Genomic DNA, 144,179 nt, shown 5'->3' with positions numbered 1-144,179 from the left:
TTCAGCCAGTTCCATATAGTCCATCTACTGCGTCTGCCACTCTTCCAACGTGGGAAGATCTTGTGTCTTCCAATATTTTGCTATAAGTATTCTTGCTGCTGTAGATGCATACATAAAAAATGTTTTATCCTTCTTTATCACCCTTTGGTCCACAATGCCCAGGAGGAAGGCCTCTGGTTTCTTGGGAAAGGTGTACCTGAACACCTTTTTTAATTCATTATAGATCATTTCCCAGAAGGCCTTCACCTTTGGACAGGTCCACCAAAGGTGAAAAAATGTCCCTTCAGCCTCCTTACATTTCCAACATTTATTATCAGACCGATGGTAAATTTTTGCAAGTTTGACTGGGGTCATGTACCACCTATATATCATTTTCATAATATTCTCTTTCAAGGCATTACATGCCGTAAATCTCATTCCGGTGGTCCATAACCTTTCCCAGTCTTCGAACATAATGTTGTACCCAATATCCTGAGCCCATTTTATCATGGCTGATTTAACTATCTCATCCTGGGTATTCCATTTAAGCAGCAAGTTATACATTCTCGAAAGTACCTTGGTCTTAGATTCTAACAGTTCTGTCTCTAGTTTAAATTTTTCCACCTGGAATCCTATTTTTTTGTCCGACTTAAAAACTTCTTGAATTTGAGCATAGTGAAACCAATCTTGCACCCTATTCTTTAATTTTTCAAAGCTCAGCAGTCTCCAATTGTCTCCAGTTTTTTCTATCATTTCCCAATATTTTGGCCATTCGACCTCCATATTGAGTCTTTTTCTAGCCTTGGCCTCCGCTGGTGATAACCACCTCGGGGCACTTTTTCCCTCCTAAAAAGTAAGGGGAAATGTGTGTGCGTCTTATGGAGCGAATGCAGGCTGCGCAGCTATCCCAGAAGCCAGAACAGCAAGAGGGATCGCTGCTTTCACTATGCAGCGATCCCTCTTGCTATTCTGGCTTCTGAGATTCAGAATTTTTTTTCCCTTGTTTTCCTCCTCCAAAAACTAGGTGCATCTTGTGGTCTGGTGCGTCTTATAGAGCGAAAAATACGGGTAAGCTAAAATAGTTTCCACTCAGTTTTAAGCCTTAAGATTCCACATCTCATGGCAATATTTAAGAGGAAACATTGAACACAATGAAGCAGATGAAAAGACTAACTGTGTCTCAAGTCACCTGCATGGGGTGTTGGGTCAGCTGGATCAGAGCAAAAAGCCATCCTGCTTTCTACAAATGGCAATCAGATGCCTAGGGAGAGCCCGCAAGTAGGATAGGAAAGCAATAGCTTTCTCCTGGTGTCGCTCCCAAGAACTGGTACTCAGAAATATGCTGCCTCTGAATCTGATGCTTACCTCTAAAGAACTGATCTGCAGTACATTGCTGCATTGAAATAACGTGTTTACTTTTAAAGAGCTGACACAGGAGCAGAGTTATAAATAGCTCCTAGTCACATCATTATCAATTTATGAAAGAAATTGTGCTCGGAGAAACTCAACTGCTATCTTGCCTGTATGAAAACTACAAGACCCAGATTTTCAGCACGTGTATTTTGGAAGAGGTAGCGCAGAAGCTCAGAGATGATCAGGACAAGAGACCAATTGAATTTTAAAGAAAAGGCACAGCAGTTCAGCTGTATTTATAGTTCTAAAGAATACAGATTCAGTGGAGGATTATCAAAGTGCAATTCCATGCAGGGAAAAATACTTTGTGCATAAAGATAGTTCCTGGTGTGCAGATCACAACTAGAAGGAAGTGGGCATATTTATCAATCTGTCCATTTTTCATCCTCTGTCCCGTGGAGTCACTTCAGATTTCAGGGGTAACCTAGGAAGCTGCCTTATACTGCATCAGACGATTGCGCTATTTCACTCAGCATTGTCTTTATTGACCACCAGCTGCTCCCCAGACTTTCTCTCCTGGAGATGCTGGGGATTGAACTGGAGATGCTCCACCAGTAAGTTATGGCCATTACCCATAGGGGTAATATTCAGTCACTCACTGCAGATATTGAGGCTGTGTAAAGGAGAAAGGTGGACTTCTGAAGGCTGATCACTTCTGTGGCCTGAAAATATATGTAGAGAGGGCAGGACAAACTGACCCTTCCCTCTGTCAAATTGAAATGTCATTCTTGCCAACTTCTCTTTTTTCTCCGCCTGGCACATCAGCTGAAAAACCGGTTTCAGTTAGACACACAACTGAAGTGATGAACTGAGCCAGTGTGGTGTAGTGGTTAAGAGCAGTGGACTCGTCATCTGGGGAACTGGGTTCGCTTCCCCGCTCCTCCACATGCAGCTGCTGGGTGACCTTGGGCTAGTCACACTTCTGTGAAGTCTCTCAGCCTCACTCACCTCACAGAGTGTTTGTTGTGGGGAAGGAAGGGAAAGGAGATTGTTAGCGCCTTTGAGACTCCTTAGGGTAGTGATAAAGCGGAATATCAAATCCAAACTCCTCCTCCTCTTCTAATGCTTCAAGGGATATTTTGCACAATTTCCTGTAAATACATGTCATTTTAAATGCTGTGGGCATTTTAAATGCTTTGATGGGATTTTTTTTTTGTCATTGTTATTATTGGAGTAATGCCATAGGGCAAAAAGAAAAAAGAAACTAAATATAGTCTCTTGTCCTCTAGCTACTTTCAACTTGCGGGAGATTGTTCCAAGAAGAGAAGTTTGCCAGGGTTTGGATCCATATCATTCAGATCAATGTTGCATCTCATGGCAATATTTAAGAGAAAATGTTGAACACAACAAAGCAGTAGAAATAGCTATCTGCTGTCTCAATTCACCTGCATGAGATTACAGAATCAGAGTTGGAAGGGACTCCCAAGGGTAATCTAATCCAGGCTTCCTCAACCTCGGCCCTCCAGATGCTTTGTGACTACAATTCCCATCATCCCTGACCACTGGTCCTGCTAGCTAGGGATCATGGGAGTTGTAGGCCAAAAACATCCGGAGGGCCGAGGCTGAGGAAGCCTGATCTAGTCCAACACCCTGCAATGCAGGAATCTCAGACAAAATATAGATGTAAAAGAGCCGGGGGGGGGGGGGAATGGGACGATGGTCTATTTTGTTATTAAAGAAATCTTACTACATACTTTTCCCCAGAAATCTGAAATCTTAGGGCATTCCCACCATGTGTATTTATAGGTTCCAACTACTTGGCACTCCCTCCAACACATGGGCGAACTGGTTGTAGGAAAGAGAGCTGCCTCAAAAGATGCCTGAAACTGTTCTTAACCCGAAGCACCACTTTAGCTAATGGGTCCTCCTCCTGCTGCTGCTGCCACGCCGGATAAGAATTTCTGTTCTCATCCTGAAGCAAAGTTCTTAACCTGAGGTACTATTTCTGGGTTAGCGGAGTCTGTAACCTGAAGTGTATGTAACCTGAAGTGTATGTAACCCGAGGTACCACTTTGTCTGAGCTGACAAAGACTTAGCCCATAACCCGTTCCACAGTTCTTCCAATGGAGCATTCCAGTTAAGCTCTCACCAGAGCCTTTGAGCTTGGTTAGAACCGAAAGAGACATTTATTAGCATTTTGTACAACAGGGAGACTAATCCCTTGACATAGGTTGTAAACCCCTTGACCAGTTGTTCAAAAAGGGTCATTGCTGATGGCATCCCTTTTCATTTGTGAGGACAAAAGGAAGGACCACAGCTGACAGTCCAATAGCCAGGGGAGCTGCCTATTACCTATGCAATTGCCATATGCCCATTATAGACAAAGCATCCTCTGCATAAAAATCCAGCAAACAGAACAGATGACTGTGTATTGCTTTCACACACCGGGGTTATCAAATGTCATTTACAGTTCTTATATGAATAAGGTAACTTATGAATTCCCCCTTAGGCAGCAGGAGATCAACCTTGCAAATCTTTTAATGCAAAACTGAGGCACAGCTATTCAATCAATCATGTTTACTGATGTATTTTCACCCAACAGGTTAAAAAAAGAACACAGTGGAACCACATTATAAATCATCTGCAGATGAAAGCAGATCATTAGAAACATGTACTTCCCAAGAGCAGAGGCACCAGGCACAAAGTTGACGTCCAAGACTGATCTCAGAAGGCAGTACAAGGGGAAACAAAATGGCGTGAGTGGAAGGCAGAGCAAGGCAAGGCTATCAACAAAACAATTGACTTCCTCCTCCTCCTTGGTCTTCAGAAGGAGACCTTCTTCGCTACACAGTTGGCTGGTTTTAATTACAGTATTATCCTGCTGCCGTGGTTTTCTTGTTGCTCCCATTTCTTTTAGTTTTCTGTTATCAGTTATGATAGTGGTGGTCATATATTTGTGTGTGTTTTAAACAAAACTATAGTAAGCCAGCTAGGGCCAATATCTCATAAGATTCTTTCCAGCCAACTAACCATAGGGGGAAGGAGATGCTGAAATAGCTGTTCACTTTTGGCTCCTCTTTTTCTCTCTTGATCTGGTTTTGGCAAGACGGCCCTTAGGATCACTTCCAAGTGAGCAATTTTCTTCAATGAGCTCAAAACTTTTATGGGGCCAGGTCACTCTTCCCAGGCCCCATCCCTCCCTCAAGGGATAGAAGGCCTCAAAGGGGAAGGCCTCAGGCTCAGAGCTCAGCAGTTCTACATGAGAAGAGCATTGTTGGATCAGACCAAATTCCCGGATAATCCAGCATGCTGTTTCCACAGTGGCCAGCCAGATATATCCACATGAAGCCACAGCAGCAGGACAGGAGCTGAATAGCATGCTTCCACTTGTGATCTATGGCAATTGGTATTCAGAGACCCCATACTGTATATCGGAAGTAATATACGGTATACTAGTTGTCATGATTAGTAGCAACCAATAGCCTTGTTCTCTGCTGATTTTTCCAATCCCCTTTAAAGCCACCCAAGTTGGTGGTCATCACTATCTCCTACATGGAGGTTCCTACAAGGATGCTGCATGTGTTGGTGGGGCGTCCTGGGGACATGACATAAAAGGGATTGATCACAAAGGGTGTAGGCTTGAAGGGTACAGACTCTGGAGGTCCTGACTCAGGGATCTTGGGCTCCAGAGTCCCTGCTCTGCTGGGCTCCCAGCTTGGGCATGGTGTTGGGGCAGGGGCTATTCTATAGTGTTACTGGATCAGGCTGACCCCCATGAGTTGTATCCTAGGCTGTGCTCCAGGTGAGAACTCTAATATTTTCATCCAGTGCCACTGAGCTGGTGGATCCTGCTGGATTATCCTTCTCAGAGCTCAGGCTGCTGCCTGGCACTCTTTTTAATATATATTATTTTTATTAGTTTTATGAAATACAGAAAAAAGAATAAAGAGCATATTATAAAAGTAGAGAAAGAAAGTTACAAATTTTCTTGTTCTTTTTTCCAAATCTACTGGACTTCCCCGCATCCTCCCAACCCTGCATTCTCTGTGATACATAACATCAGCAATTTGTTAACTTGTTTCAATACTTGTTGTATCTTTCATTTTATCATGTTACCCAATTTCAAATATATTATAACCCAAATCATGTACGTTTTCATTTTAACACAATAAAGTTGTTTCATTATTCTATCTCTGACTTCTTGTACCTTAATTTCCATTTCTTTAGTTTAACATTACTGAAGCTAGAATTTCCTAAAAGGTGCGTTTTTTAACATTCATACAACTTATAATGTTTTTCCAGATAGTCCTTAAATTTTTTCCAGTCCTCCTCGATTGTTTCTTCTCCCAAGTCTCGGATTCTGCCAGTCATTTCAGCCAGTTCCATGTAGTCCATCAACTGCGTTTGCCATTCCTCCAGTGTGGGTAAATCTTGTGACTTCCAATATTTTGCAATCAAAATCCTTGCTGCTGTGGTGGCGTACATAAAAAAAGTTCTATCCTTCTTAAACACCCTCTGGTCCACCATGCCCAAGAGGAAGGCCTCTGGTTTCTTAGGTAAGGTAAATCTAAGTACCTTTTTTAGTTCATTATGAATCATTTCCCAAAAGGCCTTCACCTTCGGGCAGGTCCACCAGGGGTGAAAGAATGTCCCTTCCGCCTCCTTACATTTCCAACATTTATTATCAGACAGGTGATATATCTTAGCAAGCTTGACTGGGGTCATGTACCACCGGTATATCATTTTCATAATGTTTTCCTTCAAGGCACTACATGCCGTAAATTTCATTCCGGTGTTCCATAACCTTTCCCAGTCTTCAAACATAATGTTATGCCCCAAGTCCTGCGCCCACTTTATCATTGCGGATTTGACTGTCTCATCCTGAGTGTTCCATTTAAGCAGCAGGTTATACATTCTCAAAAGTAGTTTACTTTTTGGTTCTAACAATTCTGTCTCTAGTTTCGATTTTTCCACCTGGAATCCAACCTTCTTATCTACTTTAAAGACCTCTTGAATTTGTGCATAATGCAACCAATCTCGCACCTTGTTTTTTAGTTTTTCCAAGCTCTGCAACCTCCAATTGTCTCCAATCTTTTCAATAATTTCCCCATATTTAGGCCAATTGGCTTCCATATTAGGTCTCTTACGTGCCTTGGCCTCCACCGGTGAGAGCCACCTCGGAGTCTTACTCTCCAATAAGTCTTTATATTTTGTCCAGACCATTAAAATTGCTCTCCTGACAATGTGGTTTTTAAACAGTTTGTGCACTTTAACCTTGTAATACCACAAATATGCATGCCACCCAAAAGCATTGTTAAACCCTTCCAGATCTAGGACATCAGTGTTTTCCAGTAAGATCCAATCTTTCAACCAGCAGAAGGCTGCGGATTCATAATATAACCTCAAGTCTGGCAGGGCAAATCCCCCTCTTTCTTTCGCATCAGTTAATATCTTAAACTTTATTCGGGGCTTTTTGCCCTGCCAAACAAACTTAGAGATATCCTTCTGCCACCTTCCAAAACATTCCACCTTGTCCACGATCTGTAGGGTCTGAAACAAAAATAACATTTTTGGCAATACGTTCATCTTTATAGCTGCTATTCGGCCCAACAAGGAAAGTTTCAATCTTGACCACGTTTCCAAATCTCTTTTGATTTCTGACCAACATTTCTCGTAGTTGTCTTTAAACAGATTCAAATTTTTGGAGGTCAGATACACCCCTAGGTATTTTACTTTTTTAACCACATTTAATTTTGTTTCTTTCACGAACTCATCTGTTTCTGTAGTTGTCAAATTTTTTGCTAGAACCTTAGTTTTTTGCTTGTTCAACTTAAATCCCGCCACCCGACCAAAATCCGAAATTAATTCTAACACTCTTTTAGTACTAGAGACAGGCTCCTGCAATGTTAATACCAGGTCATCTGCAAATGCTTTCAATTTATATTGTTTCACTCCAACCTCAATTCCCTGTACCAACCGGTCCTTTCTAATCATGTTCAATAGCACCTCCAGAACTGAAATAAACAATAGGGGGGATAGGGGGCACCCCTGCCGTGTCCCTTTTTCAATTTTAAACTCCTCTGTCACCACATTGTTTACTATCACTTTCGCTTTTTGTTCTGAATATATTGCTTCTATTCCATTTTCAAACCCCCGCCCCACTCCCATCCCTTCCAAATTTTTCTTCATAAACATCCAGGAAATGTTGTCAAAGGCTTTCTCCGCATCAATAAAGATTAGCACCGCTCTAGTGTTAAGCTTTGTTTGTAAAAGTTCCAAAATATCAATAATGTTTTTTGTGTTGCCAAACAAATGCCTACCAGGGAGAAAGCCAGCCTGGTCCTTATGGATCACTTCATTAAGCACTTTTTTAAACCTACTTGCCAAAATGTCTGCAAAAATTTTGTAATCCACATTTAGGAGTGAGATGGGGCGGTAGTTCTTGAGCTGGGTCTTTTCAGTTTCTAGTTTGGGTATCAATGTGATGAAAGCTTCTTTCCACGTTTCCGGTGCCTTCCTCCCCTCCATAATCTGGTTACAAACCTCCAACAAAGGTTGTATCAAATAGTCCTTCAGAACCTTATAATATTTGGAGGTAAGTCCATCAGGGCCTGGAGATTTGCCTAATTGGAGGTTCTGAATGGCGCTTTCAATTTCTTGCTGTGTGATATTACTATTCAGGATTGTTCTCATTTCCTGAGGTATTTTCTGTAATCCATTGGTTTTAAGAAATTGGTCCACCTCCGAATCTTTCTGTGGCCCTTGTGAATAAAGTTCTTTGAAATATCTCTGGAAGCACTTTCTAATTTCCTCGGGTTTCTGAACCATTCTCCCTTCAATCTCTAGATTTGTAACTGTATTAAGTTTTTGTCTCTTTTTCAACTGCCATGCTAGCAGTTTCCCACACTTATTTGCTGATTCAAAAGATCTTTGTTTCATTTGTTTAATTCTCCATTCCACCTCTTGATTTATCAGTTTCAAATATTGTGCTTGGAAAAAATTCACTTCTCTCAGCACTTCCTTCGACTTGGGCCTAGATCTTAGTTTTTTTTCTCCATCTCTTATTTTTTCCAATATCTTCTCCTTCTTTTCATTCCAGAGCTTTTTCTTGATCGTGTTTTGTTGTATTAGAAACCCTCTCATAACTGCTTTACTTGCGTCCCAGATTATTCTTTTTTCCACAGTGGTATTTAAATTTATCTCAAAATAATCCTTTAAAGTTTTTTGGGCCTTCTTAACAATCTTCTCGTCCCTTAATAAGGTGTCATTCATTTTCCATCTAAAGGATCCGGTTGTATTTAGTCTCAATTCCATTTTCAAAGCATTATGGTCTAAGCAGGTTTTTGGGCAGATTTCCACCTTTCTAGTCTTGGGTGCCAGTCCTCTAGTTATCCATATTTGGTCGATTCGTGTCCATGTCAGATGAGCTTCAGAAAAGAAAGTCCCTTCTTTTCCTAGGGGGTTCTTAACCCTCCATATGTCAATTAAGTCCACATTGTCAGTCATTTCAAAAAAAGTTTTAGGTAGTCTGCCATCTTTCGTTATGTTAGCACTTTGCGACTTATCCATATTTACAGACACAACCCCATTCATATCACCCATCATGATGATGTTGTTGTAGTCTAGGTAATCCAGCATAATCTCATGCAGCTTCCTGAAAAATTCCGATTTTCCTTCATTTGGGGCGTATATTCCTAATATCAGAAATTTTTCTCCTTGTGTCTGAATTTCAATCGCCAAAATTCTGCCGTGTTCATCTTTAAATAAGAATTTTGGTGACAGGCTCTCCTTTGCATATATCACCACTCCTCTTTTCTTCACTTTGTCCGAAGAGATAAATTCTTGGCCTAGTCTTTTATTAATTAGCACTTTTCTGTGGAGCCTTGTCACATGCGTTTCTTGCAGGCAAATAATGTCCAATTGTTCTTTTTTCAAAATATGAAATACTTTTCTTCTTTTTTCCGGAGAGTTTCCGCCATTTATATTCCAACTAAGAAGCTGCAGCGACATCCTGGTCTAATTGGTGGGTCTACAGTGGGGTGTCTAGATTTCCCTCCGATCCCGGAGGTGGTAATGCTGGTCCAGATCCAAATGGTGTAGGCTTTGGAGATGGTCCCGGTGGTGGTGGAGGCCAAGAAGCTGCAGCTCCTTTCTGGAGGTCCTCCTCGTGGTCGTGTAGGAACTTCTGTTGGTCCTCCGGTGTTTTAATTCTTACTTTCCTTCCTTTGTAGGTAAATGATAATCCTTGTGGAAACTCCCACCTATAAGGGATTGTGTTGTATCTCAACAGTTTGGTCAAATCTGTATAAGTGGTCCTAAGATCCAAAAGGTGTTTAGGTATATCTCTGTAAATTTCAGCCTTTTTACCTTCTATCTCCAAAGATTTTTTAAAATGTAGGCCTAGTATCTTGTCTCTTTCCTCTCTCGATCTCAGAATAACCAAACAGTCTCTGGACTTGTCCTTCTTTATCAATTTTCCCAGTCTAAAGGCAGTCACAATTTTAAAGTCCTTATCTTCCTCAATCCCCCAGAATTTGGAGAACAAAAGTGTTAAAAATCCCTGTAGATTTCCTTCCTCCAGTTCTGGGATAGCCCTTAATCTGAGATTATTTTCCTTACTTTTCAATTCAACCAATGACAGGTAGGCTTGTTGTTCCCCTACCTGTCTTTTCAGAGGCCTTACTTCCCCCCTAATCTCATCAACCTTTTTGTTCGCCTGTTCTGCTTTTTGACTAGCTTCCACAGCAAGTTTATAATTTTCAGTCGTTGCCCCTTGCAATTTTTCAATTGCCTGAGTATGATGAGAAACTTGCTCGGATAATTTACTAATAGAGGATGTAGCTTGGTCAATTTTTGATGATTGATTGTCCACTTTTTGGTTTAAAATTGCCAGTTGTTCCAAGATTTGTTTCAGGACTATTTCAGATCCTCCAGTTGCCATATCTTCTGCAGCAGGCTCTTCAATTTCCACCTCCTGTGCTGTCAGCACAGTTGGGACGGATGATCTTCGTTGATGAGATAGGGTTGTTTGAACAAGTTGCCCTGGTTTCTTTTCTTTTTCTTTAGCTTTAGCTGCTCTTGTTCTCCCTGTGCCGCTCATTCCACACCTGCCTCTGTTCAAGGTCAAATTTTCTTTTGTTTCATAAGTTAGACAAGTCCAGAGTGTAAACAATTTAACCACAGAGAATCACAATAAAGTACAGTTCCCAGGCCTCTATGTCTCCACAATCCTCTAGGTCAGTGTTTCCCAACCTTGTGCCTCCAGATGTTTTTGGCCTACAACTCCCATCATCCCTGACCACTGGTCTTGCTAGCTAGGGATGATGGGAGTTGTAGGCCAAAAACATCTGGAGGCACAAGGTTGGGAAACACTGCTCTAGGTGGGGGTATTTCAAAGTTTCAAGGAAGGAGAGAACTCTTGTCCGCCATTGAAGTTCTTATATTCCCTATGTTAAGTCTTTAGTAGTTCCAGAGCACAAAAGGAAGTTTCCCCAGGCTTTCTTTTTCTTGAAGAAAGGCCACAAGGTGTCAAGAAAGGTCCCAGCAACAATGTTTAAACATTAGTGTCTCAGTCTATGTATCAGTTTAAACTCCAATAACAGTATCAGCAGTTTGACAGTTCTCTTTTGCACACTGACAGCCCGATAGCTGGGTTGTCCCTTTTAACTCTACATAGCTCAAAATTAGGAAGAAGGTCCCAAAAATAAGATCCACAAATTTTGCAAAGATTTCCTGCTTGTCTTTTCACTACAAAGTCTGTCAAATACACCCTCGTTTTACTTTTACAGTCCCTTTTAAGCGCTTCAGCGCTCTTCTGAGCAGTTGCTTTAATCTGGTTAGCAGGATCGGGAGACGGACTTCCTGTTACTCGCCTCCCGTTTTCAGCCGAATTTCAACCAAATTCCCAAGTTTTTCCGATGTTTAACTCCCCTTACTCACGGGTATGTAGCAGCCAATTTTGATGTTTTCAAGAAGAAAGGTCGGCGCTCATCAGCAGCAGCAGTGCGGCTTTGCGTCCACGAAAAAAGCGATGAACTCACAGCGCCGCTCCCCCTTTCGCGTTCCGGAGCCCCTTACGGAGCTCCTTCTTCGTTTCCGGGGGGGCTTTGGGCGCCCGCCGAGTCCCACGGCCGCAGGCTCACTCTGCCTGCAGTTTTTCTTAATGGGTCTCCGCTTTGCCGTAGCGGACGACCCTTTTTCGCGGAGCCCCTCTTCACTGAGTAAAGAGGACCGCCATTGCTGTTTTGCGCCGCCTCCGGAAGTCTGCCTGGCACTCTTGAGTGATGCTCAAGACCTGATCTGAGAAAAGAGGGCTGACTCTGCTATTAGGAAGGGTGAGACAGCAGCCTCAGTAAGTGTGTGCAGGGTAGAGCCATTTTGAGATGGCAGGACCCCCGTCCTCCTTTCCCCTCTAAACTAGACAGCTATAAACTAGCCTACGCTGTGCTGCTCTCAGGTACCATGGAAGATGCTGCCCTGTTACCAACCCAAAGTGGGAAGTGGAAGAAGTAGACTATATATGATATCCTTCTAACTCCTGGATCCAAAAAGTGTTAAAAGATAAGCCAGGCAAGATTCCAGTGTTGAGGCGATTGCCTGGGTGATGGGCCATTCAGGGTAACAAAGGAAAGGGGCTCGGTGTGATACAGCAAATGGGTGGAAGAAGGACAAAGCCTGAATTTAGAGTTGAAAATGGCAGCGATGTGCCCTAGAAGTAAAACAGTGAGTAGCAGAGAGAGTCAGAGCAATGACCGAGAGCAATGCTTGACTGCTGTTTGAATCCAAAGTTGTCGCTATGGGAGAAATAAGACCCTTTGGGGTGTTAATGCTGTGAACCCTCCACCATAGGCTCAGATTGTATATATGTATAACTAAACCATAGATCCTAAAGACAACACAGTCTTGGCTGTGCCTCCAAAAGGAAACACCAGCCTGGAGCTCCTGGAGTCTCACACGACTCGGACGGGGATTGAGATGGCATGCAGCACTACAACACTCTTAAGCTTACTGATACATGCAGCAACAGGTTAAAAAGAAGAGCAAGATGAGTATGTCAATGAGTTCCTTTCATCATGTTTTCATATATACCAAGGTGAATAGTACTTGTTATAGTTTGTGTTACTGCTGTCTTAAATTCTATTATTCCAGTAGAATTGCTCAGCAATAATTTTTCTTTATGTATACACAATAGATCTTCCCCCAGTTGCATTTCTGAGCTTATCTTCTGTGAGCAATTTTGAAAATCTGCTTTTTATGAAAACCCTGCTTCACCTAAGACCGTATTTATAAAATCCAGATCTATTTCCCTATACAATATGTTTGCTAAAGCCTGAGTGATAAAAAAGTGGGAATTTGATTTATTTTGGTATAAATGTCCTTCGTAGGATGTGTCAATGAATACTTTGCAGAGAGAGCAATAGCAGGGAAATAAAAAGCTGCCTGGATGGATGCGGTGACTTTGGTACAAACAGAAAACCAGACAATGATATGTGGAAATGGAGGAAAGCAAAAGAACAAAAAGAAGGTGGGAGAATTCGGAATGAGAAGGAACAGGTGTCCTTTTGTTCGAAAACCAAAAGCAGAATAGAATAACAGAAAAAGGGAAAGGGAAAGAGTAATGACCAAAAGTTAGGTAAACTTCCATATATGTAACCCAAAAGAACAGATGAGCAACTGTTTGTTCATTAGAAGGCTGATCCACAGCCAAATTACACATTAAGTAAAACCAGGCATGTAAATAAGTCCAGTTACTAGTGTGCAATTTTTTAACAATCATTTTAAGCAGGCTCTGCTTTCATGCTGGACATGCAGGAGGGAAGTGCAAATAATTTAAATATACAAACATCTCAGCACTGTACAGTGGTACCTCTGGTTGCGAACAGGATCTGTTCTGGAGGCCCGTTCGCAACCTGAAAAGAACGCAACCTGAGTCTGCGCACGCAGGGGTCGCAATTCGCCGCTTCTGCGCATGACGTCATTTTGCACGTCTGCACATGCACAAGTCGTGAAAGCCAGAAGTAACCCTTTCCAGTACTTCCAGCTCGCCGGGGGACACAACCTTAAAATGTGCAACCTGAAGCAAAATGAGGTATGACTGTATTTCATTTTGTTCTACTACTTGGAGCCATATTTGCATCCTGTGATCACCATTGCTTGTGATCGTGCAGCCCTTACCAAACTAATGGCATAGGTGGAATGGAAAAAAGAAGAATACAGTGGTACCTCAGGTTAAGTACTTAATTCGTTCCAGAGGTCCGTACTTAACCTGAAACTGTACTTAACCTGAAGCACCACTTTAGCTAATGGGGCCTCCTGCTGCTGCCGCGCCGCTGGAGTGCGATTTCTGTTCTCATCCTGAAGCAAAGTTCTTAACCTGAAGCACTATTTCCAGGTTAGCGGAGTCTGTAACCTGAAGCGTATGTAACCTGAGGTACCACTATAAATTTGTATTTCATCATAATGGAGTTCGCCTACAGATTTCTGAAGCCTGGCCTGCAGTTTGGGGCAGACAAGGTCACCCCTTCAGAGGGTATGAATTCCGCCAAATTTCAGAAGGATCACTGCAGTGGTTTCCCTGTAAAGTAGGTGCTGCTGTTTTAAGGTGGGAATAACTTAAACTCCCCTAGTATTTTATTGGCAACTGATCAGAAAATTGCAAACATGAAAGAAGTGACTCTGGGTAAGACACCCGCCAAATTACAGACAATTAAGTCCAGGGATGTTTGTTCTTTGTCTTTGATTTATTTTGTTCACTGATAAAATGAAATAAAACAACAAGTCCAGGGACTTTTGTCCTAGGCACCTTTATATTCAGTTTTGGGATGGGAAAAACGAAGGAAGTCACTTTCTAGGTAAAATAATTCCTTCTGATTACAAACTGGAGCTATCAATCATGCTGGAGCTCTTCTTCTGAGTTCTCTACTTGCCACATCCCGGCATGTTCCTGAAGCTTAGAGTCATAAATTTCACTCTGCTCTTTCCCCCAGAGCACTGGGATTAGAGAGCACAGGTAAAATAATTCCCTCTGATTACAAGCTGGACCTGTCAGTCACAACGGAGTTTCCCATCTGTGCCCTCTCCCCAAAGGTGTTTAGCCTCTCTACTCCCACGATCCCATCCTATTGTTGTGATCCGATAAGCTTAAAGAAATCCCACTTTCTGCAGGTGCTCACCTACAGCATTTAAAAAAATGTATGGATCATTGAAGTGCCATGCTGCAACTCATATTTCTTCACCTCTGGCAAGCAGAATCCATCCTAATCTAGGGTTGCCGTATTTCAAAAAGTAAAATCCAGGACACCCCGAAAGTTGTTGATTCCCTCCCCCACCAAACCCCCCCTGCTATTTTTCGATTGACTTGCCTAAGATCCAGGATAGAGCACCACCTTTCAGAAATTCTCCCTAACCTTTGAAATCCCAGTAATGTCTGGAGAAATTTGGACATATGGCATTCTAATCAGATGCATGCCCCTAAAACACACAAAGCTGGCCAGGGCAGAAAATGCCACAAGCACCCCTTCCCAGGAGTAGAAGTACAGTGAGAATCATTTTTTAAAAAATAACAATTTGCTGCCATTTCAGGATACCCCAAACCAGCCATCTCACATTACCTAATGGCACAACTGGTAGGTCTTTAACTACTCGCTGTTATGCATTCCTGCTGTCTTCAGTTTTTCTAAGGATACTGTGTTACATCTTCTCTCTGATTTTTGATTGTATAGGCCAGGCACACCCAACAAGTAGATCATGATCTACCAGTAGATCACTGGACATCTGTGGCAGATCAGTGGCTCCCCCCCAAAGAAGCCCAACAAGTTTGGCTCCCCTAAAAAAAGCTCAAAAACATTTGCCCTGCATTCCCCAAAAATGGGGCTTCGGCTTTCCTCCTCCCTAAAAAAAGCTCAACAACTTTGATCTGAACCCTCCAAAAAGGTGTAGATCACTGCCAGTCTTTAACTGAACTTTAACTAGATTGCAGTCTCTTGAAGTTGGGCCCTTCTTACACCCCCAAGCTAGCAGCTTTCCTCCTTGTTCCCAGTGAAGAGCGCCAAAACTGACAAAGTGTACCGCTGTTCAGTGAAGTAAATATTCATGAAATATAAAACTTTTAAAAGCACAAGTAGAATGCCATAGGACAGCAATAACAACACACTCTCTCAAATATTTTAATAAATTGCAGAAACAGCCTACATTAACAGGCTTGCTAAGAAGCCTATTAATGGGTTTTATCAATTTTATCCACTCATGTAAGATGGGATTTGTGCTCCAGTGGAGCATTTCGTGAAAGGAAGGAGAGTTAATATACAACAATCGCAGAAAACATTATGTACAAATAAAAGGGGAAATGATGGAGTGCTAACCCAGTTTCATGATTATTTTATTTAAAACTTAAGATTATTAATGACTGGAGGGAAAATGTGACCCGTTTTCTTTTTTATCGTATTTAATAGCTGTTTTAAATATGTTGTATCGTATTTATAAATAATATATCCAAGGAAGAGTGCAAGACTAAACAATGCAAAAGGAACCGATTAATTTTTTGCACCATTTTGCACTCTCATCATTATCTTCGTCAAGCGGATGGAATAATTTGTGCCATTTTGTGGTCCTTATTATGGAATTTGTCATTGGAATGATGTGTCAAGAGGCATTTAGAGTACATCCCATATTTTATGAATTAAAATACTGTGTCACACAGCCATGACCTTTTTAATATTCTATTTCTTTCCTCCACTGTTTGGACATTTCTCTTCCTCTCTATTCTGAAGGCACCAAGGTTATTACAGAGAAGAAAACTGTTTGTCTGAAAAGGATTCCTCACCGATATAATTTTGCTACTGCTTTATTAAAAAGTGGCAAAGGCTACAAGGAACCAAATCAATGTAACTTGTCAATTTTCATTTTGACAAATTGATTCAGGACCTAAATTACACATGTGCCAAATCTACAGATATTTAAACATTTCACTGTTCATAATGAGGCTGACTCTCTCAGACAAATCAGTTGTGTGTTTTCCTCCAAGGTTTTAAAAGGCTTTTTCTTTTTTTACATCCTGACTTCTCTCTTTTAAATCTCTAACTTTATTTTGATCATTTTAAGTTGGATAGGAAGTAAGTGATCATATTTTTATCACATTCCTTTTTGTGTGCAGATATATTCACTAGGAGCCCCTAGGAAAGAATGTAGTACAGAGATTGCCAACCTGGTGCCCACAGGCACCGGTGTACTCAACAGTATCAGTTCTCCCAGTTTCTCATTTTTACAATCTTAAATTCTTTTCACTGCCTTTCTGCAGCAATTTGTGATTTATTTATTTATTTTAACTCCCACGAAAAGCTACATACCACCCCCCCAAGTGTCCCTGGAAAAAACGGGACATCCCCATTTTTATCACAAAAGAATGGTGGCCATTTTGGTTACTATGATCTCATGTGATTTCACAGTGCGATTCCCTCACACACACCCCTGCAAAAAAAGAGGTTTTTGAGGAGAAGACTGTGGCATGAAATCACATGAGATCACAGCAACCAAAATGGCTTCCACGCTCTTGCAATACAAAAAGGGTGTGTGTGTGGTTTCTGGGAAGATGGCGTCCTGAATTTTGGCTTCAACATATTTTTGTAGAGTATGAAGTTGTCCACATTTTATTGCTAATCTCTCCTAATATGCACATTTTTTTCTACACAAACTTGCCTAATGTACACATTTTTGCAAAGTCATTTCCCCTTACAGTGTGTTTTTGTATAGCGTGTATATTTTCACTAATATAAGTATTCTTATGCAGACTTTACCTTAGCATGTGCATTTTTACACACACTACCTGACTGTTTTGGTCTGTGTATTGTTTTTGAAATAGAGGGTTTGGTGTGTTCAGCCTTAAATGTCAACTGAATTGAATTTCTCCCCTAGCCTAGCTTCGGGTGGATTGTGGGCTGGGTTGGCAGAGATGAGTCCAGCCATGGCCACATAGGAATGTGTACATTTCTCTCACATGGCTCCCCAAATACAACTTTATACAGGGCACACAAGGAAAGTCACCTTGTGTGAGGCAACAGTGAGAATCTTCAACGAGATTCCCCAGACTGCACCTATCTATATTTCCCTCGGTCTTCCTTTGCAAGAGGAAAACAACAGGAATTCACTGCTGATGCCACATACGATCTTCATATAAAATCTGTCCACATTATTTTGACTTACATGTAGAGTGATAAAATGTGTCAGAGACTATATAGCCTTTTGGCTTTCCATTTTGCACATTGACTGCTTATCTCTTGACACGTCCTTTGCTGAATGTTTTAGATCTTTTGGGTATCTGGTTATTCTGGAAGTTTAAGATGCGCACGGCTCTCTGCTAAGAGAATTCATTGCTGCTGTGTTAAATACTTCATTACCCTATCACTTTGTATGCAGTTAGAGCATTGGCACTATTGGTCCCAAACAACAGCCGTTTAAAAGTAATTTCTTCTAGATGAGTCCAAATGAGAAGGCAGCTTAAGCAGATCTTTAAATCACATCAACACAGGCCTAGTTCCTCAGTACATCACACTTAATCAATGGTAAAATGCAGAGGAGGGGACATAGATAGACAAGTGAATGATCAAATGCTTGCATTTCATTAAGCAGAGAAATTGCATGAAGATGTATTTACAGGCTAACATTCTCAAGGACAAACAAAAAGGAACTTGTGGAGTTACTCGAGAAAAGCAGCGAGTCTGGGAGCTGCTGGGGCTCTTAGGAAAGAAGCTTCCAGAGTGTATTAGCTAGCACAGGAGGAAGGGGCAAGGGGCAAAAAAGTCCCCCCCAAAGATTGGATTTATCTTTGGAGGAGGGAGCAGAAAAGTTCTAACAGTTTTGGAGTGGTGGTCTTTGTTATGTACTGAATTGAATAGGATCCAAAAGGCAGCAGTCTGATTGGTCCTAGAACAATAGGGTCCAGAATGCAGCAGTCTGATTGGTCCTAGAACAATGCAGCAGTATGATTGGTCCGCAGGAGCCACCCAATCCAGCTCCAGGTGGAAGTGAATCCGCAACCTGATTGGCCTACAGGAGAATCCCAGAATTAGCCAATCACGTGTGGCCCATTGTGTAAATAATGTATATAAAGCAGATATTTGGGGGGAACTTTCATTCCTCACTGCTATGAGCTGAATAAAGAGCATGAAATCCACACTCGACTCCGAGGATATTTCAGTCTTACATCCAAGTGTCCCTATTTTCCAGGGACATCCCTGATTTAGAGAAGCCATCCCAGTTTCTGATTTGATCCCAGAACGTCCCACTTTTCCCTAGGATGTTCCTATTTTCACCAGAGAAATGTTGGAGGGTATGGAGTTTTCTGACCCCTGAGCCGTCCAAAGAGAAGCTTTTTTAATGTTTAATTTTGTATCATGCTTTTATAAATGTTGGAAGCTGTCCAGAGTGGCTGGGGCAACTCAATAGGATGTGTGGGGTATAAATGGTAAAATTATCATTATGGAATGGGACGTCCCTATTTTCATCAGAGAAATGTTGGAGGGTATGGTCTTACTCAGGGCTATTTTTCTAGAAAAAGAGGTGCCGGAACTCACCATGAAAACCTCCCTTGTTTTCTTATAATGGCAATGGCGCCCACCTGAGTTCCAGCCGAAAAAAAGCCTTGGTCTTGCCTTTAAATACAAGGTAGTTCTGGGTCCTTTTTTTCCACTCAACAACAAGCAGGGTGGAGAAGCCTCACCACCAGTTTAAGTAATACCTTTGCTGCCCTCAACCACCCCTCCATATTTCTGGAGCTGATTGCCGAGATCAATACTACATGTTCTTTCCAGGGGTATTCTATCCCAAGAATGTGGCTGGGCTGCTGAGAGCAGTCAAGTCACTTCTTGAAATGGTTGTTAAGGGAATTAATAACAGGGAAGGTCACTATCCCTGAAAATATTTGTCCTACATCTAGCATGAACTCTTCCCACACACAATGAAGATGACCTCAATCCATATTTTCAAATGAATTGTTAGCCTGCTTTTCAGATGAATTTTGTCTCTCAAAGTACCTTACGTCAATAAGAGAAACACCCCACCCACCCACAGTCCTGTCTTTTAGGTTCCACAGGCCAGAATTAGCTTCATTAACTACAAACTACGAACCCCAAAATCTGGAATCCCCTTAAAACTCTCTCATCCTCTCGCGTGCACCCAAACCTAGCAGGACTGACCTTCCTGCATAGACCATAGTAAAAAAAAAACTAGTGTCTGAGTTTGCTAGTTTTTCTTTCTCTCTCCCAATGCATATGTGTGCGTTTACTTGTTTATAACTGCCTTTCAGGATACAAAGGCTTACAAGTAACAAAGATATATTAATAAAACAGCAATGTTAAAGCAACAATTCATTAGGATCTTTCCCACAAGGCAGCTGGAGGTAGAAGGCCCTGTTAGGAGGCAGGGCAGTGGTCTTTGCATCCTCTCATTCTCTCTCTTTTGTGCTGTGTTTTTTGATTGTAAGCCTGAGGATAGCAACAATCTTATTACTGATCTTTCTAAGCTGCTGTAAGAAGCTTCCCATCCCTATCCCCCAAGTTGGTAAAAATGCTGGGTCAATATGTAAAAAGGTCACTAGGGGCTGGATGACTTGTGGGAGGCAGATGGGACATGGCTTGGCTCTTGTTGATGCCACAGCTAAAACAGATGTTGACGTCTTTCCCCTGGCCTGTAAGGTTCCTGCCACCGCTGCTGCTGTCTTTATGGGAACTAAAGGGATATGGGTGGCGCTGTGGTCTAAACCACTGAGCCTCTTGGGCTGGCCAGTCGGAAGGTCAGCGGTTCGAATCCCCGTGATGGGGTGAGCTCCTGTTGCTCTGTCCCAGCTCCTGCCAACCCAGCAGTTCTAAAGCACACCAGTGCAAGTAGATAAATAGGTACCACTGTAGCGGGAAGGTAAACGGCGTTTCCCTGCACTCTGGTTTCCATCACCGTGTCCTGTTGCACCAGAAGCGGTTTAGAAATGCTGGCCACATGACCTGGAAAGCTGTCTGTGGACAAATGCTGGCTGCCTTGGACTGGAAAGCGAGATGAGCGTTGCAGCCCCATATTCGCCTTTGACTGGACTTGACTGTCCAGGGGTCCTTTACCTTTACCTTTTTACCTTGATGGGCACTACTCATAATGAATGGTTTCACACCCACTCACCCAACTCTGAGCTCATAATATAACTTTCTTCCACTTCTCTTTTTATTGAATTTTCTGCATAACCACAAAAAGCATACAATGGGTTTTTAGCCAATTCCCCACCCCCTGCTGCCCTCTCCTTGTCTAGAGATTTTCAATGTGTAAAAGGCAGATTCCTATTTCATGATGAACTGCTGTGGTTGCTGTTGCACATATGATCTTCCTGTTGAACGCAGAGAATAAATAGCATATCTCCAAATATCATTATCTCTAGCCAATAGTCTTCCATGTGATTTGATTTTGTGACTTCATTGTTTCAAAGCAATTTCCCAGATTGAATCTTAAAAGGATTGTAAAAGAAGGAGCCGTTTGGATTATGTATGAATACACCTACTGTACTTCTGAGCACATGACTTGCAAGATTTGTATACAGAATTTTTTTATTACATTTTCTTTTATGGCACATTCCCTTATGAATAAAGATTTCTAATAGTGGGATATATCTTATTAAAATAAACAAACAGACTCTGTCTATGTGGTTATGAGTGCACAAATGCAACCACTTGTTCTTAAAAATAAAACCACTGCCATGTTTGAGACTACCAAGGAAAAACTAAAGCAATCTTGAATGCATCCGAAGTTTTGTATTCGGGGGTGGGGGGACTATAAAATATTCTCAGAGCAATCCTAAATGAGGTCAGGGAGTCCACACCATCAAATATATTTTTGTTGGTGGAGTGGATGGGTTTTTTTGTTCCTACTCAAGTTCCAGGCTGACAACTTCTGGCTTGACAGAGCCCCCTCAATGGCGAAACTTCTCTCTGCTGGTTGAGTTCAGCAAAGAGGCACCAACATGCCAACCTAACCCCCTCTAGCATCAATTTTGGGGGATCAGGATTGTGCTGTGTGTTCCATACATAAAAAAGACTTAACAGAAATTCCAAGACCCTTGTTCTCAATGAAGTTATTTTCAAGTCAGAGCCAGAAGCAACAACTTGAGTATGTTAATGGAAGGAAACTGTTTTCCTTGTGAAGTTCTGCAGCTATTGGCCATAATAGTTACAGAACATAATAGGGACGCGGGTGGCGCTGTGGTCTAAACGCAGTGGGGCTTGCTGATCGGAAGGTCAGCGGTTCGAATCCCCGCAACGGGGTGAGCTCCCCTTCTTCAGTCCCAGCTCCTGCCAACCTAACAGTTCGAAAGCACGCCATTGCAAGTAGATAAATAGGTACCACTGTGGTGGGAAGGTAAATGGCATTTCCCTGCGCTCTTCCGTTGTGCCAGAAGCAGTTTAGTCATGCTGGCCACATTACCCAGAAAGCTGTCTGTGGACAAACGCTGACTCCCTCAGTTTGAAAGCGAGATGAACGCCGCAGCCCATAGTCACTTTTTACTGGACATAACCGTCCAAGGGTCCTTTACCTTTACTGGCCATAAACATGGACCTCTTGGGGGTGGACATTCCAAAGCTTGGCCATTATCACCACTAAATACTTGTTCCATGCCACAGACCTACAGGCATTCAGATGGTGAGCAGGGATCTCAAAGATGATGCAAGGATCTTGCAATCCTGCAAACATTTCAAGCCAATCCTGCAACCCCGATAATATGTACAATCAAGACTGTGTAAGATAATCAAAAGATGGAGTTGTGGGTGTAAGAACTTTGAAGTCAGAACAATCTTTAGAAGGAAGATCTCTGTAGCACCTCATGGTGCAATGTGAAGTGTCACCTTGGTCCCGTTCCACTGTTTCTCTGTGCTACTAAGCTGGATCTGCCCATAGTAAGACACAGCAACAACATTTGCTCTTGAATAAATGAAAATTAGTAAATAGTTTTGAAAGCTGGGACTTTGTTTCTGTGCACTCCTCTTCTGATCCCAGAGGGCATTCATAACAATGCTGACCATTCATTCTTTTCTCTCTCACACACCCATTTCCCCCCATTTATGGATACAGTGGTACCTTGGTTTTTGAACATCTCCGTTGATGAACATTTCAGTTTTTGAATGCTATAAACCCAGAAGTAAATGCCTCGGTTTTTTAATACGCCTCGGAAGTCAAACATGCCATGCGGCTTCCGTACTGAGTTTTCCGTATTGAGGCTTACGTATTGAGTTTTCAGTTTTCAACGTTTCAGAATTCGAACGGTCTTCCGGAACAAATTATATTAGAAAACCAAGGTACCACTGTATTTGTTATTGCATTATTGCAGGGGTTGCCAATATGGTGCCCTCTGGATTGTTTGGACTACAATTCCCATCACTGCCTGCCAGCATGGCCAACGGTTGGGATGATGTGATATGAAGTCCACAATGTGGGCACCACATTGTATATATATTTCACTTGTGTCTGAACAGACTTGGAAGGCAGACCATTATAGCATAAATTCTAGAGGTTAATAAAGCAAGGGTGATTGTAGGGATCACACTTGAGTCCAGCATACAGTTCCATCTAATTTGTTGAAATTGCTAATGTACAGGTGGTGGTAGTAAGGTCTCTGCTCTTTAGTGCATTATTCATGATTTTTTTATTTTTAAAAATAGACACCAACTAATTAAATAGCTCTTATACTGAAATAGCCTATAATCTTTCAAATGATCATGGCAGGGTTTCGTGGAAAAATGCTGGGGTATAATAAGGGCAAAAAGAATGCCTGAATGCCAAAACTTTTTTTTTAAAACCCAATTAGTTGAAAAGTTGTAGAAATGTGGACTCTATTTCAAATGATGGATTAGCAAATCGGAAAGATTTGCACAGTATCAATAGCATAGCAGCAAACACACACACACACACACACACACACACACAACTCCCAGAGAAATGTAACAGGAAATTAAGCACAAATTGATTCCACAAATTAATGTACATAAGGACATGCTGAATAATTTAGCAAATCGATATGAATAATCTGAGTAATTGATGGGTATAGCGGCAAAGTGCTATGTAGGTTAATGTTTAATACAAACCTATTTAGTGACCTGCTCAGTAGCAATAATTGTTGAATTCTAAATGTGTGAATAATAGAGAGATAGTTGCAGTGTAGTTGAAGGAGAAAGACAAGGAGGAGACATGGAGGTCACAAAGTGGAATGCAGCAATATTCATACTAAAATGTTTCAAATACGCTTGCTAATTAATGCAAGCGAAAATTGCACCAAAGTATTTTAAGGTATGAGGCATGGTTTTTAGCGGGGCTAAGAATAGTTACTATAAATGTTTTAGAGTATTTGCTCATAGACAAGGAATGGAATGTTAGCAAATAGAAAGTAAATGTAATTTGCACCTCTTTGAATTTTAATTTAATGCAAATATAGGCTTCTGTTTACTCTGAAGTGAGCTGATTTTTCAAATAAGCTCCCCACCACCACCACCACACACAGATGCAAATACGAATGTGCTGTCGCCTTAAAAGACAATGAAATGAGAGGACTAAACTGAAGGCTGTTGTCCTATGGGAATAATGCAGAGTGAAGGCAAAGCAACAGCATCCCTTTGTATTCATTGGAACTTCACTTGAGGTGGTGCTCTGGTTTTTATTGGGCTCTTCTTAGCAATATATGGGTTTAGTTGGCCTTTGCAGAAAAAACCCCTCATAGGGCAGTGATTCCCAATTACTGCAGACCCCTCGTTTTTCAAAAACAAAGCCACAGACCCCTACTTTTTTTAAATTTTAATATCTCAGTGGTAGCTTTTGTTACATAAAAGGTGCCATAGACCCCCTCAGGTGAGTTTTGCCAACTCCCTGTGGTCTGCAGACCACCAACTGGGAACCGCAGTCATAGGCTGGGATAGTCACGAAAAACCTTAAGCCATCACGGCTTCTCACTTGGTTACACAGAGTCCCAAATTCCCCCAGCCAGCAGGCGGCTTTGGGAGGAGGTGTGAGGTCTCCTTCCCAAAGCCTGGTGAGCACTTATTCCAAGCTTTGGGAAGAAAGAGGGTGGACTCTAGGACCCTGACAGAGTCCTCAGACCACCTTCTCAAAGCCACTAGGTTTCTTAGGGAAGGTGAAGTACAGTCATCCCATCACTTAAGCACTCTAGCTCTCTTTTGCCACCTGGAGTAGTGTGGGAAGGAAAAATATCCTCTCTCCATTTGGCATGCAGATGGAAGTAAGGGGTCACACGTCCATCTCCTCCCTGCTCACAGCGCGCTGGAGGGGTAGGTGGGAGGAACCCAGAGAAGGAGTGACTCCAACAAAAAAGGGGTGGCTACCCCTTTAAGGAATTGATACTGATGCAGAATAGAATGTCCCTATTTCCATCTGAGGAATGTTGGAGCGTATGATAGGGCAACTCCATCGCTGAAGCAGTCTTAGGGCAGAGTGTAGCTCACATGGTGCCTCCCGGATGTCAGACTGCAGTTCCCATCATCCCCGATCAGTATGGCTAATAGCCAGGGATGATGGGAGTTGTAGTACAACAAACATGTGGAGAGCATTATTTGCCTATGCATCCCAGGGGATTGCTCCAGGTCTTTCGCATCTCTGCACAAAAGGTGGGGTGGGGTGGGGGAGAGCCTGTAGCTGGGTACAAAAGGCTTCTGTGCCCAAACTTGTTTCTAAATCCCCATTTCATCAACACAGTCCAGCCCTGAAATCTCTTTCCCACTTTCAACCTATAAGCTACTTTTAAGACTTGGCAGAGACTTCAAAAGCTACTTGTGGCTTTGGATAGTTTGAGTGCTATTCATCAAAGAAAGAGGAAAACACAGGTGTGCTAGATATATGAATATGTCTTTTGTAGAGTGAACCATACAATGAGCTTTTAGGAAGCGGACAATGATGTCGATGATGGATTCCACATATTAGTTACTTGTTGCTAAGGTGTTCAAGCAATTGGATATTTAAAAACAAAGAAATACATTAGACAATAAAACAATTCATATAAAATATTGATATTCTAATATAAACACCTACACACACACACACACACACACACACTTTGCATAATAGCTAGCCTACAGGAAGCCTTGGTAGCGACTAACATCAAAACACAATTAATTGGGTCCGTCAAAAGCCTGGGGTAGGGAAGATAAATCTTTACCTGATGTTGAGAAGATGTCAGCAAAGGTGCCAGGTGGACCTCACCGTGGAGAACATGTCACAGATGGGGAGCCACCACTGAGAGGGTCCCGGCTGATATTCCACATGCACGATTAAGGCTAAGCAAAATGATATCCACCTGGTTGGCTTCATAAATCCTAGGAACTCCAGCACTTCAGTGAAACATGCAGGAATGTGCCTTGTACCAGGTTAGGCTATGCGTCCCACCTAGTCCAGTATTCTCTGTGCTGACACGCGATAGCTCTCATCGCCTGCTGCCTGAGCATTTTAACTGACAATGCCAGGAGTCGAACCCGAGGCCTTCTGCATGCCAAGCACGCACGCACTGCAACGGAGCTATCAACATGGAATGTGGTGACTGCACTTGGCTTCTGCAAAGAGGTAATTGCCCTCCCCAGCACATCTGTTGGCAGCACCAGGCCCTCATTTATTAATGAAGAGCCAGATGGGTTCTGCATGGGGGTGGGGAGAAGCCAGACAGGTGTGCTCAAGTCCCTTGATTACCTTGCTGACATGGTGAGAAAAGGGATTTCTATAATTCATTAAAATGCTTGACACTTGTGTCACAGAGCAGATTCTCTCCTAGCAAAGGATTCTCTCCTGAAACAAACAGGATCCTGCCAAGACAGTGCACTGAGACTATAAAGGAAGCAACATGTTTTAAGTTATATTGGGAGTTGTGTACCTGCTTCGTCTGCTGACCGGGTGCTGCTAATTGTGGATGGGCAACTTTGAAGTGCCTGCCCTCCCTTTCTGTGGTTCCTTATCTTTAAACCAGACCTGAAGCCTTCAAACAGATGGAACCTTCAGCTAAAGGACTGGCATCTGGTAAAGGGGGACCCCTGACCATTAGGTCCAGTCGTGGCCGACTCGGGGTTGCGACGCTCATCTCGCTTTATTTGCAGAAGGAGCTGGCGTACAGCTTCCGGTTCATGTGGCCAGCATGACTAAGCCGCTTCTGGCGAACCAGAGCAGTGCACGGAAACGCCGTTTACCTCCCCGCAGGAGCGGTACCTATTTATCTACTTGCACTTTTGACATGCTTTTGAACTGCTATGTTGGCAGGAGCAGGGACTGAGCAACGGGAGCTCACCCCGTCATGGGGATTTGAACCTCCGACCTTCTGATCGGCAAGTCCTAGGCTCTGTGGTTTAACCCACAGTGCCACCCGCGTCCCTTATCTTTAAACCAGACCATTTTATATGAATGTGGTTCCTCATCTTTAAACCAGACCTGAAGCCTTCAAACAGATGGAGCCTTCAGCTAAAGGACTGGCATCTGGTAGGCCTTCCAAATAGAGGACTCTTCTCTGTAAAATAGGACACATGACTACGCTAGGAGGGCCTGTGTTTCTGCCGTGAATTGGGGCTGTCTTATTCAAGCCTGTATCTTTGAGAACTCCCATTTTGAATACTTGCCCCATCCGAAGTTTATGTTGGTAAACCTCATTGCCTGAATGGAACTTGAATCCGAAACAAGGGGAAATGGACAGCATTGGGCGTGGGAGATCAGTGAATAGGGGTGAACAAGCAAATGGGAGAGATTTACATTCATTATCTCAGTGCACAAATACAAGTTGTAAATAATTTAAATGGCTTCACAAAAATAAATGAATATGCAATCAATGACTGCTAATCAATAAGCCATTAGTTCCCTGATTTCCTTTTTGGCTGTTTGTAACTACATACCCTCCAACTGTCCAAAAGCCAGGGCTGGTCCCTAGTAAATCACTGTCCCTATTTCGCCCCCCACCCCATTTTATTTTGGCGGGTGGGGGGGAGGAGAAGATTTTGTTATTAACATTGTGACACTCAAGTTCAGCTCCCTCCTCCCAATTGGTTAAGACGTTAAATCGATAGATAAAGCTGGTGACACCCAGCCTTATCTATCCCCCCTCCATCAGTACCCTAGAATCACCCACTCCACATGAAAGGGAAGCCTTTTAGCCCCTGTATGCTCCAGTGCTAAGCATTTAAGAACACATGGTTTTGAGAGAAAAGTGTGCAAGTTTTGTTACGTAAAAAGGAATTTCATGGGAAACAAAAGAAGATATTGGAACACTCCAAATCATTTGCCCAGGCATGTGCACAGAAAATAGTAGATTGAGCTGAAAGGCAACATATGTTATGCATTGATCCTTGCAATGCATTGTTATTGTATAATTATACAATCACTGTATGCTTGTAGAAAGTTATGGATGTGACTACCATGAAGGGACCCTGCACTTCTGAATTTGCCGCCACACTATTGCTGTTAGGAGGTGGTCCATCTGCCCAGGTTGCAGGGTGGGGTTGCAAAGCTCTTAAAGGATCAGGTTTGCCGTTTGGGGGTATTGATTGATCCAGTTTCATCAATAGAGGCTCAAATGGGCTCGGAGCACCTTTTATCAGATCCCAATGCTATGGCCTCCCTGCAATATCACCTGGATGCACAGTGCCTTATTTCAGTTACCCACACTCCTGCCTTGCTGCAATGTATTGCATGTGGGAGTTGCTTTTGAAAATGGTGCGGGAGCTTCAGAAAGCGGCTACAAGTGTCTAAACAGGGACTGGTTAATTTGACCATATTATGCCAGTGTTCTGTCATCTGCTCTGGCTCCTAGCCTGTGTCCGGGCACAACTAAAAATGTTGGCTTTGACCCTTGAAGCCCCTAACAACTTGGTACCAGGTTACCTGGACAATTGTTTCCTCACAGATGCAGCCACCTGGACCCCAAGCCTTCTCCATAGCTGTCAACCGTCCCTTATTTGGCGGGAAACTCCCTTATCCCAGCGCCGTGCCCCGTTGCTGTCCCTTATTGATGATGTCCCTTAAATTTCCCGGGTTTCATGCTTGCCCGGCTCGGGAGGGAAGCAGTGGCTTGGGGTCCTTCGCCATGAGAGAGAGAGCGCACGCTGGTGCCGTCGTCCTGGCGCGAGGAGTTCCATCGGCCCTTCCCCACCCGAGAGAGAGGGGCGGAGGGAGTGAGACTCTCACCCACGCCGCCCACGAGTCCGGAAGTGGCAGCTGAGGAGGCGGCTTGAGGGAGGAGGAAGAGGAGGGGATGGGGAGGGACGCAGAAGGGCAACACTTCAGCGGTTGCCGCTGCGCCGCAACCGTCTCATGCCGGATTGACAGCATCTGTCAATCCTACCAATGTATGTAACTCTTTACAATAGCAAAATCCCTTATTTTGGCTGCCGATCCCTTATTTTCTAGGCTGCTGATCCCTTATTTTCAAATCTGTAAGTTGACAGCTATGCTTCTCTAGATGCTCCTGCCACATGAGGTGGAACAGGTGGGTATTGGGGAAAGGGTATTTTTAGTGATGGCACCTCAGTTAGAGGTTTGCCTAATGCCTTCCATATTTTCTTTTTTCAACTGTCCTTATTGTCCCGGGATGTTTGTATCTGTGCACTTTTAACCCTCTGAAGTTTTGCTGATCTACTTTTAGTGACGCTGTGTATCTTAGCATTCTATTTTACTTGCTGCCTTTAATGCTTTTTTATAGCTTTGGAGGTGGGCAAAATCCTAACTCTGACAGTGGATTCTTGACTGCCCCCTTTCCCCCTCCTCCCTGCCCCTCCCCACCTCCAAAATGCCTGGTGTTTCTGCGGGCAGAATCTGGCACAGCCAGGCAGGTCTGGGCAGAGGGACACCTCCACCTCATCCACACGGGATATCCGTGTTAATTATTATTTTTAATGTTTTATTGTAAGCACCCAGGGGACACTGTTATTGGGTAGCATAAAATTATAATAAATGCACACGCAATAGGCATGCGCTTTGATGCTAAATTACCACATAGTACGGTCCACCATTTCACATACCGCAGCTGTTGAAATCCATTTTGAAGGATTGATACTGGACGACAACCATGTTTTTTCTAATCCCTTTAACTGGAGAAAAAGCATCATCTGCGTTTAAATAATGGTAAGGCAAGCTGCGGCTGAGTAAAGTAGGTGAAGCAGAGTCTTCAGTAATGTATAGCAGGCAGGATAGAAGATCTCAAGCATGCAAACAGGAATGTTACATGCATATTTCTCTTTTCATCTGTCCAGTGTGAGAGGGAAGGTACATATAAGTGTATATTTCTATATGGCAATAAACATTAGATCTATGTGAATTACACTGCACTATGGCCCCATCTGGCATTTGTCTGCAGTGTATAGAAAAGTTTGGGGCAAAGCATAACTGCCAATGAGGTTGGTGTAGAATGATGCTATATTGCTGACTGAGTAGCTTATAGTATGTTGTGTGGCTTTTCTGCCCCATGAAAGTATCAAGTAATCATTACTAATAAATGCATTTCTTAAGGAACTTTGAAAACAGGATCCCATGGGGTTTCCATTTTTTGTGTCCTCCATTTTCTTTTGTTACAAAAGAATTCTCATCCATTGCGCCCTACTCCCATCCCTGATCACACAGATACCACACAGGTACACGTAAATAGCAACACTTAGATGGGGATGCAATTCAGATCCAGAAAATTGTGTGTGTTCTCTGGTACCACAGCCCTTATTGGAATCCCAAATGTCTCATGTAGGAACCCTTGGGACATCACACACACACACACACACACACACACACACACACAACTGCAGCAGGAAGTTTCAGGATATGCACCAATTGAAAAGGAAACCGTATGCCTGCCCCAAAACTTTTGTAGGATCAAAACATATGGAATATACAGAAATGGTGAAACTTACCGGAAGAATAAGAAATCAAGATAACAAAGAATGGAAATGGTTTATTGAATATTTACAGATAAATTGTAAACAGATTAAAACATTAGCAGGATTATTATAATAACCTGCACTTTTATAAGAGTATATATTTACAGTAGATAAATAAATGAGTACAATAAATGAATTTGGATATGCAGAGGATATGAAAAAATAAATTTAAGGAACCGCAGAAAAAGGGGGAAGGAAGTCAAATATTGAAATGTTAAATGGAATGTAAAATTAAGAAAAAGTATAAAATTGAAAAGTATAAATAGGGGGGAAACAATTAAAAAACTTTTGTAGGATCACATAGGATTGGTTTGCTTTATTGTATATCTGCGGATTGAGCAGAGGAGACCAATAGTGGGCTTAACGGTTAAGAAGGTGGTTTCTGCACATTATGTAGAGAGAGGTGAGGGGCAGATGGGGCTCGTCAACCTGGGAATGTAGCCCATCTAGCCGAAGGAAAACCCTGATCCTAAACCTCCACTGCCTTGGGAGATATCTTTGGGAGAAGAAAAGGCTAAGAAGTAAAAACACTGCACAAATCCAGAGTGGAGTCTCTAAATCCCTGAGGAGACTGCCTTGTATACCTCCTTCTGGCAACTCCTGCAGCCAAGCTGTTGCCAGACATATTGCTTTCCTTTGGACCGAGAAAGGGGTCTTGTTGTCTGGTCAGCTCCGGACTTCGAAACACCCTCCTTATGCTCGCAGCTTGGGGGTGGGGGTCACTTCAGTGCTGCTGAAGCCCCCAGAGGTGCACTCCATTGTCTCTCAAGACAGATGCCAACAACAACAACACTGCTTTTCATTCAAATGAATCTCCAAGTGGCTTACAATCAAAGAATTGCAATAACATAATAGAACATCACAAATGCAGCATAAACTATATAATCAACAAATCATCAACAAAACCATTACAACCCATATAATAGTATTAATGAAACAGCAACTAAAAAAAACAGCTGAACACCACAATTACAAGAAAAGTCAGATTATCCGATTAACAAATCAATATGGCATTTATAATCTATGGAACAATATTAACAACATTAACAAAATTATAACTAACAGGGTGACAGACAGTTCACTGCCTTGATAGCATCATAAACACAAAGCATCATGAATACACAATAAAAAGCGTGTCTGGAGGGGCCCATAGTTTGGTTTCTGAGTATAGAGAATCACTCAGCCAGAGACAAGTGCTAATTATTCCTGTGAAAAAATTGCATGTGGTCTGAAACATGGCATGGCTACTTTTCCTAAATGACATCCCTGCTTCTTAGTACCTTCTGAAGTAATGTCAAGGATAACAATCACAGATCCTAAAATGAAGATCATGCAAGCTTTAAATGTCTGGATTTGGATATACAGTAGTTTTAAGTCATACAGGCCATAGTTGGGATTGGTCTATGAAAGCACAGAACCACATTACAAGAAACTGTGTTTGCTTTTTTTCCATTATGATGCAAAGAGTTCAGAAAGGGATGGCCTTCTTCCTGTACATTGTTGTAGCTGTCCAACCAGTTGCTCCACAGCTACTGTTATGTACTGAAGTTCTCACCCTGGGCCAGCAGGGGGATACTATAGATAGTTATGCAAATAAGGGATCGAAAGTGACGTTCAGTGATTGGATAGTTACAGAAAGTTGTTACTGTTGTGTTGTAGTGGAGCTCTATATAAGCAGGCTGGCAGAACCCTTCAGTTCAGTTCTGTTCTGGCCTGTGAATAAAGAAGAGCTGTTTGAAGAATCACTGTGTCGTCTGATATGTTCACCCACAACTTAACAGCTACTGTATTCCTGCATTTTGGCGCTCCTTGTGATTCCTTCCTTGCGATTTTGCAACCTCCCTGGTTTCTGTGTCTAGTCCTATATATAAACTTGCTCAATCCCCTGACTAACATTCAAAACCTGATTTAGCCTCAGGCTTGATCTTCTGAGCTGGGCATTAAGCCAAATGATCATTTAGTACTGACTCCAGGTGTGATTTTCTTTAGAAGTCCAATATGATCTGACACCGGAAGCTGGTGCATGCAGCTTAATATTGTCTACCTGGAAATACCAGAGATTGAACCCAAGGCCTTTGGTGCACAAAACATGTGTTTTACCACTGAGCTATGATCCTTTCCCACTGATCTTGCTAAGTGTGCTCAGGTTCTGTGCTATTAAGGGCAAAGAGAAGCAAGCTGAATTTAGAGGCAGGTGCAATTTGTTCTAAACACAGGTGGTCTATTGCTAAGAATGCCAGATGGTAGTTATAAATTAAGCAATTGATATGTTAAATGGCTTTTTGAGTCTCTGCTGGAATATACCATAAAATGTTAGTTCTCTATGTTGAGAGAGAGAACAGTTTTTTTAAAAAAAACAACAACAACCAAGTAAAATAAATATTGCTGCTCAAGTTCATCATTTGGAAAGGCAGCATGGATGGTCAGGAATAAATTCATCAAATCCTAGTTCTCAAACACCTTCACAGGAACACTGCCAGCTGAAACAAGTGGGATTTAATGGCTGTGGACGAAGGCTATGTTTTGAGACTAGGGTTGTACATTAATTCTGTTCAATTGCAAACATCTGGAGGGTGCATTTTGCCAGAATTATGAAAAGGTTTTAGCATTTTAAAGTAGTTGTCTGAAAATTATTGAACTTTAAAACAGTGGGGGTTTTTTTATGTATCTGTTGCATTTGTATCCTACAGCAAGTTTTTTTCTCTCTCTCTCTCCTGAAATGGGGATCATTCACTGGAGCTTCCTGTAGCAGAGTTTGAGGTTCCTTGATTTAAAGTGAAATCCTAACCTGGATTAGGATTCAGCAGCAGTGCTCCTTCCACCAGTCTATTCTGGCAAGTGAGCATCCAGCACCATGGAGGACTCAATGAACTCATCAAAAGCATCAACAGGGACGAAGCTAAAGTCAGAGATGTTCCTATAAATGGTAGCCAGCAGAGGTCTCCAAATGAGGAAGTAATGGTATGTCAGTGGACCCAGTGGATCTTGAGATGGACTGTTTCCCAGAGAGGGGCCTGGGAAGGGGCCTTTTATTGGGACAGCTTGGATCTGTCCACATCCCTAGCCGACAGGAGGATTGCTCTGTCTGTCAGATGTAGTTTCATCATCAAGTAGCTAAAGCCTGAATTCATTATCGTGTCATCTAATACATCTAATACAACCACAGCTGCCCTGGCTAGGGCTGATGGGAGTTGTAGTCCAAAACATCTGGAGAGCAGTAGCCTGGGGAAGGCTATAATGGAACAGCATCTTCCAGTTTGATTTCCCCCCCACAACCGCCTCTCCGTTAAACTAAAAAGAGCGTTGGCACAAACAAATCAGTTTTCTCAATTACCAAAGTGTTACTGGCATGCTAAAAAGTTTATGGATTAATATTCTGAGATAGAAAAGGAGGAGCATGTGGCTTTTCCTATGCAGCAATGGGACTGAGCTCACTCCCCAGGTCCAGCCCTTACTCCATGGCGGGTTCTTCACCCCTGTTGGACACCCATGAGTCATGTCCTTGTTTTCTATGACGTCATCTCAAGCCCTGCCTTTATATGGACAGGATTTAGAAAATACAAACTAAGATATAGGACATTGCACATTAAAACGGCAGTATGGTTCCCAAATAATCCGCAGTGTACACATTGACGTCACAATCTTGGTTTGAATGAAACATCAAAGAGTCTTGTGGCACTTGAAAGGTTAATGACTTACTTGCTTGTTTGAGTATTAGATGGATGAAGTGGGTCCTCAAGAGTTTCGTGGTGCCACACAATGATTTCTTACGTATTCCCTGCTTCCGACTAAATATTTGCTACCTCTTTGGTCTGCAGACTTATCATTTTCTTGCAAGGTACTTGACAGTCCTTTTCATCTTTGGGTGCTTCCAGATGGCTGTTTATTATGGAACAGGTGCTCCTCACACACGCAGGGTTTTGTTTTGTTTTGTTTTGCAGCATCTTTATGACGTTGTCCTCAGCAAAGTGCTAGTCCATATTTCCCCCCATTTAGCCTTTCATGGGAAATTTTGACCTTAAAAACAAAACACCTGTCGTCAATGACCTGTTTGTGATGTTTCAACAGTCCACTTACCAGAATCATAGACATCCCAAGTGCAACATGTGTGGTACCCCTGCTGCAAAAAGCTAACTATACATCATGGACTTGATTCTTATAAAGGCAAAACTAGTAAATGCTAATAAAACCAACAATCCTATATTAAGCTTTCCTGGTAATATGAAAACATTGTTTTGTTGTGTGGATTCTTTTGAGATATAGCAATGGCCATTGTCAGGAAAATATGTGGCATGCTGTTCTTTAAGCAGCAGATGAGTATTGTGACAGTAGCTGTCCAAAACTAAGAAAGACAGGTAAATGCTGGTTCTTATTTAAGAATAGCGTTAGACAGCAACAGATAATATGACTGGTCTTTACAATCAACAATCTCAAGAGTTTCTCTATTTAAAATAATGAATAGATCCTGGTTTGATTTTGTTTGAACTCTGCTGAATTTAAAGCTTTCTACTTTTTGTAGTTTAATGAATGCCAGAACTTTAAATGTATTGTAATAACTTGCTGGGAACTTATTTGTATCTTTATTTTTTTAAAAAAAATCCCTTAAATATTACAAAAGTTTCTAAATTTCAACATTTTTCAATATTCAACACCCTTGGATTTTTGAGGGAGTGCCATGAACAACTCTTGCAAAATGGCTGCCGCAAGGTGAGGCCTATGACAAAATGGCTGCCATGGGGAAAGTGGCGTAACACAAGGTGCAAGATGTAGCCCAGCTATACAGTGGCAACTATAATGTCTTAACTAAAAGTGCAGCTGACACATATGTTTAAAGCATATTTTGTGTATGTAGGCAAAACAATAACACAAAGAGAAAGAAAGCATTATTCTGAATAAAAATTAATTCGGTGACAAGGTCTTCGTAGATTGCAGCAATACAGGGTCAAAAACCCTCTAAACTAATTTCCAAAAGACCTAGTAAGTCATCGTAATCTTACAAACGAATTCGATAACTTAGGATATTGTCTCCAAAGCATAGACAGCACCAAATGGGTTTCTATTTATAAAGGTACTTAGTTACAGGGTCCTTCTGATCAAAGGATAAAGACAAAACAGTTGGCTAAGATAAATATAAGTTATTAGGCAAGGGAGAGAAAGCACACACAAAAGGACCACAGGTCAATGCACTCACTATGATAATACATTATTTATTGTGCAATAAAGAAGTATATCTAGGTTACATCCAAAAATCGACTTACAAGATAGCTCTGTTCTCGCTGACCTTTTGCAGAACAGCAAGCGAGTAGGTATATAAATGTTTTGCAACATGCAGTTTGGTATAAAACCTTTCAAAATGCACATGGCTAAGTGTCAATATTTCCCAACTGTATTTTTATGTACACTGGTGTCTGAGTGAGGAAAATAGGGGCATACTTATTATAATATCCCAATACGCATACCAGGAACGTTTTGTCCAATCTACAGCTCAAACACATCTCAAAAGCAGCACTGTGTGATGTTTGTGCTGGGGTTGAATATTTGGAGCAGCATTTTTGCCACAGGGAGCTATGGAGTTTGGGGGAGCAAAAACTCTCTCTGACGATTACATGGAATATAAATCTGGGTTTTGTTTCTGCAAGTTTGGGTGGCAAGGGTTGTTTTCATCCCTTCTCCTTTTAAAAACTATTCATTTATTTACATACCACTTATAAACAGTTTACAGGTGTAGAAGCCATTAAAAGCCATCATTAAAATATACAATAAAACAATCCCATAAAACACTTAAATATTAACACCCACACTTGAAAATATGCAATAAAAGAATCCTGTTGAAATAACACCACAATTTAAACTGGAGACTCAGGCAGAAAGATCAAGGAAATGCTGGTATAAACAGAAGCATCATCTTTGACAGCTGGTAAAATACCACCACATATTGCGCCCTCATTTTTCAACAGCGGATGCATTCTATGATACTGGTGCCATCAAAGGAAAAACCCACCACCACATCAATAACCACTAAGCCATGGCAAAACAAAGCAGATTCCATTGGTTCAACTTAATGCGTTTACCAGGCAATGGAGACGAAGTCAGTATTCCAAGTAGAAAGGCTAAGCTGTCAGTCCCATGAGCATCCAGATTCCATTCTGAGTGTTTGGAGCAGTGACTTAGTTATTATTTTCCCTTTTAAGGTTAATTTTTAAATAAATAAATAAATAAATACTAAACCAGCCTCATTGTTCTGCTGTCACTAGGTTGTTCATTTACCAGGGTGTTTGCCAGTGGCATAAGTAAAAAAAATGTGTCCTGGGCTTGTCTGAGTAAACAAGCATTCATGTTAGACAGGGGTGGCTCTACTATGAAACTAATGAAGCCTAAACTTCAGGGCCTCTAATTCCAGAGGGGTCCCAGAAGTAACTTTAATGCACATTGCTTAAAATTTTGGATCTAGTAGATCCAATCCAAAGTTTGAGAGTCAGTAGCACAGATGTTGGAAAGGTGTGGTGATCTGTCATGGAACAACTCCACTGAAGAAAATTGTTAAGCTGTGGGTGAACATATCAGACGACACAGCAATTCTTCAAACAACTTTTGTTTTGTTTATTCACAGGCCAGAACAGAACTGAACTGAAGGGTTCAGCCAGCCTGCTTATATAGAGCTCCACAGTAACCATTTTCTGTAACTATCCAATCACTGAACGTCACTTTCGATCCCTTATTTGCATATGTGGACCTGAGTGAAAACTATCTACAGTATCCCCCTACTGGCCCAGGGTGAGAACTTCAGTACATAACAAAAATAACAGTGGTTACCCAGATCTTATTGCTGGTTGTGAAGGGGCCCCCATAACAGTTCAAGCTTCAGGGCCCCCAAAATGAAGGTCTACCATTGATATTAAAGGCCAAACTCACCCATGTTGCAGATGACCCACACTCAGTTTCAGTTAAGGACCTCAGCTCCACACTTATAAATTGAGCCTGTTCAGGACTTGGTGTAATGCTGGGACTTTCATGTCATCCTCTGATGAAGAATCTCCTGGCTGAGATATTACACTCAACCCCTTCATGGAATTGCAACATCTCTTCCCCACTCCAAAGTCCTGTGACTCTGGCCCAACTGACACCAGTCACAAATATTCACCTCCCTCAATGCACACAGCATACATAAGGGAAGAATGGACCCATGAAAATGGGGGAGTGGGAATGGGAGTGGTATATCTGCATTAGGTAAATAGCAGAGGTTATGCCTCCCATTAACATCAGTCTCATTAAAGTTTTGTCATTTTGAATTCCAGTTTTGCAGGCGAAAGGCACACCAAGTAATCTTTCTGTAAGGTGGCTTTAGGCATGCAAAACTTGTTTGGTTTGCTTTTCCTGGAAAATAATAGCATCAAGGTCATTCAAGCCCATAAGCAGCTCAGATCTGCTGGATAGCACAGAATACTGGCGTCTTCAAATTACATCAGCATTGTAAAAAAGAACATCATGTATTGGTAATTTTATTTTATGTTTGCCTATTTATTCTAATGTTTCAAAAGATGGCCAAATTTGAAACCCTGGTTGATTGTCCTTTCTGTACAGAGCATGTGTGTGGCTTTTCTCTTTCCTGTCACTTGGACATACTCTGCTACTGATAAAAACATTCATGATGGGAAAGACCATTGTTTAGATTCTGTCTACAAGGTTTTAGGGGTGCTGGTAAGACTTACTGGGTGCTGCTAAAGCTGATTGTAATTCTAAAAATCTCTGATCAAGAGGGAGCAATGATGAGAAGAAAAGAGGAAGGGTTTAAAGACTGGTGGAAGTAAAACTTTCTCCATCTTTCCAGAAAATTGATAATGGGTTGTTATCTCATAACATATTTGCTTGCAATTCGTTTGAACACTTTGGATAGCTTTTTCCAGGTTTTCAAACACAATGTACTGTGAAACATTGCAATGAAAGAATGACAAATTTTGGCTCCCCCCAATACTTAATGCTTAACACCTCCATTAATGAATGGCCAAGTAAACTAATTGATTAATTCTGCACTATGAAATAAACCCAAAGCCTGAAAGGAATATTTTTATTTCATGTATTAAATATTTATTTCAGCCTGACCTTTGCCAAACGATCTCAGAGTGGAGTTAAGTGTAACTGAAAAAGCAGCAGATACTTGTGAGAACACAGCTGGAGTTTGACTTTTCTTGCATGTTAGTGAATGGCTCATTAGAAGAATTGGATGCTTTCAAAAGGCAGGCTCTGTCTGAGGCCATCTCCGCATCTTGGGACTGTTTGGCAAGCCCTTTATTATTTGCAAAAGGCATGGAGCAAGCATTGGTGGAGACAACTGTGTTTGTCACTGCAAGAGGCTTCCGCTATCTGTTTGGGGACTCAGCTATATTAGTAAAAAAAAACAATGTTTTGAATGTGTTATAAGCATGCAACACCAGATGCATCTCTACAGATGGCACTGTAGAGCAGAAAAAAAATTCTATGTGATTTTACATAGCGGTTTCCCCCCTTTTTGTTATAACAATTTAACTTCTGACTTTTTGATAGTGTGTCTGTCCGTTCCGTCCCCCCGGTGTAGATCCACCCTGGGTCTTCTTATAGTACAGGGTGACCAGGAGGCTCTGTTGGATAAGTGGTCAGAAGGAAGCAAAGCTAATTGCTTCTACCAGGCATTTGTTTATGTAGTTCTGCTTATCTAGGTTTCCTCCATACGCAAAAAGACATGAAGAATAGCCCTATTTCACTTCCAATCTGATGGGCGCTAAACCACCTTAGCTCACTATTAGAAGGAACATTGCATAATGGAGTGCGGAGGGCTGGGCGTGCAGGAAAATCAGAATGAACAGGATGCTGGAAGAGATGAAACCCCAGTGAAGAAGTCACTACAAAGGATTCAAACACCATGCAAGCATAGGTACATCAACATCAAACCCACCCTGTTGTTGCCTTAGTTCAACACAATCTTAAAGCATCATTTCAGCGACACGAACCAATAAGCAGTTTACACCTTTTGACGTGGCACTGTTAGTTCCCTTTGTTGCTACCCTATTTTACACTGTCAGCTATGCATAACTTCTCAATCTGCAATTCTCTTTGAAGCTCCTACAGCGTGATTTGTTGTGTTCTCCATCTCCTGACGTCTCCAAATGTTTTGATACCTGTAACATAGCTTGCATACTCCCCTTTCGATCCAGTCAAATATTGCCTTATTTTCATTCCACCTAGCAGTTTCTCTTCGTGACAAATTAACTATTTCCTGCATCCCTCACTCCTGATATATTGTTGGGTATCACCTTATGATGCTAATCTCACTCCTAACTTTTTTACCCCTCTTTTCTCTTCTACCCATCCATCCATCCCCCCTCCCCATCTATCTTAACCATATGCAGTGCCAGATTTACGTATAAGCTAAACAAGCTATAGCTTAGAGCTCCAAATCAGTAGCCTTACCTATTCCCCTGCTGTTATCTGGAATATAGGTGCAGCATTCGTTTCTCACCAGGGCGCACACTCCTTTGGCCAAATGCAATCCAGCGCCATTCTATCTTGCAAGGAAACTAAGCATATGTTATACTCTTCACCATCAATTCCCTCCCCATGCATTAATTGAAGCATTTATTAATGTTTTTAATGCCTGACTGAGGGCATCCAGCCATTCTCATTGCCGTTGCTGCCTCATACCAAAGGAAGGCTGAACCAAAACGTACCTGACACATCATTAATAAAAGGGAGGCTTATTTTGTCTTTAGATAAGGCCATTTCTCTCTTATTTCTTACTCTTTCTCCAAGATGGGGACATATACGAAATGCAGGCATTAGTAACACCTTCCATTCCAATTCTTGAGTAACCAAAGGTACGCCTTCTGTTCATGCTTAAAAGCAACTGCTTCCACAAGTGGGTAAACCGCATTTCAAAACCTTCCCTTCGCAGTTTTCACTGGGCCAGTAGTCTTCCTTTTCATTCATGGTTACAGCTCAAAGTATGACTGCTGTTACTTTGAACAATCACACATTCCTGTCCCTTTCTTCTCGAAGCAGAAGGAATGGCAGACACATGCAGAGGTTTAGGAAGGACATTCACTTGCATAATATTTACAATTCTTATCTGCGGCACCCCCCTCCCACATCGTCGCTCGACCCTCCCAGTCCCAGGAATGGACTTAATTTGTACACCATTAGATAGGAGAACAGAACCAGCCAAAGAAATCTGGTCCTGAGTTGACCTGAAAATGCAAGCTTGTCTGGAAGCCCTGCTTGCAGCATACTGATGATGCAGATGACCCCTACCTAACTGGTAGCAGCTGTAGCAGTGAGCTTATATGTGTTTCACACACTCTGATGTATCCACAAGCCCCAGGCATAGCTAGATGGGTTGTTGTTGTTGTTGTTGTTGTTGAGTCGTTTAGTCGTGTCCGACTCTTTGTGACCCCATGGACCAGAGCATGCCAGGCACTCCTGCCTTCCACTGCCTCCCGCAGTTTGGTCAAACTCATGCTGGTAACAGTCCCTTGTGTTCCTATGTGACATAGCCTACCTGAGCCTATCAAGATTGTGTGTATCTTTATTTGGGTGTGGATAAGTCATCTCCTTGCTGTGGAATCTGTCCCACAGAATGCTGTGAGCCAGGGGCAAGGAGGGAGCTGTTGGACTTTAGTTGTAAGTTTGTACCCTTCTTTAATAAATCGTTAGACCTGATCACTCTGCCGGTTTGAGCATCTTTCTTTGGAATTCCTGTGTACCCGAACTCCCGTGAGGCCTCCTCTGGTTCTGGAGGGCGTTTCAGGTTCCCAGCTGATCCCATAACTTTACTGCAAGGAAACATTCATGCAATTCCAACAGACACTTAGGTTGAGAGCTTGACAGGTCTCTGTCTTGAAAAGCTCCTTTCAAAGGCCTGTCATCCAAATGTCCCGAGGCTCTGAAGAAATAAAATATTTTGTAAATCCAGCATGGTTATTATAGATAGGGTACAGAAAAGCCCGTCAGCACTTGACTTACAATAGTTTCAGGGCCACCTGCAGTTGTACCAAACCAGGTGTAGGTACAGCAAAGCAGAATTCAGAGAAGTGTGAATTTCAAAAGGTTAGCTGCGTTTCAGTTTCTGTATTATTTCAGAAAGTGCAAATTGCATAGGTTCACGTTGAAATGAGAACTGAACCCAAATTCTCCCCGTCCCTAATTATAAGCAGCTTCTCAAACTTCTAAAAGGCCAAAATAAAGGGCAAACAAGCATTTCAACAGAAAATTGGGGGAGGGAATAAACTTTTGTCAACGAAGCATATAAAGTTCGTATTTTCACTGCAAGCAGTTCTTATTGACATAATGAAGAAAGCCAGTCATGTCCAGGCCATAGGCCTTTGCTGAGATGCCCTCCGAACTCCCAGTTCTGTATACAATATTCCCATACGACCAGCAATTGAGCAACATTGGTTTGTCACCTGCTGCATCTGAGGAGAGCAGGACAGATGGCATGACATAAACTGCTTTGTTCTCCAATACTTCGTCATTGTACCCCCCCCCCCATCCCGCCAGCCTCTGTTGCTTGACACAGCCACCTCACTCTGCTTAATGGGTAAGGCTGGCCCATTAGTTTGAAATGTTATAATCATTTCCTTATCTCTATAGGCAGGAATTCTTTAAAACACTGTCTCTTTGCTGTTGTGGTTGGGGACATGAAAGCAGAAAAATTCTTCCAGGTGATCCTAACTGTTCTCCTGGCATGCCGCAAACGACTCTGCTTATCTAAGTAAGCACAGGAGCTTTAGAATAATCATCCTAGGTAACTCTTCTGGGCCTGGGATGCTGCCAAGGCTTAGAATGTGTCTTTCCTTCCCCTGGGAAAGAGTTTTCTCCCATCAGTTGAAAAATATGGATCCCTCCCTCCCAAAAATAATATTCTATTGAATTTTCTGTCTCTGTGACCTTTCTGGTATCCTATTAGTTTTCATGTTGGATCATCATGTGCCGTAGAGATTTGAAAGCTATCTGCATCTTAAGAAATAAAAATAAAACGAAGATGAGTTGCAAATTACCCGGTAAATGCAAGCAAATCCTCAGGGCTCAAAGAGTTGTTTTTGTGGTTGAATGTGATACTTGGCCTCCAACATGTTTTGGAAACTTTTCTCTTTCTTCCCCTGCCTTCCAGTGGATTCCTGTAATATTGGGAATTTTACATGAAGGAGCTGAATGTCTGAAATAACATTCCAGGTGTTAGGGCAGCAGTGCTGGGATCGCCGTAAGGAGTTCCGTTCTGAACATGAAGAAATAGTAAGAGAATCTGATAAAATTACTTTTAGCAATGTAGAAAATTAGTATTCAACTAATGGGACTTTATTTGTGATTGCAATGGTGCCCATTTCCACGGAAAGCATCAACCTCACCCATGTGGTTTTATCACTTGCATGCAAGCGCTGGGGGAATCCCCAGAACAAATTTGGGAGGGTACCTGTGGGGCAGAGGTGCCAATTGACACCCATGAAGGGGGAGCAGGAAAAAACTTAAATAGACCAGAGACAATTGTACTTCATGCAGCAGAGCTTTTACTGGTGCTGAAGGCAAAAGAGCACAAATGGTCACAAATCCAATACATTCAGGATTGGCTCATAAGAAATCCATAAGAAGTCCATAAGAAATCCAATTGCAGCACTTACCATAAAACTTACAAAACTTATAATAAGTCTAAAACAGGCTTCCTCAACCTCGGCCCTCCAGATGTTTTGAGACTACAATTCCCATCATCCCTGACCACTGGTCCTGCTAGATAGGGATCATGGGAGTTGTAGGCCAAAAACATCTGGAGGGCCGAGGCTGAGGGAGCCTGGTCTAAAACTTGACACTACAGCATGCAGAAACAGAACACCAGAACAAAGGAGACGGAAAAGAGAAAGCAAGTGAAACCTCCTGGTCTTACTATTATAGTCAGCACAACCTTGGCAGAAAGATAACAGAACCAGTTTAAACCAGCTGTACTCGGCTTCCCAGAGAAATAACCCAAACAGAAACCTTCTTTCACACAGAGAACCTTCTTGAACCTTCTTGTATTAAACAGAATAGGAAGGATCTCTACACATCAGATCCATACTTTCTGTATTAAGAAATGAGAACTGACACCAAATTCTCGAAAACATTGCAGGGGCCCAAGACAATGTCCTGACATCATGTGCGTGAGCCAGGGGGTGGAGCCAAGCATGGTGGCAGCATGGCTAAAGCAACTGGTGGCCCCCATCCTCCCCAACCCCCTGCAGCACCAGGGAAAGGGGGGGAGCTGCCCCCACTGTGCCTCCAGATTCTACTCCAGAGAGCCAGTGTGGTGTAGTGGTTAAGAGCGGTGGACGCATAATCTGGTGAACCGGGTTCGCGCCTCCGCTCCTCCACATGCAGCTGCTGGGTGACCTTGGGCTAGTCACACTTCTTTGAAGTCTCTCAGCCCCACTCATCTCACAGAGTGTTTGTTTGGGGGAGGAAGGGAAAGGAGAATGTTTTCTGCTTTGAATCTCCCTGGGGTAGTGATAAAGCGGGATATCAAATCCAAACTCCTCCTCCTCCTCCTCCTCCTCCTCCTCCTCCTCCTCCTCCTCCTCCTCTTCTTCTTCTTCTTCTTCTTCTGGCTGGTTCAAGTCCCCCTGCCTGGTGACGTTCTGCACTCCACAGAAGGGGCAAGGGAGAGACCTGCCATATCTGGTTCCTCCTCTCTGACTTTTAGAGTTACAAAGGGACGCCCTCCCTGCTTCACCCCTGGGCGCCCAACTTCCAGTCCCTCATCTGCTCCTCCTGTTTGCATTTCAGGCTGCCAAATCATGCCAGATCCTGACAAAGCTGAGGGGCCATGATAGGACAGGAGATATGGGTTCCAGCACAAAGGACCTGGGCCTCTGGCCTCCTGTGCCTTCCCCTAAATATACCTATAAAATCAACTACCTGAAAGCTTTTCTCCTTTAAGTTTACGCTTTAATTATGGGGCAAATGTCCAAGGCTGTGTTATGAAAAGACTTGCGGCACAATCACATTTACTCAGACACAAATCCCACTGAATTTAATGGGGTTTACTCCCAAGTAAGTAAGTACAGTGGTACCTTGGGTTAAGAACTTAATTCGTTCTGGAGGTCCGTTCTTAACCTGAAACTGTTCTTAACCTGAGGTACCACTTTAGCTAATGGAGCCTCCCGCTGCTGCCAAAGCATTTTTGTTCTCATCCTGAAGCAAAGTTCTTAACCCGAGGTACTATTTCTTGGTTAGCGGAGTCTGTAACCTGAAGTATCTGGAACTTGAAGAGTCTGTAACCCGAGGTACTGTGGCATTTGAATATAGACTGCATTTTTAATCAAGACTTATATTGGCTTATATCTTGATCAGGTTCCTAAATTAAATGGGCTTAGATTTTCAAATGTTTCATGCCAGGCAGAAAGAACCTTGGCAAGAGGTTTTTCTCCTAAGACAAGGGGGCCCCATTGATTTATAGTAGAAAAACAATTCTCAAAGTCATAAAAAGGGAGAATTACATATGCTGCCCTTGCAGACTGAGAAAACACAATTAAAGGCAAGGGTAAATAGTAAAATAATACCAATGTGCCTCCCAGTAAAATGAGCCAGATCTTCTTTCCAAGGTTAAAAAGGCCAAGAGCAATGGAGAGGCATCTAGCTGGCAGAAAAAGAGAGCATTTTAAAGAAATCTTTAAAAGCTGTTTCTTTTTCTTAAACTGAGAGAGTTAAAAAGGTTAAATGTTGGGAAAGGCAACTGGCTTGGCTGGAGAAGAAGCATCTAGCTGGCTGGGAAAGGAGGGGGAAAGGGGGGAGGTGTAAACTGAAGAGGCTTCTTTTTAAAAGCTGTTTTTTACTGAGTTCCTTTTTACTTTACAAAGGCTTTATTCTTTTAAAAGGCTACCTATGATAAGTGAATGAAATATATTAGCTTAAATATATTGGCTTAAATGTAATTATGCAAAGGATTTAAGGAATGCTAGATTCTTATTTCATATGGTTGTAAGAGTTGTATTTATCCTGAAATTAAGTCAGCCACCAGCCTAGCCCCCCTGCTAGACAGAAGACGCCATCCAAGCACTCTTGATATATAAGGTTGTCAGGCATTTGTTTAGAAACTTTCAAATGAAGGAAATCTTTCAATATTGATGTGAAATTCAAGATCCTTGACATCTGTTGAACATAAAAATGTAAGATTAAACATTTGTTTTAGAAGGCAATAAGGGCAAGGAGGGCAAGAGGTGAGCTGGTAATTAAGATTCCATGTAAGATATATTATTACTTATTTGTCATTTATATATAGCTCTTTGTCTCCCTTATAAGGGCAAGGAAGTGGGTGTATCTTTTGTGGGTGTATCTTTTGTGATTGGTTCTACCAAACAGCCAATAGGAATTTCAACCAGGCTGATTGGACAGAGGCAGCCACAGGAGGAGCAAAGGGGGCTGGATTAAGGGAATATAAGTGCTGGCCAGGATGGCAAGAGGCCAGGCCAGAGCTTGGTAACCATATACCACTGAGCCTCTCATTTATTTGTCTGACAAATAAATTATTATTTTAATTTCTCTATTGCTGCGTTGAATATTTCATTCCAGCTAAGCGTTAACCACAAGCAGGGTGCTACATTTTATGGTGCCACTGTGACTCGGATAAGTGGTCTGCTGGAACGCAGCCCCTTCGCCCTACTGGGCAGGGTACAAGAGAGAGGACCACTGCTTACCCAGCGCGCACTGGTAAATTTTTCCAGGGGGAACGCAGAAGACTCGTCTGTCTGATACCCTGCTCACTGGCGGCGACGGACCGGGGGAAACAGGGAACCAACCAAGGGTAAGTGCACAAAGGGATTTTTGGCCCTCCAATTAATTGGGAGGAAGAGAAGTCTTGATCAAACTTCTGCGTCTCAGTAAGGGGAAACTGAGTACGCTAGGTGGTTGGGTACATCAGATGTTGGTCTGGTGGAGGAAAAGGGAAAATTGGGAGGTAGAGTGTGGTGAAGTATCTAGCGCATTGTATGTGTGAGAAAGTACAGAGCAATCTGTAGCTGACCTGAGTGTGGAGTGGGCAGTACTTCGGTTCTTAGTAAGGCGACTTCACTAGGCAAGGAAACCCACAAAGCGTGTGTGTGAGTGACTGAGTGGATACTTCACAGGGCCATACAATGGGAGTTGGGGGTTCAAAGGGGGAAAATACACCTCTTGAGTGTATGTTAAATAATTTTAAGAAAGCCTTCTCAGGGGCATATGGAGTCAAAATGACGCCAGAGCGCTTGAGAACGTTATGTGAACTAGAATGGCCGAAACAAAATACTGAATGGCCATCTCAGGGAACTTTTGATATAAATTTAGTAAGCAAACTTTGGTCTAATATCGCCAAAGAAACTGGAGGGTGCCCAGAACAATTTCCATATATAGATTCCTGGCTGAGCACATTAAATAAAAATCCTCCATGGATAAGGGAATGCAAAGTCAAACGATGCAAATTATTGGCTGTAAAAGCTGAAGCTAGGAAAGGAATCTTGCCAAATAAACTCAAACCCATTTTTGAGGGACCAGAGGAAGAGGTGCTTCCACCTCCACCCTATGCTCCACATCGAAGGGAGCTTAATTCAAACACTCCGCCAGTTGTAACCCCAAGGCAAGAAAGTGGAATGAATAATGGGAGTGGAGTCACAGAGCTTGATTCCTTGATAGATTATGATAAATATCTTCAGGAGGCATTGGAGTCCTATAATAAAGCCCAAGCAGAAGTGGTTATTCCACCTGTGACTCCTAATAGACCTGCATCTACAGTCTCCTTTAGTGGAACAACTGATTGCCCACCCCAAACCCCTGTACATCCAAGTCCTAGAGAATTATTACAGAAGTTACAGGGAGACCTTAATCGGTCAGCAAGCAATACAGCCAGGCGTATAAAGCTGCTAAAAGAACGCCTTGGGACAAATACCATCCCCTATGATTTGAGGCCCCTAGAGCAAAGCGAAGAGAAAGATCACGTAGTAGCCCCTCTTAGAAGAGTATTTGATGCACTTGAGGAGCCTGCGCTGGTTAACGGGCAACCCGGACCACGGCCACCTCGAACTTCGACCCTGCAATATATTCCATTCACAACTACAGATTTGATGAATTGGAAAACACACACCCCATCTTTTGCAGAAAAACCTCAGGCTATGATGGACTTGGTGACTTCAATAGTAAATACTCATAGCCCTACTTGGACAGATTGTCGCCAGCTCCTAAATACTCTTTTCACCACTGAGGAAAGGAGAGACATAATTGAAAAGGCACAGATATATTTGCGTGAGCAGGCCAGAGTGGGAAATATTTTTAATATTGACCGTCATCTCCAAGATAACTTTCCCTTGGAAGATCCTAATTGGGATCCAAACAATGGAATTCATCTGGCCAGACTTACCACCTACCGCCAGACACTTGTGCAAGGTATCCGCAGGGCATGCCAGAAGCCCACTAATATGTCTAAAGTCTCAGAAGTAGAACAGAAACCAAATGAGAGTCCAGGAGACTTTTTAGAGAGGCTGCAAGAAGCCTATCGTATATGGACTCCTTTTGACCCTGAAGCCCCTGAAAACAGCAGAATGATTACTGCTACATTTGTGGCCCAGTGCGCTTCTGATATTCGTAAGAAAATTCAGAAATCAGAAGGATGGGAAGGGATGCTGATGAGCCAAATTATGGCCATTGCACGCCGAGTTTATCGGAATAGGGATGAGGCTGAGAAGCAAGAGAAGAAGAAGTGGCAGAAGGAAAAGATGGTAATGCTAGCCACAGCAGTGAAGCAAGACCACCGCCCCTTAAATGGAGGGAGAGGGCGAGGAAGGAATCCACCACTGGGAAGGAATCAATGTGCAAATTGCAAGAAGGAGGGTCATTGGAAGCGGGAGTGTCCTGAACCCCTGAGGTTGGAAGAAGTACGCCCAGGCCCAGGCCCAGGCCCAGGCTCCGGCCCAAGAAACCAGGGACGGGGACGGGGAATGATCCGAAATGGAAGATATCAGAGACCAGGACAAGGACAGAATAGAGACAATTTCATTGGACTGGCAGAAGAGGATTTTACTCAAGACTAGGAACGACCGGACTCCATAAAGTTAGGCTTCCAGGAGCCCACGGTCACGATTCAATTAGGGAGCCATTTAATAGACTTTATGATTGATACTGGGGCTGAATACTCAGTACTCCCAGAACTATTGCAGAAAAAGGCATCCAAAAGTGTAGTCATTAAAAGTGCCACTGGACAGTCAGCTAAGAGGTCTTTCCTCCAACCTTTGGAATGCCAGATTGGGGGACATCGTTTAACCCATCAGTTTTTGTATATACCTGAGTGTCCAATACCTCTCTTAGGCAGAGATATGCTGTCCAAATTGCAGGCCCAAATCACCTTCACTCCTCGAGGTCCAGAAATGAAACTGCCATCAAAAGCAGCAGGAATAATTACCCTCTCAGTACCTAAGGAACAATCATGGCGCCTAATGTCAGCCCTGCAAGTCCAACCCACATTGGATACAGAATTAAACAAGCTCCTCCGAACTCTACAGGTGCCACCAGGAGTATGGGCCGAAAATAGCCCACCAGGAATGGCTAAGAATATAGCTCCAATTGTAGTAACCCTAAAACCTATGGCTACCCCCGTATCTGTAAAGCAATATCCCTTACCCCGGCGAGCAGCAGAGGGCATCCAGAAACATTTGGACCGCCTATTAAAATATGGTCTGCTTAAGCCTTGCCAATCAGAATGGAACACACCCCTTTTGCCTGTTCGAAAACCTGGGACAGATGAATACAGGCCAGTGCAGGACTTGAGGCTCGTAAACCAGGCTATCGAGACCTTGCACCCGAATGTACCAAACCCATATACCTTGTTGAGTTTGATCCCACCAGAAGCAACATTTTTTACTGTATTGGACTTGAAAGATGCATTCTTCTGTTGCCGGCTGGCACCACAGAGCCAACCTATATTTGCCTTCCAGTGGGAAGACCCTTTGACAGGAACAAAAGGCCAGCTAACCTGGACAAGATTGCCCCAGGGATTTAAAAATTCCCCAACTTTATTTGGCACTGCCTTGGCGAGGGATCTAACAAGTTACCCCTCAATACCGGGAGAAAAGGTGGTTCTGCAATATGTAGATGATCTTATACTAGCGGCAAAGGATTTTAATACCTGTAAAGAAGGGACAGAGGAACTGCTCCACTTGCTCTGGGAAGCTGGCTACCGAGTTTCCCAGAAAAAGGCACAGTTATGTTTAGAAAAGGTCAAATATTTGGGCTTTGACATCTCACACCAACAACGAGCATTGAGACCAGAGAGGAAAGAAGCTATTTGCCTTATCAAGGAACCTACCACAAGAAAACAACTTAGAGGATTCCTGGGAACAGCAGGGTTTTGTAGACTATGGATACCTGATTTCAGCAGTCTGGCCAAGCCCTTACATGAAAGCACTCGAGGTGCAGAAAAGGACCCATTCGTATGGGGACCTGAGCAGAAACAAGCCTTTTTAGTTATCAAACAACGACTTATGGAGGCCCCAGCCCTTGGATTGCCTAATTCGGAAAAACCCTTTCAGCTGTATGTACATGAACAGAATGGGATTGCAGCTGCAGTCCTGACCCAGAGATTAGGAAGTTGGAACCGCCCAGTAGCTTATTTGTCTAAACAATTGGACTCAGTAGCAAAAGGATGGCCTCCATGCCTAAGGGCAGTAGCGGCCACTGCAAGCCTTGTCAAAGAAGCTGATAAATTTACCTTCGGCCAGACGATGTATGTGAATGTACCTCATGCTGTTCTGACACTCATGGAATATAAGGGTAGTTATTGGCTAACGAACCCAAGGATGGCTAGATACCAAGGCCTATTGTGTGAAAATCCCAGGATTCATCTACGAGTAGTGAATATGCTCAATCCAGCGACTTTGCTGCCCCTACCAGAGGTAGATGATGAGGAATCACATGATTGTCTCCAAGTAATGGATGAAGTTTATTCCAGTAGACCTGATCTGAAAGATGAACCATTGAAAAATCCAGATGTTGTATATTATACGGATGGTAGCAGTTACCTTCATGAAGGTGCCAGACGAGCAGGATATGCTGTGGTCACCAATGAGGAAGTTGTGGAAGCTGAAGCTTTGCCTGCTGGCACATCAGCACAAAAAGCTGAACTTATAGGCTTAACTAGAGCTCTGCAATTGGCAGCTGGATGTAAGGCAAACATCTATACTGATTCTAAATATGCCTTCTTAACCCTGCATGCACATGGAGCTCTATGGAAAGAAAGAGGTCTAATAGGAGCCCACGGGAAGGCCTTGAAATATGGACCTGAAGTAGAAATCCTGTTAGAAGCAGTATGGGCTCCAGAACAGATTGCTGTAATGCACTGCAAAGGTCATGGACGAGGAAGGGATCCAATAACCAGAGGAAATCATGCTGCTGACAAAGCAGCCCGAGAGGCAGCCCAAAAGCCTGTGGGAGGATTTATAGCAGCCCTCATACCAGAGGTAGTTCCAGAAGAAGTTAAACCTCACTATACCCCAGAAGAGAGGAAGTGGGCTGAACAGGAAGGAGCGGTTATGAAGGACGGTTGGATGATCCTGCCGGACAATAGGATTTATGTACCTCATCATCTAGCAGGCACAATTGTAAGAAATTATCATGAATCTACTCACCTTGGCGGTACTGCAACCAGAGAGAGTCTCAGTCGGAAGTTGTATATTATTAATCTATCACAATTAGCAACTTGCATTTCACAGAAATGTGTTCTTTGTGCTAAAAACAATCCCAGGCAGGGACCAGTACAACCTCCTGGAATTCAGCATGTGGGATATGTCCCCATGGAAAGCCTAATTGTGGACTTCACAGAGCTGGTCCCTTCTAAGGGATTCAAGTATCTCCTTGTGTTTGTAGATACTCTTACCGGATGGGTTGAAGCTTTTCCCACCCGAACTGAAAAGGCACGAGAGGTAACTAAGAGACTCCTCACTGAATTGATCCCAAGGTTTGGATTACCTAGATGCATTGGAAGTGATAATGGGCCAGCGTTCATTGATCAAGTAGTACAAGATGTATGTCGAGTCCTACAAGTAAAATGGAGACTGCATGCAGCATATAGGCCTCAGAGTTCAGGGAAAACTGAAAGAATGAATCGGACTCTGAAAACCCAATTGGCAAAATTAACCCAGGAAACGGGATTGGGATGGGTAGATGTGTTACCCATAACACTGTTTCGTGTTCGGTGTGCACCCACAAAAAGACTTAAGTTGTCACCTTTTGAGCTCCTGTATGGGAGACCGCCCTCCTTTGTTCAGGATATTCCAGCTGACCTTAAACAAATAGGAGATCATGTGACACAGGGACAAGTGCAATCTCTCTCCCGTGTTTTTGTTTCTCTTAACAGGTGGGCCCTCGAACGCACGCCGTGCAGCATTGCCGAGCCGATTCATCAGTTCCAGGCTGGCGATAGCGTATGGGTGAAAGAGTGGAAACGTGATCCACTTGCACCAAAGTGGCGTGGACCTTACACCGTCTTGCTCTCTACTCCAACAGCGGTGAAGGTAGCTGAGGTGACCCCCTGGATTCATCACTCTCGTTTGAAGAAGTCCGAAGGCAGTTGGACGTGCAAAGGTGACCCCTCTAATCCTTTAAAACTAACTCTCTCCAAAAACCCCTGTATCTAGCCCTACCGGGAACGGGCTAGGTCACGGGCAACATTTGACGACCGGCCTGCTGCAGCCACAACCTGGAAGCTGGCTGACCTGCGCACGCCTGAAGCTTGAGGAGCGTCTGAACCAGCGACTGTGAACGGAAAGATTCTCTAATACAATTGATTGACTGCCCCCTTGTGGAACAATTATCAGAGATATTACTCATTGGGGATCCTCGGGATATATGTTTTGGTCTTGGTGGTACCCCATTTCTGTCACTGGGGGAATTATATTGGGGCTAATAATTATTTGCTATCACAATAAGGTAATCTTTTGTGGAAGGAATGCATATACTAGACATCAACATGATTTTATTATTAATCCTGATCCCTTGGGAAGGGGAAGGGTCCTTGAATCTGACCAAATTGGCTAAATATGGATTCAGCCATGACCACAATATGTGGGTAGGCTTAGCTGAGATGGTAGCCAATGTTGCAAATAGGACCAATTGCCTTGTTTGCTCTCTTGGGCCAGATGATTCAGAGGGAGGTATGCCCTTATTACCGATACCATTAGATGCCATTGGTATGGTAAGCGAAATGCCACACCAAACAGAAATACAGAATTTCCCCGGATGGAACTCAACTAAACCATTACGAGTTATACCTGTACAAGGGGAATTCTGTGTACATAAATCATCAGATGCAGCTGATTCTCCCATGATAGGCTCTTCTCATTGTCACTATACTTGGGATTATATTAAGAATAGTCATACCTGGGCACACGGTACTACCTATCGAACTCGGAATACCTTGCCCTGTGCACCTCCTTTTATTCACGCATGGAAAGTGGTGTGGAACATAACTGTGACAGAAAAAGGCAATCTAACATACTGCACTGTGAACTCTCTACCTCTTTTGGTATTTCGCCTTCTGTACTCCACGTACCAAAAACCTCAGACCCGATGGTTGTGGTGGATATGTGGAGAATGGGCATACAAAAAGCTCCCTTCCAAATGGAGTGGGACTTGTTTCTTGGGTTGGGTATTACCACCAATGTGGATTATGCCCACTAGTTCGGCCAGGCGAACACGAAGGAATGCTGATATTTCTCATATAGCAGGAGGAAGTACCCAAAGTTGGAGCGGTACTGATGATTGGCCGCCAGAGCGCATTATAGCCTATTATGATCCTGCCTCCTGGAATCCTGGTGAGCTCATACAAGGGGCACGGGATCCTATTTATAATCTAAACAGAATAATTCGATTGCAAGCAGTAGTGGAACTTGTAACCAATGCAACGGCCCAGAGTTTGAGACTTATTGCACAACAGTTGGATGAAAGTAGAGCCGCCATTTTGCAGCTGAAAATGGGAATGGATTATGTACTTGCCAGGCAGGGAGGCCTATGTGGAGTCTTGAACTTGACAGGGAATGCCTGTTGCTTTAACATTTCTGATAATGGTGAGGCAATCCGTGTGTTGGCCACAAAGATGGAGAATATAGCACATGTCCCAGTACAAACATGGGAAGGATGGGATATGGGATGGCTCACCAATTGGTTACCTAATGTCACAGGACTCAAAGGGATACTATTGTCTTGCTTGTTTTTCTTGACAGTAGTGGTAATGGTTTTGTGTATGATGCCATGTATCATTTCATGTTTTAGAAGTACAATTAGCAAGATGGTTTCAAATGAAACTCTACCTCATATCATGGCCCTATACAGAGCTTTACCTCAGGAATATGATGAAGGTCAAGCTATCAAGGACACTTGGGATGAAGGTCCTTGAGCTTGAAAGGGGGGAATGTGGCATTTGAATATAGACTGCATTTTTAATCAAGACTTATATTGGCTTATATCTTGATCAGGTTCCTAAATTAAATGGGCTTAGATTTTCAAATGTTTCATGCCAGGCAGAAAGAACCTTGGCAAGAGGTTTTTCTCCTAAGACAAGGGGGCCCCATTGATTTATAGTAGAAAAACAATTCTCAAAGTCATAAAAAGGGAGAATTACATATGCTGCCCTTGCAGACTGAGAAAACACAATTAAAGGCAAGGGTAAATAGTAAAATAATACCAATGTGCCTCCCAGTAAAATGAGCCAGATCTTCTTTCCAAGGTTAAAAAGGCCAAGAGCAATGGAGAGGCATCTAGCTGGCAGAAAAAGAGAGCATTTTAAAGAAATCTTTAAAAGCTGTTTCTTTTTCTTAAACTGAGAGAGTTAAAAAGGTTAAATGTTGGGAAAGGCAACTGGCTTGGCTGGAGAAGAAGCATCTAGCTGGCTGGGAAAGGAGGGGGAAAGGGGGGAGGTGTAAACTGAAGAGGCTTCTTTTTAAAAGCTGTTTTTTACTGAGTTCCTTTTTACTTTACAAAGGCTTTATTCTTTTAAAAGGCTACCTATGATAAGTGAATGAAATATATTAGCTTAAATATATTGGCTTAAATGTAATTATGCAAAGGATTTAAGGAATGCTAGATTCTTATTTCATATGGTTGTAAGAGTTGTATTTATCCTGAAATTAAGTCAGCCACCAGCCTAGCCCCCCTGCTAGACAGAAGACGCCATCCAAGCACTCTTGATATATAAGGTTGTCAGGCATTTGTTTAGAAACTTTCAAATGAAGGAAATCTTTCAATATTGATGTGAAATTCAAGATCCTTGACATCTGTTGAACATAAAAATGTAAGATTAAACATTTGTTTTAGAAGGCAATAAGGGCAAGGAGGGCAAGAGGTGAGCTGGTAATTAAGATTCCATGTAAGATATATTATTACTTATTTGTCATTTATATATAGCTCTTTGTCTCCCTTATAAGGGCAAGGAAGTGGGTGTATCTTTTGTGGGTGTATCTTTTGTGATTGGTTCTACCAAACAGCCAATAGGAATTTCAACCAGGCTGATTGGACAGAGGCAGCCACAGGAGGAGCAAAGGGGGCTGGATTAAGGGAATATAAGTGCTGGCCAGGATGGCAAGAGGCCAGGCCAGAGCTTGGTAACCATATACCACTGAGCCTCTCATTTATTTGTCTGACAAATAAATTATTATTTTAATTTCTCTATTGCTGCGTTGAATATTTCATTCCAGCTAAGCGTTAACCACAAGCAGGGTGCTACAGTACCACTGTATAAGATTACAGCCATAGCTTGCTTATCTTTGTCTCTAAAAACACTCCTGCTGGTATCTTTTCCTTTTCTGGTTACATTCTCAGGAGAAGCCAACATGTTGCCCTCTGAATGTTGTTGAATCACAACTCCGATCATGTCTAACCATTGGCCATGCTGCCTGGAGATGGCAAGATGTGGGAGTTAACAATATCTGGGAGATATTTTTCCCTCCTTCCTCTTTCAGCATGTTGCTGGAAAAGGACAGGAGCGGCAGTTGAACAATTTTGGAGCCCAGCCCGCAGTGTAACATAACCGCTGTGGTATATATAATAAACAAGATTCAAATAGCACTTTTTGCTTAGTGTGAAATTAATAAGGCCTCCTCTTGGGAATTGCTGCATGTATAGCGCTATTTCTTTTATTACTGCTATAGTACGGGGAAAAAATGCTATGCCACAGTTTCCTCGGTATATTTATAACAGTGCTGTGCCGAATCCTGTCCTCCTCTTTCCGAAAATATTCATCCCTTTGAGAAAGAGGCTTCCATTTGGCTTTGTCATTCTCGGCGAGCTTTTGAATTTCTTTCAACTTTTGGTGGGGACAGGGTTGAGCTTATTTTAACACTGCAAGGTGACTGTCAGGGAACTGCCATTGGAGCCAGAGGGAGAGGGAGGGCTCCAGAGGGGTTCCGGAGAGCGTCCCGGGAGGGAGAGAAGCAGCCCATCTTCTGGGGAAGGAATTCAGCGTAGCACCAGTGGAGAAGGGGGGCAGATGGGGGAATCGGCGAGGTGGCTCCATGACTCCTCACCGGAGACCAGCGGGGAGAGCACGGGTCCTCCGCTGCCCACACCCTCCCTGCGCAGAAGGCTTCCGCACAGGGAGAGTAGGCGGTGACTAGGCGTCAAAGAGCTTCTTTGCTGGAAGAAGTTCAAGAAACGCCCACTGACGGATTCTGCCAGCAATTGAGACAGCCACGGGTGAGTGGCTGTCCGGACAGAAAGGGTTCACCCAGGTAACCCAGCCAGGTGTGGCGTCGATTTACGCACGAGCAACCCCTAGAACCATTACAGTGACCATGGGTGCCTGCACTTCCTGATCTGAATGAGACCTATGGGAAGAGTCCTCTCAGAAGGTCTTCTCTGAGCTTTAACTGAAATACACAAAGATGGGAGCCCTGGCTACCGAGGGCCTGAGATGGGCATATGTGCTTGTTTAATTTTATTTTTTAGGGAAGGTCTTCCCGTTACAAAAGCCTTGTGCACAATTCTTTAAAATAATTTAATTCAGGCATAGGCAGACTTGGCCCTCCAGATGTTTTTGGGACTACAATTCCCATCATCCCTGACCACCGGTCCTGTTAGCTAGGGATGATGGGAGTTGTAGTCCCAAAACATCTGGAGGGCGAGTTTGCCTATGCCTGAATTAATTAATCAAAAGACTTTGCTTAAAAGAAGAACAAGGACATTACGAGGTTCTTAGGGAATATGGGTACCCAGGAAAGCTGCAGAATGCGGACCACTAGAGATTTGATGTGTCGCATGAAGGAAAGAAGCACCCCTAGGCCATTTTAAAAGTACCAGTGCAGCAAAAACCGTGTGCCCCACTCTTGAGAATTTATCTGAAATTTTCTCTGCCCTTTGATAATTTTTGAATGCTAGTTATTTATTTTCTCATTAACTGATGGAGAATGGTAAAAAAATGGGGGGTGGGGGTGGGTGAGATAGAAATCCAGCACAGCACTTATTTATACTAACTTAAAATGGAACTCTTAGGCAAACTGTCACCAAATGGTGATGAAAACATAACTCAGAGGCAGGTGACTCCTTGGTCCCCAGGGCTAACTTTCATTTTCTTCTCTTTTCACATATTTCATGGGGTTCTCCACAAGCCTCCCAGTTCCCTGCTGCTCATTTTCATCTGCTATCTTTTTCCTGTGCCTCACAACATCTGCCCTGAGTATTTAATCCATCTATTGTTCACTATCATTAGCCCAGATCTCACACCTGGCGTGTGCCTTGCCTAATAATTTCCCTGCAAAATTTCCAGGTATATGTAATTGGGTTATCTTTTTAGTGCCGTCGTAAATTCCTTCTCTGAATATCCGTGATGTAAAGCACATGGTTCTTCAAGTGCTACAGAACTGGGCAAAGGCCACAGTATATATGAATAGATTAGTCTGAGGTGAGAGAGCCCATCCAGTTGCTAGGCAACCTTATGAATTAGCGGCACGGAAAGTGCAATAGTTTCTCGTCAGTGTTGGTGGGTGGGGGGTTGCAATTATGCAAATAGGTGTGAGAAGAGGGAGAACGTACATTTCGATGGCACAGAAGCCTACAAACATGGGCAACCTTGCAATGGTTAATTTTCTGTAGCTTTTATGGAGGAATTTTTTTTTGGGGGGGGAGGAGGATTTCTTAGAGATTAAAAGTCAAAAGTGGATTAAACATAGCCTGTTAACCCCTTCTTCTTCTGAGCATCCAAGTTACAATGCTGCCTGAGCCAGTGAAGCAGTCTGTAGGAAGGGAGAGGACAAGCAAAGTCATATGATTAGGGCTAAAGTACATGCGATGAAGCAGGTCCGTGATCAGATTTTTGGATTCCTCCTACCCCCCCTGCGCCTCCCATCTACTGCCAAGCAGCCACAGGAAGCTAGTTATTTGAATGGGGGAGTAGAGTTGCGGGTTCAAACCACAACGCTGTAGAAGGAGCAAGAGAGAGGCGGGGCCTGAATTTTTTGCATTGCCGCTGAAATTTGAGAACCCAAAGTCTGCCACGGCCCAGACCAAGCTCCTTCTGTAAGCTACACCCCTCACCTGCACCCTCCGCGAGTGCTTTTGCTAAGCTAGAATGTGTCCTTGTTCATGATAATGGCCTTTTCTTACTTGGATGAAGAGGGGTGTCTATGGCGATGTGCCATCTGACTTTTGAATGGCTGGAATGTATCCTGCTGCACAAAGCTAAGACATCATATTGCTTGCCTGGCCCAACTGTGTTTCTCCTCCCCCCCCCCCTTTTGCTTCTGAGCTTGCCTGCCTCTCACATGTGGCCCCCAGAAAGTTGCCTATAAGGGATTGTGGCCCTCAAGCTGAAAAGCTTTTACCATCTTTGGTGTTCAAAGCCCATAGTGCAGAATGATTTCATGAGCTAATGTAGTGTAGCAGCTGAGAACCTGACCTACAATTTAAGACATCTCCAGTTGGAGCCTTCTTAGGTAAGCTACTCTCTGCCTCAGTGTACAATATGGGATGATGATAATAATTATACTGAACTACCTTGCAGGGTTATCAATACGAATGCAATAAAATGCAAATGCAAATCATTAGCTTTGATCTTTGGCTTTTCTTCCTGGTTGTGCTATTTGTGTCTGTATTTAGGAATAACTGCACTGATGTGGCGTACGCTTTCATAGAATCATAGCGCTGGAAGATACCCTGAGAATCATCTCACCCAACTGCCTGCAGTGCAAGAATATGCAGCTGTCCCATATGGGGATCAAACCTGTGACTTTGGCGTTATTAGCACCATGCTCTAACCAGCTGAGCTTATCCAGTGTTCCAGTTGTCAGCTAACATTCCACAACACCTTTTGATTTACTTTCCAAGTCTACAGTAAGTTACTGGAGCTCGTCCTCTGGAACCCAGCAGAGCGGCCTATACAGTGACTTACATATGGCCCCGAAGCCCCATTACCCGTTGTTTACCTTTACCTTTTTCACTTTCTCCTCTCTGCACATATATTATTAGTCAATGATAATAAAGCAGTTTTATTTTAAGTGTAAGTAGGGAGAAGGATGACTCAGTAAACAAAGCTCTTTCCACCCCTTGCGCTACATTCAAGGAATAAATGTTTCCAGAAGCGTCTTTGAAACTCTTAATATCCTCCCTATAGTGTGTACAACTCAACTTCCCCAAAATCTGACAGAAGTAATAAAATAATTTTTAAAAACCCACTTTGTATTTCAGTAAGTGCTAAGTAACAATCAGCACAAATTATGCAAATTGTGTTCCATATTGTCAAAATTATTCCGGGGACTGCAAATTCTGAGACATATGTGATGATTTAATTAGTTTGTGTACCATACGTTAAAACATCTGACACACACTCAGGAATGTTTGCATTCTGAAGTTATTATAGTGACTACTTTTTCTCTTTTTTAAAGAGAAGGATTCAAACAAACCACCAAAAGATGAATAAATAGTTAGGTGCAGTTGATGTCTTTTGCAACCATGGAAGCATATTCACAGAGGGGAAAAGAAAGCTCCTGAGTCACTCCAAATGGCAATTTTGTTCCAAACCGTGATGATTGTACAGTACAGATGTCTCTTTACCATTTGGCTTAGTGCTTACATTGCATGGCCACAAAATACCTAGCCGTCAACATACCAGAAGGCTTTGGGTTCAAGTGTTGTTTGTCTTTACATGAGCGACTGCCATGCAGAAGTTGGAAAATGATGCTTGGGATATAGCGCTAGTAAGAACATTCCAGCTCCTCTAACACAAATAAGCCCATCTAACTAAAATATGTCCTGCTAAGGATGCTGAGAATCAACTTTGCATCATTGGCTGTAGTCCTAAGCAAACCTGAACAGGTAAATAAACCTGCTTCTACTTAGGAATGCAAGGTTACATTTTCACTAGGAAGTGTCCTCAAAAAGGAAGTTCCTGTCTCAGGACTAGCAATTAAGCGTTCCCATGTGAGGGGGTAGGGCGAAAAAACAGCCGCCAACACTAATTACAAGTATCCAGAGATTTCAGATATTACGATGCAAAGGCTGGGACAAAAGCGAGCTTCCATGAATCAGCCTTTCAGTTCTCTTCTACTTTTCTCAGACTGGTGTCCTAAGAGAATCCTGTTGGGCAGTGTTTAATTGTACACTATGCAACTTTATCACAAATGCAACATGTACTCAAGGCAAGGCAGAGTCTAATTTAAACTCCTGCGGTTTTCAGAGCCAGTTGAATTTGTGGCAACAAAGACAAGGAACATTTTTGAGATAAGCAAACTTTATTATTTCATAAGCTTTAATGAACTACAGTCCAGTCTAGTTTATCAGATGTGTTAGCTGGCAGGAGTGTGTGTGTGTGTGTGTGTGTGTGTGTGTGTGTGTGTGTGTGTACAGGTCTATCTATCTACACACACGCACACACACACACACAGAGAGAGAGAGAGAGAGAGAGAGGGATATATACGTTTGTGTAGGAATGTTAATGGATGAGTTCAGAAGGAAATAATGTTGCTTTCTGATATCAAAGATTTGAGGTTGAGAGTCTGGACAGTACTGAACGATTTCTCCAGCTGCTTCAGGTCAATTCTTTAGTATTGCTTTGGCAATAAACTGTAGGCAGAACCTAAAGGTCTTTCCTCAGCTTTAGCAAAAGGTATCAGATGAACTCTGACCAATACAGATTCATTTATTTGCTCTTCCAAGTTCCTATCTCTGCTTGGAATGTGGCTATACCCGACTGGCCTCTGTGCACACTTTCTGGTTTGAGTTTTAACTGTGCAATCCTAAACATGTTTACGCAGAACTCCCCCCGCCCCCACGTACTCTGTAGTGTGCCTTGGATTTCAGCCTAAAATGCCTTTTGCTTCTTGAACACAGCTTCACCATTTTTCTATTCCAGGATCCAAACCAGGGATGTACGGTAGGTTGCAAAGCAGATTTCCCTGGGGCCAGCAATGAGTGTGCTTAAATCTGTGGACAAGCGTTTAATTAAGGGTATTTTGCTAATGAAGCACCTGCCTTACCATATTTCTCCTCCAGGCTTTTAAAATTCTCTCTTGCCCCCATATGTCACACTGGTTCAATTATGGGAGGTACTGAATATGGCCCCACTTAAGCTCTGGGACACCATTCTAACGTGTTTATACTTCTTTTCATTGTGGTGAGGTTTGATGATAAAAGATTTCACAGGACTTCAGTGAGGCCTATTTTTTTTTTTTAAAAAGATGAATATTTAAGCAGAAGTCTTTTTGAGTCTTGAACCAAAGTAGTAACCTCTTCACATTGTAGTTATGGATGGCTTCCACTCACATATTTTGAGCTATGGTGAATTATAAATGTGCAGTTTACAAAGATGTGCTCACATTGAGCAATAAGGGGATTAGCACCTACTCTTCCATGAGTAATAAAATTTGTACAGTGGTACCTCTGGTTACAGACTTAATTCGTTCCGGAGGTCCGTTCTTAACCTGAAGCACCATTTTAGCTAATGTGCTCCGGCGGCCCGGCGGCAGCAGGAGGCCCCGATTTCTGTTCTCATCCTGAAGCAAAGTTCTTAACCCTATTTCTGGGTTAGCGAGTCTGTAACCTGAAGTGTATGCAACCCGAAGCGTATGTAACTGAGGTACCACTGTACTATGATTACTTTTAACCCCTTTGGTAAGGATGTGAACCGGTTGTGGGGGGAAATTAAAAATATTTGCTCATATTTCATGAAATAATGCAGAACTTTCTTTTTTTAGAATAAGGTTTTATGATGTTGCAAACATGCATTTTTTTAAAAAAAAAACTATTGGTAACAGCAGTTTTATACAAACAACTTTGATACCTTGGTTTGCAGTTTTATGAAAATTATTATTAATAGTATAAAGGGGACTGGTATGCAGTATAATTTATCCAGGTATGGACAGACTGACCAATGCTGAAATTTACTCAATGGCTTGTAACTGTTCTCTATTTAAGTAACAGTCAATGAAGTGGAAGCATCGTGCTGAACAGATGAAAATGCATGATGGCTGACGATGGTGGCAGCGCTAAATTTATTTTTCCTCCATTCTGACCAGTGAACTTTCTGGGCAGCTAAAAGCAAACTTTCTAGCAAATGCCACCACCCCTATGCTGAAAAGGGCACATAACAAAATAGCTGTAGTACAGTCCTACTCACAAGCCTCATGAATTTGACTGAATTATTCAAAGATAGCCTTAGACATGAGCACACAAATATTTTGCCGCCTCCCATCTACAACAAGGGTTATAGGAGGGATTCCCACAATATATGAATTCTGCATTGCCAATATTATATGTGCCTGCTTGCAAGTTAGTCCAACTGAGCTCAGCGAGACTTACTCCTATCCAAGTATGTATGTACAGTGGTACCTCAGGTTAAGTACTTAATTCGTTCCGGAGGTCCGTTCTTAACCTGAAACCGTTCTTAACCTGAAGCACCACTTTAGCTAATCGGGCCTCCTGCTGCCGCCGCGCCGCTGTTCTTATCCTGAAGCAAAGTTCTTAACCTGAAGCACTATTTCTGGGTTAGCAGAGTCTGTAACCTGAAGCGTATGTAACCTGAGGTACCACTGTAAAGGACTGCAGCTTTAAGTAACATTAGTCTAGGGAAACATGAACCTAAATACCCAGGCTGTCAGTGGGGTTCCTCTGAGTAAAGTGTGAATGACATCCTATTCTATCTTTTTGCACAATTTTGGGGGAATACTGTAAACTCTCCCACTGAACTCCAGAAGCTTGGAATGGTACGTATGCAAGATACCACGCAGAAGTTACTACAGAAGACTAGACCATTAGTTCAATATACCACAAGGCTGAAATCGTACACACATTCACCCAGGCATGAGTCTCCTTGAATCAAATGGTATTTGCTTATGTGTAGTCAAAGGATTATCGGGACGCGGGTGGCGCTGTGGGTAAAACCTCAGCGCCTAGGACTTGCCGATCGCATGGTCGGCGGTTCGAATCCCCGTGGTGGGGTGCGCTCCCATCATTCGGTCCCAGCGCCTGCCAACCTAGCAGTTCGAAAGCACCCCCGGGTGCAAGTAGATAAATAGGGACCGCTTACCAGCGGGAAGGTAAACGGCATTCCGTGTGCTGCGCTGGCTCGCCAGATGCAGCTTGTCACGCTGGCCACGTGACCCGGAAGTGTCTGCGGACAGCGCTGGCTCCCGGCCTATAGTGAGATGAGCGCACAACCCTAGAGTCTGGCAAGACTGGCCCGAACGGGCAGGGGTACCTTTACCTTTAGTCAAAGGATTAAAGGCACAAACCCAGAAGTAAGTCCTATATAATTCAATGAGACTTGGTCATAAAGGTTAGGATTGCAGCCATAGTTATTTATACTTTCACCATAAGGTCCCAAGGCTTTCTATAACATAATACTACAATATTAAAAATAAGTTTAAACAATTTACAACAGAATATTAAATATTAAATTCAGTTTTAATAATTAACATAAAAAAGAAGAGGGGTACGTCCTAAAATATATATTCCAGTTGTCATAGAGCAGGCAAGGAAAGCCATACAATGGGGAGGAAATTCTACAAGTTTCGGGGCTGACACACAAACCGCCCTCTGGCGGACCACATAATAATTAGAGTAATAATTTATTATTTATACCCCACCCATCTGGCTGGGTTTCCCCAGCCACTCTGGGCAGCTCCCAACAGAATATTAAAGCACAATAAAACATCAAACATTGAAAACCTCCCTAAACAGGGGAATTATATTATTATGTATTATTAATAATAATATTCCATTCATCTGGCTGGGTTGTCCCAGCCATTCTGGGCGGCTTGCAACACATATGAAAACATAATAAAACGTCATTTTTGGAGGGGAGGGACACTCCAACTCCCAAGTGTGGGGGAATTCCGGAGAGGCTCCCCCTGCGATCTCCAGCCCCACGCGGGAAGGATGCGGGTTTTCAGCTATTTCCTTCCCCATCTCCCCTCGCTTCTTAGCGTGACTGAAGACTTCCGAGCAAGCACGCGATGCCAAGGAGCTGCGAGCTAAGCAGCCGCGCGCTCTTCCGTCCTCCATTGCCGAGCCCTGCAATTACCCCCCGACGTACGTGGGAGCGAGCCGCGCCTTCCGCTCCGCCCCCGGCAAGAGCGGGACAACTTTCTAACTCGTGCCGGGGAGGGAGGCCGCCCCACCCAGGCGGGCATCGAGGGCCCTCGCTCCCCTTTCGCGGAAGAGAAGCGTCAGGCAAGTGCCTGTGTCCCGCCTCGCACCTGCCCGCCGTCTCTAAGGCAGCAACAGCTGGAAGCCTCCGAAGGCTCCAGGGAAACGGGCGCAGCAGCTGCTGCTCCGCTCCCCGCAAAACACAAAAGGCGCATTCTCCCGCCGGCCGGGCATGCCAAGCTCGCTTCCTCCCATTGACGCGCAGCTGCGATCCTATGCTAGCCCTCGGCTTGAGGGGATGGGAATCCCTTCCTAGGGCTCTGGGTTTGTGCAAGCGTCTTTTTTTTGGTGGGGGGAAAGGGGAACTGATCTCTGCGCCGAGATCCCCCAAGTGCCGCCTTTCTGCGGGAAGCGCGATCGCTACGGTGCAAGCGGAACCACCGCGGCGCGCAGAACAGCCGCGAGCTGCCTCGAAAACGTAATAACGGCGGCAGAACGAGGCGCGATCGCCGAACGCCTCCCGCCCGCCTGCCTGCCTGGCCGCCCAGCGTGGTCGTGGCGCTGTGTGGCTGGTGGTGGGCCAGGCTCCGCCTCGCTTCGCCTCTCCTCCCCGGTGCGTGTCTGGGGGCGGAGCGCGTCGCTCTCCGGCGGCGGCAGCAGGCGCTGTTGCTGCTGGACTGGCGGGCCAGGCGGCCGCGGCTCCTCCCCGCTTCCTTATCAACCGCGCCGAGCGTGGGAGCGCCGAGCCCTCCTCGCCCGCCGCCGCCGCCGGTTCCAAGTCCCGCTTCTGGCGGAGGCGATCAGGAAGCAGCGCATCCGGAGCTCCGGCTGCGTCGAGGCGCCCGGGCGGCTGGCTGCCCTTTCGCCGGCCCCGCGCGGCTTCCTCGCTCCCCTTCGCGCCGGAGGAGCTCGAGCGGGGGAGCCCTCTCGCCTTTCCCCGAAACTCCCGGGCGTATCTTGGTGGATTTCTCGAGGGGCCCCGACGGGAGGGGAGAACTTGCCCCGAGGGACTCGGAGAAGCGGCTGGAGGCTTGGCTTCGCCCCGGCCCCGCTGGCTGGCGTCCGCCCGGGCCCGGGAGGGAACTTTTGTCCTTCCTGCCGAGCTCTCCGGCCCGCGGCGGGGCCGGGATTGTTGGAGATCGCGCTCAGAAGTTTAGTTGGAGCCGGAGCCGCTACTGGGCGGGGTAGGGCGCGGGGCGCATTTGGGTAGGTGCGCTCGGGGCTCTTTTTTGTGCTTCTCCGCCTTTGCTCGGCGCGGCGATGAAGCTGAGCCGGCAGTTCACGGTGTTTGGCAGCGCGATCTTCTGCGTGGTGATCTTCTCGCTCTACTTGATGCTGGATCGGGGCCATCTGGACCACCCCAAGAACCACCGCCGCGAAGGCTCCTTCCCCCAGGTGAGTTGGTGCGGGGTTAAGGGGCAGATGGATCGCGGGTGCGCGTGTTTGTGTGTGTATGTGTCATACAGGCTTGTATCGCAACTGTGAGCAGTTACCAGGAGAGAAGGAAATGCAGAAAGCTCGTTTTAGGGACCACAAACCGATTCCGGATCAGTGCCCTTGCCCGTAGATAGGATCTGAGTCAAGTGGGGTTGGGGGGTGGAGTGTCTACGGAAAGGAAAGGGGAAGTTGCTCATACTTCCCCCTTTTTCGATGGAGAGTGGGGAGCACTAGGAGACTCCTATCTGCCCCCTTTCAGCGCCCTCTTATCAGTCTGATTCGATAGGACGAATTCCCGGGTGGAAACTGCACGTGGGATTGTAGCCTTCCCCTGGGGAAAAGTCGCATCCTGACCGACTTCGAAAGGGAGCTCAGCGCCTTAGTGCCCTACTTTCTATGTTGGGTAGGCTTAATTCGAGCCGCAGGCCAGTCCCGGAGCCAGATTTGAATGTCACGCTCGGCACAGCCTTGGAGTACGTACTGTAGTAATAAAAAGTGCCTGCTACTATCTGTCCTATACTTACTCCAGAGGAGTCATAGCCAGGGAGTAGGGTCAAGGCTTCAGACAGGTGGCGTGGCTCTCAGAAAAGGACTACAATACTCTGCTGCCCTAAAGTAGACCTGGGAAACGAAGGGGATGGTGGCTGTTAACGGCTTGATAGGAGCTGCGTGAATGTGGGAGGGAAACTCATTTGGAGACTGGAAAAAGCAAGTTTTTCCTGTGTGCCTGTTAAATGGGTGCTGTACTAGTCCCAAGGCACAACTGTTTTTTATTTGCAAACTCTTACTTTTCTCACCCTCTACCGGTATATTCCCCCTTACTCCCCAAAGAACTCAAGGCAAAATACATGGGAGTTGCCCTGTTTTTCCCCTAAACAAAAATTATTTGGCATACTTCAGGCCCTGTGTGTGAGGCTGGACTGAGGCTGCCAAGTTAGCATTGAGCTAGGTTTCCATGTTTGAAGTCCATTGTTGTTACATTACATTATCGAGTTACTTGCTTGTTGCTAGAAAGTTAATACAGTGTGAAAGCATAGGGCTTATTTTCTACACATAAACACACCTTGTTTTTATGAGTTGTACTTTTCCTGATTTTATATGACAAGTACAAATCAAGTAATCTAATACGTTCCTGGCTAGGATCAAGTCACCCAAAAGAGTTATGTCAGGCTGAATAATTTTCCCGGGATATATAAGAGGGTGTGTTTGCTTCTGAGACAGGTAACTTTGGCACAGAGAGGTGTGCATTTGAATTGGATAAATGAAGCTTTTCAACTGCTTAACAGGTTAGAATGTACCACTGGAAAAGAATTGAAATTAGTATCTTAGATCAGTAGGAAAGAGCTTATTTTATTTAAACCAGCTTTTCCTGCAGATCTTGGCCTAATGCTCAGAACTGTAAAACTCAACGTGGGTTGTGTAACAAAGTAAGTGTATTTCAACATTTAGTACAGGGCTGGGGGGGGGGGGAATCTTGTTCTTTTCCAGTTCTGTGGTTCTAAAATTTCCAAATTCCTATGCTATTAAGTAAAGTATAGTTACTAAAGATTGCTAGTAAATCTCTCATCTCTTGCATAACCCGTGCTTTAATATGCACATTCTAGAAAGTGGTATCCTTGCCTTTATGGAGCACAGATATTATGGAAATGATAGGTTTCTAAAGTGTTTAGTGCTTTGATTTTTTTTTTAAGCTGCTTAGAAAGTTTTCCTGTGCAACAGCACGCCAGCACGCTAGGTTGCATAGGAAGAAGGCCTTTGGAAGCTGTTGGAAAGAGTTGTGACATTCCTGGTTTTGTGTTTGAGAGAGCCTTAGCTCAGCAGTGGCTTGAAAATAGAGGGTTTTCTAGTTACTCCTAGTAACTTTTGTGGTGTGATTATCTCACCACAAAACACACTAAAATCAATAGTTGCTGCCACTTACTGAGGGAGCAGTATGGATTCTTACTACTTCAGTTAAAAGATCCACTTAGGGTACTGAGTTGCAAGTATTCCACCTTTGGACCCTCTCAACAGCCATCTTCCCTCCCTAAAGGGATAATGATCAGTCTTTGCTGAACAGATAAAGCTCTCATGTGAGGTGACAAGAGCCTAGTTTAGAAATCTGTTCAGATCAAGTTTCCTTAGCCAAGAAGATCACTTTATTGTTTAAAACAAAACATTAAAAATGCACTTGGGGAAATAAAGGTAAAATGCAATTTCTAGTTTAAAACGAGCCTCTCGATAAATGTGTTAGACAGATGTTTCTGCTTGTCTGGTTACAGATCCAGAGGAAAAGGCAGTAATTATTATTCAAATTCAGGACCTTTCTACTTGGCAGAAGGGTACAGTGTAGTATTCACTAGTTCACCATTAAGCCTCCTACAATATTCCTGGTTGTATACTTGGCTGTGAACTAGGCCCAGGGCACGATCTGATCTTGAATGGCAGACCAGGGCAAGTTCCAGCTTGTCTTCACAGACAGTGTGGCATCTGGGGTGTTCTGATACTGTCTAGAGTGTCAGATTAAGAAACACACACACAGTTCGCCCTTTGAAAAATAGGCAGGCTGGCCTCAGCAGATGCAGACTCAAAGCGATCATATTTAACTCAGATGGCGTCATATATTCCTAACACTACGGATAACTTAATTGCCTTGAGCACTTGTATTCCTAGGTTTTTTTACGAAGGAAGGAAATGTGTGATAAGGCATGTGAAGTAGTTCCTTCTTACTATTTGCACGCGTAGTGTCAAACAAAAGGACATTGTTTAGTGCATTTATATCTAGCCTTGCTTCCGTCATGAAACTCGACATGTGTACAAGGTGGTGTACATTGGGTTCCCAGGTGGTCTCCCACCCAGGCACTGTCCAGACCAAAATAGACTAGATAACAAGTATAGCTTTGGTTCTATTATAGATTCTGGTTAATTGGAAGTTAAATTCAGTGTGTTGACATGTGGTTCTCCAATATGTGTTGGTTGAAATCTAAATAATAGGATTTACACAGTGCTGTTTTTCTAGAAAAAGAGGTGCTGGAATTCAACATGAACTCCTCCCTCAGAGATGCTGGAACAGAGTTCCGGAGAGTTCCGGAAGAAAAAAAAGCGCCCTGGATTTATGGCCTGTTAGTATGCAGAGTCAGGCATTTTTAAAAATATTCAGTGAGACCAGTGGATTTAAATAAACCTAATTCTTCATAGGATTGGGCTGTTAATATTGCAAGTGCTGAAAGGAACACAGTCCTGGTAGCTGTGCAGTTTTCTGACTGGAATGAGTTTGTCTCTTGCTACATCAGTTTGTCACTTCTTTCAGACTAGGGATTAAAGCCTTCCCAACCCAAAGGGACTTATACACATCATTTTCATTCACAGCCTATTGTGTGTGATCTTGTGCCCACAATACACAAATATCCGGAGACTGAGGGTCATGAGTCAGACAGCACGTATGTTATAGGAGACTTCCTGGTATACCCATGGAAGACTCTAGTGGTGCTTTGCTGTGGCCCTTTCCCCTAAAGAAAGGAAACTAATGTTTAAGAAACTAATTCTAAAGGTCCTGAAGTTTTTAAGTGTGGACAAAATGAAATATAGAAGTTCTGCTACAGGTTTACAACATAATACTGTACACAATTGAGAAGGGGAGATGCTGAGGACATGGGGGGGGGGTAAGCAAGATCAGGCACCAGTCATTACACAATACTTGATTTTTTAAAGTGAGAAACTTGACTTGAAGTCACTTCAGTTTAAAAATCAATATGTACTTTGGCTTTGGGGGTAGAGTTCAGTGAAGTGCTCCTCAGCAAACTGAATCTGTGCAGATGGCAAGGCAGCTCCACACATTACAGAGTAAGATTGGTCCTCGTGTCTCACTGCCATGAGTAAACATCAACATTTTGGCATGATTGAAGGACACTTGGAACACACAGTCCACACGAGGCAAGGCAGATCAAATGCACTTTTCCTGTAACGTCTGAAGAGAATTTAGCATAGGGGCCTGGTTTGCACGTTCACAGTAAACCATAGTTAGTGGGTTTAATCTGAACACATACTTGTGGTCTGTCTTGCTCCCTCCCTGCTAGCACTGGCTCTGTGTTACATCTGTAGTGTCGCTGTCAACGAAACAAACAAAACCGACAAAATTGTTCTGGTGTTCAGTGATGCAGAGCTCTTTATTGTAGCTCAGGTTCTTAAAATAAAACAGCAGCACCTAGTTCCTCAAAGCTAAGTACCTCAAAATCAGCCTGCAGCACAACCTTGTTTTTTATTCTCTCTGTATCTATGTCAAACATTTGTTTCGAGCCTTCCAAAGTTGGATGTAACAGTAATCCAGGGGTCAAGGTTTGCTTCATCTGCACATAAGCAGGAAGAAGCAAAAAAACCCTTTTAAACTTTCCTCCCTGTGTTATCAGTCTTCTACTACCTGTTCTCAAATGTGCAAACGTTTTGCAAACTTTACAGAACAGACACAATTGGCCCAGGGTGGTAATGCACAGACTTGTTCTGTCACATGCAGAGCAGATCTCTCTGTGTCTCTCTTTCTCTTTATATAGTTGAAATATCAAAGAATAAGACTACAGTATCTGGGTGCTCAATGGTTTCCTAGTTGAGCAAAGTTATTCCAAAGGGTAAGACTCCTTTGCCGTACATTTTTTAATTAACCCATCCAAGCATGCAGCTGAAAGTTGTTAGAAGAACAATGAAAAGTACGACTCGTGTTTGCAAAAGGAGTCAGCTCTGACTTTCTATACCAAAACAAGAGATTACTGATTCATTTACGGGCTGCAAGCTGAATCTTGCTAGATCTGTTAGTGGGAAAACAGATCAATGTTTCTATAACACAGCATTCGCTAACAGCTCAAAAGATAACCTCAAGGCATTTTGGCCTTAAAGTGTACACGGCACAAAATGCCTGGCTCTGTTTGAATATGATCCTCCCTGGAAAGTTTTGTGCCCTTTTTAGAATTATTGAACGATGTGACACTTGGCATGAATGCCATGAAATAATCAGTTAAGTGTGGCTTTCCTTAAATCTGAACTTCTTCCTTTAAACAAAGTGACTCTTTGGTTTTCTAACGCAGCATCTGAGTGAAGCTAAAGTTTCAAAAATATAAACAGGGTTGTCATTACTGTTTGAATGGAAACTTTCAAGCCAGGCTTCCTCAACCGTGGCCCTCCAGATTTTTTGAGACTACAACTCCCATCATCCCTGACCACTGATCCTGCTATCTAGGGTTCATGGGAGTTGTAGGCCAAAAACATCTGGAGGGCCAAGGTTGAAGAAGCCTGTTCCAAGTAGTCCAAAATTCAACTTCTAATTACTGGCTGGGGTTCCTTTCAGAATGCATATAATGCCTGTTTTAAAACAGCTGCATTGATTACCAGTCTGGGCCCAATTCAAGGTGCTCACATTAGTGTTTGAAACCCTAAATGACTTGGGTGCCAAATAGCTGAAAAACCACCTCCTTCTCTACAGACTCTTGAGTATTAAGACCAGCAGTGTGGCAGATGTGTTTGGCATCTTCATTATGCAGCTTTTATGGTATGATAAAGACGCACCTCTTTGCCCTGACCTTTGATACTTGAGATGATGTGTTTTCAGGACCTACCCTATTCCTATGGCTGCCCTTTGTTCAAACAGCTTTTAATGTTGATTTTTAGATTGTTGTGACCCATCTTGTGACTTCCTGGTGAAGTCCAGGCTGTAAATATTAATAACAATGCAGTAACAACATAAGCTGTTGTAGTGTTCCTATAATCATAGAATTGTAGAGTTAGATCCAACTCTTTTGAATCTTTTGCCCAACGTGGCAAAATCTCCCAAAGGACAGTGTAACCATCTCCTAACCTTAGTTGGAGCTTAGGAGGGTGTTGTGGGATCTCATTCCTTTTTTTGTCTGATCTGTCATTTCCCATGCAAACTTCCCCTTCCCTAGAGGGGAAGACTTGGGAGATCTGAATTTATATGTCTGCCAGTGTTAGACACTCAGATATATGAGCTAATTGCCAAACGGCACCTAAAACCTAGGTTACAGCCGCCACAATGGAATGTCTAGACCAGGCACCCCCAACCTGCGGCCCTCCAGATGTTTTGGCCTACAACTCCCATGATCCCTAGCTAACAGGACCAGTGGTCAGGGATGATGGGAATTGTAGTCCAAAACATCTGGAGGGCCGGAGGTTGGGGATGCCTGATCTAGACACCTTTTTTAAAAAAAAAAAAAAAAATGAAATTTATGATGATGATGATTCATTTCATTTCTATACCTTTCTATCTTTTAAAGAAAAAAATCTCACAGCTGTTTACAACACATTAAATAAAACAATTCGGTATAAAACAAATACAAGCTTCAATAAAAATATTTCAGATCCTTCCTTAAGTGACTATTTGCTTTCCCCATATTTATTTACCTACCTAATTTATATAGCTGTCCCTACTCAGTCGTGAAGCTCACAGGTTACTTTGGGCCAGTTACTGTAGGGATTAACTGAGGAGGGGAATACTCCTTGGAGAAAAAGGTGGGATATAAATGCAATAAATAAGCTCTTATTTACTGGAGAGCCAGTGTGGTGTAGTGGTTAAGAGCAGTGGACTCGTAATCTGGTGAACCAGGTTCGCTTCCCCGCTCCTCCACATGCAGCTGCTGGGTGACCTTGGGCCAGTCACACTTCTCTGAAGTCTCTCAGCCCCACTCACCTCTTTGAGACTCCTTCTGGTAGTGATAAAGCGGGATATCAAATCCAAACTCCTCCTCTTCTGCTTACCATCTTAAGAAAGCAGGAGGGGCCAGCCAGATGGAGATGTCAGTCGCCAACTTGGCATCCAGTGATCTCCACGTGTTCGCAGTTGGACCTGCGCAAGTCGCATAATACGCCTAGTGCCTGGGGAATTTTTAACACTGAATTGTCTGCTCAGCTATTAAGCTCGCTTGGTAGTATTGTGCAAATCACTTTTATCAGCTAAATTGACTCTGATTACTGAGTTTTGGATACCCAGAACTCTGCATTGCTTCAGTGCAGCCCACAGCTGGGAGGGGGCAGGAAGCCCATGAGTAAAGTATAATTATGAATGAAGCAATTCCTCTTCTAAAACTACTTTTATCTGTTGCAGCAAAAACAACAGTTTTGCATCACAAAGCCAAAGCTTTTTATTATAGCATAAGATTCCAAGGAAGTGGACTGTAGTCCATGAAAGGTTACATTCGCCAAAATAAGTGTATTATCATTAGGTGCTGTAAGAGTCTTTCATTTTTCTTCTAAAGCTGTTATATTCTTAAAGTATTTGCTATTCCAGAATGTTACTAAAGAATGAAAGCCTTCAGCCCTGTGAGAATCCATAATTGTGAATACAAAGAATTCAAGTTTTGTATTGTTCGAGATGCAACTGTGAATTAATTGAGGTTGTGAGGTTTCAAAAAATACTAAGTAAATTTTATATCTGGTGCTCCTACTTGAAGAAAAGCAGGAACCAACTTGCATGTGGTTGCAAAACATTACTTCTGTAGCCAAATATCATATCTGTGTTCCCTGGAATCATTAGTTCAGGTGTTCCAAAATTATGGTAATAAGGTAATAGATTTGAAATGCACACCGCTCGCTCATTGTCTTAACTGGAAGTGATTTTGTTGTTGTATAATTCTCAAGGACTGCTAAGATTAGAATGTTTCAGATAATTTTGGCCTTAGACATTTGGTTAATGTACCACCAGGGGGCATGAAGTAACACTTCAGTGCTTTAGCTCTTTTTTTAAAAAAAACTTTCTCAGTGCTGCCATAATATTTATAAATTGCTTTCAGATGTTCAGCTTTGCAGATGCCGGAAAGAATACTGCGAACCTTTGTATCCCCCCCCCCCCAAAAAAATCTGTCACATCAAAGGAGTGATCTAATCAGCAACTAGTGTGGCTTGTAAACCTGATAAAAACTGTAACATTTGAATGGAAAGGTATTAATGAGCCTTCCTTTTAGAAAGCAGCTCATTCAGACAGAAGCTTAAAAAATGCAACTGTATTAAGACAGAAAATAAAGGAGCTAGCTGCAAATGATCTAGACTGGGGGAAAGACAACAACCCCCAGGATTCCTGCAGAAATACTAATAAGAAACAGAAATGTCCCGAAGGAGAATTTATATGCTGTTGAATGGATTAGTGTTATTGTACCTGGTGGGACGCGGGTGGCGCTGTGGGTAAAACCTCAGCACCTAGGACTTGCCGATCGCATGGTCGGAGGTTCGAATCCCTGCGGCGGGGTGCGCTCTCGTCATTCGGTCCCAGCGCCTGCCAACCTAGCAGTTCGAAAGCACCCCCGGGTGCAAGTAGATAAATAGGGACCGCTTACCAGCGGGAAGGTAAACGGCGTTCCGTGTGCTGCGCTGGCTCGCCAGATGCAGCTGGCCACGTGACCCGGAAGTGTCTCCGGACAGCGCTGGCCCCTGGCCTCTTAAGTGAGATGGGCGCACAATCTTAGAGTCTGTCAAGACTGGCCCGTACGGGCAGGGGTACCTTTACCTTTACCTGGTGTAAAACAGGATGTATTGTCCTTCAGTAGATAGAATTTGAGTTTTAGCTGGTTCAACGTGTGTTCCTGTGCATTTTCTGTTGTGGACTTTGGGCAGATCACTGTCTTTAAACTTTCTTTTTTTAAAAAAATCATTTTATTGTTTTTTACACATGTTTTCCAAACATATCATAACATCCCATCTTATACACTATAACAAACCTTTGGCTACCACAGCCTAGGACTTCCATCAACCTTGACTAATGGTTTTCTAGCTTTCTTTCTGATTTTGCATTTTATTTTAATAGTTATTGCCCTAAAATCCAAATCCTAAATAAACTCCTCCCTTTTTTGCAATTTTTTTATTTTTGCAATAATTCATATAGTTCTCCTTACAAAACTTCTTGCAACCCTATAAGCGATGTCAGTTGATTACAATTGTCTTTCAAATATATCATAAATTTCTTCCAGTCTTTCAGGAAAGTCTGGTCTTGCTGGTTCCGAATTTTCCCAGTTAATTTCGCCAACATGGCATAGTCCATCAGTTTCATCTGCCACTCTTCTTTGGTTGGCACTGTCTTTAAACTTTTGGTCATCAGTGGATTAAAAGTTGCTGTTTCAGATTGTTGTGGCAATGTTAAAACTGGTATATAAACGATCGTTTTACATTTACATAAAATAGGTAGCTAACGCCTGTCATGGCTCTGCATTTTTCCTCAAGTGCATTTGGTAGTTGGTTAAATGATCCTAGTCTAGACCAGTTTGTAACCAATATGTTGGTGACAATCCGCATGACAGCAGCTGTTGGACATTGAACAACAGTTGCCATAGCAAGGAATGCACTGGAGAAGTTACACTTCTCTGCACATATTAGTGCCTTTTTGTGCCTGGGGCAGGCAGCTTACATGACACAAGCAATAGCACAAGGGAAAATGTATGGAAAAACTCCCAATAAACCAGGGAGGAAATAACATCTGCTTTCCAGAACATTGATGGTGTGGACAAGCCTCAGTTGGTCGAACTTGTTCTTTTGCTCTCCTGAAACTCTTTCCAGTTCCTCTTGAAAACGGGTTATTAAAATTATATGTCATGAAGAAAATGTCTGCATATTAATGAAAATAGAAGACCACCTTTTATTACCTTTTGCAGCAGGCTACAAAACCTTTCAGTCAGGTCTTGCCTTAATAGGAAGACAAGTGCTTTTAGCTGAAAACATGGCTGAAAAGAATTGAAAAGATAAAATTTGAAAACCGATTTGTAACGGATTTGGTCAGTGTGCTTTCTTACTGTTATTTTTTTATATTAAGACTTTTAATTATTGAAGAAAACAGTCTTCATTATTTTAATCTTTTTCTGAGAAAGTTTTCTTTGGTCATCAGGGACTCTTCTTTTCCATTTCTTTTCCTTTGAACTCTGAAGGCCTGTTTAGCAGAGTTGTGAGTCATTCAGTACAAGTGGGATGTGAAATACAGTAGCTTGCACATTTGAAGGACTAATGTTGTGCCTCTCCACAGGGTCAGCTTTCAATACTGCAAGAGAAAATAGACCACCTGGAGCGCTTATTGGCAGAAAATAATGAAATAATTTCAAACATAAGAGATTCTGTGATCAATTTGAGTGAATCTGTCAAAGATGGACAACGTACTCCAGAGGCTATAAACTTCAGTCAAGGAAACTTCTCTGAGCTGTCACCTCTTGCCACTATGTACCTCTCAGTTGACCCTGAAGATTGTCAGTTTGCATCAAAAAGTGGAAGCCAAGCCTCAGATGTACAGGTAAGAATATAGTGAATTTATTGCTGTGGATGAACTGAGTATTTAATTCCATTCCTTTCAGTCTCACTGGGTGCTCAGTCGTAGGTTAATACTGCTTGTGCAGGTTTTTCCTTTTTCTTATTTAAGAATGCACAGAAAGTCCACATTTAAACTATAATTCTTGTATATACTTTTTACATAAAATACACCCATCCATAAAATATGCATTTTGTGCAGATCTTTTGCATACCAAAAAGAAGTGTGTAATCAGGGGTCAGCAAACTTTTTCACCAGGGGGCCGGTTCACTGTCTCTCAGACCTTGTTGTGGGCCGGACTGTATTTTGAAGAAAAAAATAATGAATGAATTCCTATGCCCCACAAATAACCCAGAGATGCTTTTTAAATAAAAGGACACATTCTACTCATGTAAAACACGCTGATTCCCAGACTGTCCGCGGGCTGGATTTAGAAGACGATTGGGCCAGATCCGGCCCCCAGGCCTTAGTTTGCCTACCCATGGTATGATGCAACTGGAAACCTTTTTTTCCAATCCTCAGCCAAAGTCAGGAAAACAGACTAGACTACTTCCTCTCCTAACCACTACTAAGCTTTTTAAAGTGGGCCCTTAAGCAAGTTTCCCAAACAACTTAGTTGACTTGCAGGTTAATCAAAGAACAACACTTGACTGTAAGTTATACTTAAGTCAGTGAGACTTACAAGAAAAGGTGGCTGTGTTGCAGCCTGAGGGATGTTTTTTGTTCAGTTCTTTGGTTTTAAGGAATTGCCGCATTCTTTCCAGGTGGAATATGAGTGGATAACTGGTGGGCACTCTTGGCTCATCTAAGAAATGAGAGGTCATGCATGGTGTCGCATTATATAGTTGCAGCATTCTCGTTGTGCTTTGGAATGATTGTGCCCACAGAGACTGTTTTTCTATTGGCATGTTAAAAGATACATCTTTATGATGCAAGCTACCTTTAAAAACTAAACTTAAATCTGAAAAGCTATAACATGGATGTTAAAATGTTTCAGGATATGAAGATACTGAATAATGGGAGGTCTCCAAGCTCAAAAGATTGAGCCAGGTTGCTGGTAGGGAATTAGCCTTGTTTTGTGTTATAAGGCTTTTCCAAATAAAGCACTGCTTGAGTCCAACAGCCAGAGATTTGACTGTTTTCCCCAGGTCATTATGTAAATGTCGGCTTTTGTTGGCATTTTAGCTCTTGGCCATGTGAATGCGCCTGCTATTCTTTCTCAGCTTCTTTTCTTTCTCTGACCTCTTTTTTCCCTTTTCTGGACAGTTTTCTTTCCCATCCATCATATTCAACACTCCTTCCCCCCTTTTTACTGTGGTCCATTAACTGCCCAGGTATCTGCTGCTGCTTTTCCTGGGCCACAGCATCTTATTAGGTTTCCTTGTTTAGACCCTTTCTGTCTTCAGTCAGTGACAGCCAAGTGACTTTTCTAACCCCTTCCAACATTAAGAAAGTTTAGGTGATTGTTGACGGAGGCATCTGTGTCATAAATACAAAAATATTACTGCATTACTGTGTAGATGAAAGCCACTGTGGTAAGATCATCGTCATACAAATCCCCCAAAGGAGAAGATAATTCTAGTTGCATTGAATGGAATTCATTGATACCTGGTCAGCATCTCAGCAGTTGCAGTTAATATCAGTTACGCAAACCCTGATTTTGATCCGAAAGACTTTATTCTGCAACAGAATACTGACACGCAACTTCGTGCTTTGCAAGGTTTAGATAGGATTTTAGTTTGTAGGACTGAAGATTGATGCCCATGTTGCAGCATCTTTATTAAAAAGAGTGTAGAATGCATCGTGTCCCTTTGTTCACTTACTGTAAGGTGGAATAGTTGCTTGGTTACCTTTGAGCAGGTTTTGTGGGGAAGGTAAGCCGTAATTGCAGAATCAAATGTGTCATGGAGAGTAGTCACGCTCAAGCTTCCCTGTTTATGTCTTGTACGTTGAACCAATCGAGAAAAAGCACACATATCAGCTCACTGTGTTAATACTTGATTTAATGCTGATTCCATCAGCCTTGTGCTTGTAATTATAGTGGGTTATTAAGACTCATGTGATGGCACACTTAAAAAACAAATCCCTGCATAAAGACTGCAAGCTACTATTGCTAGAATACTTTCTTTCATGGGACAAAGGGAGCTCAAGGAAACGACAGCAACTAAACATGTCTTTAAGACAGAAAATATTTATACTCCTTATTAGACACCCGGTGGGGGGGGGGGACGACTTCCATGCTGCAGCTCAACTTGAAAGTGTTTTCAAGAAGTCTTCAATAAATATTAGACATATAAAATATTTTTTGAGCACAATTGGGAACTGCTGGTGTGTGCTGGTGTCTGTTGTTTTTTCGTTGGCTTTTCTCATACATTTGTACCTTGGAGGTCGAACGGAATCCGTTCCGGAAGTCCGTTCAACTTCCAAAATGTTCAGAAACCAAAGCGCAGGTTCCGACTGGCTGCAGGAAGCTCCTGTAGCCAATCAGAAGCTGCGGAAGCCCCATTGGACATTCAGGTTCCAAAAGAACATTTGCAAACCGGAACACTCACTTTTGGGTTTCTGGTGTTCAGGAGCCAAAACGTCTGAGTTCCAGGGTGTTCGGGAGCCAAGGTACGACTGTAGTCGTACTGTATTTGATGCCTTGTTCTTGTTCAGAAAGGAGTTAACACTCTAGGCATGCAGAAAGTGGGGTTGTGGTGATTATTGATCACATTCAGTAGGTGCAAAGTTTCATTTAAATAACTTAATCAGATACTTTGCTCAAAGTATTCCATGTAAATTCTCATTTGAATAAAGAACATAGACAAATTTTCAGTGTGAGTTTTCCCCCCTTACTATTTTTTTAAAAAATAATAATAATTTGCAACTGACTACAGCCTTGCCTTTGTAAGTGCAGAACTGTGTACTTCAGCCACTGAATGTGTTCTCATGTAACCTTTTTTCTTCATCCATTTTAGATGCTAGATGTCTATGACATTCTTCCTTTTGATAATCCAGATGGTGGAGTTTGGAAACAAGGATTTGATATCACCTATGATGAACACGAGTGGGACAGTGAACCCCTTCAAGTTTTTGTTGTGCCTCATTCGCATAATGATCCAGGTAATGCAAAATTCTAAAAGGATTTGGAGATTTATTTTTGCATGGCAGTTGCCATCTCTATCTGCTGGGCCTTGAATGTGGCTGAAATGTGGTCCTTGACATTCTTTCTGTGTAGGGCAGGTTTTATCCCTTGTTAGGGCAGTAGCACAAGGCATATCTGGCAAGTAAGAGTCTTAACACTCTAAAATCCAGAGCCATTTGATTGTTTGGATAAGACCAGTAAGCTTATTTAAGGAACAGATTAAGAAATTCTGAGAGCCCAAAGCTTGCATGGGAAACATGCCATTATTATTATTATTATTTTTTACATAAAACAGAAAAGGGCTAAAGCTAATAACATATTCCAATGGATAACTGTAAAGTTCTGCATTTACCTTGGAACAGAAGATGCAGAAATACAGGATAGGTGATGCTTGGTTTGGCAGCAGCATATATGAAAAGGAGGTAGAAGTATTAATGGCAATTAGGCTAAATAGGTCTGCAGCTTGATGCGAGATTGAAAAAGGCTGATGCAGTTCTAGGCTGCATCCATAGAAATATAAGGCCAGTTCGCAAGAAGTAATCGTACTGCTCTATTCTGCTTTGGTCAGATATCACCTGGAGTACTGTGGTGAGTTATGGGTATTGCAGTTTAAGACAGATATTGACAAACTGGAATTTGTTCAGAGAGGAGGGAAACAAAGATGGTGAGTGCCCTGGAGAACAAGTCCTTTGAGGAGAGATTGAAGGACTTGGATATACTTAGCTTGGAGAAGAGATGATTTAAAAAGGCAATACGATAGACGTATTCAAATATTTGAAGGGCTGCCACATAGGCGATAGACAAAATGTATTTTTTGTTACTCCAGAGGATAGGACCTGAACAAATGGGTTCAAGTTATAAGACAAAGGATTCAGAGGACATGTTAGGGAGAACTTCCTACCCCAAGTTGTTAGCTGCTCATGGTATTTCTTTACAAAGGGATGACCATGCAGCTGAACTAACTTCTGTTGGTTCACTTTTTATTATTTCGAAACATGTGCCGTTCCCCATGAGTAGCTAATTTGGTGACCTCCAGAAGCTGCTCCCATCAGCCTCTGCCTTCATAGTCAATGGTGGGAGTTGTAGATGGTTACACCATTGTTTAGCACAGGCAAACTTGGCTCTCCAAATGTTTTGGGACTACAACACCCACCATCCCTAGCTAGCAGGACCAGGGGTCAGGGATGATGGGAATTGTAGTCTCAGAAACATCTGGAGGGCCGAGTTTGCCTGTGCCTGGTTTAGCATCATGTTGTTTACCCCTGTCTTACAGCATTAGATGCTCAGATCATTCACCAAGATGCAGTATTAACACCATAACTTTTGTTTTTGAAGTGCTAAAAAGCAACAAGATATAAGATGCACTTAATTTTTCAGTATCTCTGTGTATGTGTCACTGCCAGTCTGCAAAATGCTTCCAGCGCAACCTTAGTCAGGTAAATGACTCTTGACTATTGTTTCTGGTAAATCTTGTATTCTACTTACTTTAGTCACTGTGTGATCTTTTTATGTTTAAAAGGCTGGCTGAAGACATTTGATGACTACTTTAGAGATCAGACGCAGCATATTCTCAATAACATGGTTCTAAAGCTGCAAGAAGACAAAGGGAGGAAATTTATATGGTCTGAAATCTCTTATTTTTCCAAGTGGTGGGATGGAATAGATAGTCAGAAGAAGGATGCTGTGAAAAGGTCTGTATATTTTATTTATTTTTTGTATATATATGTATATGCCTCCCATTCTGTCAGAGGCCCTAAAGGCAGTTTAGTATTAAACTACATCAATATTAACTATAGTTGTTTTCGTTATTCACAGGTTCATAAATTGTGGTGTTCTAACATGTTGCTGTATCTGGGATTTCTCCCCCACCCTGATATACAATTTAGTGGAATTCCTTAACGGTTAAATTACCAAGTGCTATAAGATGAACACTTCAGAGCAGAAATCTTAAGTGCTAGCACAAACAATTCTTCAGTGAAAACAGTGTCATGGGTTACCACTTAAACAAACAAAAAAAAAGAAAAAAAGAAAACCCAAACCTGCAGTAAGGTGGTTATTTGGCTAGCTTTTAAGATACAGAAATGCCAGAATTCAGCTACTCTAGAAAGTTGTTGAATTAGGCATTTTTCTCCCAACGGTTTTACCGTTTCTTTGCTGTTCTCCTTCATGTAGTTGTCACTCATTTGTGTAGCTTCGGTTGAATTTTCTGTTTCTGAAACCGGAAGCATTAACAATGCTGTAGTGAATGTGGCAAGTTGTTGGCAGGAGCCTTCCCAATAAGTATTCAAGTGCTTGCCACGGACCAAAGGGCAGGGCAGCGTAGCTTTATTAGCACTGCGTACAAGTCAAGTGGGGACAGTTCTCGAGGCTGATTGACGAGTGTGACTAAATCACAGGGCTGGAAAGTGAAAATAGAATGACAAGTGAAAATGAAATTACTGCATCAGATCTGGTGCTCTTAACTCCACAGAGAGATGCAAATTAACTTTGTGTTGCTGACACAAGGCATACGGATCAACATTCATTTTTCTTGAAACCCTTTGAAAGAGATTTTGCTTGCAGCATTCATTGCTATGGTATTGTCCCAAATAGTATTGTCATGATGCATAGTTTTTCAATAGTGAGCTTTATGGCTTAGTATATTTTGCATGCAAAACAAGCATATTGGTATTCTGAGTGTTCATTACAACCTGCTTGATAACACCTCTAGGTTGATACCGAGAAGCAATGTAGTTCAAGTCAGTGAGAGCCTTTCCAATTAGTGCCTTAAAAAGTTGATGCTGGAGTGAGAGGGTGTGTGTGTATTATTTTTTAAATGTTCAGCATTTTTTTCTGTACGAACTGCCTGTCTAGTCCATGATTCTGTTTCAAATAGTTGCCCGTCACAAGCAGGGTGATGGCGGTGATCATTATCCTTTGTTGTTTGGCTCCCCAACACTTGGTGGTACAGTGGTACCTCGGGTTAAGTACTTAATTTGTTCTGGAGGTCCGTTCTTAATCTGAAACTATTCTTAACCTGAAGCACCACTTTAGCTAATGGGGCCTCCTGCTGCCGCCGTGCTGCTGCTGCACGATTTCTGTTCTTATCCTGAAGCAAAGTTCTTAACCTGAGGTACTATTTCTGGGTTAGCGGAGTCTGTAACTTTAAGCGTATGTAACCTGAAGCATATGTAACCCGAGGTACCACTGTACTCAGATGCTGAATTTGCGATACAGCAACAAGCAGGGAGATTCATTTAGCTATCACGGCAAATTGTGGTGTGCCTTTTTCTTGCCGCAAACTTGACTCCTCTTCTCTGTGTTTGCCATTTTGTGTTAAGGGATCATAGAATTAAAGAGTTGCAAGGGACCATGAAAGTCATCTAGTCCAACCCCTTGCAACGCAGGGATCCTTTTCCCAACGTGGGACTTGAACACACAACCCTGAGATTAAGAGTCTCATGCTCTACCAACTTGAGCTAGGAGCACAGTACCTTCCACCAAAATCCAGCATAAACAGTAAAGAAGGGAAATGCTTGCAGGAACAAGCTAAGATGCTTGATCTGTGCTGAGGAAGAGAAGCCTTAGATTGGAAGAAGGACTGGGTACTGTATATGGCAATGTAAATTCTATTACTGGGGTGTCTCTGGATCTCCTTAATGTCCGGGACACTCAGCCTGCCTGCTCCAAAAGTTTTGTGCAGCAATGAAAGAACCTCTTGGGCTACTGAGCTAGAACGTAATTTGTGGGATCCTCACATTCTGTTAAAAATCCTGTTAGTCTCAATTTAAAAAGAAGAAGAGGTACTAATCAACAAATTATTTATTGATTGTAACAAAGTCCTCTTTGATACTGCTGCTAATTTATAATGACTTGGTAATTGGCAATTAGACACTTTTGACTTGCATTAAGACACAGAAGCTAGATCAAAGTGAATTTTCGTGCGTGGATTTCACGCTTTAGAACTAACAGTGTAAATATATATACTTTCATTTTTCACTGCCACACAAATTAGAATGTTCAACATTTGTTTCAGATTTGTCTGCGTATACGTTATTAGGGCAGAAGTTGATAAAATCTGCAGTGTGTTCCCCTTGGGGCCCATTTTTGGATACACCTTTCCATTGGCTTTTCGTCAACAACTTCTTCTGTCCACGCTATGCAAGCTACTTTTAGTTGTCATCCTCTTTGAGGAACAAGTATTGAAGGGAATGATGAGGAGGCTTGAGCAAAGAGTTAGCAAGAGCCATCTCATGAATAAAAACCAGAACTGACAGCTGCCTACGGGTTTGAGAGAGAAGGAAGTGGAAAAGAGCCCAAAGGAAATTAATTCCTTCTCAATCCTCTTGTTTTTCTTAATTTAGTCCAAGGCTTTTAAAATCTGGACATGGGCAAAAGCATGGGTATTCCAGGTGAATTGCCTGTTTTATATAAATAGCTGCTTTCTAGAGATAGATTACCTATCAGCCTTTTCTAAACAAACGAGGGTAAACTATTGCTAACTCAGGTTAGTACAGCAACTTGAGAGTGAAACATCTTAAAGTGCTTAAGTTTAAGATACTGCCTGTGGCCATTCTTATTTCAAGAGGGTGCTGTTCAGAGCAGTCAAAGCTGAAGCTTTTAGAACATTTCAGTTTCTGTAGAATTGAGAGCGCAGCTCTTCCAGAGCTTGAGTAAAGCAGGTTTTTGACAAGGGGTGAAGAATCTGTTTCACAGACCAGTCACCCCAAACCACAGCCACCTGTCCATCAGCTGATGTCACTGGGTGATGTCAGTTGATGGGCTGAGGGGGCGGGGTTCAATGCTGCTGAGTTTTGGACCAGTCACCTTGAAAATGATTTTATCATTAGAAGATGTTCCATAACATGAAAGATGGTTAATTGTGTATATGATTCCTAATAAAATCTGCTTCTTAACATTTTACAGAGGGCTAAGAATGGTCTTGTTGCATGGTGAAAGTATTGTTGTTTGTTTATAATTTTTATTAAATTTTCTGTTTTACAATTTAAAATACTCATTTTTACATCCTTAAGATATAAATGACTTCCCCCCTTCTCTTTCCATGGTTCATTTTACATATCATAAACCCCTGCATATTTTACAAAAACTATACCATTCAATATTCCATTATTGCATCCATCAAAGCTTAATTACACTGTTGAGTTTATCTTAATGCTGCCAGCGTTTTTAGCTGTACACAATTATTTCTCATATATTCAATCAATGTTTTCCAATCTTCTCTAAACGTATGTTCTCATTGTTCTCTTATTTTATATGTTAAGTCTGCAAGCTGCGCATATTCTGTCAATTTAAGTTGCCATTCTTCTTTCACCACAACTTCTATGGCATGGTGAAAGTATTGTTAATATTTAAGTATCATTGCTGCCAACATTGTATGTTGCTACTCCAGATAACATATTGATTGGAAATAGTTACATGCATGAATAAAAGTTCAGTAAATATGTTTTTCAGGTTAATTGAAGATGGACAGTTTGAAATTGTAACAGGGGGATGGGTCATGCCTGACGAAGCGTCTGCTCATTATTTTGCTATAATTGACCAGCTGATAGAAGGGCATCAGTGGCTCGAGAAGGCCCTAGGTGGGTTCATGTAACTTTTGCCTTGTGATTTCATTGTGACAAGGTATTTTATTTAATTAACAGTATTTTAGAAAAACTGTTTCCCGTTAATGAAATGATTGCATTTTCAATATTGACAACCACAGTACAGTGGTACCTTGGTATACAAACTTAATCCATTCCGGAAGTCCATTCTTAAACCAAGGCATGCTTTCCCATAACAGCGGGGGACTCAGTGGGACTCAGTTTACAAATGGAACACACTCAACAGGAAGCGAAACATGTTCTTATTCCAAGGCAAAGTTCACACACCAAACCACCTACTTCTGGGTTTGCAGCGTTGTCAATCCAAGTTGTTCATAAACTAAGCTGTTCTTAAACCGAGGTACCACTGTACATTAGTTGCAGGAAAGTTATAAATAACAGTTTTTAGTTTATGTAATAGTGTACCTTTGATTTTTATATGGCGAAACTCGCTTTACCCAGAGTTATAGAGGAAGCAGATGTCATTGTGAAAACACGTAAGAGAACTCAGTTAAGCCTAAAACTGTTAGTGCGGCAGATTTCTTACCACCTACAGATCAGAATAAATAATTCAGTTACTTACTGCTATTGATTATTTTTATCCATAGACTGCAGTGGTTTGCCATAGTAATCATTTTTAAATGCTTTCCTGGTCATAATCTATTGTAGTGTAATTTTAATCACGACTAGCTTCAAAGTGCCCTGCTTTGAAGGAAAAAAAAACATGATTGAGCTACTAATGGTCAAAATTGGTGCCAACATAATGCACAGTGGTTAGTTTCTTTTAAAAACTACATGTGGGAGGATGAGCATGCTAGTCTCTTAATAATTATTAAGAGATTGCAGTCTTGACATTCCCAATGTGTAATTTGAAACTTAAGCAATTAAAAATTGCGTAGAAAGAATCCTTAAAATAAATGCCACTTGAAAAACAACAACTTCAATTAGTAAAGTATAATTGCAGTCCTGTAGACAAGTGGAATGTCATTTTTAGCCATGCTGTTTTGTTTTCATTCTTGCATACTTGGTTAGGGGTGCGAGCCAGACATTTTTGATACGAGAAAAAAAAAATTTTTCCATGAATCCGCAGGTGCATAAACAAACACTAGCCGAATTATAAAAGCTCTTCCCTGATAAGTAAATTAAATTTCTGGGTTGCCCCCCCCCTTCTTTTCACGTAGTTAAGTGGTAAGGATTTGAGTTTCTATAGGATGAGATCTTAACTGTGCAAGACTAGGTGCACTTTCATTTTTATTCCACTGTTTTCAACGTGTATTCTTTTTTTTTATTAGGAGTGAAACCAAAATCTGGTTGGGCAGTTGATCCCTTTGGACATTCACCAACCATGGCTTATCTTTTGAAACGCACTGGATTTTCCAATATGCTTATACAGAGAGTTCATTATTCAATTAAAAAGTATCATGCAGCCCAGAAGACACTAGAATTTTTTTGGAGACAGAATTGGGGTACGTATTCCTTTTTTGCATGACCTTATGCCAAGAACTGCCATAGCAACAAATACTTTGAAACTGTAAGGTCTTGCTTTGACCCGGAACATTTAATAGATAATAGAGTTTTCTATGTTGCTATCTTCAGAACTAATTTGTAACTTCAAAATGATTTATAGAACTACATGCAATACACTATTCATCCGATGCACTAGACTTTAGTCTAGCGAAAGCTCATACTATAATAGATTTCAGTTTGTAAGGTGCTGCAGGAGTCTTGCTCGGTTTTGCTGAAACACAAAAATATAGCTATTCAGAAATGAAAAGATAATGGGCTGGTTTGCACATAATGCTAAACCATGGTTTAGCGCTATGTGATGGAGCCTAAGTAAAGCATTGGCTCATGTTCTTTTTCTTCTCTTGCAGTTAGGAGGAGACCTTCTGTAATGTTTGCTTTCAGTTTCAAATAACCTTTACTTAGTTTTATGGGTAAGTCAGGAATTCTGACTTACAACAGTGGTTGGTTAATGTTTAGCACGGGGTAGAGGGAAATGTGTGAACCTTCTTCTCTCAGGCATGCTGAGGCGCCGCCATTTAGAATTAAGCCATGGTTTAGTACAGCGTTCACACTTGCCCAGCGTTCATCTTGCACTGGAATTGTCAAAACAGGTCTTCATAACAGATTTTTTTTCTTGAAAACTGTGGTGGGTAGTAGGTTAAAATATACAATAATTGTAATCACGTTGGTCAGTGTTCATTGAAGCCATGTCATGGGGAAGGGATCAGCAGTGGAAAATAGGATTATTTTTGGCATTTCTTTATACTCCTTTTAGCTATTTCCAGATTGCAGGTCACAAGGATGTTAAGGTGTTAAATGAGTGTTACTTTTACAGAACTCTGAAAATGCTCAGTGACCTTCAAGAAATTGCATGTGGAGCTCACCTATGTCATATCACATAAAGTACTGAAAGCAGCACCTTAAAGTTTGAAAAGCCAGGAGTGACTACGTAATATAGCTATTTAAAGCTCATCCTGGCAAACAAAGAGATTCTTTCTTTGTCCTTAGTGATTGAGGAATAATTGGAGTTTGCTTTGGAAAACTGAAGATAGAAAGTGTTTCAGGCAATTCTTTCTTTTTGAGACAGAGGCAAAGGTTATACTTATAGAGGGAAACTAATGTTGGAAAGTGCCTGGGCTAAAGTTGCCATATTTCAAAAAGTAAAAATCGGGGCACCCCGAAAGTTGACTTGCCTAAGATCCATGACAAAGTGCTGCTTTTCGAAAATTCCCCTGGATGTCAATTCCACCTTTGAAAATCCTGGTAATGCCCAGGAAAATCCGGACATATGGCAAACCTAGCCTGGAAACTATTTGGCACCAGAAAACATCCTTATTAAACTTAATCCTCCATTGCTGTAGGAAGTTGTCTCAACTATATTTGGCATGTTAAGTTTATGCAAGGAAATGTGGTGTCCCAAATTCTTTGTACAGCACACTTGCCAATTTCAAAGTTTGGCATACACAACAAGAACTAATAAGCAAAGCACACAACATATTGTTAAGCAATACCACAAAGAACCCCAAGGCCAATGTACAGTATATAATTAAGGGATTTAAAATTATGCAACAAGTGAGATTATGATTGTATCTATGGCTCAAAAAAGTGTGGTTATGGCTCTAAACAGATTTATTTGCCAGTATTCTTGTTTTGTTCAGCAGGCAGGTTTTTTGACATTGCTTTGAAAAAAATCCATTGAGTAAAACTGGGTGGTGGAATTGATCAAAATTTAGTTTACCCTGTTTTGGGGGCTGCTTGGTTTCTCTTCCTTCTTTGCCTCTGCAGAGTAGACAGTGCTAACAAGGATAATAAAGGAACTTTATAAAATAAAAATTGAGGAAAGCTTGGAGTAGATGGGTTGGGTCTAAGGACTGGAACCATTCTCCCCCCCCCCCCCCGACTTCAGTGGGCTAGCTTAAATGCACTGATGAAGATGATCAACTTTCAAAGTCTCCTTTTTAGAAACACAATGTTTGTAAGTCTCTAATGATAGATTGCTTTATTAAGATGCCGTTTCTATGTTTTTGAGCCGGGGCTTAGACCTGTTGCTTCTGAAGCTGTTTCAATCTCTTCCGTATTGAATTTGGCATTTCAGGGTAACCTGGCATTGTATTTCATTGGGTTTCTCTGCACTATTCTTTACTTAACACTGTTATATTTATCTTTAAGACACTGAGTTATTGAAGTATTTGTGAGCAATCAATCTGGTTTACCTCATGTTAACTCGAATAACAGAAGCTTACTGGATTGAATATACAGTGAATTATTTTTAATGTGTGGCGAATTATTGGCAGTTTGGGTATCATTGCCAGGTTTGCAAAGCTTACCAGGTACACAGGTATGGGAGGTAGCTTACGTCCTAAGACCATTTATAGCTGCAAAACTTGTTACAGTTGGCTGTGATCCAGCAGTCTTCCAAAGGCCTTCCAACTGCAATTTCAGATTATAGAATGGGAAATTATTAAAGTACTAATTCTGTCAGCTGATAAGATGGAATGACAGTTTTTTGGCTCATGATGGGTCCTTCTAAATGGGCGCACTAAATAACAGACCTAGGGAGACATGGCCTAAAGTGACATAGATACCAAACATGGACTACTGTATTACATCAGTAGACTTGTCAAAAAAAGTACAGGCCAAAGAGCATACCTGGAGCTAATTACCGGTGGAAATGGGACGCAGGTGGTGCTTTGGTCTAAACCACTGAACCTCTTGGGCTTGCCGATCAGAAGGTCAGTGGTTCGAATCCCTGCGGTGGGGTGAGCTCCCGTTGCTCTGTCCTAGCTCCTGCCAACCTAGCAGTTTGAAAGCACGCCAGTGCAAGTAGATAAATAGGTACCGCTGTGGTGGGAAGGTAAACGGCATTTCTGTTCACTCTGGTTTGCATCACGGTGTTCTGTTGCACCAGAAGCGGTTTAGTCATGCTGGCCACATGACCCGGAAAGCTGTCTGTGGACAAACACTGGCTCCCTCGGCCTGAAAGGGAGATAAGCGCTGCAACCCCATAGTCGCCTTTGACTGGACTTAACCATCCAGGGGTCCTTTACCTTTACCATGTTTTACTGGTGTAAATAAAAATTCTCTGAAATGTTCTTGTTCGAGAAAAGGCATGTCATGTAATGGGCATGAATGAGATATGAATGAGAAAGGACAGAGTATTCCTTTTATCTTTATCTTGCCTATTTTAATTCTAGATTTGGGATCTAATACGGATATTCTCTGCCACATGATGCCTTTTTATAGCTATGATATTCCTCACACTTGCGGACCAGATCCTAAAATTTGCTGCCAATTTGATTTTAAGCGCCTTCCTGGAGGAAGAGTCAGTTGTCCCTGGAGAGTTCCTCCTGAAGCCATTCATTCTGGAAACGTTCAGCACAGGTAAGTACACAGTGCTGCCTATTAATTTCACGGCCAGTCATATCTTGGAACAAATTCAACCATCTAAATTCAAAGTATGTAGGATGTGGAAATTAAATAATTTTAATATGAATAAAAGTTGGCTTTGTCAAGAGGCATGGGTGATCTCGCTGACCCTTCAGGTGGCTTGTCTCATATTTTCAGACGGCGACAATGGCCCTGAATCCCTTGGGATGAAGTCTCACTTTGTGCAGGGAGCTGCACCTTGTCTTTGAACAATCATTAATCTGGAATAGGCTTTACAATACAGTCGTACCTTGGAAGTCGAACGGAATACGTTCCAGAAGACTATTTGACTTCCAAAACATTCAGAAACCAAAGCACAGCTTCTGATTTGCTGCAGGAAGCAGCAGAAGTCCCGTCGGATGTTTGGGTTCCAAAGAACGTTTGCAAACCACAACACTCACTTCCGGGTTTGCGGTGTTCGGGAGCCAAAACGTTTGACTCGCAAGGCGTTCAGGATCCAAGGTACAACTGTACAGTGGTACCTCAGTCTACAAACAGCCCTGTTTACGAACTATTCAGTTTACAAACTCCACAAAACCAGAAGTAGTGTTTGCGAACTTTACCTTGGTCTAAGAACGGAAGCCGAAGGGTGGAAGGGCACCGGCAGTGAGAGGCCTCATTAGGGAAAGTGCGCCTTGGTTTAATAATGCTTTGGTTTAAGAAAGGACTTCCGATTAAGTTTGTAAACCAAGGTACCTCTCTATTGCTTTTGATGTCCTTCAATCGTTATTGTTTTCTTCTGAAGTGTTTTGTATCTTGTGGCAGTTCTGAAGAATTTGGACATATATACAAAACTAGGAAATGAGAATAAACTGAGTTGAGAATTCTTTACTAGCTAAATATTTATAAGGACCATCAATGCCCCACATGAGCCTGGATGAATACTAATATCAGAGGTCTCTTCCCTCCTTCTATTCTGAAGGGAGGCAAGTGGTAACAGGAGAGAATGCCCCGCATTGACAACCCCACCCTATCGGTCTTATCTGGCACCCAGTTTGATTTCTTTTCCAAGCTGGGTAAATTACCTTTTTGCTTATACAGATCTCCCTGTGGGCAAACTAAGCTTGTTTTAACTTTACAGTCTTTACCCTATGTTTTTGACTAAGAGTGTTTTATGATCGTTGCAACTGTCCTGGGATTTTCTTAAACTAAAGCTCTTGGAAGCATTCCTTGAGCAGAATATCCTTTCTGTTGTAAGACAGAAGCTCTCAATTTCTTGAAAGGGTGTTCTCGGTGGATTGGGATTAGGCAGTTTTTATAGTACAGACACCTAAGTCTGCTGTCATCCATCATTGTTTTAAAAAATGAATCCTTTAAAAAAAGAATCTGTTGATTTTAGTGGATGTGGGGGAAAATATGTTACAGTGGTACCTCGGGTTAAGAACTTAATTCGTTCTAGAGGTCCGTTCTTAACCTGAAACTGTTCTTAACCTGAGGCACCACTTTAGCTAATTGGGCCTCCCACTGCCGCCGCGCGATTTCTGTTCTCATCCTGAAGCAAAGTTCTTAACCCGAGATACTATTTCTGGGTTAGTGGAGTCTGTAACCTGAAGCGTCTGTAACCCGAGATACCACTGTACTTATGGACCATGAACTGCAAAGATTAGATGTACTTGAGAACAGAGGAAATTACATGGAATTAAATTCCATGTGATTTGCATGGAATTTAAACTATAAAAGAAGCATTGTTGTATTTGTGCTCCTTGTACTGACTGAACACAAATCATCTAAGGCTACAGACTTATATATACTTTGGAATATTGTCACATTGAACTTGGTGGGACTTCGTTTTCAAGAAGCATGCATAGGACTGGGTTGCACCAGTTTGTTTATTTATTTATTTTGAAGAGTTGTGCCCCAACTTGCAATCATTATAAAAACCATTTAGTCCAGCTGCTCTTCCTCCTCAATTCTGATGTCAGAACTGTAGGTCAGAACTATTGGAATCAAATCAACTTGGCTGCCATAACTCTTTTAGAAAACTTTAATTCACCCCAGTCAGGTGAAATTTTGCAGATTTAGTAAGAATGAGTATTGTTGCAAAATATCTGTTCATGTTGGTTTATCCACTTATTCTATCTTTCCCCCTCAAATTTTATTTTTTTCCCAAGGGCATGGATGATTTTAGATCAGTACAGAAAGAAATCGAAGCTTTTCCGCACCAAAGTTTTGTTGGCTCCACTGGGAGATGATTTCCGCTACACTGAGAGTTCAGAATGGGATCAGCAGTATCAAAATTATCAGAAGCTTTTTGATTACATGAATTCTCACCCAGAGTTCCATGTTAAGGTAAGGTACATTCCTACTATAAGTCAGTTGTTAAACGGATTTCAATGCCTTCACGGTTCATTTAAACTTCAGTTTTGCTTTTTTGCTGGTTGGTTATGCATTCTCAGTGATAGAAAGAACTCTAGAATGAATCCAGGTGAAGTAAGCCACCTTGAACACAGATGAATATACTTCATAGTTTGCATATGCCTACACATGTTTTAAGAAAATGTAGGTGATATACAACTAAGTTGTATTCAGGTGACTTTACATGCTTGGCATTTAAAACGGGGGGCAGGTGTGTGTGTGTTGGGGGGAGAGTATTTGGCAGTCCCACCCGCCATGGCACAGCATGTTTTGACTATCTACAGTTTTTACTTCCAGCGTGAACCCTGGGATGTAACTCCCATGTAACTTGCTGGCTTACTGTATGCATGAACACTGAATGTAATTCTTAGACTCTCTCTATAAATTCTCAAACTTGAAGATTCATGATTTATGTCTACAGAGAAGGTGGGGTAGGGTGGAGAAAGGATGAGGGTAGGTTCCATTCCAGAGCTAATGGAAGCAACGTGAGCTTCAGCACTGAAACAGAACAGCAGATGCCTGCCAAAAACATCGATCTCCAAGAACAAAATGTGCTTCGACTGAACGCAGTGTAAAGAACTTATATACCATATTTTAATTTGCTTCAGGCTCAGTTTGGGACTTTGTCAGATTATTTTGAGGCTCTCCGTAAAGCTAGTAATTTGGATGAAAAGAACAGTAATTCAGTGTTTCCTGTTCTGAGTGGCGATTTCTTCACATATGCAGACAGAGATAATCATTACTGGAGTGGATATTTTACCTCACGCCCCTTCTACAAACGCCTAGATAGGATTCTAGAGTCATATTTAAGGTAAGTAGGGTCACCGGCTTTTTGGGGGCAGGGGATCCCCCTGTGGGGTTTTTCCTTAAGTTTGAGTTAGTTTGCACTACTTCAAACGTGGGGTTACTTCCAGTTGTACTGATCTTGTGCCTGTTTCCCTGAACAATGTAGTGTGGGACTAGGAGTGCTGGGTTGTCCTCTAGCTAAAGGGCCAGATTGACTGGCATGATTGGTCTTGCAACGCTTCTTTTGAAAGGAAGTGCTGGGGGGGGGGGTTGGAAAGAAAGGTTGGTGCTTCCATTTGCCTGTGAATGGTGTTTTGTGTTGGGGGAGTTACTCATCTCCTGTTCTTTTCCTCCCATGTTTCAGCAAATCTGTTTGATACATTTTTAGTTTGGAGTTTTCTAGCATTTCCTGTACAGTGGTACCTCAGGTTAAGTACTTAATTCGTTCTGGAGGTCCGTACTTAACCTGAAACTGTTCTTAACCTGAAGCACCATTTTAGCTAATGTGGCCTCCTGCTGCTGCTGCGCCCCCGGAGCATGATTTCTGTTCTTATCCTGAAGCAAAGTTCTTAACCTGAAGCATTATTTCTGGGTTAGCAGAGTCTGTAACCTGAAGTGTATGTAACCCGAAGTACCACTGTATTTTGAGTTCTTCTTGGGAAAGGAAATGTAGGTGGAGTGGCAAAATGGCGCACCACACCAAAGTTGGTTCTTTCAAATAGTTAAAAGCAACTTGTGTGAATACTTAGCTCTGTAGTCAACGGTGCACCCTATTGTGCAAAGATTATTTGACGTTAGAAGCTAGTTAGGTTGCTTTCTTCTTGCTTTACCCCCCGAGAGCTAGCTAGGGATTTGTTAGTTTGCATGACATACTGCTGGTGAAGACGGTATTGAACGGTCAGGTGTGTGTCTTTGTATATACCATTGGGTCCAGTTTAATTCCTTTCCCAAAACAATCTGCTCCAATGGCTTTGCGTATAGCAGAAAGTAGCTTAAGAGAAAGTTGGTGAAGACTTGATCACATGACAACATATCAAATGTGCTTGAGGAAAACAGGAACCAGAGCTTGCAATAGATGCTAGGTGTATTTTAAGTAGTTCTAAACATGAACAAGTTTTAATACTTAAGGCTTTGTGTTTAAGCCTTGTGTTTCAGACCCTTGAAAGAAAGTAGCTTCTCATTGGTGAAGTGAATAATAGGATGTTGTAAGTCTTGTTCAGTTCTATTATGGAAACCTCTTGGGGAACCTTTATGTTGAAAGGTGGTATACAAATATTGTAAACATTTTTTAAAAAAATAATAATATTTTTTTTGTTTCAGGGCTGCTGAAATTCTTTACTCCTTGGCTCTAGTACAGTCTAAAAAAACTGAGAAAATGAAAGTATTTCCTTCGGTGGACCACTACAAATTACTAACAGAGGCGAGAAGAAACTTGGGACTTTTTCAACATCATGATGCTATCACAGGAACAGCTAAAGACTGGGTTGTTGTGGATTATGGCACTAGGTAAGTGTCATGCATTTCATACTGCCTGTGGTGTGTTTCCTGGCTTGAGGGGAGATCTGATTATTTGGTCTCCTATTTTGGACAAACTTCTCCTGATTTTGTATTTAAGTAAACATATTAATAGCTTTGTGTTAGTCAACACTTAGTAATTGCTGCTTTTTTTGTAGCCCTTTAACATAAAGAATGTTTGAATCCAACCTCCTACAGCTGCAGTATTTATTTTGTTCACAGGCTATTCCATTCGTTAATAAACGTGAAGAAAATTATCACTGATTCTGCTCACGTTCTTATTCTAAAGGACCAAGAAATGTATCATTACAACCCATCAACCCCATTTCTTACAATGGTGAGTTTATGGTAATAATCCTTATAATCATGAAGAAGGCCAAAATTGTGTTGGTGAATAGACCAGTATTGTTTTAGGTTCTTAGCATGAGATGGTTGGATGCATTATGCACCTCACCTGGCACCTAATGCAGTCTGGACAACATTTTTTTGTAATCATACCATTAAAAAAAAGGTTTGGGAGAAGGAATGTGCTAAATTTTGCTGGTGAACGTATTAGCCATTTACTTCATGTGGTGTTCAACTCTGTGCTCTTGATGAAAAGAATGTCAGTGGCATGAGGGGAAGAGAGATAATTTTCAGTGTTCCTTTCAAACCCCCTGCGCAGATTTAGGGGGGTTGCAGGGGGAGGGAAAATTGCTGAAAATGGCATCCCTTCCCATCCTGTTTCATTGACAAATTCATTCTTTGAGTGAACGGACACTGTTAGGTGCCTACATCGTTTACAAGGTACTGTATAATACAATTATACTGGGTGACCAAGTTAAATTGTAGTACAGTGAATGTTACACCTAAACTAACTGTGCTTGCAAGAGGGTAGGTACTGTGACTGGTTATAACAATTGCCAGTTGGCTTCTCAAATAGTTAAATAGTGAATAAAAATGAAAAACCTTTCCCTCCAGTAATGTTATTTCATTGGTTATTTCTTATTTGAGTTTAAAATAGCTTGACTGTATGAAACTGTAGCATGAAAGCACGACAAATCACATCTTGTATAATTTGCATGATTAAAGAGTTCCAAATTCCCAGACTGGGGAGCTGAGTTGCCTAGAGCAGTCATTTACTTCAACTTGAACTATTTGTGCACTGATACCTACTTCAGGTCCCTTCTTCCAGGTGTCTTCGTCATCTGAGGTTGAGGCAGATAGTGATGGGGAGAGGCTCTCTCAGTGGTGTGTGGCTTGCTACCTGTTAATTCTTGCTGAGATCAGTGCTTCCTTTTATCTGCTTTATCTTGTGGTGGTGGCTTAAACATTTTTTCCGCACCCTTAGACTTTGAGGGCAGTGGACCATCAGTCATGGTAATACAAAAACAAAAGTATAAAGTGCAGTGCATACAATTAATTTGCAATGGATTTGAAAAATCTGGGTCAGTCAACAACGATTTTACAGGGCACCAGAAGATTTGCAATATTGGGAAGGATGTTCCAAAGGCCCAGGACGTTGCCACTGAAGTAGCCTTCCCTTTTGACTGATGACTTCTGAAATAAGAAGGTCCCTGAAGGTCTCAAAGCGTAGGAGAATTAGTGTGGAGAGAGGCACTCATTCATAAATTTGGATCCCAAGCCATTTTATTGGTGGATTTGATTTTATTACTAAATTTTATAAGCCACCCTCAGAACATTTAAAACTAAAAGAGGGATCAGTATACTTCCTTAAAAATAAAGTGAATGGGATTCGAATGACCCCGTGCATTCTGTGGTATGGCAGGCTCAACTCTGTTCAGCAGCCCAGTCCTATCCACTGAGTTCCATGAGACTTGCTGCCAGATAAGTGGGTACAGGGTTGCAGCCTAGGTGAATTTTCAAATAGACTTTTCTTCTTATGCTCTGTGTTGTATCTGCAAGTAACCTCAACATTTTTCCCATTGGAAGGATGATGCGCAGTCCACGCAAGACTCTTTGCCCCACAAGACTGTCATAGAACTGAGTAAACAGCCAAGGTAAATGCTTTCTTTCTTAATACATGAGAATACGCAGAATGTTAAAAGTTCTACTATTGTTTTGATTTTTTTAAAAAATAAACTATTCCGTTTCAAGGAGGTATTACGGGACTTGCTAAAATTACAAAATCAAGGTGGTATAGTTGCAGTAAATTAATTTTTAGTTAATGTTTTATCTTTTTTTGTAAATAGAGATGAGATTTCCTTATTTACAGTGTATACATTTTATGAAATAAAAATAAAGCAAATTTAGCTCATAAAAATAGGATAGTTCATGAATTATGAAGAAATTAGAATAGGAAGCTTGGGTGGGAGGAAGAAAAGTTATAGATAACCCCCAAAGCAGTGACATTTCATTTATGTTTGCATTTTTTTATATGCCAAGTCTAAAGCCATAGTTGGTTTTTTTTAAAAGAAATACATTTGAGGATTTAGTAGTAGGGTGACATTGAGAAAACAAAGTATCATCTATATCTCATCTCAAAGCTTATGCTTTGCTTGAAAAACTGTTCTAATAACCAGACACTTAAATACATATTTATTTATAGGATGACTTACGTAGCCCTCACCATAACGTCTCACGGCGAGTTACAACAATATAGTCATACAATTTAATATCAGACAAAATCATTAAAATAACGAACCAACACTGTTTAAATAAATAAATAAAGGATGTCAAAGACCAAAGTAAAGAGGTGTGTCTTCAGCATCTGCTGAAAGCTCTACAATGAAGGTGATAGATACACCTCTAGCTAAGAAAGGTAACCATGACAATGCCTTTTTAATCTGCTGTGAAATAGTCACAGAAGCACTGAGCAGTAGGGTTCAGTAAAACATAATTTATTCACTCTTTTTTAAAAAAAACAAAAAACAAAACCTGATGCTGCTTATTGTTGAAAATGTCTTAGTATCTGTTTACTATATTATACGGTGTACTGTGTACTATACTATTGCATAGTATCTGTGTAGCATAATGTCTTGATATACTTCAGTATTTCTCAGTCTTGAACAACAATATTGGTAGCAAATAAACTAGGTGAAAGAATTGATTACTGTAGTGTTTCGGAATTTGCAGTTTGGTGGGGTTTTTTGGGCTCGAACTGTAGCTCATTTCAAGAAGAAACACTAGGAATACCTCTTTATTAATATTATAGGTATCTTATTTAGTTCAGAAATGTGGTGTTTTAAATCAGTATGTTGTGTGCAAGTTTGTACAGAATTGAATAACACTGAAACTTTGTAATTGCCTAGTTGTCCGTGGTAATAGTTACAGCAGATATCTCTGTTGCTGTCATAAGGGATTGCAGCCATAGGGGTGGCCCTCATAGTACTGCCCTGCGTTCCTCAAAGCAGGGCTATGAAACCTGTGGTCAAGACCCCTTTCTCTTTTCTAACCTGAGGAATTGGAAGGAATTGAAATTGGAAGTGGTGTTTGTGCAGCTTCTAATAATATTGCCAATATGTTGAAAACAGTGCCATGGAGACTCTGAATTTCTCTTTTCTAGTATATGGAAGTTCTTCACATGCTTTGTTTTGCCATGAGATCAGCACTTTTGTTAGTCTCGTTCGGTATGGCAACCGTAACCAATAATACTTGAGTGGGGGAGAGGAGGCGAGGAGTGGCCTAGCCCAAGTACTGCTTAAGTATTTATTGCTCAGCAATAAATACTTTGAGGCTCAGCAAAGATTGTACAGCTTTCTTATCTTCTGCTTACGAACTTCTGAAGTAATTTTTGATAGGTCTCAAGAGGGTTGCATGCCAACTTGATGCACTCCAGATGTTTGAAGGACAACCCCCATTGGTCCTAAATAGGATGGCTGGAGCCGAAGGGAGTTGTATCTGAACCATCAGGAGGCCACCAGGTTGAGGCTGATGTAGAGCATTTCAGAGGGTTATGGGTTGTCACCATAGAACGTCTGGTTAGTTTGCAAAGGTTGCAATTTAGGAGTTGCCTGTCTTACAGAATGCTTTGTATAAGCATTAGAACTCAGTTGTCTTGGATATAATGTTGGTGAGGAGACTATGGGTGGTGTTATAAATGCATGTACAGTGGTACCTCTGGATACGAACAGGATCCGTTCCGGAACCCCGTTCGCATCCTGAAGTAAACGCAACCCGCGTGTGTGCGGGTCGTGATTTGCTGCTTTTGTGCATGTGCATGACGTCATTTTGACCATCTGTGCATGCGCGAGCGGCGAAACCTGGAAGTAATGTGTTCCGTTACTTCCGGGTCACCGCGGAACGCAACCCGAAAGCGCTCAACCTGAAGAAACTTCAACCTGAGGTATGACTGTAAACCTAATTTTGGAACAGGCAATGTGGTTACAGTGATACCTCGGGTTAAGTACTTAATTCGTTCCAGAGGTCCGTTCTTAACCTGAAACTGTTCTTAACCTGAAGCACCACTTTAGCTAATGGGGCGTCCTGCTGCCGCCGCGCCGCCAGAGCACGATTTCTGTTCTCGTCCTGAAGCAAAGTTCTTAACCTGAAGCACTATTTCTGGGTTAGCGGAGTCTGTAACCTGAAGCGTATGTAACCTTAAGCGTATGTAACCCGATATAACCACTGTATATCTTTCTTTGCATATCTGTGCTAGATAAAAACCCATGGTCTGATTACCTGGTGCAGGTACTAGGTGATTATCCTGTGCCGCAAGTGAATGCAGCAGGGCTTTCTTTCCCTGCAGCCATGGGTCTTTCAACTCAACCTTCGGAGCTGTCATGTGCCACAGCCAGGACAAGGGTAGGCATGCCAGGATCTGTCAGAGGACAAGAGCCTCAGTTGGAGGTGGGGAAGTTTCCAGTAGTGATGGAGAAGAAGGTTGTGTGGCACTGATGCTGACTTCTTCTGTAAGGGTGCAGGAGTCTGCTGGGTCAGTTCCTATTCAGTCTCCTGAGCACAAAGTTTCCAGGGTAGCCAAAGAGGCAGGTAGCCATTCGGCCAAGCCAGCTGAGTTTAGAGGTACGGAGTTGGACTCTGTACCCATCACGAAAGACATGCCACCATCTGAACAGACCCAGCAGCTCCCCTTGTAGGAGTGCTCCCTTGCAAGGTTTTCGCTGGGGATAAGAACCACGTAACCAACTGGTCCTGTGATGGTGCCTGCTTATGCCTAGCCGTGATCCTAGAACTCTCATGAATGATGTATTCTGTACTTAGAGCTGATACTGAGACTGTGTGCTGATTTATCAATAAATTCTTTGGGATTTCCTGAGCTGAGAGTCCTCTGAGTCTTTTGTCTGAGAGTGGGAGCCAGGGCAAGACCAAAGTAGGTGAGTGGATTAGGTGAGTGGATATTAATTCCACAAGTGGGAAACACCTTTGAATGCCACCTATTGATTCTTTTACCACAATTGTAATATTTGCAGAAATCATTGATACATTTGAAGAAAAGTGCTTAGGACATTTTTTAAAAATGTTAGAAAATATTATATTAGGCTTTGGGATTCTGTAAAAGTTTGTAAAGGTATGGCTTAAAATTTGGTACATGTTTCTGACTTCTTAAGAAGGGTAAAATATACTGCAGTGTACTATATAAATATAAAAGTTAACTTTTACTCAGAGTACACCCATTGAAATTAATGACCATGACTAACTTAGGTCCATTAATTTCAGTGGGTGTACACTGGATTGTATTCAACTAACTTTTACTCAGTGTGCTGAAAGTACTTCCAATATCATTTTTCACCATTTCTTACAATGGTCTTCTAAGCTTGCACAACTTTATTATTACTTATTAAAAACTTGAGCTTGAAATCAAGAACCTTCATCTCATAATTTATGCCCTTGGCCACTGTACTACAATAAATAAATGCAGCAAAGGTCCAAAAGTCTAGGAATCGTCATAACTCGTCAGGAGAGAGCAGGCAGAGGTCTGTGCTATCTTTACTTTTAATCGGATTTCTTCCAGTGCCTCTCTTTGCTTTACCTCTTCCAGACTTGTGTGTAGTCAGATACTGTTTGTAGGCTTTTGTTTTGATTTTTCAGGAAATATTTTTACTGTTGAATTCAGTAAAATAAATAAATCTTTCTCAGGCTCATGCTTGTTTATTTAGCTGATATTTATACATGGTGGTTGTGGTAGGCAGCATACAGCTTGTGACATACTCAGTTTCTTACAGTTATCTATAGATCTTGCCATTTTTGGGGGGGGGTGTTCTGCCTCTTCAGGTTGCAAGAGAGTCCTAACATAACTTTGAAAATCAACCGGACTTTAATGTATAGCCATTTGCTGCTATTAGTAGTCCCCCCCCCCCCATAGGTTATCACCCAAGCTGTGATATGATATCTAACCTACGTACTTTGTGTAGTCACATTGAAATCGGTACACTTAAGTGCATTGATTTCATTGGGTTTGCTCGGAGTCCTCACCTTGTTGTGGTTTATGGCATTAGGTCAGCAGCAAGGCAACATACTAGTTTAACAGAACCACCTGTACTATGAAAAATACTATGTTTTATTTTATACCGCCTAATAAGGAAAATAGGTGAAAGAATAGAGACAGCAGCATATGTTCACCAACCATGAGTGTTTGTGCAGTATTAGAAACAGAGATATGAAAAATAGGAGCTAAATGGCTCCTTAAATCTAGGTTATGGGTTCAACAACAGAATGTCCAGGCGCACTTTTTTTTTTACAACAAGAATACAAAGCTGAAAATGAATGAATTGCTGCTAAAATATTACAATCATTTTTCACATGGTCTAGTCCTTCCCCTGCCCACCCCTCTAAGAGGGTCTCTTCCCCAGTCTTCTTAAGAGGGTCTCTTCCCCAGTCCTCAGAGAGCAGCTGGAAGTGGGGAGGTAGAAAAAGGCCCTCCTTTCCTCCCACTCTGCAGTTTTAATCTGAAATCTTAGGCACAGTACTGCACCCAGAACTCAAAAACTGCTCACCCTAATGAAGTTCCATGTTGCAAAATGTGCCTAGAACAACGGGAGTTTTGTGTACCTGAGAGAAGTGAGTGATGAAGTCAGTTCAGGAACATGTTGAGAGTGTGGGGGTAAGCACTCAAGTTTTGTAATCATTTTGTGGCTACATAGAGGAAAACAAAAACCCAGTGACTTCAGAATTTAGGGATATGATCAGAACAGAGTTGCTCTTAAGATTGTTAGCAGGAAGGGGAGGATGTTTGAGAGAGATGAGAGCAATAAAGGAAAAGGTGAATTTAACAGGATTGGGGTCTAGAGCACTGGCGCCACGGACTCATAATTGCTTGTTCTGGCTCTGTCTCAGAGACTCAGTTGGTAGTTGAAAGATTCAATTGAGCTGAAAGTATTTATTGCTTGTGAGTGTAGTGGTAAGGTTGAACACCAAATCTTATTTAGAGTAGCTATGAACAGTAAATACAAACAGATGTGAAAAAATAAAGGTAACCTTTGCCTAATTAAAATTTCTTTGAAGAAACAAACTTAAATAAAACTATTGAAGTGTACCTATGCTGTGCAATATTGTCACCTCTAAGTGGATGCTTTCATTTAAATAATTATTGTGATTGCTTCATATAATGGAGTGGCATTTTTAGTGCTGCTTCATTTTCCCTTGTAAAATCCACCAGAGCATGTAGCATTGTGGTAGAGATTTTCTGTGGAGTTAAAAAAATTGGCAGATTTGCATGCACTTTTGTCATCAATGGATCATGGATCTTGAAGTATTTGTTGAATTGGCAGAGATGCAGGATGTCTTTTGGAGTAAATTATGAAGTAGATGAGAATTTAGAGTTTTGAGTGCAAAGTGCTTCTGCTTCTACTGGGATTATAGAAAATGGTTAGACATAAAGGATTAAATGGAGAATGTTTTTTTAAATATAAAAGTATATACTGCTATCTCATAAAACATGAAGATGGTATGCACAGGAATATAACGTGATTGATGAGATATATGAGATATTTGAATCGTTTGTTTTGGCAATTTAGCCCACTGTTTATTAAAATAATCCCAAAGTAGGGCACAATGTATAAAAACAAATGCAAAATACCGAGAATTAATAACATAAACCAGGCATAGGCAAACTCAGCCCTCCAGTTGTTTTGAGACTACAGTTCCCATCATCTCTGACCACTGGTCCTGTTAGGTAGGGATGATCGGAGTTGTAGTCCCAAAAAAACTGGAGGGCTGAGTTTGTCTATGCCTGACATAAACCCATAATCACATATCACATACCAGTGATTCCAGCAGGGACAAGCTGCCTACCCCCACAACCAGTTCTGCCCAAAGCCTGAGTAGATAAAAATGGTTTTTAACTGGCACCAATAACCCATCAGGGTTGACGCCTGTCAGATCTGTGAGGAGAGAACATTCCCCCAAAAGGTGCTGAGAACACACACTCATACTCTTAGTTCATAATGCAAATTTAGCACCATTAAGAGGGCATACTCACCTGATGTCATTTTCAGGAAATCTTATATGGGAGCAGGTAAAGGTAAAGGGACCCCTGACCGTTAGGTCCAGTCGCAGACGACTCTGGGGTTGCGGCGCTCATTTCGCTTTACTGGCCGAGGGAGCCGACATTTGTCTGCAGACAGTTTTTCCAGATCATGTGGCCAGCATGACTAAGCCGCTTCTGGCGAACCAAAGCAGCGCACCGAAACACTGTTTACCTTCCTGCCGGAGCGGTACCTATTTATCTACTTGCACTTTGACGTGCTTTCGAACTGCTAGGTTGGCAGGAGCAGGGACCAAGCAACAGGAGCTCTCCCCATTGCAGGGATTTGAACCACCGACCTTCTGATCAGCAAGCCCTAGGCTCTGTGGTTTAGACCACAGTGCCACCTGCGTCCCTTATATGGGAGCAGACAACCCATCAAATATTTAGATCCTAAGCCATTTAGGACTTAAATTCATATATTATATGAATGTAAGTAGTATATGAATATTGGTTATAATATTGCTGTCAATGCTCAAAAGTCCAATCTCATCCCCTGAATTGTGTATCATATTTGCAGTGTGATTGGGCAAAATAGTGTGGGGTGTGCATATGAAAGCCTTTAGGCCTCAGCTCAGTTCCATGAAGGAGTGTTGTCATGGCGGTTCTTTTTTTGGCCATTAGTCTCTTGTTTTGCATACATGTTGCTGTAAGGAAATACATGTAGTAGAACAGATTTTGTAATGCTACTTCGTTTTCCCTTGTACAATTTGCTTGAGAAACCTGCTCAAGTTTGGACTTTATTATTATTTCTTTCTCTGTAGACATTGTTTTCGAGTTTAAATACGAGTTTAGCTCTTATTCAGGTTTCCCCCCTACTTTTGGCAGAGATATTAAAAACATTCATATTGTTGGCTTTTGACTTATATTCTAAGGCTTTGAGAGATGAGATTTTGGGTGTGAGGTTGCATATTACCTTACATTAATATTCATGGTCACCTAACAGTAGAGCATCTTCGCTTTCTCAGAAGCAGACATTTGCCTTTTTATCAAACCTGCACTTTATTTCTGTATCTTGTGACCACTGAAGAAATAATAATAATAATAATAATAATAATAATAATAATAATAATAATTACTACTACTATAATCATCATCACAATAAACTATTTGGCTGTTGCATAATCATAATCTTGAGAGTCCCATGGACTGCAAGAAGATCAAACACGCCCATTCTTAAGGAAATCAGCCCTGAGTGCTCACTGGAAGGACAGATCCTGAAGCTGAGGCTCCAATACTTTGGCCACCTCATGAGAAGAGAAGACTCCCTGGAAAAGACCCTGATGTTGGGAAAGATGGAGGGTACAAGGAGAAGGGGACGACAGAGGACAAGATGGTTGGACAGTGTTCTCGAAGCTACAGACATGAGTTTGACCAAACTGCGGGAGGCAGTGGAAGACAGGAGTGCCTGGCGTGCTCTGGTCCATGGGGTCACGAAGAGTTGGATACGACTAAACAACTAAACAACAACAACAAAATAATCAAAACGCTGGAAGATATAGTACTACAGTGGTACCTCGCAAGACGAATGCCTCGTAAGACGAAAAACTCGCAAGGCGAAAGAGTTTTCGTTTTTTGAGTTGCTTCGCAAGACGAATTTCCCTATGGGCTTGCTTCGCAAGACGAAAACGTCTTGCAAGTTTGTTTCCTTTTTCTTTTTCTTAAAAGCCTTTTTTGAGATTTTTGAAGACTTTGGTGATTTTTGAAGCTTTTCCAAAACTTCTTTTGCAGCCATTTGGTAAGTTAAACTTTTAAAGCTTTTTTGGGGTTTTTGGATTTTGGGTGCTTCGCAAGATGAAAAATTCGCAAGATGAAAAAACTCGCAGAACGAATTAATTTCGTCTTGCGAGGTACCACTGTATATCATTGAAGGAGTTTCATTAAATTTTCCTGCTTCAGAGCAGATTTGATGAAATTTAATCCTAGTTGCAATTTATATGATGCCATGTCCGGTATATGTTTATGTATGAATTCTGCTTGAAAGTATCTCTGGCACTATAGAGGTAAGTGTTTTTCTTGAAAAGGGTTAAGAGCAGCAGGTGGTGGCGTCTGTCTCTGGAAAATGTTCTTTGGTAATCTTATTGAGAACATCTGTTCTGTTACTATTGTGTGTGGGCAATCAGATCGTTATGACCTCATTTGGTTGTACTACTAATGCCCCTAAGACTTCATAAGGGGCACTTTTTTGTTCGTGAAAACTCTTAATGGTGGCCACCACCAGTTTTAGTGCATGAGCCCAAAGCTCAGGTACCTTCCAGAATAGAGTGGACCTGCCCGAAAGTGAAGGCCTTTTGGGAAATGATTCATAATGAACTAAAAAAGGTACTTAGATTTACCTTACCTAAGAAACCAGAGGCCTTCCTCCTGGGCATGGTGGACCAGAGAGTGCTTAAGAAGGACAGAACCTTTTTTATGTACGCTACTACAGCAGCAAGGATCCTGATTGCAAAACATTGGAAGACACAAGATTTACCCACACTGGAGGAATGGCACACACAGTTGATGGACTACATGGAACTGGCCGAAATGACTGGCAGAATCCGAGACTTGGGAGAAGAAACAATCGAGGAGGACTGGAAAAAATTTAAAGACTATTTGGAAAAACATTATAAGTTGTATGAATGTTAAAAAACGCACCTTTCAGGAAATTCTAGCTTCAGTAATGTTAAATTAAAGAAATGGAAATTAAGGTACAAGAAGTCAGAGATAGAATAATGAAACAACTTTATTGTGTTAAAATGAAAACGTACATGATTTGGGTCATAATATATTTGAAATTGGGTAACATGATAAAATGGAAGATACAATAAGTATTGAAACAAGTTAACAAATTGCAGATGTTATGTATCACAGAGAATGCAGGGTTGGGAGGACGCGGGGAAGTCCAGTAGATTTGGAAAAAAGAATAAGAAAATTTGTAACTTTCTTTTTTTACTTTTATAATATGCTCTTTATTCTTTTTTCTGTATTTCATAAAACTAATAAAAAATATTATATAAAAAAAACAGAATAGAGTTATTTTCGTGGAATGTGGCAGTTAAGAGTCAGAGAAAACTTAGTGGTGTGAGGAGTCATTGGCATTTTGGAGAGCACTTTAATGATGGACTAGGCCCAGCCTCACTACTGAATCTGGGGTAAAATGTTCTGACTGGAAATTTTTTTCTTCAGGGTCTTTCTGGCTGATGGAAACAGGAGAGCAATTTTAAATTTTTGAAGGAAGAAATCAATTCCAGCAATAGACCCTGAGGCAGTGCCACAAAGAAGTGCTCTGAATGGTGAGAGCAGCACAGCTGCCTATTGCCTCTGAAACAGAGGTAGATGTTCAGTTTCTCCGAGTTCTTGTCTTAAGTCCAGTTTTAACGGGACCTTTTTAGATGGTACGGAAAGCCTCCTTCAGTAAACCTGCCTCCATGCTTGTTGTGTTTTTTTTTTGTGGGTGGGCTACATCTAGCATTTGTCTTTCCACATGGGTGGATGTTGTGCTGTGCTACATAGTATGAGTGAAGTAGAGTCTTTTGTGAGTGTGGTGTCTTGATTTTTATTGTAGATATTATCTTGTTACAGGTGACATGGTGTTTTAAGTGATGGAACTGATGCAAAGCTTTTAAAATAGTATCGCAGAGCTGTATTAGGCATAAATGTAAAACACACAATTGTGTACCTGAAATTGACAGGGCTTAATTGTTTGCATGGTGTTTTCATTTCCCAAATTGCGGACTTAATTGTTGACTAAAATCACAATATAAGTTTCCTCTTCTTATTGGACTCCTAATTTCCTCTTTCACCTTCCCTTCTGTTTGTTCCCCAGTTACATTTTAATACATGGTTGAGTTTGGTTGACCTCAACTTTTGGGGGTTCTAGGTACATTTATCATTAAATTATTCTCTGACCTTCCCCCACCAGAGAGTGGCTTTGGATAATATTTCTGCATTGCAACTTCCTGTTCATGTGCATCTTTGTTTTTAATCTGACATAGGACTTCCACATCTGCACTGCTTGGAGATTCAAGGACAATTTCAGGCAGCAATTATTTTTAAATTGCTGTTCAGATGATGTGGAAACAAGAACAACTTGTCACTTGGTTTTCCTTTTGTATCAATATCTCTTAAAGACACTATGCTGAAGGGGAGAGAGAGAGAGGGGGGGGGGGAGAGAGAGAGAGAGAGAGAGAGAGAGAATTAAGTTCTTATATGGCCTGAATTTCTGTTGTGAAATTCTTCTCGGTAGTGGCACCTTCCCTTCAGATGTCAAGGAAATAAACAACTATCTGACTTTTAGAAGACATCTGAAGGCAGCCCTGTATAGGAAGGTTTTTAAGGATTGATGTTTTTATTATGTTTTAGATATGTTGTAAGATGCCTAGAAACCAGCCAGAAGGGTGAGGTAAAAATAAAATTATTATTATTGTTATTATTATTATTATTCACAGACGTTAAAATTCAGAGAGATTAGAGGCAACTTTGAGGTGGGGATCTGTTCTCCCATTCCATGGAAAGTACCATGTACATAGATGACACCACATAATTAATAATAATATATCTCAGAATCAAGCATCTACATAGTCTATGCAAGCCTAGGCTGGCTATGTCTATGAAGGACATTGAATTTACACTACATAAAAATAATATGCAAAAAACCCCAACACATTTCCTGCCATTTTTTCCCCACGGAAAAATTTATGCCATCATTTTAAATATTTGTGTCTTAGATTGAACTGTTGAAGTGCAAGCGGTGTGTCTCATAATTTGTTGCAGCTCGTGTAAAGTTAGAGACAACTGTAGTTCTACATTTGAATGAATAAGATATGTTCTCTTGTACAGAGAACAGAATAAATCTTGAGAAGGTCAAGGCTTAAGGCATGCTGGTACTTCCTAGTGGTGAGATGAAAAACTGGGTGGTGCATATATATAACCACGTCGTCGTGATGAGTTTCACTAGTACAGGCATCCCCCACTTACGTGGGGGTTACATTGCAGGCCTGCGTGTGCATAAATGAAGTTGTGTGAAGTGCCATCTCTGCCACTCTCCCCTCAATCCATACAAAAAAGAAGAAGAATGTTTTATCCAAAAATATCCACAACTAGAATTGAAGCTGTGGAGCTGGCAGCAGGCTGGAGGGATGTGTGGGAAAGTGGCGGCAACGGCGGCTGCACTACCCCACACATCAGCTGTTAGGCGGGGAGGCTGAGCAGCATAAACAAAGCCCAGTCTCTTCAGGGCTTCCTCCACCTTCACTGATACCCTCTTCCGGCTCTGGGGTTGGTCTTTTCGTGAGCCACAAGAACTCCTTCCTGGTTTGAATCGAATTATTTATTTCCCGTCACTGCATGTATACGCGGTCACACGTGAGTTGATCATGTGAAAGTGGGTGACGCTTGCACATCTCTTAGATGCCAGTGAACATGGGGAGTAACTCAAACAAGGGGTATCTGAATGTTTAGCAATATAAATACTCTTCTTTGCCATTGTTCTCAGGTTAATTTTGGATGAATTTTATTGGGAAAGGGTCATTCAGTTGCTTTTAACTTTTTGGATTCTTTAAATATCAACTTTTTAAATAGAGGTCATGTCAGTATATTCACATTGACCAGTGCAGCTTACAGTTGCGCTCCTGCAAGAAATCACCTGAGACAAAGTAGTGTGATAGAAAGTGTAAGAACAGAAATTGATAAAATGTATACCAGTGTTTTCATTATATTCCAACAGTTTTTCTCTATCTTTAATTTATGTGAATGCATATTTTAAGATATAGCTGCATCGTTTCTTTCTATACTAATTGCTTGTGGTTTGGGCTAAGAAATAGCAACTGTCCAGATGTTCTTTGATTCAGCTACAATACTTGGCTTCGTTTGTTGGGTGATTTCCAGTGTTTTGCAGATAGATCTCAAAAGTACCTTTCTGAAGGAGGAAAATGTTTCCTCCAACAAATGTTTCCTCCAACAAAGGAAACTCATTTGAACCCAACCGAATGATAGAAAGTAATTTCAACAAGTTGCATATGCTTTTAAGAGAATATACACACCATATTAAACTGTATTTTGAGGCTCTAGACATGAAACACTTCAGGTGACTAGTAAATGAATAGATTTATCTGAAAAAGATTTGCCAAGAACTTTTCAATTTTTTTTCCTTCAAAAGTGTTCTTAAAAGAAAAACTCTTAGTAACTAGCTAGCATATTAGATGCATTGTGCAATTAGATGCTTTGTGCCTATGTATTCTTTTTGTTTTAATGTTTTCTTGGTATAACTTCCTATCTTGGTAATTAAGGTGAAAAAAGAAGTCTTTGATCAAATAACTTTGTTTTTGTAAAGATCTGGCAACATTTCTTGCAGGTACCTTTTGATTTATAACCCTACAGAACAAGAACGCTCATCAGTGGTTTCAGTCTACGTGAATACACCTCGAGTTAAAGTATTGTCCCCTTCTGGAAGACCAGTTGTGGTCCAGCTTACCGCAGTATGGGATGGAGCTGCTAAAATAACATACGATGCATACCAGGCAAGCTATTTGTAATACATCTATGAACGTGTACTGAACAAGCATGCGAATATTTTGTATGTGGGAAGCAGTAGTACAAATGATAAACAAAAAAGGAATTCAGTCATCTACAACTGTTGCTAGATAATGTATTTGGGAAATTTTTAAAAGCATACAAGTAATAATTTTAACTTTGGGATTTGATTATTGTCTCCCCCTTTATAAATAGTAATGAGATGCCTATGCATTTGAGACTTGGAAGGTGCATAAAATTACTACAGCATGTGTGTTTACGTGGAAGTAAGCTCACTTTAATTTCTTGGAGGTTGCTCCTAAGAAATTGGGTATAGGATTGTAGTCCTACTAAAGCTTTCTTTTAATCCAGGTTATGGTTCCAAAGTGACAAAAAAATATAATTCTTCATTTAAAATATTTAGTTTAATTATGTTTTTCCTGGTGGTGAGAAGTCAGAGCTGAATGTGTAAGTTTGAAGTTAACAATTCTCTGGACATAAAGTAAGTTATTTTGTTTGTCTCTCTGGAAAAGGAGAATCCAGGTTACATTTCCTTTCAACTTCTCTTGGCTCTCCAATTCCATAAAATTCTGTGGAATTTCCATCAACATTTTTTTCTGCTATAAGCCTTATGCTTTTTGTAACAGTTTCCTAAAAGTTCAAAATGAAAACATTCTTTCCCCTGCAACTGCTGAAGTACACGAAACCTACTGAGGGGTTGCAGCTGTAGTGTTTGAGCATGCAGAAAATAACTGTTCTTGATTTCCCTTTCTGTCTCTTGCTTGAAATATAAGTAAGCATCTTTACTTGTGTGAAACAGCTTTAAAGAAAAGCATTGCAATGCTTTTAATATTCTTTATATATTCAAGTAAGAGTACATGCAGTGATTAAAACAGGGATGGTTTGTTGCTCCAAAATATTTTTTTGTTGATTCATTGCTCCTCAAGTTTCTCAAACGTAGAAGAATTTGATTGCATCATTACCTTTGAATTTCTTAGAATAGAAGAAAATGAGGATAAATTGATGTAGTGGAATCTTTGACTGAACGCAGTTTATTTGAAAGGCAGCTATTGTAGCTAATATTGTGTCCTAGGTTCTGCCTTATTGTGGGGAAAGCATGGATTTAATAAACTGAAAAGAATCCTGCTAAATGAGATCTAGCTCTCTTGAGTACCATTATTTTCACATGTCTGTTCATAACAAGGATGTTGGCTTTGATTAGAAAATAGTTCCTAGCACAGTTGTGAGTTTAGGATCTCGGTATAAGTCACCGTTTGGGGACCAAATAATTTTGTTTACACTTGGATGTCTGCTCTTGATATTGGAAAAATAACCTTTCTTTGCCTTCACTTAACAGATTTCTTTCTTGGTTCGTATACCACCCTTGGGTTTTGGAGTTTACCAGCTGCTGGAGGGTCTGAGTTCTGAAGCTGCATTGGCGGACTATAATCTCTATCATAACGACAAAGCTAAGCTAGTCAAGCCCTATAGAGTTTTCAACGTTAAAGAGATACAGAATGCTCTGGATGAGATCATGCTAGAGAACTCTTACATGAAAGTCTGGTTCTCTGGGAATTCTGGGCTTCTTGAGGTATGTATATTTAACTATTTGAAAATATTTTGAGATTGAAATAATGTGGAATAACAGTATTATTATTATTATTATTATTATTATTATTATTATTCCTTTAGAAAGTAAATACGAAAGAAAATAATAAAAATCACCGTGTCAAGATGGAATTTGTTTGGTATGGGACTACAAGTAACAGAGATAAGAGTGGGGCTTATCTCTTCTTACCGGATGGAGACGCCAAGGTAATAATAAGCTTGTGTTTGGACTATATTGAGGAAAGCAGGGAAGAGTGTATATACTGGCTTTGATCCAGAGGTACCATTCTGCTAGTGGAAAACTTCCCCCACTTTTGAAATAGATGTTGTGACCTCCCAGAAAAGCACTGGATTGAGAAAAGTGAGTCATGACGGACTGGGAAGAAAGGAGAATGAATCTCTTGAGAGTCAGTGCTCATTTAGCTATCCATTAATGGTAAACTGGGATCTAATCAAGAACATTTTTATCACTTGTCGTGTTATATAGGTATCACTAAAAAAAATATGGACTTAATCCAGATAAGCTCTTACTGGAAGAAACAGAGGCAGGGTGATTTTTGCTGGTTACTCCCTCCTGCTGCGGCCCCTTTGTGTTTCTTGAAAACAGTACCCTTAAGGATTGGGAGAACTAGGTTGTAAGAGATGTGAGGAAATCAGGGTGAATTTTCTTGTACTCCACAGCTTCTTCCATCAATGGAAGGAAGCTTTCCATTTGTGGAAGGGCAACTGCACAGCCAACCTAAAATATTGAAGTAGATAGTGAAATGGGCCTTCATTTTTAACTGAAGATAAACTGCAGATACAAAACATTTTGGAAACGGGGATCTACAGCAGGATTAAGGAGCATCCAACCCACAGAGCTAATTAGGTCTGGGGGGGTTGCTGCTTGACTCATGAAGCTATTACCCCCCCCCCCCTCAAAAAAAAAACCACAACCACCTGTCCCAGGCCTCCATCAGATGAGGGGCAGGTGGAGATGTGGCAGCCAATAAGTGATCAGGACCTTTGAAATGTGCTCCTGGTTGTGCATTTATAAGGGGAGGGGGCTTGCTGTTGCTGCTGACGACTGAGAAGGCCATCTTCCAGTTTTCTTGGGATTTCCATAAATAAATATTCCAGTTTTATGAAAACCTGTGCCAGAAAGAGGGAAACTATTTAATTAGCGATCAGATGTCGTTGAATAACAATTGTCCTTTGTTCATATAGCTCTTGGTTGAAGCTTGAGGGATCTTTGACAAGATAAATGTGGCCCCAAATCCATCTCTCTCATACAAAGTACGATTTTAGCTTGGAGCTCTTTCAAGGCATTCCACAGATGTGGTGAAAGAAGATGTGTGAGGGACATGCTTCTTCCTACGTTTTGGAGTTCCTCTGAAGGGTCGCAACAACAGTGCCCCCCCCCCCTTAAGCAAGACAATGAAATGTGAAGATTCAAAGTACTAACATAATTTTGCTTTTGTCTTTTTGCAGCCCTATGTTTTCTCTGATCCACCTATCATACGAGTTACACATGGGAGGATCTTTTCTGAAGTTACTACTTTTTTCCATCATTTGACACACACAATACGACTTTACAAAGTTCATGGTAATGTATTGTTAGCAAATCTAGCTGTGCAATTATGTTCCAGTTCTTTTTGGGTTTAATATTGTCTTGTTTCGGTGCATGTGAATACAGTTGACTTTCCTACAGTTTCCCATTTTAGAAACTTGTTAACTGCAGTGAGAGTTGTTCAGAAATGAACTCTTTCATCTGCTACATTTATTCAGCCTACTTTAGATTAATGTAATCCATTGTTTGTGATGGTGCCTTCTAAAAGTGTTTGGGAACGTCAGCTGGTTTCAACTAACAGTCTTATATATCTATATCTATATAGATAAAGATATAGACAACAGCCTCTGCCAGGGACCCTCACTCAAGTATAAGCCATGGGGGGGGGGGGGGCTTTTTCAACATAAAAAAATTGCTGAAAAAGTCGGCTTATACGGTAAACATTATACAACCTTTAAAATATCCAATGACTTCCCTTCTTCTCCTTCCATAGTTCATATTTACAAATCATACTTTCCTGCATATTTTACTATAACCATTCAAATCAATTTTCCACTTTTACATCAATCAAATATTGTTTACTCTGTTGAATTTATCTTAATGCTGCCAGGGTTTTCAGCTGTGTACAATTATTCTCCATATATTCAGTAAATATTTTCCATTCTTCTTTAAATATATGTTCTTCTTGCTCTCTTATTCTGTGGGTTAAACCTGCAAGTTTTTCTTCATATTCTAACATCTAAAGTTGCCAGTGCTCTTTATAAGGGACCTTGCTCACTTTGCATTTGGGGGCTGACAGAACACGGGCTGTTGTTGTTGCATACATAAACCAAACTTCTCTGGCTCCTGGGAATTTCTGTCTGGGTTATTCCCAACAAAAAGGGCTCTGGTTTTTTAGTGGAAGGTAAATCTAAATATTTTCCCCAAAACTCATTATAAATAATTTCCCAACTCATTCTTTAATTCACACTACTTTTGAAAATCAAAGGAGAGCAACAAAGGTGGAATCAGTTGAATTAATAAATATATCATGTGCAAAAGATGGCATCTTTTGACATCTTTCCTTTGGTTCCAGTCCTCTTCTAAAGCAGGATATGCAGCTGTAGAGATTTAACCAATAGAAGCATCTATGAAACCCCTCTTTATGTGGCTCCAATTGAGCTGCAAATATATGTTGCACTTGACTGGTTCCTTACTGCTTAGGATCATGGGTTTGACAGACTAGTATTTGGAAATTACTGAATCCCATTTTATATTTAGGGCTTGAAGGTCAGTCCCTTGAGGTATCCAATATTGTGGACATTAGAGGAGAATACAATCGTGAGATTGCAATGCGGATTTCATCTGACATAGAAAGCCATAACAGATTTTACACTGACCTCAATGGATACCAGGTAAATGCCATATGTTAATTTAAACACAGGGGTTATGTTCTATGTTTTAGATGAGCCTTTTTGTTAACATTTACTCTCATCTTTCATTGGAATGGTGTTTTTTTTAAAAAAAACATTTAGTAACAATTAAAAACAAATTTCCATAAAGTGGATGAAAATCTTAAAATATTTGTTATCTTCCCATCCTCCTCATCTTTTTTTTAATTCCACTCAATTTTATCAGACATTAATGAAAAAATACCACCTTTTATCTCCCACTAATGATACCATGTCTGTCCCCATGTTTTGTCTCTCTCCCTTATCTGGATTCCCAAGTCAGGACAGCAGAGAGGTGCTTCCATTCCCTTTAAAAGGGAGTTATCAACTAGCATAACCTGAGGTTGGTGCAATCAGTATGCTTGCTGATGAACCCACAGCTATGGTGGAATGCAGCAGACCTCACTCAGGCAAGCTCCCTGTATTTTCAGCAACATGTATGCAAGCTCTTGCACATGGTAAATTAGAAGATAAGCAGGGACACAGAAAGCAAGTGAATCTCAAAAATGATGAAGAGAAATAAAAACCCAGTTGTTAACCGCCTTCTCTTATACCAGTTCACCCTTTCACTGAGATTATAATCTGTGACTTTCCTCTGGGAGCTGCCACAGATTTAGCTGTGTTGCATACAGATGATTGTTTGTTAAAATACTAGTTAGAAAGAGATCTTGTTTATAGGCTGTCATCAATAACTTGGTTTTAGGGCAAGCCTGAAAGTATAGTACAGTCATTCCTTGGCTCCCAAACACCTTGGGAGTTGAACGTTTCAGCTCCCAGACGATTGAAAACCAGAAGTGAGTTTTCCGGTTTTCAAACGTTCTTTCGGAAGCCAAATGTCTGATGGGGCTTCCGCAGCTTCCAGTTGGCTGCAGGATGCTCCTGCAGCCAATCATAAGCCACGCATTGGAAGTCAAATGTTTTGGAAGTCATACGGACTTCTGGAACAGATTCTATTCAACTTCCATGGTACGACTGTATTCAATTACCATTTAGCAAAAGCTATTTTTCTATTTGTCTTATGTAAATTATCAATGAAATTTACTGAAGTCACATTTGATAATTTAGATTCAGCCTAGACAGACAATGAGCAAATTGCCTCTTCAAGCAAATATTTATCCAATGGCAACAATGGCTTATGTCCAGGATAGCAAGATACGATTGTCTCTTCTTTCTGCTCAGTCTCTTGGCGTTGCAAGTTTAAAAAGTGGTAAGTAACACTAGAAGGTTTTAAAAGACTGACTATGCTGGAAAGTAAACAATGTTGTGGTCATAACATAGCTCCAAGGCCCTGCAGGTTCCATGGAATTCTCCAAGGCTAATCAAGGCTCTATGAATAGTTGATAAGATATGTAGGTGCTTGCTAAAACATTAGAGGAAAAACTAATATAAATAGAGCAATGTTTATGAATATTTTGGACAAAAGATCTTGGATTAGGAGAGTTTTACGACACCCAATTTTGTATACCTGTTAATAATTCTATCCTTTATGTATATGTAGAATAATGGGTAGTCTGTCTTTTCGTAGCAGTATGATTTTTAGATACTTTAACAGAGTGCTGAGTGGTGGATCCAAAATAAGACGAATGTTTGTTTTTAGGCCAATTAGAGGTCATCATGGATCGCCGACTTATGCAGGACGACAATCGAGGTTTAGGACAAGGTGTACAAGATAACAAAATCACAGCTAATCTATTCCGAATTCTGTTGGAGAAAAGAAATGGAGTAGATATGGTAGGAGAAGTGTTACAAATAACTTGATTTCAGTTTCTTAAATATTAGCTTCCAAATGTATATACATGTATATGTATCATAAGAACGTTTTACCAAGGGATTCTCCATATCTCAAATAAGTACATTAATCTTTCAGTATTCCAAATATGGATTCATTTATGTTATTGAACCTGACTATGGTGTGTCATAAAGTTTTTCTGTTCTTCCCTGTTTTAGGGAGTTCATATGAAAGAATATGTTGCTATAATGCCACTCGCTAAGTCCAAATAAATTCTGGTGGAAGGGGGTTGGGCGAAAGGTGATTCTTCCATCTGTAGAACTGTAGACATTGGGCATCACTGTAAGACTCCTGTGGTTTGCAGGGGAGCACATGGGGCCTTCTACATGCAGAAGGAGGGAATAGGGATAGGGAAAGAAACAGTGGTTGTGGTGGTAAAAGCAATGGGGACCAACAGTAGGCTCATTGTTGGGAGAGGGATAGCAGTGACAATAGTTGAATATTTGGCCCTCTACACTACTCTTAAGATGAAATATTTCAGCAGCATGCTTTGCGTCATATGACTTTATCTACTATAGAGTCATACAGTCATACAGACGCACAACTTAGCAAATTTTCACAGGGGTGCATAAAGAACATCCTGAGTGTACAAACCAAGCTGCTGTAAATTAAATGTATTTATCACAGTCTTAAGTGGTACAGATTTGACAAAGATAAACGCCATTCCAGTCTATGGTGTAGTCACAGATCATTATACTGGGACCCCAGGGAAGTCTGAAGTAGTAGCAGTTAAATTTAAAATCTTTATTAACGCTGCCTGAAAAACCATAAATAGTGCTACAAATGTTGGATACAGGCAGAGTATAGCAGGTTACCTAGTTAAATGAGACAAAACAAAAAAATTCCTTCCAGTAGCACCTTAAAGACCAACTAAGTTAGTTCTTGGTAAGAGCTTTCGTGTGCATGCACACTTCTTCAGATACACTGAAGTGTGTATCTGAAGAAGTGTGCATGCACACGAAAGCTCATACCAAGAACTAACTTAGTTGGTCTTTAAGGTGCTACTGGAAGGAATTTTTTTGTTTTTACTATGGCAGACCAACACGGCTACCTATCTGTAACTTAAATGAGACACACAGAGAAACAGCCCAGTAAACCAAGAAAAGGGTACCTTTGTTTGCTTCAGGATTAAAAGAGCACACTGTTCAGTTATCCATCAGGAACCAGCATGACAGAGGGATGCAAAAGACCCCCACAGAGAGTATGGATGATAAAGAACCAGTTCCTTTGGTATATGCATATAGACCCCCAATAGATCAGCTAAGCACTCCCAAATGCTGCATAACCACTTCTATATGAGAGAAAGAGAAACTACACAATTCACACACTGTGCCATAGGTTAAAGTATGTGCCCTAACGGTGCTGTGGCTTCTTTTGACCGCTAGAGTGTATGTCTGTTTATGGTAATCTTTTGGGGGCACTGTTGACTTTAAAACACTGTTGGCTATCTATGTCCCAAATGCCATTTAGTTTTATTCATGGGTTCATTTATCAGCTTAAATGAATGCATATATGTTCAATGTACCACAACTGAAAATAGCTTACTGCTATCTTCTTTTTTTAATAGAAAGAAGAAAAATCGACAGTCAGCTTTCCTTCTCTCCTTAGTCATATAACATCATCTTTCATAAATCATCCTTTGATTCCAATGATTACCTATGCAGACATCGGCATCCCATCGCTGTTGAATACCTTTTCTCCATTAATGTCATCCATGCCCTGTGATATGAATATAGTTAACTTAAGAACCATACAATCAAAGGTAAGCTTGAAATAAGTTTGAAATAGTTATTTCATTGTACTCAAAACTACTGCTTTCTAGGAAGCCCCTTTACAAGACTTCTGAAATGGGTCTCCGAAGAAATTAGTACAGTCTTAGCATCTTTTACTCCTAAACACTATAAAATGTGCCTGACATTATTGACACTGTTAATGATACTCACTGGTGTCAAAGAGCAGTGCAGAAGTAAGTTTGAGAAGTGAGCAAGGGCTTGAGTCTGATTACTAGGATGATTTCCTTGAGATGCACAGCTCCTTACCTCCTTATAACAATGCTTTGCAACCTAGCTTGTGACATGTACTTCCATGAATGTAGATTTACAGATGCAGTCACTTCTTTTCTACACAACAAGCAAAATTAATTTCTATGGGCAATAACTCTGTGTATGCTACGTATGGGCTTTCATTATGTGAGTCTACTGAAGTAGAGAGTGATAAATGTCTGCTTCCTTATAGACCACCAACCATCATTTTTGTACAAGGAACAATAAAATTGTAGATTTCTCTGCCTAATGATGCATATTATTGGAATGATAAACGCCAACATATTTAAGACAACGTGAAATTACGAAATGTTGCAATCTTTCATTAGTAGCATTAAAATACTCAGATTTAAACCAGACAGAGAATAAGATGAATTTTGGTAATCAAGAAGAACCAAAAGACTTTTCCAGATAACGTTTGCCTCCGTTCTCTCTCTCTTGGCAGTAGCATCTCCCCACCCCCTCCTGCAAAAATAGGGAAGGTGTGATGAAGCCTTGTCATAAAATAGCCATGCGCCTGTTCACAGCGTTAAATAAACAAAGGGAGAAGTGTTCTTACACACTGGGTGGATAGTGGGCAGCCTTTAGAATACAAATAAAGCAAAAGCCTAACAAAAAAGCAGACAATCTTGCTTAATGGGCAACAGGTAGGCATGCTGAAATTTGCTGCCGTATTTGTATTGCTATCATTAAAGGGATAGATGATACGCCTGAAATGTACTTCAGTGCAGGGCACAACATACTATTGCCATAAGATATGGCGGTGGCCACTAGTTTTAATTGGCTTTATTTAGACAGCTTCACGGAGGATACGTCTGTCAATGGCTACTAGTAATGGATGGCTCTTTGTGTAAATTTCTCTAATGGTGTTTTCAGTGTCATTTAGTAGCTGATAGCATGAGTTTTGAGAGTTCCGCTTCAAAAAAATGTACATATTATGCACACCTATCGTGTATTCCCATCTTCTGCCTTTTAGAAGAGCTATTGTATGTACCTGCTAACATTGTAGGCTCCTGAATCCTTAAAAAAACCCAAAAACTAAAAAAGCTTAGACACTTCCTTTTTGTACAATTGTATGCACTGTTTTAGTTATGTGGGAGGTTATTTTGCCTGAATGTCTGGCTTAGCTTTTAGTGCCACTGCCAAGTGAATCTAATGGTATATAAAGTAACAGATGCTTTGTTCATCTTACTGAGCTGTTTATTAGCCCATAACCTGCTTCAGATAACATCTGTATTCCTGCACACATGCATTTGGGGATATAACTGCTATGTATGCCAAAATCTTCTAAGTTTTAATACAGCAATTAAAATTATGTATGTGACTGAACCTGTTATGGCCATATAACTGAGGTCTAAAATCATAGCAATAATCAGTGAAGGTAGGCAATTTTGGGCTCCAGAGTAACTTGTCAATTTCCTAGCAGTTTCAGTCACGATTCAAAAGTTTGTGCCTCTGCCCAGACGCTACAGTTCTTTCCTCCTTTCCCCACCCCCTTTTGCCCACAATTTCTCCTTTTGTTTTGCAGGCAGATTCTGGGCCATCTGAGGAAGCAGCCCTGATTGTTCACAGGAAGGGATTTGATTGTAGGTTCACAAGCACAGACCTGGGCCTCCTCTGCTCTACAACTCAGGGAAAGGTATTCTACAATATTTTAGATTTATTCATACAGTAGTAGAGAAACAAGTTGGCAGAGATTGAGTCAGCTGCTTTTGATAATGGCTTGGACCTGCTTAATTGGATTTTCTACCTTCTTTCCTTGGAATAGCAGGCTCTTATACTATGTCACAAACCAGTCCTGAAAGTCTCTTCAGTTTAAGAGACGTCTCCCATGTTGCATGATGAGGGACTGCTGTTTGAGAAACACAAGCCTGCAGTTCACTTAAGTGAGCAGAATTGTAGTGACCTGTTCACCTCTGCATAGTTCCATTCTTGTTTCAGACATCATGGTATCTTGTGATGTTTTGCTGGTGATATATCGCAATTTTGAAAGCCAGATATTTCCCAGCCCTCACACACATTGTGAATTGTGATATATTGCCAAGTTATACATATTATGAAACGGTTTTCAGAATGTGAACTTCAAGCTGGTTTTAGATGATATATCCATATTTCGCCCAGCCCTAGTTAGAATCTACTTACGAGGAACTTAGTTGTAAAATCATTAAAGAGTGAAGTTAAAATTCATGTCCAATTCTGTGTTGTAAATAATGATCTTTTTTTACTTCTGCAGCTAAAGGTGCACAGACTTTTTAACAAGTTCCATGTGGGAAGTCTTATACCTACATCCTTATCTTTGATGCATTCACCTCCAGATGCCAGAAACATTAGTGAAATCAGTATGAGTCCTATGGAGATAAACACATACAGAATTCAGCTGAGATGAAACTTGACCTTTAGAACTCAAATGCTAAAGAAGAATCTGCAACTTTTCTCAAAGATTGGTGTGCAATAAGAAGCACATTTCTATTCCAGCTGCTTGGATACTGTGACAGTACATTCACTCTAGAATTTATTTGATCTCCAGCACAGTAAAAAGCCATGATGCAAGCAAGCAACTTTACTATTAACAAAATGCCAACATCAGTATAAGAAGTGGAAGAAAAACAAAGGATATTCTCATCGACATAGTGAATCTCAGGTTAAATGTTAGTTTATGGCTTCTAAGTTTATGATTTTGTGTTTGAAAGGTTAGGACTGTTGATTTTTAAATGGTTTTCTGATCTGTAATTGGGTCTTAAATAATTACATATTGTTGAAATCCCAGATAGTACAGTCTGGAATTAAAACCCTGAATATGCTCTGGCGAAGCTATTGTCCAAATACTTGTAAAGACTTCTATAAGCGACAGTTACAATTTTGTTCCACATGGAGTCTGCATTTATCCCACTCTAGCTGTAGAGTGAAATCCAAGAGCCTTTGAGAAGTGTGGAAAATTATAATCACTTATCCTACCATCTTGAAGTGGCAGAAGTTAAAATTCCGGAATTTTAGATTCATCTTTCTTGGAAATGTCAAACAAACTTCTGTTTCGTTACTTGACACATTGGGATATGTGCAATTACTCCATTATGAAGAGTAAGGAAAGTTAAGTCTATAATTTCATGAATACAAGATTTTTTTACAGAACATTTGGATACTAATGCTCTCTGAAAGCCTTTTTCTATTTCAATATTTCAATATCAAAATAAATGTGCCTTATTTTTTGATACATCTTGTTACTCTATTGGTGTCCATGTAGTGTTTTTTGGGGGGAAGGGGGAAGGACATTAAAACACATATTTTTTTATTTGACAGTGGTGGTTACATTCCGTTCTCCTGCACCAAATTTGTTCTGGTGGTGGTGGTGGTCTGAATGCTCTAATTGAATGTAGAAAACGATGTAATGAATTAAAACAATGGAAGAATAAATGATACTGTAAAATTCACCTATCAGTTAAACTGCAACATACACGTAAATTTAAAGGTGTGCAAAAGCTGCCTTGCCATGTATATTGTAGCAAACAGTGCATTGAGAATCATGTGCCTATATTTTTAAAATGTCACTGTACAAACTTAAATGTCCATGCTTATTTTGCTAATGTTTGTTACATATTTCTGAAGATGCTTTTCCTCAGTATTTCTGCCTCCAGTATTTTACACTGAGTTCTTGAAGCCATGGGGATTTAAAAGTTCCACTTCCCTAAATAAAGTTACTGTTTACTATTGGCAACCAGTAAAGGCTGCAATCCTATAAACACCTTGGGGCATGTTCCATTGAACCCAATGGGACTTGCTCCTGTGTAGACATATGTAGGAATGCACTGTAAATTGCAATTCTGTATGATTCCAGTTCCTTTAACCTTCACCTTTTTTTAAGTTTTGCTGATACATAATTTCCTCTGAAACTAATATTTTAATGGGGAAATGGCTTTTATAGTCGCACATTTTTGTACTGTAGTAATCTGATCTATGCCATGTTGATATCCAGGCACATTTCCCATCTTAATGACATTAAATTCTTTTATAATTTTCATGTTTCGAAGGCATTCTTCAGAGGACACTATATAGATTCCCTATTTCATTTTTTGTATTCACACAATTTCATGTGAACTGTTGGGGAAAAATAGTACAGTGGAAGAGTATTAAGAAGCTATAAATGAATCATTTTATGCAATAAACATAAAAAATGAATACTTTTTCTTTAGATGAAATCCTTAAATGCCAGCAGAACATTCCTGTAACTACTTCTTCAGTTTTATGATGTCCATAAGCGGGAAATATTTACTGGAAGCCTCTAATTGTTCTTAAGGGAGTAAAAATTATTAAAAAGGTTAAAATTCAGAAAAATAAAAAGATGCAATGAATTGTAGTCTGTTTACTTGTAAAACACGCTTCCAAAGAATGTTTCATGTGACTAGACCTACAGCCCAATCTTACGACATGTTCCCTCAGAAATCCTATTGCGTAAGTCTACATTAAAATGCATGTCTACTTGGAAGTTGCGTTGAATGGGACTTACTTCCTGGTAAGTGTGTTCAGGATTGCAGCCTAAACTTCTTAGTTAGAAAGCATAGGATTGCAGCCTATTTTTTTACTCATTTATTTTTCATTGGCTGTTTAATCATGCCTGAATGTTCCTTAACCAGCAGACGTTTGTATTAATTCAAAATAATTCTTGTATGAAAGCAATTAATTCAATACAAAATATAAAGTTGTAAAAATTGCAGTCCAGTTCATACTAATCCAAGGAAAGACAAAAAAATTCAGGAATTACTGTTTTTATTCCTTGCATCTTCTGTGAGCATTTTTCAAACTTGTACACATTTTTAACGTCAGTTTTGATGCCCATATATGTTAAGAACAATTTATCATACGTTCATATTTTTTTTTAATGGAAGAAATCGGTGCATTTAAAGCAATCATGTAAAGCTGAATCTAAGTTTCTTGTTGCAGGAGTTCCACCATTCTAAGGATTTTTAACATTCCTTTACGTTGTCTCTCATTTTTTTCATACTGTCCCTTGAAGCCAGCTGATTTAATTGGAAGGTTTTCATATATATATATATTTCCCTAGGAAGATTTTATATCTTTGGGGGCGGGGTGTGTGATGCAAGATTGCTAATAAAAAAAAATGTGATTACTTTTTTGTCGAGCTGCTTTGATCACTATTTTAGAGATAAAATATTCAGCTCTGGCCTTCTCTGTTGCAATAGTATTCAATATAATCCAAAGATTTCTCTGTTGCCAAAGCATCAGTTTGTGTTGCTCTTCTGTCTGTGCCAATAAGAGTGTAACATCAGGGCTTACCGTTAGGAAGACATGATCCTTAGGTTATGGACTATGTACAAGATCTTCGCAGTAACCAGAGAACCTGGAATACCTCATCTAATTCCCTTTGCTGTGTAGACTCCTGATGAGTGAAAGCATGAGGCAAATGCCAAAATATATAACAAAACCATATACATCCTAACTGTTGGACACCATTTATGCCCGGGGGGCGGGGACTGTATCAACTTAAAGGCTTAGCTGGAAGTATAGTTGGTTGATTTCAAAATTACTTCAGATCATTCAGATACAGGCAATGACCATTTTGCACGTGGTCAAAGCATTCATGACCATGCACTCACACATCGCTACAAACCTGGAAGTGACAGGAAAAGGGGGCGTAATTGGTTTATCCAAGCTTTGCTGTTGCACGCGATAACCCAGAACACAACCCCTGTGCAAATAGTGCAAGTAAAGTGGTGTGCCAATCTAGTCTTAGTACAAAAGCTGTCAGTGTACCTTAGATTTCAGAATGTTAACCTAAATTCCTTGCTTGCGGTAGCAGGAATTCCATGCGGGCGGGTGGGGACAGCGACAAAAAATAGGCAAAGGTAAAATATTGGGCTCACAACAGAAGAGAGAACAAATCAAATCAATAAATCTTAAAAGTTACTATGTTTTAAAGTTAATAATAAAAGGATATTTTCTTCAAAATGGCATTACAAGTAAATCAGTATTCTGGGCTTAAAGTAAATAAAAGGATATTGTGCACCCTGTCGCAGCAGCCCCTCCCCAGGGAGCCAGGCCACCTTGCGGAATGAAAGGATGCAACATTTTGGGATTGAAAAATGGCCACAACTTTGTTTTCAATTGTAGGTAAACCTTGGCATAAGCATTGGATGTGTATCCCTCTCAACTCCCAGCCAGGGGTCTGAGGTATGACAGGGTCAGTTGGGGGAAAATAGGACCACGGCAAAATGTGTGTTTACACAAATGGTCCCCCTCCCCAGGCGCTGAGAGAATCTCTTACGGCCCTCCAGCGACACACTTCTGGCTTTATGAACAGAGACTTTCCTCAGTACTCCTCTAACGGGGTACCTTGTTATCGCCAACCACCAAAGTTCTTACTATTGCTACGAGGAAGGTGGAAACCTGATACACAGGGGAAATTCCTTCCTGGCTCTGCAAAAAACCATAGCAAAGCCCGCTGACCTGGAAAGAAAAAGGTTGCAAAAGAGGCATGATTAGAGGGTGGGTTGGATAGGTGATGTGCTGGGGCAACTGTGCTGTTGAGAGCAGCACTGGCCTGTTTAAATGCCCCGGAGTGGAGAATTGACCCCCATAATTGTGGGATACATAGAGTATGAAGTGGGTCAGGTCTGCTTGAAAAGTTTTTACAATTTTCAAACAGCAACATCATATAAGGAATTTTCTCCCTGATGCAAATTGAAGACCTAGCTGCTTACCTTGTGTTTTTGAGGCATGAACGCCAATTGGAATTTCAGCAGCTATTGTTTTTTCTTCCATATTTGGTAAGAGCTTTATTTTAAGATGTTTTTAATTTTCTGATTGCAGTTTTTGTGTTCAGCACCACAGGTTCCCACTAGGAGAAGAGTAGTGTAAAAATAAAATAAGAACAGCAGCAGTTGTTTGCTGAAAAATTCTCGTCCGAATTTTCTGCTGGCCTAGTATGCCCTTATTGTTTCCTGAACATACTTGCATAGAACGAGTTGTTATTACAGTATTACAGCCACATTTTATAGAAACGTTGCAACAAATCTTAATACTGTCCCACTGAAAGGAATTTCACTCACCCGCCAACGATTTGTATCGGGATAGCAGTTGCCATGACGATGGGCCTGGTCTTCCCTGCTTGCCATTTGTTCTGGCTCTCAGCATACTATGCTTAGCTTGTGTGTTCTGCTCCAAATTTTCTTACAAAAGGAGTAGATAAGATAAAGCTAATAGAAGATTAACAGCAAACATGATAAGAAAAACATGTCGGATGGTAAATTGTCTTGAAATAAAAAGGATGTTGTGTACTCTGAATACAAAATGCCTTGAAATCTGGGCAACCAAGCAGCCATTTTCTACAAGAGTACCCTTAGTGGGATTTTGGGTTCAACTCCACCGGGCTCCCTTTTGCCAGACGAGGGAGGTACCACTTCAGAAAAGATCGTGGTGGTTGCATGACAATGCTCCAGCTGCCTCCCATGACATTCCCAGATCACTCAAATGAAAACACAAGTGAGCCAAGAAACGGACAGCTGGGTGTAAGTAGCATTAAGCAGACATGTAGGGCGGCTGCATAAAAGGGAATGTTGGAGGATGAGGATCTAAGACATTGATGAGTGGAAGAAGCAGGCGTTGGAAGAGGGACAAGAGCAAGACAAGCAAGGGAGGAAGAAACCTGGACTGGTTAGAGCCAGAAAGGTAAGAGATTAAGTCTGGGGCAAGCCAGAATAGCATGGGCAGGTGAATGGAATCACTACATTAGACATTTAGGGGTATAGGTAGGCAAGTCCTACACCTTGCAAATAAAAACAGAAAGGGGGTCTTGTGATGAGAAAGAAATTGCCAGGCCATTGAGGCTAAGGGGTCACCTGGAGTTTGCAGGATCCTAGGGACCGAAAGATTCTGACACTTTTGTATAACACACACACACACACACACACACACACGTCTGTGAGTTTCTTCATCTTGTAAGTTGGATTGTCAGAGAGGTTTCTAGCTAAGTCTCTATGTCAAGCCAGTTTTCCACATGAGTAGGTTCTATTTTTTTATTTTTAATGAGGAACATTCAGTCATATTAAGCCCCACCGGAAACAGTACAGTCCTGACACTAGTTTACAAGTTCAGGATTAAATTCTAAACACAGCAGGAGCAGCACTTTGAACACACAAGTGTTTACAACTCACTCAGAAATATGTTTTGTATCAGTTCATTTTAAGTCTGCTTTCAGCAAAAGCAGAGCAGCAGCCATAATGAATTCTAAAATGCCACCTCTTGATAAATGTGAGCCATAAGTACCGTGGCTTCCACAAAATGAGCAGTAACTTTCCCCATCAGCAAGGAAGTGCAAGTTTTGAGATTAGTTATGCATTAAACAATCAATTTAGGGACACTAATTGGAAAAAGGAAGACCTTGAAATAGAAGTCAGTTTTTAAAAAGAAACTTGATTAGACTAGCTTTTCTACCACATTTGTCATTCATTTTATCAAAGTTGGTAGGTAGACTGTTCGTTAACCATACAAAAAAAGAAAGATTGGCAAAGGAGGCCTTGGAAAGCTTTCAGTATAAAAGTGTACAGATAGGAACACAGAGTTTGAATCTATATATTACACAACTGCATTTGTATTCGTATGAAATATCATACAAACTTTAGCCTATCGAGTTACAAAATGCAGCACTGAATTGGAACAAGTGTTCAAACTATGGCTCATTGGATATGGCTCATTTTCCAGAATACTCCATTCCTTAACCTCCACCCCATAGTTTTCTGTTTTTCCTGCTCCAATAATCTGCATTCCATGATTACAGAGTGTGTTCAGTCTTCATTGTGGTATTTTGGACAGATTTCTCCCTTCCAGGGTCCTCGCTCCAAAGATTTTTCTCTGTACTTTGACAGTCCTTGGGGTTCCCCTAACCCCACTGATATGTAAGGAAGCCTTAGTATATAGCAGAGGTGAGGACATGTTCAGCCCAAGGACCACATTACCTTATCAGCAACCATCCATGGGCTACATGCCACTGATGGGCGGAGCAATGGATGTCACTGTGCAGTAGCCTATATTCCAGCCACACACAGGCCAAGGTTTATTCTCTCCTCCCCCTCCCCCCTTCCCCTCCCTCTCCATCGCACACCCATATTCCCCCTCCATCCAAGCAAAAACAGACACCTCTTTCATAGCTATATATATATAAAAGAGAGAAACTAGAGGGCCGGTTTAGTTTAATTTAAACTATGGTAGCACCTGGATTAAACTAGGATCTGGTGCTTCTAAAATTTAAAAAAGGAAGAACAATGAGTAACAAAGGCAGTGGCTTTCCAATGTTACTGTGCATGTTACTAGACAAAGATTGGTGACCATTTATTGCAGATGGAAGTTTATAATGCCTGATTTACTTATGGATGTAAATCAACGGATTCATAGTTTTTTAGTTGTATCCACAAATATAAAAGGTCTCTTTCAGGTATTTGATCTGTGATGGCTGTTACACTAATGGAAATCATCACTTGATGATGCATCAGTCATGGGGGGGGGCGGAGAATCATACATGGGTGTCCATTGTCCAATCTGTTGATTGCATAATCTCACAACTTCTATTAAAATCACAGCACTGTGTTAAAAATGGCATCTGGTTAAATGGTTGTGCATCACGGGGGGGGGGGGCATCACTGATTTTCCCCACTTTATTGTTTTAATAGCAAAAGTTTATATTTGTAATTAAAGTAAAATACATTCTTGGTATTTTGGGCATTCACTTTGCTGTCTTTGAGATGCTACCTCATTCTATACTTTTCAACTGATGATCTTTTAAGAGCAAGTGTCTGATACTGTTTCCTATAAGTAGTTATACTGTTGTTTGTATTGTTTATGCTTTAATTTCATTATGTCACATTCTCATTGGTGATGAAACCCATGTTGAAGGGTTCTGGTTTTTTTTTTTTTAGTGGAAAGACTGGGTAATTGAAAATATATTTTACAGAAACGAATTAGGAATTCAAAGTTAAGGCCAGGGGAAGCATTTACTAGCCAAAGGGTGCATGTTTTCTTTTAGAAATTCTTAAATTTCAGACGTGTGTCCAATATACTTCCCTCACTGAAATGAATGGTCCTCAGTTTTGCATGTGTGCAGATTTGTAACCTTTGGAATACATCCAGCTTTCCAAATACAGCATGTGTGTCCAACAATCCATTTCTGGTCTCCTGTGTTCCTTTATATGTGTATTCACATCATCTTTGCTGCAAAGTAGAAGTTGCTCTGGTCATCTTTATACAGAGGCAACAAACAATGCAAAAGAGCAGCACAGTACAGTGGTACCTCGGGTTACACACACTTCAGGTTACATATGCTTCAGGTTACAGACTCCGCTAACCCAGAAATATTACCTCAGGTTAAGAACTTTGCTTCAGGATGAGAACAGAAATCATGTGGCAGCAGTGCAGCAGCAACAGGAGGCCCCATTAGCTAAAGTGGTGCTTCAGGTTAAGAACAGTTTCAGGTTAAGAAAAGACCTCCGGAACTAGAGCTACCACTGTATCTTAGCAATAGTTTCCAAACTCAGGAGGAGGGTTGGTTAGATTATTTTTTCAAAATGTAGATGACATCTTTTGCTGTTTTAAAATGAAACTTAGTATTTGTCCTCACTGTTATAGCATGTTGGTTCTAGCATCAGGGTCATTAACTGATGGGCCAATGTGTGCAGGGCTAATGGACTAGAAATCCTTTTAAATTATGTTATAAGAAAAAAACAACTGCTCCTTTCCCCTTATGGGGTATTCAAGAGCCTGTATAGAGTCCTTAAGTGGGCTCCCTATTGGTAGGAGAAAATAACAGAGGCCAAACAGAGAATTTTGAGAAGTAAAGCAGCTATAATAATAATAATAATAATAATAATAATAATAATAATAATAATTTATACCCTGAGTTTCCCCAGCCACTCTGGGCAGCTCCCAATCGAGTGTTAAAAACAAAAACAAAACAGCATTAAATATTAAAAACTTCCCTAAACAGGGCTGCCTTCAGATGTCTTTTAAAGATAGGATAGCTGCTTATTTCCTTCACGTCTGAAGGGAGGGTGTTCCACAGGGTGGGCGCCACTACCAAGAAGGCCCTCTGTCTGATTCCCTGTAACCTCACTTTCCGCAATGAGGGAAGCGCCAGAAGGCCCTTGGTGCTGGATCTCAGTGTCCAGGCTGAACGATGGGGGTGGAGACACTCCTTCAGTATACAGGTAAGCATGGACTTTATTAAACTATTGCAACAGGGTCCTCATTCACCACACGTGGGAGAGAGGAGGAACCCCGAACAATGGTGTGCAAGCCCTTATATAGAATTTTGAAATTGCCCACCCTGTAGCTCAAGACCACCCCTCAAAACATCATACATACATCACAGAAGGAGGTGGGTCTACAGCAGAAATATATCACAGGAGGCCGTCTACAGAAGAATTCCAGTTTGCCAGGATATTTGTTAATGGTCACTGGCTGCTTTACCTGGGCAGCCTGGCCACTCTTTTGTGATGGTAAACACTTTTAGTTCCTGAAACCAGGTCACAGGCTCACCCTATTCATACACAAATACACCCTTAAGACAGGTAAGCAAAAGACAATGGAGAGGTTTTCCCATTTCCTCCCTCCTTGCAAATAAATATTTGAGGCCAATTTGGGAGAGTCAAAATGGCTTCAGGATTGCTCTCCTGTACTATTTCAGACACATGGTTTATATGCTTACATATGTGTTTGCCTTGTACATTTATGAACGTTTATTTTATATTTGGGACCTTAGAATTCTTATAACAATTACGACTGTGCATTTGATTTTGGATGAAGTAGGTTCAAGTCAAAGTGACCTGCTCTCAACATATTTGGACTTGAAATGACCTGGGTCACGAGCAGGCAAGTCCTAAAGCTTCAGAACAGCTTCTGAGCCTTAGAAAACTCGTGCTGTTTCTCTGACCCATTTGACACAGTTGTGAAACTTTCCCCAAGCTCACCAAGACTGGAAAATACCAGGGAGATGAAAGGGAGACACAGGAATGGGATGTGAGTCTGTGACAGACAGTTCTAAATTTCCATCTGGGAATGACTTTACCAGAGTACTCCTTTTATTTGCACCAACTGAGGATGTTTTTTCTTTTAAGAGATGCAGAAGGGATGCAAATGGAACACAAAAAAAATGTTTGAGTTATTTTTTCTGCTCCTTGCAGAGTTTATAGAGGTGGCTGGTGTGGTTGTGTGACTTAAGCTTCTTTCAGTTCCTTCCTTATTCCAGACCAACTTTGTCCTAAAATCCAACCCCTTTCACCCTACATCTTTTTCTCTGCTTTTCCTATTGTATATTTGTTTCTGTCTTGACTCTTTAGTCTACAGTGGTACCTCGGGTTAAGTACTTAATTCGTTCCAGAGGTCCGTACTTAACCTGAAACTGTTCTTAACCTGAAGCACCACTTTAGCTAATGGGGCCTCCTGCTGCCTCCGCTGCACGATTTATGTTCTCATCCTGAAGCAAAGTTCTTAACCTGAGGTAATATTTCTGGGTTGGCGGAGTCTGTAACCTGAAGCGTATGTAACCCGAGTTACCACTGTGTTGTTGTTTAGTCGTTTAGTCATGTCTGACTCTTCGTGACCCCATGGACCAGAGCACGCCAGGCACTTCTGTCCTCCACTGCCTCCCGCAGTTTAGTCAAACTCATGTTGGTAGCTTCGAGAATACTGTCCAACCATCTCGTCCTCTGCTGTCCCCTTCTCCTTGTGCCCTCCATCTTGCAAGCATCAGGGTCTTTTCCAGGGAATCTTCTCTTCTCATGTGGTGGCCAAAGTATTGGAGCCTCAGCTTCAGGATCTGTCCTTCCAGTGAGCACTCAGGGCTGATTTCCTTAAGAGTGGCTAGGTTTGATCTTCTTGCAGTCCATGGGACTCTCTAGAGTCTCCTCCAGCACCATAATTCAAAAGCATCAATTCTTCAGCGATTAGCCTTCTTTATGGTCCAGCTCTCACTTCCATACATCACTACTGGGAAAACCATAGCTTTAACTATTGGTAAAGTTTCTTCCCTTTCCTCACACGGCCCTAGTAGCATTTCCTGTTGCCCTAAACAGGCTTGCAATATCTTCTATGTGGTCACAGCAGCTGACCAATGGCAGATAACAAAAGAACCATGAGCTGCATCAGCTCCATTGATGTCACTACAGCTCTTGCAAGTCTAGGGTAAGGCAGCTGTCTAAACATCTAAGAACAACAAAAGCTTCTGTGACATCACAACAGATCGACCAATTGCAGAAAGAGAAGTGAGGTTAGGAAGAAAGTTTGACCATGCTTATGGCCAATAAAAACCAACAGGCAATTCACTACTAACGTATAAAACAGAGGAATGAAAAGGGGAAGTGAAACAGGGTGAATATCTCAGAGTACACTTCATACAATGACAGTATTCTGCAAGGCTCAACGATTCATTTTAAACTTGCTTGCGAAAGTGTCTGCTTAAATGCTCCTGTTAACTCATCTGAATGGTTGTTAATCGGAAAAACTTTGAAAAACAATATTTCTCTGTATAGCTCATATTCATCCTCACCCATTAGATGCTCAATTAGCTGAAACAAAGCTTAAATCATATGCCAGAGGCTTAATTTAATTTGCCCAGCCTAAGCAGCTAACCATAGCAGTTAAGCCTGCATTTTAAAGAAATTACTATGGTGTAGTCAAGCAAAAAAACTATTAAGCACTAGAAGGCTATAGGCAAGTTAAAACTGAGCTTCTTATAAGTTCTAGAGCAACAGGCACTTGACGTGAGAATATTTGTGCACTGGGCATAATCTATTAGGAACTTCTGCAAAACTCCTATCGAATTAAACTTCTGCAAGTGCATAGCCCGCATAGTAGCAATCTACTTTAAATAATGTAAATATATTCAACATTCCCCCCCATCCATGTGCCCTTAAGGTACTATCATAAAGGAATATTTTTATAGCATAATATTCACATAGATAAAGCAGATGTGCTAATCAGCAAAAGTCAGCATCTTAATGGCGGCTTCGGTCCAAGACTCTTCCAGTCCTATGGACAACCCTCTTGCATTAATAATTTATATTAAAGCATCAGCTTCCTGCTTCCATCTGTTGGTCACACTGAACTTTCAATGAGCATATCCAGTATTTAATACATCATTTAATCATAGCTTCTGGGACAGATTCTTCCTTGCAGGAATTCTCTCCCTACATCGCATTCAGTGCTAGAGTAGTTCATCTTATCTAAAACAAAAGCAGGAAACCTTATTTTACAATAAAGGTCTGTAATCTCAGGAAGGGTTACCTGCGATTGGTGGGAAGGGCTGAAACTGGGCTCGTTCAGAGCCACCTCACTGCCACCCCTTTTCTCTAACCCTCCTTCTCCACACAATGGGCTGCCAAGGGATGGGCAGATCATTTTTGCCAGAGGTCTGAAGCCATCACTTGCACATGGATTTTCTCCTTCCTCCTCCCAGTGTTCCCTTTCAGCTCCTCCCATATTTCTTCTCTCCTTCCAGGCTTCCTCCTCCCGGTTGAAATCAGGCTGCTCATCCCTGGTCTAAACCAAAGCCATTATGAGACATTGACAGGAACAGAGAGAGATACAAACAACATGGGTTGTTTGATGCCCAGTGTTATAGATTTGGGAGGGGATCCCCCCAAAAAACCCCTAGAAATTAATAAATTGTAGATTTTGATTAATTGGGATATGGATGAAAGTACAAGCTACAGAAATGTGCCAGACAAGCAATCCCTGGGCTGCCTTATGCAAACCAGCCTAAAAAGGTAAAGGTAAAGGACCCTTGACAGTTAAGTCCAGTCGCGGATGGCTCTGGGGTTGCGGTGCTCATCTCGCTTTACAGGCCGAGGGAGCCGGCATTTGCCCGCAGACAGCTTCTGGGTTATGTGGCCATTATGACTAAATCGCTTCTGGCGCAACAGAACAGCAAAACCAGAGCAGTGCACGGAAATGTTGTTTACCTTCCCACCGGAGTGATACCTAATTGTCTACTTGCACTTTTTGGCGTGCTTTCGAACTGCTAGGTTGGCAGAAGCTGGGGCCGAGCAACAGGAGCTCACCCTGTTGCAGAGATTTGAACCGCCAACCTTCTGAGCGGCAAGCCCACAAGTGAAGAGCAAATCTGTCAACATGACAAATGGGGTTGATGGGCCATCTGAGAGGAATCTTTTGGCCTGAGGAGACAGATGTTGTCAAGGTGATACATTGTGTGTTTGAAGTGACAAGAAAAGAGAGTTCCGAGCAAGGTGTTCTGGGAAGAAGAATGGAGAAGAAAGTTGGGATCCATCTTGGATAGGCTGGCTAAAGGTTGGCAGGGAGAGATAATAAAAAAATATTAAAAAAAATATTTATACCCACCCATCTGGCTGGGTTCCCTAGCCACTCTGGGCGGCTTCCAGCAGAATATTAAAATACAATGATTCATCAAATATTAAAAGCTTCCCTAAACAGGGCTGCCTTCAGATGTCTTCTAAAAGTCAGATAGTTGTTTATTTCCTTGACATCTGATGGGAGGGCATTCCACAGGGCGGGGGCCACTACCAAGAAGCCCCTCTGCCTGGTTCCCCGTAACTTCACTTCTCACAGAGAGGGAACCGCCAGAAGGCCCTCGGCACTGGACCTCAGTGTCCTGGCAGAACAATGGGGGTGGAGACACTCTTTCAGGTATACTGGGCCGAAGCTGTTTAGGGCTTTAAAGGTCAGCACCAACACTTTGAACTGTGCCCAGAATCGTACTGGGAGCCAATGTAGGTCTTTCAGGACTGATGTTATGTGGTCTCGGCGGTCACTCCCAGTCACCAGTCTAGCTGCCGCATTCTGGATTAGTCACCTTCAAAGGTAGCCCCATGTAGAGCGCATTGCAGTAGTCCAAGCAGGAGATAACCAGAGCAGCTGCACTGCTGTGGGGGACAAGCTCCTCTTGAAATGACCATGCTGTAAGACCTGGACTCCACCCCATGCAGACTGAAGGTGTAAATAAGTAAATAAACCATATTTCTTAAAGCTGTGATAGTCTCCACCGTGTCTGAATTCTCCAAAGGAACACAAACCCTGAGTGAGTGCATGGAACCCCCGGGAATCTTGCAGAGAGTGTCCATAGCACCCAACCTTTGTGACACCACCCTACTCTTTCCTATTAACATTTGATAGCCACATTGTTTGTTGATGATAAATGCACTTGGCTCCCTGAAAAGATTCGTGAAAATGTACAGTTCTACAATTGACTTCCTACCTCCTGCAGCCGCAGAGGCAAATGTGAAATATTTTTCTAGTCAGTCATTGCAAGAGTAATTCTTTTGTGTCAAAAAACAAATACACACTTACATGCAACACAAAAGCAGGTTGCCTTCAAAGTCTCCAAAAGCTATTCTGAGAAATCATTCTTTGCTAACACTCAAATTACCCTGTGGGGAAAAGGCACAGAATGTTTAGCTAGTTCCATTATTGTCAATGAAGTCATACAGGAGACTGGAGAAGAGCCCAGGGGGGACACTGTACAATGAAATGTGTAAATACAGCAGCAGGCATTGAGAAGCTGTGATTACAAACCGGAAAACATGCTACACACAGCAGAACAGATCACCTGCGAGCACAAAGTGGCATGTGCAAACTAGCCTTGTCAGTCATATCTGGGCTTTTGCTGGTGTTGATATCCCGTCTTAATCATTGCTCAAGACATTGATTTTAGGGTGTCTCTGTGTTCTTTAAACCAGTCCCGTGATTTTAATAAGCAGATTGTCATGTACTCCACCCCCAACACAACAGGTCCATAGTAATAAATTAGAGGAGGATGATACATTAACAGTCACCAGATATATCAGATTTGTGTAAAATAGAAGAATACCAAATAACTAAATAGATGTATTTAATGAAGTGGGAAAGTGGCAGTTACTAGCGAAAGATCTTGTCTCAAAGCCATAAATCATTGTCATCATTAAAGACTGTTGTGAAGCTTTTCACAAAGACTCCTGACTATGCAACAGTCAGTGTGGTCATGGGTGATGGGAGTTATAACCCAACATCAGGAAGGGGACAGGTTCCCTATCTCTGTTTTTAGGGATGATGAGCATGAGATAATGCCTTTCTTGTTGCAATAGACATTCAAAGCAAATTGTGGAGTGTGGCATGGAATTCAAGTACAGTGGTACCTCTGGTTACGAACTTAATTCGTTCCAGAGGTCCGTTCTTAACCTGAAACTGTTCTTAACCTGAGGTACCACTTTAGCTAATGGGGCCTCCCGCTGCCGCCATGCGATTTCTGTTCTCATCCTGAGGTAAAGTTCTTAACCTGAGGTACTACTTCTGGGTTAGCGGAGTCTGTAACCCAAAGTGTTTGTAACCTTATACAATATGATTGGATGAAATTATGGAACGAAAGGTTAACATTTACAACTTGTACCGCGTTGAAGGAAAATGTAATGAAAATGGTATATAGATGGTACATAACGCCAGTTAAATTAGCTAAAATGTATAAAACATGTAACAAATGTAGGTAATGTAAAGAAAAAGAAGGAACTTTCTATCATATGTGGTGGGAAGGCAAAAAGGTGAAAGGCTTCTGGGAAATGATATATAAGGAATTGAAAAAGATGTTGAGATATGCATTTGTTAGAAAACCAGAAGCCTTCTTACTATGATTGGTAGGTAATGAAATAGAAAAGATTGTAAACTTTTCCAATACGCTGTAACAGCTGCAAGAATACTTCTGGTGCAAAGATGGAAGCAGGAAGAAATTCCAACTGTGGAAGAATGGAGAATGAAACTGACTGAATATGTGGAACTGGATAAATTGACTGGGAAGATTTGATATCAGAAAGACCAAAAGTTTATCGAGGAGTGGGGGAAATTTACAGATTATCTGAAAAGCATATGTGATGCACAGACAACACTTGTTGGTTTTGAAGAGTCTCTGTGAAAAATTAAGAAATATTGTAAAAAAGAAAGTAGGAGAAAGGAAGAGGAATGGTTAAAGGCAATAATAAGTTCAGAAATGTGTTAACAATAGAAATTTTAACAAAAGATTTGCAGAGAAACTGAGGGAAGTCAAAAATTGATGAATGTGAGAGTTAATATGAGTTGATTGTATAAAAATGTTTGGAAAATGAATAAAAAATTATTATAAAAAAACACACAAAGTGTTTGTAACCTGAGGTGTTTGTAACCTGAGGTACCACTGTACTCCGATCTTTGTGGGCAACCTTTGGCAGGCTTTCAAGAAGTGGCTTGAAATGGAGAGGATGAGAGAGCAAGTACTGTGGAGTCTTCCTTCCACCCCCCAGGTGGCCCCCAGCCAGAAGGACCAATGATCAGGGATGTCAGGTGAGTCGGGCCCCATTTCCATGTGCATCAAACATCGTGGTTCCACCTGTACAACTGTATGTGAATAAAGCAGTGAGGTGACCATCACATAGATCTTTAATACCCAATTGTTTCATTCAGATATTGGTGTACCATGGGGCAGTGACCGGGACTGACAAGGGCAGAGGGCCAGGGGATTGACACAGGAGAGGGGACCAGTGATTTATGGGGTTTGGCACCACCTGCATGGCAGGAATCAGGGCAGGGAGGAAGAAGAAGGGTCAGAGCCATGTGAGATGGAGGGGAGAACTAAGGATGTCTCAGTGGCACAGGAAGAGGTGAAGGATTGGCCAGTCGACTCCCCACCATCCCCTTCCACCCTGTCTCCTAGCCTGAAGAGGGAAGAGCAGCAATGGTGTCTGTGTAGGAGAAGCCCTCAGGTTGACTGTGTGCACCTCATCAGATGAGGGTACCTAAGCTGGCGGGAGGAAGTGTGGTCTCTGTTGCAGCAACTCCTCTGCAGGGCACAGATCTGGGTACAGCTGCCTAGAGGCTAGAAGTTGTATGCGTGTATCTGGAGAACCATGGAAGTTGCTGTAAGTACATACTTTTGTTAATAAAGAAACTATCCTATGTGTACCCATGGGCATAGCCAGGATTTTTGTTTGGAGGGAGGCAGGACTGCCGTGATTGGTCAGTTAGTTATTTCTACTGTTTTACTTGATGGGGGGGAGATGCCCTCAGCCCCCCCCCTTGGCCACACCCATGTGTGTACCTTTCTTGGCTGGGATGCCTAGGACAGGAAGTGACTCCCACATCAATATAAGATAGGGAAATAATTAGTGCTGAGCAACAATGGGAGGGGGGATTATTTATTTTATTTTTTGGCAGATGTTTCCACCTCTGTAAAATATGCCCCCATTTCTTCTGAATGTTGTAGCCTTTTGTAAAGGGTTGTGCAAATTGGAAAGGACGAGAGAAATGGGTTCCTGGTGCCAAGGCAATCAGATCAATGATCCTTCACTCCGATCCAGTCACACGTACCAGACCGGCTGCAGCAGAATATAGATGAGTTTGCACATCACACTGAAAGCAGTGGAATTTATTGCTGTCCACAATGCCTAATGCACACCCCATTGAAAGTAATGCAGCATATTAATTAACGTTCAGGTTCGGTTGTGGATCAGATACGTTTTTTTGTACCAATATATCACATTATTTTATATTGGATGTATATTATGATGACAATGTAAATACACAGCATTATTTTCAGTGGGATCTTCATTCCCATCAGATACAGTGCGCTATGTTCAATCAGATGCCAATCTGCATTCATGATCTGCCCAAATCATGTATAAATACATGCGTGGCTGGGACAAAAGTCATGCCATGTAGCACTGATGGACAAGAAGCCCACACAGTTTGAAAAGAGAGTGTGTGTTGGTCAGTTGGCCTGGCAACAGGAATACATTCCCTTTAGAAGCCAAAAAGACAGCAGTACACAGGGTTTCCAAAAACAGGTTCAAAAATTATCTACTCCTTCTCCCTTCCTTGTACAGAGTGAGGAGGGTTGCACAAAAGGTTTCTTTGCTATCGGTGATGACATCGCATAACCATATCTGATTGGGAATATAGTACTGTAATATTCTTTACATAATCTCAAATTGGCTGAGGAAATATTTGATGGAGCCTTTCAAATTTGTGTGTTTGTGTTTTTTTGTTTTGTTTTGTTGTTTTGTTTATAAAAGCTGCCAAAGCATCAGATTAAAGGACTAAAGGGTACGAAAGACATGAAAAAATACATAAAAGAGTATAAGGCAGGGGTTGTGGGGAGTGAATGCCTCCACCCTTCCTCTTTTTTTGTCTTGAACTTCAAGCGACAAGATAATTCAGTGCAGTGCTAAGTAGAATAGGAATGAGTGAGGTGTAAGTAGCTGCACAGAGTTTTGGCTTCAAAGGGACTAGTTCAGTCATCTCAGGTTTGTGCTTTGTAGTTATAAGAACAGGAAACTATTTTGCCAGGAATTCTGAGGAGCCACAACAACATGCTCCATTGTTAATATAGTCCCAGTAATGGCTGCGAATTAAACATCTTCAGTACAAATTTAGCTTTAGATACAACTTCTACGTTAAGAAACTTCATTAGACATTAATGTAGCTTCCAAGCATCTAAAGTCCTCATTTTGGAATATAAGGATGCATGTGACTCCTTATTGCATGGTAACATTTACCCAGTTAAAAATAGCTGCTTCCTAGCAAATGAAGTGCTCTTTGTCAATATTACTGGATGAACTCTTAACTCGGTGAATTGATGCAGGAAAAATATGACAACTTTGATCTGATTTGTAAGGGCTGTGTTGTTTATGTGATCTTTGGCAGTTCAGTTGGCATTTGGCCTTTAGGAAATCTGGAATTCCTGCAGATGGGAGAGTTTGGAAATTCAGAGCAAACAGGGACTTTTATTACCCCTTTGCCTTTCAGCTTCAACTGATTCCCAACCGAAAATTCAAAAATTAGCTGAATGACAGTATTATTTGCAACTATTCAAGAACGGTGCTCAATAACTCATGTTTCAACATACATATTTCCCTTTTCACATTTGGAGGTGACTCCATTTTCATCCGACCAGTGCTTTTTTGGGGGGTGGTACTTTGGTTAAATGGATATAATTTAGTTTTGCTTGGTAAATAACTACATAAAAATATTGACTAATTTTACATTTTTTTGATCTAATAATTTTAAACTTGTCTTACTGACTTTTTGTGTGAAAAATCAGTGTAAAAATGAAAGTAGACAGGTTCTATTAGACCACATCAAACTGGCTTGCCAGATCTCCCTGAGAATAACAGGAAAGTCAAAAAGTGTAACTGGCAAGAAGACGAGAGAGGAAGGCTTGCTGGATATAAGCAGAGAAGTAAGCAGGATGCTTCAGTCAATGTGAAGATGGAAATATTGGAAGTTATGAACTCACATTAGGAAAACCAAGCATGCCTTCCACTTCTGATAAAAAAGACAGAGTACAACACATTAGAAATACAGCGGTGCCCCGCAAGACGAATGCCTCGCAAGACGGAAAACCCGCTAGACGAAAGGGTTTTCCGTTTTGGAGGCGCTTCGCAAAATGAATTTCCCTATGGGGTTGCTTCGCAAGATGAAAATGCCTTGCAAGTTCCTGCGTGTTTTTCCCCCTTTCCCCCCCTTTTCTAAGCAGCTAAGCCACTTATCAGCTGATCCGCTAAGCTGATAAGCCGCTAAAAGCCGCTAAACCGCTAATAGCGCTAATCCGCTAAGCTGTCAATGGGCTTGCTTCGCAAGACGAAAAAACCGCTATACGAAGAGCCTCACGGAACGGATTAATTTTGTCTTGCGAGGCACCACTGTATATAATGTTGCTATGCAGAGCATCAGATATGGTGTTGGCCTACAAGCCACAGCTGCCATCATCACTGCCACTTTTATGAAGGCTGGCTTGATCAGTGAATAATAATAATAATAATAATAATAATAATAATAATAATAATAATAATAATTTTTATTTATACCCTGCCCTCCTCAGCCAAGGCCGGGCTCAGGACGGCTGACAAGCGATAATAAAAACAAGTTGAATGATTACAACTTAAAAACAAAATTAAAATACAACATTAAAATATTGAAACATTAAAATGTAGCCTCATCGCAGGAGGAGAAAGGAAAATAAAAAAGAAAGAGAGGGAGGGAGGGAATCAAATTGCGAATCAAGAAGATGGGAGAGGTGAGAATGGGACCCGATGAGCCCCCTGCCTGAGCCCTCTAACAACAACAACAACAACAACAACAACAACAACAACAACAACAACTGTACCCTGCCCACCTGACTGGGTTGCCCCAGCCACTCTGGGCAGCTTCCAGCTTATACAAAAACAAAATAAAACACTAAACATTAATAAGCTTCCCTATGCAGGGCTACCTTCAGAGGTCTTCTAAAGGTTTTATTGTTACTTGTCTCCTTGACATCTGGTGGGAGGGCATTCCACAGGACGGGCACCACTACCAAGAAGGCCCTCTGCCTGGTTCACTGTAGCTTCACTTCTCGCAGTGAGGGAACCGCCAGAAGGACCTCGGAGATGGATTTCAGGGTCTGGCCTGGATGATGGGGGTAGAGACACTCCTTCAGGTATACTGGGCCGAGGCTGTTTAGGGCTTTAAAGGTCAGCACCAACACTTTGAATTATGCTCAGAAACATAAATATAGAGTCGGTCCTGACTACACTGGAGCAGCTCCTGACTGCAAACTGGTTGCGTGATAAGGAAAGGCCAAGCTGGGTGCCATTTTGAAGAGGTATATTAAAGAGCTTGTGAAGCTAAAGCAGTAAAGGTGGCCCTTAGAATGCAACACTACCATGACATTAAGCAGATCACTTCAACCTTAGGTAGTATGAAAGCAAACCCTTTGAAGTTATGGCTAAAGAACGTAAATGGGACAGAGAAACATCGGTTCAAGTTACTTCCTTTCAGCTTGACACTGAAGGTCAGGAAAAGGACAGATCCTTAAAAGCAAGTTAAGAACAAATATTTCTCCTTTTCACTCCATTTAATACATACTCTGAATCTTCACAGTGCATTTTGAAGAGAGAGGGAGAGAGGAAAAGAACAAAATCAGACCTATACATGCAAATTGCCCCTTCTCTCTTGAGAGAGCTTTGAAAAGCAGCATTTGAAACTCTGTTCTGATTTAATATTTCACAGGACTATAATCTCTGTGGTATTCTGCATATTCCCAGTGTCTATATCCTTTTTCCTAAGAGTGAATATTAACACTAGACTGGGCTCCAAGGACATGCAGCTTCTTTTGCTGGATCTGAACTTTCGGTAATGATGGATATAAATGTAGGACACAATGTTATCTAGTTAGTTAATTAACAGTGCAATCCTATTCACGTCTACTCAGAAGCAAGTCCCACTAGGATCAATGGAGCTTATTCCTAGGTAAATGTGTATAGGATTTCAGCTTAAATATTTAAAACTAACACCTGCAATAGCATAGAATGTGTGAGGTTGAAACAGCCTTCCTGGAAACTGTCTGTCATTCAAGCTTGCACTGGGCTACTTACATGATGTGTGTTTACTGTATATCCTGCTTACATCCTGTTCCCTATACACCAGACGATAAAAGCAGCTTAGGTTGTCCTTGACAACCATTGCAATATTATCAGTTCAGGAGTCAGAACAAAAAAGTCACTGTAACTATTATGCATGATGCTCAGGGCAGGAGAGAACGTGCAATGAAACATATATAAAGAAATGCTTCCATAAGTATGCACTTAGCTGGAATATACAGTCAACCCTCTCTTTCTGTGTGGGGTGGGGTTGTGGTCCCGGCCCCTGCTCCACCCTGTTCCGTTGCATTTAGGGTGCACTGTGGCGATCACACAGGGCCCTGGATGTTTCATCGTCTATTGATCCCTGTGCCACCACTTTATTTCTCTCTGCCACCACCCAGGCCCTACCTGGGACAATACTGAGTCCAGTCAGGGTTAAATTGGAACATAAACTTCTGTTTATTTATTGCAGTTTAACAAGTGTGTAGTTTCATAAACGGTCTCGGTCAATTACAATCATAGGGTGCCTATCCAGACCTATAACTTCCGCTACCTGCTCTCACTCACTAAACCGCCTCTCAGATATTTCCTTGTCTTCCTAGCTCCCAACTGTTCCTGACTTAGCTTGTTTTGTTACACTAACTCAACCTACTCACAGACTCTATCCCAATTCACTTCCACTCCAACCAACCACCCAACTCCCAACGAACTCCCCACTTCACCCCTCCCAGAGCTGGTTTTATAGTCCCTCTGACTCCACTCTGACTATCCTGCTTACATCCTGCCGGTAAAAAGCAGCTTAAGACCTCTCCTTGACAACCATTGCAATATTATCAGTTCAGGAGTAAGAACAAAAAAATCACTGTAACTATTATGCATGATGCTCAGGGCAGGAAAGAACTTGCAATGAAACAGATATAAAGATATGCCTTCCATAAGTATGCACTTAGCTGGAATATACAGGCAACCCCCTCTTTCTGTGTGGGGTGGGGTTGTGGTCCTGGCCCCTGTTCCGCTGCATTTAGGGGGCACTTCCAGCCCAGCGGCATGTGTGTGGTTGCACGTCCATCAGACACATGTAAAATGGTCGCTGCAAAATAAATAAATAAAATGCAAAAATGTCTTGCATACTCCATTACAACAAAGGCCTATCTCAACCCGGACAGGGGATCTGATTCAGCACTCCGCATATCTAAAAAGGACGGAGACTTTTAATATCAAGGTCATGGGTTCAAGCCCCATATGGGGCAAAAGATTCCTGCAGTGCAGAGGGTTGGGCTGGGTGACCATTGTGGTCCCTTCCAACTCTACGGTTCTGTTATCGTTTTCTGTGAAATGTTAGCTCTTAATATCTAGCCAAGTCCCAAAGAAGAGGTGAAAAAGGTTAAAAGGAGAACACTGAAGACAACGATCTGTCTCCAGTCACCAGAGACTTTCTGGCGGCCAAGACTGAGGAGCAAAAATACAGGGCTTTCTGCCAACTCTTTAGGCAGAACACGAAGTTGGAGTGGCTTTATCGGAGAAATTAGTCCATGATTAGAGCTTTAAACGAGAATCTGGAATTTTGACTCATTTAAAGCTACCAGAATAAAATGCCGCAAGCCTCTAAGAAAGCCTACTTATCCTCCTGTTAAGTGTGGGATTGGAGCTCTTGAGAATCAACTGCGTTTGGAGACCCAGCGCCGCTAACAGCCAATTGAGGCCTGTTACAGAAATAGCAGCTTTGCTTAATGGTTGAGTAGGAACGTGAACTTTTGCATCAACATCCCCATTGCTCCTTTCAAGTTTGAGTTATTCTTTAAAGTCAAGGCAGTTTGAATTGGAGGGGAAAAAAGGGAGAATAAATAATTCGTTATCACAGGACCACAAATAAGAGTTAACAGCTATTTCATCTCTATTTAAATTCTGGCTGACTCTGACCTACTTCTTTGCTTGTGTATTTTAATTGGATTATTAATTGATTAAATGCAAAAACGCACAAAAAATATCTAAGAACCTTCCGTGGATCCTTAGAATGGATTAGTAGCCCACTCAACCCAATACACAGTCTGCCGCATCAGCCAGATCTGGACACTTCAAAAGAAGTGAATCCAGCGTCGACCACTCAGAAAGTATTCCAGCCAATTTCTACAGCTTCTAGGCTCTGTCATTCTAACACGCTCTTTGAATTGATAATTCATGAACTGACTGCAAATTCCTGGATACTTGGAACCGATTTGTAGTTTAAAGAGCTAAGCTTCCTTTGACATTTAGCTTGCTTAAATATAATTTCGAAATCGTGCCTGTCTTCCAGTTTCGTTGCACAGGGTGACTCTTTTCTTCTTTCCTGTCTGAACCTGTGACTTGTCCAAGCCTAGATGGGCTTCCTTCACACATCTTCTTTTTCTTGGTTTCTCTGCAGAGGCACACTAGATAAACCTTGTCGTCGTGGGATTTTCTTCTCTTTCGCACCTGTCACTGTGGGCCAATTTAAACGTTACAGCTTTATGCAGAACATGTTGAAAGGTGCTTCTATATAGTTGTGCTACTCTGTTTGTTGACCAAAGCATGTGCAATGTCTCCATGCTAGAGCTGTACAGCTGGGCAGCAAGCGGTATTGGTATAGACATATCCAGTGCCATTAGTCTCCATTAAGTTGTTACAGTAAGTGCCATACTTTTACCTACAGGACCACCTCTCCTGGTATGCCCTGCGGAGGACATTAAGGTCCACAAAGGACAACATTTTGGAGGTCCCAAGTCGCAACATGGTTAGATTGGTCTCAACTAGGGCCAGGGCCATTTCAGTGCTGGCCCTGACTTGGTGGAACACTCTGTCACAAGACACTAGGGCCCTGCGGGACTTGATATCTTTCCGCAGGGCCTCCAAGACAGAGCTGTTCCGCCTGGCCTTTGGTTTGGACTCAGTCTGACCCTTATGTTTCCCTCCCCTTGTGGTTTTGATCCATGGGCAACTTTTAAAATGTATTTTAACCTGTATTTTAAATTGTTCCCCCCCATTATGTTTTTATTTTAATTTTACTGGTGTTAGCTGCCCCGAGCCTGGCTCTGGCTGGGGAGGGTGGGGTATAAATAAAACAACTTCTTCTTCTTCTTCTTCTTCTTCTTCTTCTTCTTCTTCTTCTTCTTCTTCTTCTTCTTCCCAGTGCTTTTCTTCTAGGAAATGGTACTGTCACTACATACCTTTGAGTACCCCCAGAAAAAAAGTACTGGGCATACTAACACCTAATCGATTTCGTAATTCCTTAAATTCACATATATATTTTTCCATCAGAAGACTGAATTGTTTTTCTGCTGTTTGCAACATCCAACACAGGCGTTACACAATTCAGCATTTTAAGTAACAAAATTATGATTTACGCAAATAGAGAAAGGTTTTTCTCCCTTTCTCATAATACTCAGGGATGTTTAATAAACACCAGGAAAGACAAAAGTCAGTACTTCTTCACACATACACGTCAACATTTCTCCAACGAAAATAGGGGCGTCCAAAAGGAAAAGTGGGACATTTCAGGATCAAATCAGAAACCGGGACAGCTTCTGTAAATCCAGGACTGTCCTTGGAAAACAGGGACACTTGGAGGGTCTATATTAATCCTGCTGCTACGGTTTATATTGTAGTTGTAACTCTGCAATTTTACCTCTCCTTAT

General features: G+C 41.6%; 1 protein-coding gene and 3 long non-coding RNA genes across 4 annotated transcripts; 2 read left to right on the top strand and 2 right to left on the bottom strand.

Moving 5' to 3' along the window:
- The first annotated feature begins 41,908 nt into the window (after positions 1 to 41,908).
- On the top strand, positions 41,909 to 55,322 carry LOC310827033. The gene is made up of 3 exons (XR_014556153.1): positions 41,909 to 41,991; positions 42,391 to 42,512; positions 55,077 to 55,322. It is a non-coding gene; the product is annotated as an uncharacterized lncRNA (long non-coding RNA).
- Positions 55,323 to 63,657: 8,335 nt separating this feature from the next.
- MAN2A1 (mannosidase alpha class 2A member 1) lies at positions 63,658 to 122,274 on the top strand. The gene is made up of 22 exons (XM_083702222.1): positions 63,658 to 65,225; positions 75,250 to 75,510; positions 78,486 to 78,630; positions 80,172 to 80,343; positions 84,104 to 84,231; positions 85,527 to 85,700; positions 88,935 to 89,121; positions 91,278 to 91,455; positions 92,130 to 92,332; positions 93,628 to 93,813; positions 94,045 to 94,159; positions 95,755 to 95,822; positions 108,579 to 108,744; positions 110,094 to 110,327; positions 110,429 to 110,551; positions 111,815 to 111,929; positions 113,154 to 113,287; positions 114,389 to 114,530; positions 114,921 to 115,054; positions 116,680 to 116,874; positions 118,683 to 118,793; positions 119,388 to 122,274. Exons 1-22 carry the CDS (start codon positions 65,091 to 65,093, stop codon positions 119,538 to 119,540), a joined length of 3,459 nt encoding a protein of 1,152 aa, XP_083558348.1. The 5' UTR covers positions 63,658 to 65,090; the 3' UTR covers positions 119,541 to 122,274.
- LOC310827025 lies at positions 68,371 to 76,460 on the bottom strand. The gene is made up of 3 exons (XR_014556145.1): positions 73,753 to 76,460; positions 72,006 to 73,398; positions 68,371 to 71,794 (listed from the first exon to the last, which is right to left on the bottom strand). It is a non-coding gene; the product is annotated as an uncharacterized lncRNA (long non-coding RNA).
- On the bottom strand, positions 113,398 to 118,200 carry LOC310827042. The gene is made up of 2 exons (XR_014556162.1): positions 116,164 to 118,200; positions 113,398 to 115,927 (listed from the first exon to the last, which is right to left on the bottom strand). It is a non-coding gene; the product is annotated as an uncharacterized lncRNA (long non-coding RNA).
- Positions 122,275 to 144,179: the final 21,905 nt, after the last annotated feature.

The sequence above is a fragment of the Podarcis gaigeae genome (genome assembly GCF_964106915.1).
Source record: "Podarcis gaigeae genome assembly, chromosome: 11".
Taxonomy (NCBI): domain Eukaryota; kingdom Metazoa; phylum Chordata; class Lepidosauria; order Squamata; family Lacertidae; genus Podarcis; species Podarcis gaigeae.
This window is presented reverse-complemented; position numbering and strand designations above follow the sequence as displayed.

Excerpts from the sequence above, each read along its gene's own strand:
- MAN2A1 (XM_083702222.1), top strand. The coding sequence starts at position 65,091 with ATGAAGCTGAGCCGGCAGTTCACGGTGTTTGGCAGCGCGATCTTCTGC. Across the intron at positions 95,823-108,578 it reads GAACTGAGTAAACAGCCAAG|GTACCTTTTGATTTATAACC; the intron begins GTAAATGCTTTC and ends CATTTCTTGCAG. Across the intron at positions 111,930-113,153 it reads ACGACTTTACAAAGTTCATG|GGCTTGAAGGTCAGTCCCTT; the intron begins GTAATGTATTGT and ends TTTTATATTTAG.